The following is a 144,179-nucleotide window of genomic DNA, read 5'->3' as shown; positions in this document are numbered from 1 at the left end:
TTTGGACTGCGTGGGAGAGCCCTGAACGGATCTCACAAACGGAAAGCCAAAACGTGTGTGAAAGTAGCCTAACATTGTTTTCTGACATTAACATTGTTTTCATTAAAAAACGACTGATGTGTGAACATTCGCATTAAAATCGATGGGTACGTGTGCTGTCCACAGGAAATGCGAGCAGCAGATGTCTGTGAAAAACGGAAACGTGGACAAGGTCTTACTGACGCAGATTTCAGTTCTGGCGCATGGACCTGCCACAATTATTAGGTGTGTGTCTCTTAAAGGGGTTATGCTATGGTTGATGTAAAAAAAAAAATAATACTCCTGCACCTCACATGGGTCCAGAGATCTCCCCATTCATTGCTCCAGATGCTCTGTTAGATTATCTTCAGCCTGGCAGCTCAGAGGGCGTGTCCTTTCAGAACATATTGAAGATTTAAACTGAGCATGTTCGACCAGCTCAGTGAATCGGACAAAAAAAGGGGAAAAAAAAACAAACAGCAGGTGGCGCTATTCAGATACATTTTATTGAATAGCTCAGTGGCTATACTACATTTTTAATAACATGCAATCACAAAAGTATTCAGACCCAGGTGCTGGTTTGAAAAATGTAGAATATGTTTCTTGACACAGCCCTTTTAAAAAGGACCTGTTACCCCTCCTGACACGTCTGTTTTAGTAACGGCTTGCATCCCCCATGTAATAACAATTCTGCAGCATCTATTCTTATGACTGTGATGTGCTGTTCCTTTATAATTCCTGCTAGAAGTTATGAATTACTAGCAGTTTGCAGTGGTCTGGATGGGTGTTACCAGTTGGGGCTGTGTCCCTGCACAGTCTGACTATCCAATCAGTGCTGCCAGTGTGGGACTGCAACTGGTAACACCCATCTGGACCCTTTTTTTTTTTTTTTCTTTTTTTTTTGTGCAAACTTCTAGTAATTCATAACTTCTAGCAGGAATAATAAAGGAATGGCAAAACATAGTCATAAGAATAGATGCTCCAGAATGATTCCACAGAGGAAGCATATAGTTTACTCTCATAGATTGTAAGCTCTTGTGAGCAGGACCCTCACTCCCCGTGTTTCAATTGTATACTACCCGTGATGTCTATTATGATTTGTACATGTGCCCTCTGAGTTGTAGAGCGCTGCGGAATATGGCGGCGCTATATCAATAAGGGTCCGATCACACAACCGTATTTCTGGGTCTGCATCTGTGCCACAATTTTGGCATTTCTATCATAGGGCTGGCTGTATGCGCATGGCCGGTACCCGTGTTTTGTGGACCGCAAAACACTTCCGGCCGTGTGAATGGATCCTTAAGATCATTAGCAAAACAAATATGTCAGGAGAGGTGAGCGGTGCAGAGGTGGTCCGTGCGCCGTCCACATTTCTTTTTGCAGACCCATTGACCTAGGCCCCCTGCACACGTGTGCTTCCCGTTGCCGTATTGCCGCAATACACAGGTGCCATTCCGTGGGCATTCTACATCACGGATGCGGACTCATTCATTTGAATGGGTCCGCAAATCCGGAGATACGGAAGCACTACAGAGTGCTTCCGTGGGGTTTCGTCCCGTACTTCCGTTCCGCAAAAGGATAGAACATGTCCTATCTGTTTGCGGAAAGGCCAGATCGCGGACCCATTCAAGTGAATGGGTCAGCGATCCGCTGTGGCTGTCCCACGGACTGTGTTTGTGCATTGCAGGCCACAGCACGACCACGGGGCGCACACGTTCGTGTGCAGGGGGCCTTAGGCTACTTTCACACTAGCGGCAGGACGGATTCGACAGGCTGTTCACCCTGTCGGATCCGTCCTGCCGCTATTTCACCGTGCTGCTGGACCGCCGCTCCGTCCCCATTGACTATAATGGGGATGGGGGCGGAGCTCCGGCGCAGCACGGCAGTGCACGGTGAAAGGCCGCCGGACTAAAAGTACTGCATGTCCGACTTTTTAGTCCGGCGGCCTCTCACCGCGCACTGCTGTGCTGCACTGGAGCTCTGCCGCCATCCCCATTATAGTCAATGGGGACGGAGCGGCGGCACGGCGCAATAGCGGCAGGACGGATCCGACAGGGTGAACAGCCTGTCGGATCTGTCCTGACGCTTGTGTGAAAGTACCCTTAAATGGGTCTGTGGTCCTCACCTTGCAGACGTATTCTATCGTTTCACAGAACGGAAAGCACATGGATCATCCGTGCGCTTTCCGCATCCGTATGTCCATTCCACAAATTGATAGAACGTGTCCTACACCCGGATGCAAAATGTGGACCACGGACCCTTTGAAATCAATGGATCTGCAAAAAATGCGGATGCAACACTGGCGGCATTTGTGGACCGCGGAATATAAACTGTCGTGTCCATGAGACTTAAGGCTGGGGCGTCGTACAAGACTGAATTCAATGGTGTCGCTGAGCATCGCGACAACTGCACAAGTCGCACAAAACTGCGATTTACAGGCAAATTGCTGACAAGTGGTCCGGATGTTTGTCTCTTGCCTTTGCTGAGACTTGTGGCCGTGTGACACGTCACTATGAAGCACCGGCATTTAAAAGGGCCACGTAAGGAATTGGCGGTCTGACCACTTGGACCCTCACCCATCATCATGCCAGTTGGGGTCTACAATTTCCCTGTGAATGGAGCAGTGGTCACTGATAAATATTAATTGGGGTCATTTATCAAACTGGTGTAAAGTAGAACTAGCTTGGTTGCCCCTAGCAACCAATCAGATTCCTCCTTTCATTTTGGACAGCTCCTATGGCAAATGAAAGGAGGAATCTGATTGGTTGCTAGGGGCAACTAAGCCAGTTCTACTTTACACCAGTTTAATAGATGACCCCAATTGTTTTGGGACCAAACTCCTTTAGTTGGCACCAGCCCCAAGGCTTACTATGATCCTTCTAGTAAGTGAACCGCCTCTGCCACCACCAACATGGCCGCTAGAGGTCGATGTCCTTTCGACAAGCTTTATTGACACGAGCATGTCACTGAACTCGGGGAGGAGCTAGTAGGCTAATGGCGTCGCGAAGGCCTCAGTCCCCTATGCCGCGGTTTCCGCGGGGCCAGTCTGGATTAGGCCGCACTCCACTCGACCCCTGACCGGCTGCAGCTCTTCTCACCCCGCGGCCGCTTCTCTCCACCTCCCCCTCCGGTCTGACCGCCGCTGGAGTATTGGCGCCTCCGCCGCGCCAGGCCTGGGCCTCAGGTAAAACGCGCGGCCGAGCCCGTCACAGCACACAGCGGCCCGTCATGTGAGAGATGTATCAATACCCCCATCATCCTCATCATGTGCCCCAGCGGTCTGTACAACAGTGCCTCATAGCTGCCCACACAGTCACGGTGCCCATGTGAATGTATCTGATGCCAACCACTGGCCTGTCATAGTGATTGTCTGCCCACCATGGTACTCCTGGACTATAATGCCCACATAGAGCCTGCTGTATGTGATGCCAGCCAGTGCCTGTGATGCCAACCCTAGTGCCCCTGTAATAGTCGTCATATACTTGTCTTCCATAATATAATGCTGCCCATAGGGTGCCAGTGTAGCACATGTATGTTCCATAGTGCCCATATGATGCCAGGATGAAGCATATGAGCCATGATAATGCCAATCTTGGTGCCCTTTTCCTACAGTAGTGTCTGTATGGTGCCAGGGCAGTGCATATCTGATCCACAGTGCTCCCAAGCTTAGTGCCCTGTCCCTATAATAGTGCCCAGATGGTACAGGTGCATTTTATCACCCATAGTGCCTACTGTCTGTGATCACAACTGTATTTGGTGCCTGCATCATAAGTGACTTGGTCTCTGTGGTGCCAGTTCTGCTGTTATATGACCCATAGTGCCAGTGCTATTGCTCCTATAATAGTTTCTGCAGTTTTGCCTACCCTATGTGATGCCAGCCATAGTGCCCATATGGTGTCAGTCAGGGCAGTGCGTATATTATCCATAGTGCTCCCATAATAATGCCTACTATATAGGATGGCAATCTTAGTGCCCTGTCCCTATAATAGTGCCTAGATGGTGCCAGTGTATTTTATCATCCACTGTGCCTACTGTATATGATGCCAACTCTAATTGGTGCTTGCTTGATTCCCAATAAGTGACTATGCCTTGTGGTGCCTATAACATGACAGTGATATTGCTCTTAGAATATCTGTAATGATGCTTACTGTATGCCATGCCAACCATATGGTGCCAGGGCAGTCTATATAGGATCTACAGTTCTCCCATAATAATGCCGACTGTATCGGATGCCAGTCTTGGTGCCCTTTCCCAATAATGGTACCTAAATGGTGCCAGTGTATTTGATCATCCCCTGTGCCTACTGTCTATAATGCCAACTATTTTTGGTGCCTACATCATGCCAGCTTTGAATATTGATGACTGTCCTGTGGCACCAGTGCTGCTGTCATATGATCTGTAGTACCCAAAACATGCCAGTGATATTGCTGCTATTGTGGTGTCTGCAGTTGTGCCTACTGTACGCAGTGCCAGCCCTAGTGCCCCTATGTTAATGTCTATCATAGCGTCCTTATGATGCCTGTGCAGCCCTTCTACCAGTCACATCATCTCCATAGTAGATCTTGGCACAGTGGTTTGCTCTCCTGAGGTTTTGTCCTATGCCCCCTATGCGGGTACAGAGAGAAGCCCCCGGGGACCTCCAGGAGTGGCATCTGCTGCTACCATTGGAATTGCTTTTTTAAGCACAGGGAATTAAAGGGATTGTCTATCGTCAGCGACCACATTGTATGATTTATTGTGACTTTTCATTCAGAAGACTTAAAGGGGTATTCCCATCATAGACAATGGGGGGATATCGCTAGGATATGCCCCTATTGTCTGATAAGTGCAGATCTCACCTCTGGGACCCGCACCTACAAGGAGAACTGAGCGGGGAGAGCTGTGGTTGTGGATTTCCCGGGGTCCGTCCCCCACCAAGCACTGCTCCCATGCAAGTGAATAGGAGCGTACCGCGCATTCGCGGCCCCTGCTCCTATTCATTTCTATGCTTGGCTATTTTCGGCGGCCCCATAGAAATGAATGGAGGGCGGCTGCGCTTTGTTCTCGTTGTAGGTGCGGGTCCCAGAGGTGGGACTCGCACCTATCAGACAATGGGGGGCATATCCTAGCGATATGCCCCCATTGTCTGAGATGGCAAAACCCCTTTAAAGATAATTACAATGACCGCTCTCCATTGTCTCCTCTCTGCAGGGTTCTCCACAATCTTCGTTTCATGAGAACCATTGACTGGTAGCAGAGAATTTGCCCCGTTGCCCGGACTGTCGATGCGCCCTCCCCCCACCGAGTGGAGATAAAGAGGGCCCCCCTGCCACCCTCTGTGGTGACCAGCCAGCATGGCGTCTGTTCCAGTCTACTGCTTGTGCCGTCTGCCCTATGACGTTACCCGCTTTATGATCGAATGTGATGTCTGCCAAGACTGGTTCCACGGCAGGTGGGTTGGTTCTGTAGTGCTTTCTTAAAGGAATTGTCTGCTGTCGCCTGTTTCATGGCGGGTAAAGTATGACGCTGCTGGGTGAATGATTTGTACCACCTAGAGGTGAGAAAATCTGTCTGTACGAATTGAATTGGTTCATAAATCAGCCTGCTTGAGCAGGGAGGGGCTGGTCCTGCTGCTCAAGAGACTCCCCCTCCCCATGATTGACAGGGCCAGACATCTAACCTGGCCCTGTTGCTCTGAGTAGCGGCTCCAGCGCAGAGGCTCTGCTGCTGCCTGAACAGAGCATATGCCATTACTCTTCCTAGTGTATCCAGACTGAGCCGCGCATGCGCAGTCGGAATCTGCTTGCACTACAACTTGGAGCAACTGCACAGGTGGGATATCTGGGGGAGGTAGAGTCTCTTGAGCAGCGAGGCCAAGGCTGTCCCAAATTTGGCAAAGGCTCAAGCTCTTAGGCCTCTTTCACACGGGCGTTGTGTGTGAGGGTCGGACAAGGTGCGGGTGCATTGCGGGGAAATGCACGATTTTTCCACACGAGTGCAAAGCGTTTTAATGCGTTCTGCACGCGCGTGAGAAAAATCGGCATGTTTGGTACCCAGACCCGAACCTGGACTTCTTCACTGAAGTTCAGGATTCTGTAGATTTTATTATTTTCCCTTATAACATGGTTATAAGGGAAAATTATAGCATTCTTAATACAGAATGCATAGTAAAATGTCCATTGAGGGGTTAAAAATAATAAACAAATTTAACTCGCCCCATCCACTTGATCGCGTAGCGCAGGGATGGCCAACCGGTGGCTCTCCAGCTGTTGTAAAACTACAACTCCCACCATGCCCTTCTGTAGGCTGATAGCTGTAGGCAGTCTGGGCATGCTGGGAGTTGTAGTTTTGCAACAGCTGGAGAGCCTCAGGTTGGCCATCCCTGGCGTAGCGGGTCTCCCCTTCTTTCTACTGTCTTCAGGACCTGTCTTAAGGACCTGTGATGACATCACTGCTCTCATCACTGCTCTCATCACATGGTCCATCACCACGGTGATGGACCATGTGATGAGCTCAGTGATGTCACCACAGGTCCTTTTCATCAAAATAGAAAGAAGACGTGCCAGGCTGAGCATTCAAGTAGATAAAGGTGAGTTTATTAATAGTTTTTAATTTTTTTTAACCCCTCCATCACTATTTTACTAAGCATTCTGTATTAAGAATGCTATTATTTTCCCTTCTAACCATGTTATGAGGGAAAATAATAAAGATTGGGTCCCCATCCCGGTCGTCTCCCAGCAACCATGTGTGAAAATCGCACTTGCTTGCAATTTTTACACAGCCCCATTCACTTCTATGGGGCCTGCGTTGCGCGAAAAACGCAAAATATAGAGCTTGCTGTGATTTTCAAGCAATGCACAAGTGATGGGTGAAAATCACCGCTCATTAAGTGAATGGGTCCGGGTTCAGTGCGGGTGCAATGTGTTCACCCCACGCATTTCACCCGCACGGAATTCTTGCCCGTGTGAAAGGGGCCTTACTGGTAAATATCCTCCCCGGGGAATGTCTCCCCCTTGGTCTTGATCTTTGGCTGATATTTGCATCAAACACCCTGGAAACAACACATGCGCAAGGTTCCAGTTCAGCTGATGATGACGGCACCATCCATTAAGGCGAGGGAGCATTGCGCAGGGTTTACCAGTGAGACCCGGAGCCCTTGGGCTGCTCTCCGGGCACTGGCTATGTGATTTGCATGCAGAAAAATAAAAGGCGTGCACCCCTAAGTGCCCTGCCAAGCGCTCTAAACCCTAAAGATCACTCTACTTTATATTATGGAATCGCTAGTTGTGCAATTGCCTATGTCATTGTTGGAAGCCTTCGCTTAAGCAGTTAAGTCTTCCTAATGATAATTTGACATATTCCCCAGCCCTTTAAAAAGGAAGCATTCCAGGATTAGGTAATTGCTATTTATGCAGTTGCCTAATATTTCCTTTAAATGGTCAACCCCGCCGATCGTACGCAGGAAAGCTGTGCCTCACAATGTCGTCTTATGTTTTTTTAATGGCAGCTGTGTTGGTGTGGAGGAGGAAAACGCCTCAGAGATCGACCTGTATCATTGTCCGAACTGCCAGATCACTCACGGGCCGCCAGTCAGTAAGTACCCTATGGAATACAGGTAGTGGGCATGTGCCCTCGCCCGTTGGCATAGTGGCCGTCTGGGGCTCCCAGGCTAATTCTGTGATGTTCTATTCATTCAGTGAAGAAAAGACGAAATGCTAAGCCAGATCCTTCTGTGACCAAGGAGGTGGGGAAGCCGGTGCAGATCGGAAGCGCAGGCTTCATCAAGGAGCTTCGGAGCAGGAATTTTCCAAGGTAAAGCTGCTGTGCGCCGTCCCTTTAAGCACATTGCTATTGGCTCACGTCCTCCTAACTTTCCGAGCTGTTTTTGATACTTTTTGGTCCTCACAAGTCTCCTCTACATCCAGTGCAGAGGAGGTGATCCTGAAGCCGCAGGGAGCTCAGCTAACCGTGGAGTATTTGGAGGAGAACAGCTTCAGCGTCCCCATCCTGGTTCTGAAAAAAGATGGACTCGGCATGACCCTTCCCCCGCCCTCTTTCACAGTAAACGATGTTGAGTACTATGTGGGTAAGACAGTTGGCTTCTGCCACATTTTCTAAACTTGGGCCTCATACACACGACCGTATCCACTTTGTAGTCGGATCCTTGCCGTGTGCATGCTGCCATTATTATTATTTTTTTAGACCTGTAGAAATGTCCTATCCTTGTTAGGAAATTGGACAAGAATAGGACATGTTCTATCTTTTTTGAGGCGCCACGGAACAGACATACGGATGCGGACAGCACATGGGATGCTGTCTGCGTCTTTTGCGACCGCACTGAAATAAATGGTTCCACATCCAATCTGCAAAAAATGTGGATTAGATGCAGATGGAAATTACGGTTGCGTGCATGGGGCCTTAGCTTGTAAATTGTACTAGAGAGCAGGGGTCCCATGTATCTGCAAGAGCTGTGGGTCCGCTCGCTCAGCTGCTTCTGTCTCTCCCTACAGTAGCGAGTGCTGCTCTTGCACAGTAAACCCTTCAAGAGGTTGTCCGTCCGTGGTAACCTGCTCCGCAGCCGCCGTTCTCTGTCCATGGCCACAGAGGTTCAGCGAACGGCTGCTGCGGTGACCGTGGACCAGAAGGTGCGAGGATTAACCTATGGGGGTCCAAGTGCTGAGACCCACACTGATCCCTCAAACAGGGAGAAAGCAGCCCCCACACAAAGCACTGTGTCTCCTCCCTGCAGGAGACTGACTCACTTATTCACCACTGTATTGGAGTGGCGGTGAATCCTTGATTAAAAAAATTATTATTTTTTAAATCCTTTTAGACTGTCCTGGTTACGGTGGTCTGACACCTACTGCTTATCCTTTGGCTAATATATGTATGACTAGTCGGAATACCCCTTTAATGTCTGCTTTTCTGTGCTTTTAGGGGGAGAGAAGGAGATTGATGTCATTGACGTGACGAGGCAGGCCGACATGAAGATGAAGCTGAATGATTTTGTGAAATATTACAATGGCCCCAAAAGGGAGAAAGTGCTGAACGTCATCAGCTTGGAGTTCTCAGAGACGAGGTGAGTGACGTAGAGTAACGCAGAAGATTTCACGTCTGGACTCTGAATATGTCCTACACCGATATTAAAGGAACAATCCGGGCAAGACCTATGCACTTATACCTGACGACAGGGAGTCTCTCTGTGTCCTTTAACAAACTTTTCATATGTTATCCTGACACTTCAAAGGTTTTGATTGTGAGGGGGTCTCAGCATTCAGACCGCACCAATCGCTCACACAGTGCCGTGTCTCCTTGTTCTAGGAGACAGACCACGGATGGGCCCCCTAGCCTTTCTATTGAGCCCATTCTTCAGCACAGAGTAGAGACCGTGCTCCTCTGTGGGAACTCTTCTTTCTCCTCATTTTAGCAATCGGTTGGGTCTCTTGCATTCAAAACCCACCAATCAAAACCAAGGGGTTGGCCACTTTTCGAACATTTTTGTTTTTTCGATTGTTTAAAAGACCTTTTTCCTGGTGCCTGTTTTTCTCATTCTGTTGTGGTTGCGGCCCCCAGATGTAATAATTGTCTGTGCTGTTCGCGGCACCTTCAAGTGACGTCATGCAGCATATACCTTGCTTCAGCCACCCTTCCATTCCGCACTGTTTGCCCCCGTCCGTCATTTTACTGCGCAGACGCAAGAGGAAGCATCCTGCGCATGCCCATTCTACTTCTGCACCATTTCTTCATGTCTGACTGCGCAAACTCTCAATGAAGAGTTTGGCGCCTGCACTGTCTCAGCTCCATCCTGTGTTTAAGTACACTGGATGCAGGCGGGAGCTTAGACAGCGCATGCGCCAAACTCTTAATCAGAAGTATGTGCAGTCCAATGAAGCGGAGCAGGAGTAGACTGGGCACGTGTAGCAAGCTTCCTCCAGCGTCTGCGCAGTACAATGAACGACGGGAGCTACCAGTGCGGATTGGACAGGTGGATGAAGCAAAGCATCCAGTATATGACAGCATTTTAAGGTGCCACGAACAGCACAGACAATGATTACATCTGGGGACGTGACCACAAAAGAATGAAAGACGTCAGGAAAAAGGTCATTTAAACAATCTAACCATTAAATAACGTACAGTAAGGATGCATAAAAAATGGGGCCAACCCCTCTCAGGCCTGCATTAGGCATTACACACCGATGTTGGTTGTCTTAGTCATTCATAGTTCTTGATCTTGTCGCATCTTTTCAATAGGTTATCGAACCTTGTGGAAACTCCCAAAATTGTCCGCAAATTGTCCTGGGTTGAGAACTTGTGGCCGGAGCAGAGTGTATTTGAGAGACCGAATGTCCAGAAATACTGCCTGATGGGCGTCAAGGACAGTTACACAGATTTCCACATAGACTTTGGGGGCACCTCTGTCTGGTACCATGTGTTAAAGGTAGGCCTTTATGTGATGCACCCCATCTAATGCTGGCCATTAAAACGGTTCTGTCCAGGACTAAAGAAAGCCACACAGGACGTCGCTGACCTCTACCCCTGCTGTGCCAACAATGCCAGTGGTTATATTAGAATGATATAAATCATTACCTGATGCAGGGGGCGTGCCAGGTCCTTTACGACCTGGTCTACTGTGTACGCATTGGTGTATTATGCAGATGTACCATTGTGTCAGGGCAGCCATGTTTTATTACAGTCTCTTCCCTGCGCTGTGAGTGGTTGCAGTAATGAGATTTTTGTGTCTTTTGTTTCTACAGGGAGAAAAGATTTTCTACTTGATCCAGCCAACCAAGACTAACCTGGCCTTGTTTGAATGCTGGAGCAGCTCCTCTAACCAGAATGAAATGTTTTTTGGCGATCAGGTGGACAATTGTTACCGGTGTCCAGTTAAACAGGGGCAGACGCTCTTCATACCCACAGGTGACCACTTTATTATTGAGTTATTAAAGGGGTTACCCGACCATTTGTAACTAACGACCTATACACTGAATAACTCAACAGCATCTGATTGGTGGGGTCTGACACCCAGGACCCACACTGATCAGCTGGTTAAGAAGGCCCTTTGCTGTGGCCTACTCACTAGGCCAGTGATATCACAATCGTCAGCCACGTGGCCTGAGCGCAACTCGGCCCCATTCAAGAGAATGGGGCAGAGCTGCAACAAGGCCATGCGACCAATGGTCATGACATCAGTGGCCTAGAATAAGCAGTGAGAAAGCTGTGATGCTCATAGAAGTGCAGGGCCTTCTCAAAAAGCTGATCGACGGCGGTCCCGAGTGCCGGACCCCCACCAATCAGATGCTGATGACCTATCCAGAGGACAGGTCATCCGTTACAGATGGTTGGATAGCCCCTTTAAGTACCCATTCATAGATCATGTGTGAGGTTCACACACTTATGATTAAGCATATGTTCTTCACAGGGTGGATCCACGCTGTGCTCACTCCGGTGGACTGTGTAGCTTTTGGAGGAAACTTTCTGCACAGTCTAAACATTGCCATGCAGCTCAGGTAGGAGAACAGGAGGCCCTTGTACTCTGTACAGCACAAAATCCATGTGAGCCCGTCGCTGTAGGAGGCCACTCCTTTATTTAAACCACACTGTCCTGTAAGGGTACATGCAGATTTCAGCACATGTTCCACTCCAAAATCGACTTCGTATTGCTGCCAAGAGCATACGAGATTGTGTATTACGGGGATTAAAAACGGGGGTATGACCCTTTATGCTGCAGATTCTACTGCAACAGGAAACCACCCGCTGATTATTCCCATTGATTTGGACTAATCTGCATGCATACTTGCGGCAGGTTTCAGATGCAAAGCCTCTGCAGAAATCCGAGGGTGAGCCTTCCAATTTGTTACCTGACGGAAAAATATTTCTCTAATATTTCTGCCATCGTGCATTATCATTTTCAATAAAAGGTGATGGTGCGGACATGAGGTTCGTCATCTTCTGATGGTTCTTATTTTCATTTGATAGAGCATATGAAATCGAGAAGAGGTTGAGTACGGCCGATCTCTTTAAGTTTCCAAATTTTGAGTCTATTTGTTGGTACGTGGGGAAGCATTTACTGGATACATTTAGAGGTAAGTGACCCCCAGTAGGTCCTGGCAGCCTTTTTATGCTATGAGAGGTCTTGGGCTACTTTCACACTAGCGTTCGATCGGATCCGTTCTGAACGGATCCGCTCATATTAATGCAGACGGTGGCTCCGTTCAGAACGGATCCGTCTGAATTATATTGGCAAAAAATGGCTAAGTGTGAAATTAGCCTGAGCGGATCCGTCCAGACTTATACATTGAAAGTCAATGGGGGACGGATCCGTTTGAAGATTGAGCCATATTGTGGCATCTTCAAACGGATCTGTCCCCATTGACTTACATTGTAAGTCTGGACGGATCCGCACGCCTCCGCACGGCCAGGCGGACACCCGAACGCTGCAAGCAGCGTTCAGGTGTCCGCCTGCTGAGCGGAGCGGAGGCTGAACGCCGCCAGACTGATGCAGTCTGAGCGGATCTGCATCCATTCAGACTGCATCAGGGCTGGACAGAAGCGTTCGGGTCCGCTCATGAGCCCCTTCAAACGGAGCTCACGAGCGGACAGCCGAACGCTAGTGTGAAACTAGCCTTAGGTACAGATTTTATGAGGATTCCTATCTTAAGGACCTATTAGACTGCACGATTTTGGGCCAATTATCAGGGAAGTGAACATGCATTTCTGATTATTGGCCCGTGTAGTCGATCAGCCGAACACGCAAATGCCCGTTTATAGACTTATTGGCAGCACATCTTCCTGTGTAATTAGGGCTGTGCTGACGATCATGTATAGAAGAGAATGGCTGGTTTCACACGAGCGAGTTCAACACATTGAACTCCTAGCGTGTTTCTGCAGAAGCTCCCGTACTGACCTCCCTAGCACTGATAGGATCGTATAGCATTATCTTGATTTATGATCTTATGTAACCCGTAGGGTTCTGTAATTCATTATGTCTGTGTTGTACAATACATTCCAGAAGTCTAAGGGTTACGTAGCATAATCAATCCATATAATGCTATACGATGCTATCAGTACTACGGAGGTCAGTACGGGAGCTTCCGCAGACACAGGCTGAGAGTTCAATGCATTGAACTCGCCCGTGTGAAACCAGCCAAGTAGGGAGAAATGATGGCAGTAGCAGTCATTCCTCTCATTCAAAGCATCGGCCTGTGCAGACAAGGCGCTCCCACTGCCCGAAGATCGACGGTGCAATGCCGCCCTTAGTTATGGCCTTTCAATATGATATGCTGTCTTTTGGATCAGGGTGGGTCCAAACTCTGAGACCTCCCCCCAATGATCTTGAGAATAAAGGAGCCACAGCACTGATTCAGCACTAAAGCCCCCTCACCGTTTTTCCATTTAGATGAATGAGACCGGCTGCAGTTCCCTGCACAGCAAAGTGGTCAGGAGCACCACTGTGCAGAGGGGTCAATTGCTTTGGCGTCACCCAGATGATGATGATGCTGCTGCATGCTCTCATTTTACATTTTGACTTATGATCAGCATATCTTTGTGTATTCAGGTCTGAGAGAGAACAGAAGACACCCTGCGTCTTATTTACTGCATGGAGCCAAGGCCCTGAACACTGCGTTCAAAGTTTGGACCAAGAAGGAGGTGCTCTTTATTTAATATGATAAAGGGGTCATGCGAGGCTGTTTCTTCTGTGTTTTAGTACTGCAGTATTCAAGTGAGCGGCAATGAGCTGCACTTCCAGGCACAGCCTAATGAAGCGAGCAGCAGTGTTTCTGAGAAAATGCAAATCCTTTTTCCAATACCGAATAACTTCTTTAAATCGGATTGTCCCGCCATAACAACTTATCACCTCTTTACAGGATAAGGGAAAATTTCTGATTGGTCGGGGTCCAACCACTGGATCACCCACCTATTACAAAAAGGGGTCCTTTAAAGGGTTTATCCAGTGATGTGATAATGATGACCTATGCTAAGGATAGGTTATCATTAAACATCAACGGGGGTCCAATTCCCGGAACACCGCCGATCAGCTATTTACGGGAGCTGCCGCCCTTCCCGGAGCTCTCCTGTCAGCTTTCCAAGCACAGCGCCGTACGTAGTATAGTGGCCGGTTTTGCAGCTCAGCCCCATTCACTTCAATAGGTCCGAGCTGCAACTAGGCCATGTGACCAATGTACGGTGACATCATGTACCCTACGAAGAGGCGGCGGCACTCAATAAGTGTCCGGCCTCTTCTAAAAGCTGATCAGTGGGGGGTCCCGCCGATCTGATATTGATGACCTATCCTGAGGATAGGTCAATTTATATTACCAGATAACCCCTTTAAGTTCCCTAAGAGAACAGAGCAGAAGTTATGAATACATGCTGCCTCTGCATTCATCTTTATGGGATGCTGGAAATGGTCAAGCAGCTTCTCTTCAGTAATCCCATTGAGATGAATTGAGTGGCAGGTGATAAGTTATGATGGGATAGCCCATAGGATAACCCCTTTAAGTGTCAGCAAGATATAGGTGATAAGTTATGATGGGACCGGCCAATTAAATACAGATAGAAGCTTCCATCTGTCCTGGGGCTTCTGTTTCTATCTCATTTGGATGTGGTTTGATTTACAGGCAATTATGGATCATGAGGAAGAGATTCCAGAGACCATCATTACTGCACAGCTCATCAAGGACTTGGATCGCGAAGTCAAACTTATGGAGGTGAGGTTTTCTTCAGGTGGCATCTCCCCGAGCCTTACTTCATGCCATACACATGTCTCGTGAAACTCTACCCTCTCCCTTCAGGATATCGTCCATCAAAACATTGAGAAAACTGGGAATCTGTTGGGTATGACTCGAAGTCCCATCACTGGCACGTCCACTCCTGTCAGAAAGAAAATTTTCAAAACCAAGGAACTGTTAAAGAAAGGGGGAAGGATTCGTCTGGAGGATGACTTGAGCTCAGAGCTTTCTGACATGCAGGGGAACACCTTGATTCCCAAGGAAGAAATGGTAGGAAAAACGAAAAATGTCAGTTTCCTCTCATTTCTGTGTCGTGATAGAACGCGTCGTATGGTCATTACCTGCTTCACTGAAGGAATTAAGGGCTATGTCCATCTGTGTTTTGCAACCATGTGTTGTATTGTAATGCATGTTAAAAAAAACTTTGCACATAGTCTTAAAAACCTTGTTGTACACTACGAATCCTGCGGTCATACTTCCTTCCATCTCTCTCACTACCTAGTAGAATTCATTTGGTAGGTTGACAAATAGTAGAGGGGAAACAGAAGCGAGTACAGCTACCGGATCAGAGTGCACACAGGTTTGTAAAATATTTGTCTGCATAGGAGCTGTATACACAAAACGGACTTCGTTCTTCTATTTTGGAAGTATTGGAACAAAAAAAAAATGGTTGCAAAGTTAGACACATTCTTTGGGACACAATCTGTGGGGCCTGCTTTTGCTGCACATATCTCTGGATTGGTAGCAGTTAGAGATATGGGCTTTGATTGGAAAAAAAGACAAAGCAACATCACTCTGCACACACAAATAAAGTACAATAATGACCTAATTATAGAAAACATTCTGCTGCTAATGCTACGCTTATTTAGCAAATATTAGATTCTTGGCAAATGCATTTTGTACAAAATTATTTGGGCCCGTCTGCCAAACGTCAAGGCGATCTCTATAAGACAGGAACCTAACACTAGATACTACCTGTTATGTGCCATAATGGCCACCATAAAATTCAGGGAGTGCAGGTTCCACATGCATGCTGGGTCCACTCTGCTTTTTACCATTTTTGGTGCCATAACGGCCTCCATTAAATCCAGGGATGCAGGTACCAACATGCATGCTGAGCCCACTCGATACTTCTCCTGGCGCCAAATGGCTTCCAATACATGGAGAGCAGGCTACAGCTTTATACTTACTCTAATTAAAATCAGCCTATGGGACAGACAGGCTGTGATTGTCTTGTTTGAAAGCAGGCGTTTCAAACAATATCAGAATCGCAGCATTATCGTTGCTACATGGGAAGATATCCCTGTTAGAAATCGGGATGCAGTGAATGCAGCTGAAAGTGAAAGTAAATGTAGATTTTACCACATTTATTCCAGACTCGATTTCTAACTGTGATATCTCCTGCTGACGTTGTGCTAATGCTATGATTCTGGTCTTGTATGAAAGCTTGTCTGTAGCTTTTACCAATCCAGAGAGCAGCTTCTCCTTCTGCTCGAGCTTGGCTTGGGCAGAACTGTTAGATGGTTAAAGGGCGGATATCCAAGAAATAATAATGATTACCTATACTCACCCCCGCCGGGCAGCTCGCCAAGCACAGCAGTACATTGTATAGCAATACATTGGTATTGCAGCTCACCCCCATTCACGTCAGTGGGTCTGATATGCAACTAGGTCATGTGACCGATGTGCGGTGATGTCACATGACCTAGGAAGAGGCTACTGCCCCCATGGAAAACCCGGACTCTAACGGCTGATTGGTGTGGGTGTTAGACCCACACGAATCTGATATTGATGACCCATCCTCTGGATGTATATCACCTGATAACCCCTTTAAGGCGTGTGACTGACTTTGAAAATGCCCCAAATTATTAAATGATGTGCGCATTTTAATAAATTTGGCACAAATCACTTCACTGTGATGAATGCCAGTCTTAATAAATGTGCAGGTAGAAACAGTGAAGACTAAACGAGCACTGCCGCCCCCACTGATCATAAAGTGATGGCATGACCTAGCAACATACCATCCCTTTATAGGATGTGAATACCCCTTTCAATCTGTTTTACTTTTTAGACCGACGATGACTTCATGGATGATCTTGATGAAAAGCCCGATGGCTGCCTACTGGATTCAGACTTAACTGAGAGCAAACTGCGACTGGTCCTGGCGAACGGTGTAAATCTGAGGTTGGTGACTTATAACCTTAAAGGGGTTCTACAGTTTGTTTTAACTGACGATCTATCCTCTGGATAGATCATCAGCATCTGATCGGCGGGGGTCCGAGACCCTGGACCCCCGCCGATCAGCTGTTTGAGAAGGCAGTAGCACCGCGGCCTTCTCGCTGTTTACCGTTGGCCCAGTGACGTCACGACTAGTATCACTGGCCTGGGCGCGGCTAAGCTCTGTTCACTTGAATGGAGCTTAGCCGCGCACAGGCCTGTTAATACTAGTCGTGACGTCACTGGGCCAGCAATAAACAGTGAGAAGGCCGCGGCGCTGCTGCCTTCTCAAACAGCTGATCGATGGGGGTCCCAGGTGTCGGACCCCCGCCTATCAGTTAAAACAAACTATAGAACCCCTTTAATGTGAAGGACTGGAATACACATGGCAACTTCTTCTTTTCTGTCTGGACCAGGGATGCCCAACCTGCGGCCCTCCAGCGGTTGCAAAATTGCAACTCCCAGCATGACTAGACAGCCTACAGCTATTAGTGCAGGCTGGGAGTTGTAGTTTTGCAACAGCTGGAGGGCCCCAGGTTGAGCATCCCTGGTCTAGACCAATGGTCCCCAATCTGTGACTCAGCAGCTATTGCAAATCTAGTATGTATTGGTTGTAACGTTTACAGTAGCAGCAGAGGGGATGAGATTTTAAAAATCTGCATAACTTGACCTGTGGTGCGGATGTTAAATCCACAGCATGTCCTTTATGCTGCAGATATTACACCTTGCAATGAAGCCAAATCGACATCAGATTTCCCAGCAAGATGGACTCCATCTGGAAGTGATACTGGTTATAATGTCCTGGCTGTCATGACATGAGACCTGAATCTGATTGCTCATGCCCTCCACTAGGTATAACATATACATGTTTTGTTTTTTTTAGTGGCAAAAAGATTCGCGTAGGAGCAGGAAGTCGGCGTCAGGGATTAGTCCCAAAAACCCCTAAAAGTGAAACTATGGATCCAGAACTTTCTCCCAGTGACCCCTTCTTCATGGACTCTGAAGAAGACCTTCAAATTGATGAGAGCCCACGCAAAGAGAGAAGGCTGGCTCCTCCAAAAAGAAAGCTCCATAGTATGTACCCAGGAGATGCTTTGACCTGCTCAGTGTATTTGCTCTTCAGTTTACATAATAATGTTGGCATCAGTGAGTTTGCTTCTTTAAAGGGATTGTACAGAATTTGAAGAAAGGCGCTCCTGCTTTCACGCCAGAAACGACACCACTCTAGTCCGTGGGCAGTGTCTGGTATTGCAGCTCAGCCGCATTCAAGGGAATGGAACTGAATTTCAGTAACTGACCTTCTGCATGGACTAGAATGGAAGTCATTGAAACACCTTTCATCCAGTCCTGTACAAATCCTTTATTTTTATTGCAGAATTCCCACGGAAACTCCCAAGAGCGAAGCCGTGTTCAGACCCTAATCGGGTGAGGGAGCCTGGAGAGCTGGAGTTTGACGTGGAGGTAAGTAATCTACCAGTATGCATTGTATTAAAGTTGTTCATGAAGTTCTCAGTCTGAAAAATAAGTGTGTTCACATAATAGGAAGATTATACCACAGATGAGGAGATGGGAGAAGCCGATGAAGACGAACTTGGCGCAAGCAGCGGAGGAATATTAGACCTTCTAAAGGCTAGTCGACAGGTCGGAGGCCCGGACTATTCTGAGATTGAGTAAGGAGAAGAGGAAACCAATTGTACTTTGTCTTGTCATTCATTGAGACTGGTCATTAAAGGGGTTGGCTACTGTGTGTTACTAGCTGCACATGTGCTGGGAACAGCTTGTGCTTGCAGCTAGTAATAGACGTTATTAAATGATCTTGGAAGATGGTTTAATTTTACGTTTACTAGCAGGTCATCTTACCTGCTTGCTGGCCCTGTGGTCTCAAAATGGATGGCCACTGATGGAGGGTGGTGTAACCAGTCTACCAGCAGTAGCCTCCATTCACTTACATTGGGGACGGACTGCACATGAGGAGCTACTTCTGTCTTTTCCCAGCATCAGTGAATGGAGGCCACTGATGGATGGGACTTAAAAAATGACAAACAGAAGTGATGTGCGGAAGAAGACTGAACTTGGCAAATGCATGTTCTGGTTTATAATGATCTGGTTTCAATACAACACACATTTTGCTGTAAAGGGGTATTCCCATCTTTAAAACGGATGGCCTAGAACTGGGGTTTGCCTTTACGTTATAAGATAGGAATACCCCTTTAATAGAGAATCAGCACAACCCCATTTCTGAGTGCATATGTAATAGTGACCAGCTGTAATACATGGTCCTGTGGAGAGGGAGCTGCCTCTGTGCTTATACCGTCTACTCTGTATACTATAGGGGACGTTCCCATGTTCAGATAGCCCCTTTTAATTTCCACACACACAGTGCATATGAAAAGACGTTGTCCTTATTAAGACTGGCTGCTTTTATTTAGTTTTCTCCTCCGTCTCATTGGGGGACACAGGCCTTGACCATGGGTACAGCTGTTGCCGCTAGGAGGCGGACACTAAGCACACAAAGTGTGAGCTCCTCACCTTCAGCTATATCCTTCCTACAGGGACTAGGCTAAATCAGTTTGCAGGTCTGCTAGTTTAAAGGGAGTCTGTCAGCACAGCGCAGAGATTATGGGCAGGTGCTGAGAGCTGGCATCATTTGGGGGGGTGGGGCTTTTTTGCCTTGCCCCCAAGCCAACGACAGGGGAGAGTAGGCTCCGCCCACTTCCAGGATTTTAAGCACCTGGCGGGATGCTGATGGTGCTTGCTGCTTGGAGGGACACAGGCTGGGTGAGTGTTATTTGTCCCTTCTTACAAGGCCTAACCTTTCCCTTTTTCCTCATAGGGGTGTCATTATGGTCCAGAAGTAGGCGGTCCTTTCGGTGCGTTGTTTTGCCTGTGCGTCATCAGCGCAAATTTTTTTTCTGGCAATTTTGTGGTTCCCATAAAAGAGGGGACGGTCCGTCCTGTTCTGGACCTCAACCATTTCCTTTTGCATCCGCAGATTCGGGATAGAGTCACTGAGGTCGGTCATTGCGTCCATGGAACCGGGGTAGTACCTGTCCTCGATAGACATCAAGGACACTTATCTTCACATGCCCATATGCGTCGGTCATCAGAGGTTTCCCTGGTTCGCAGTGGGTCCATTTCACTACCAGTTTGTAGCCCTCCCGTTCCGCCTGGCCACAGCTCCCAGGGTCTTTACGAAGGTTCTGGCGGCAGTCATAGCCCTGCTGCATGCCAGGGGGATCGTGACGATCCCTTAGACGACATCCTGGTGAAGGGTCCGTCATTCCGGGTGACTGCGGACAGCTTGAACATTGTTCTAGACACCCTGGAGCGCTTCGGATGGATCCTGAACAGGCAGAAGTCTTGTCTTTATCCATCGCAGTGGTTGATTTCATCTAGGCATGGTACTGGACACTTGTCAGGCCAAGGTGTTCTTGCCTCCGGAAAATCTATATGCTCTGTCTTCAGATTCTTCCTTTGTTGCGGCCAGCTCCGGTTCCCATTCGTCGCTGCATGCGGGCTCTGGGGCACATGGTCTCTGCCTTCGAAGCAGTTCACTATGCTCAATTCCATACCAGAACGCTTCAGCGTGCCATACTGTCCAGCTGGGATTGCACCCGAATTTAGGGTCGCTACATTTAACGGCATGGCTGTTGAAGCCGCAGTACTGAAAGCTCGTGGGTTATCGGATGCGGTGGGCCAGACCATGATTCGGGCCAGAAAGTCGTCGTCTTCCAGAATCTACCACCGGACCTGGAAGTCCTACTTTAGTTGGTGCGAGCGGAGACAGCTGTCTCCCGTTCGCTTTTCGCGACTTTTGGCTTTCCTGCAATCGGGCATGGACTTGGGGCTGGCTCTCAGCTCTCTCAAAGGGCAAGTGTCGGCTCTCTCCATTCTTTTTCAGCGAAATTTAGCTTCGCTTTCGGCGGTTCTGACACTTCTGCCGGGGGTGGCGCATGCTGCGCCCCCTTTCCGTCCTCCATTGTATCCTTGGGATCCTAATCTAGTGCTCAACGCTCTCCAATCTTCTCTGTTTCAGCCTTTGCAGCAGGTGTCGCACGGCTTCCTGTCTTATAAGGTGGCTTTTTTAGTTGCAATTACTTCTATCCATAGAGTGTCGGAACTCGCGGCTCTGTCATGTCGGTCGCCCTTCCTGATTCTCCATCAGGATAAGGTTGTCCTTCGCCCTGTGCAGTCCTTCCTGCTGAAAGGTGGTGTCGACATTCCATCTAAATGAGGAGATTATTCTTTCTTAATTTTGTCCGGACCCGTCTCATCCTTGGTAGCAGTTGCGCCACACCCTGGATTTGGTACGAGCCGTGCGGGTTTATCTGTCTCAGAAAGACGGATTCCCTGTTCATGATTCCAAAGGGGCCGAGACGAGGGCTGGCAGCGTCAGACTCTCACTCCCCAATGGATTTGTTTGGCTATTGTGGAAGCGTACTGCGTTAAGGACCGGGTCCCACCCTTCCAGGTGACTGCTCATTCGGCTCGGGCAGTGGGGGCCTCTTGGGCGGTACATCACGGGGCTTCGGCCCTTCAGGTGTGCAAGGCGGCGACCTGGTCGTCTTTGCATACTTTTTCGACGTTTTACAGGGTGCACACCTTTTGCATCTTCTGACACTTCTTTGGGGTGTCGAGTTTTGCAGACTGCGGTTCTCCGATTGTCGGGAGGGTTGAAGTTAGGCCCACCCCCAGGGACTGCTCTGGAACGTCCCATTGTCAATGCTTGTGTCCCCCAATGAGACAGATGAGAAAAACTAGATTTTTGTACTTACCGTAAAATCTGTTTCTCTTCCGTTGATTGGGGGACACAGCTCCCACCCATTCTTTTGTTTATGGGCCTTTTCGGGCCTGTGTGGTTCTGGGTTTGTACATAATGTAATTTTCTTGTGTCTGGCTTCTCCTACTGCTTTCGCACTGAACTGATTTAGGAGCTTACACTTTGTGTGCTTAGTGTCGCCTCCTAGTGGCAACAGCTATACCCATGGTCAATGCCTGTGTCCCCCAATGAACGGAAGAGAAACAGATTTCACTAAGTACAAAAATCTAGTTTTTGATAACTGACCTACGTCTGATGGTGTGTACTGTTTTTCTAATGTACAGTGAAGCTCCTGCGTCTCCGAGCACCCAAGAAGCTATCCAGGGCATGCTCTGCATGGCAAATCTGCAAGCTGCCGCCTCCTCCTCTACGCCCTCTAATCTGCAAGCTTGGTGGGCAGCAGGTCAAGAGGGCGGGGCTTCAGGAAACCTACCACAAGGTGTAAAAGTTGCAGGGAGCAACAAGGTTGGCAGCAATGGTACCAGCGGAGGAACGGGAAACAGTAGAGTTATTCTGAGGCCAGGAAAGAGGCCGGTAAGACGACCAGCACATCGCAGCATGGACAGTGAGGATGACGACGACAGTGCAGATGAGCAGGAGACCCTGGGAGCATGCTTCAAAGACTCAGAGTACAGTAAGTGCAAATGTCTTAGGAAATACGTAGTCAATAATACCTGGCCTAAACGTGGCACCCCTAAAAACTGTCATTTCTAAAGTAGTATAATAGCAAGTACTGTACACCTACTGCACGTCTCTAATGACGTGGAAGGTTTGTCACATATGTAGTCCTGACTTTACACTTCTGTGGTTCCTATAGTTTACCCTTCTCTGGAGTCAGATGATGATGACCCAGCCCTGAGGTCACGTCCCAAGAGAAAGAAGCAGACCGACGACGCTCCATGGAACCCAAAAGGTAGGTGTTTGACAGATCTGATTGTGCTTGCATACATGCTGCTGATGTCTTCTGGTTGGGAGTAACATCTGATGTGTGTGTACCCCAAAAAGTGATGAACATCTACTGCAGGGGTCAGCAACTTCTTACATTTCATCTCAAACTACAACTTGCACACTTGCTCAGCTGTTTTCTCCCAGTGTCCATAGAAGTGCATACTAGGAGTTGTAGTTTCACAACAGCTGGAGTGCAGGAGGTTGCTGTCCTCTGATCTACTGTAGCTTCATGTAGGGCTGAATTCCAACTTTCTAGTGTTTCCACATGCAGCTGTAGAAACGGATCTTTAAAGGGGGTTGTCCAAGTGTTAAAAACTGGTGACATCCTCAGGATAGGTCATCAGTATCTGATCAATGGGGGTCCAATTTCCAGCATCCCCACCAATCAGCTATTTAAAGACGCCGCTGTGCTCTTAGGGCTGCGGCCTATCCCTAGACCAGTGACGTCTTGTTCATCATTTAGGTGGCCTAGTTGCAGCTCAGTCTCCTTCAAGTGAATGGGGCTGAGCTGCAATACCAAACTCAGATGCGCTGTCCTTGGTGAGCAACGAGGAGGCCGCGATGCCCAGGTCTAGGAAGATAGGTCATCAATATCAGAATCCCCCTAAATCAATATCAAGTTAGATGCATTAGATCTGTAACCATTCCAGTAGTTTGACATTTATGCCTCATTCACGCATCAGTGTTGGGTCATTGATTCTGAGCCAAACCAGGTGCGGCTCTAAACACAGAACAGGTGCAGATCTTTCCCTTATACCCCATGTCTGTGCAGCCTCCACTCCTGGTTTTGGCTCATAATCACTTATGTGAATAAAGCATTAAGGGGGTTCTCTGGCATGACACAAAAATTAGATAGTTGCCGATAAGCGTGTCCAAAGGGGGGAAAAAAAGATTATTCACAGTCCAGCAGCTCCAGTCCTGGCCATTTCAGGTTCCCACCAGACAGAAAATTCTCTTAATCACTGGCATCGGCTGCTGTGCCTGAAGGGAAGCTGAAAATTGAGGTGCACATGTGATGTACGAAAGTGACGACACTTCCTGTGCAATCCGCAGTCCATAATACGCAGCAGCACTGTGGAGAACGGGATTTTACAAAATCTCATTCCATCCGCTCCATCCTTTATACGCTATACAAGGTTTGCACCGTGCTTGGTAAGCTCACAGGAGCGCCGATGCCTTCTCAAACAGCTGATCGGTGGGGTTCCCGGGTATCTGACCCTCACCTATTCAGAGGATAGGCCATCAGAATCAAGATCTCTGAAAAGCCCTTTAACCGCTTTTTGTTTATTCTTTAGCTCGCGTCACTCCAACACTTCCTAAACAGGCTCGGCCGGTTCGTGAGGGGACACGTGTGGCCTCAGTGGAGACGGGGTTAGCGGTGGCTGCAGCAAGGCTCTCTCAGCAGGTAAAGTAGCAAATCACAAGTGCTGTAATCTGGTCAGCGTGGCTAGGTTCACATTTTCATACAGTAGACTGTTCCTCCAGAGGATCAGACTACCGGCATGCAGTAGTATTTATGCCATAAACCGGTACAGTGAATGGGGATCCGGTGGTGTTTGGTTATGCTGGATATGGTAATTCCAGTAGTCTGCTCCTCTGCTGGAACACACAATGGGAGATGTAAACCTAGCTGTTGGAGTCCATTACCTTATTGTCTTCCTTTCCTGTATTAGGAGCAACAGAAATCTCAGAAGAAAAAGGTCGTCACTAAGAAGAAGCCGCCAAGTGAACCTGAACCTCCAGCTGTCCCATCTGAACCAGAGCCGCCGCCTCCTCCACCAGAGCCACAGATTGAGGTCTTCTCTGGCAGTCTTGTGGATCACGAATACACAGCAGGACCCAATATATTTGGCATGGCTCAGGTTAACCGAGGCACTACCCCTATGGCACCAGGTGTCTTCCTATCCCACCGGCGGCTTTCTGCTACCTCTCCAACCAGTCAAGTAGTTCAGGGTAAGAAAGTTTGGTTTCCCTTATGTAAGAGCCCCAGTTACAGTGCCTTGCAAAAGTACTAACATGGATTGTTGGAGGATTTGCATCATTTAATTTACAGAACATACCCACAACTACTACTTATTTATATTTTTTTATTGAAGCAAACAACAAATGGGACAAAATAACAGAAAACATCAATGTGCAGAACTATTCACCCCCTAAAGTCAATACTCTGTAGAGCCCCTTTTGCAGCAATCACAGCTCCAAGTCACTTTGGATGAGTCTCTATGAGCAGTCGCCACATCTTACCACTGGGATTGTTGCCCATTCCTCCTTGCAGAACTGCTCCGGCTCCTTCAGGTTGGATGTTTGCGCTTGTGAACAGCGATCTTTAAGTCTGACCACAGATTTTCTATTGGATTGAGATCTGGGCTGTGACTCGGCCATTCCAACACATTTACATGTTTCCCCTAAACCAGTCAAGTGTTGCTTTAGCCGTGTGTTTGGGGTCATTGTCCTGCTGGAAGGTGAACCTCTGTCCCAGCCTCAGATCACACACAGAGTGGTGCAGGTTCTGCTCAAGAATATCCCCGTATTTAGCACCATCCATCTTTCCCTCATCTCTGACCAGTTTCCCAGTCCCATCCCCCCAGCATGATGCTGCCCCCACCATGTCTCACTGTGGGGATGGTGTTCTTTGGGGGATGTGATGTGTTGGATTTGCACCAGAGTTTTCTTTGATGGCCAAAAAGTTCAATTTTCGTCTCATCAGACCAGAGCACCTTCCTCCATACACTGCGAGAAGGCGTGTGGGAGACTCCCAACGTGCCTTATTGTTTTTAGCGGAAAGTAAGGGCTTTCTTCTGGCCACTCTGCCATAAAGCCCAACTCTATGGAGCGTACGGTCTCTGCAGCGCCTCCAGGGTTACCTTAGGTCTCTGTGCTTCCTCTCTGATTAATGCCCTCCTTGCCGATCCGTGAGTTTTGGTGGGCAGCCGTCTCTTGGCAGGTTTGCTGTTGTGCCATGTTCTTTCCATTTGGTTATGGTAGATTTGATGGTGCTCCTAGGGATCATCAAAGATTTGGATTTTTTTTTTATAACCTAACCCTGACTTGTACGTCTCCATAACATTGTCCCTTACTTGTTTGGAGAGTTCCTTGGTCTTCATGGCAGTGTTTGGTCAGTGATGCCGCTTCCTTAGGTGTTGCAGCCTCTGGGGCCTTTCAAAAAAAGGTGTGTATATGTAATGACAGATCATGGGACCCTTAGATTGCACACAGGTGACTTCTGAAGGTAATTGGTTGCACCAGAGCTTTTTATGGGCTTCCTAAGAAAGGGGGTGAATACATACGCACATGGCAATTTTCTGTTTTCCATTTCTAAACAATAGTTTTATTTCTATATTGTTCTCATTTCACTTAGACCATTGTGTTCTGATCCATCACATAAAATTCAGATTAACAAAACATTGAACTTGAGGCTGTAATGTACCAAAATACGAGAAAAAAAAGTCAAGGGGGGGGGGGGTGAATACATTTGCAAGGCATTGTACATATTCACCTTCCTATTTTTGCCTCTGGATGTTACATTTGTTTGTATTTTCAGGGAAGAGACCCAAGAAAGGCTTGGCCACTGCAAAACAGCGACTGGGCAAGATCTTGAAGATCCACAGGAATGGAAAGCTGCTTCTGCTGTGACCTCCTTCCCTCAACTCTTGGTTGTCCCTCCAGCTGAGTAGACTTTTCTAGGGCCATGGGACAAAACCCTCAGAAAGCAGAGCTGTCTTGCCCCCAAGCTGTGCTCAACACTTAAACTACATATAAACATTACATATTTTACAGAGAAACAAACCAAAATGGCAGGCTGGACCCAATGCTGTGGGCGTAGCAGCTAAACTTCATCGTCCGCCCTGCTGTGGGCTTTCTTCCATGATGGTCACTGGTTTCACATTAGAACATAGAGTGAGAATCACATGGAAGGTGCTGACACTTTTTAGCTTGCCACATGGCCTTCGGGATGAGCTTTAGGACGTGGAGAGGTTTTAAACAAGGGGCTAGTAGAACAAGAACAAAAATGTATATTTATCTCTACCGGCCCTCACCCAAACTGTGTGTCCTTCCTCTTGCTTCTCTCCTCACATCACTAAAAATCACGATTTTATGAAGGTTTTTTTTTTAAACAAAATACTGTACTCAGCACTTGGACTGGTCTGAAGATTGTAAAAGGCATCATGGTCGTGTGGTTTCTTATGGGAGGAGATGGGGCTAGACTTCTGGCCTCTCCCTGTCCAACCTGCCTTCCATAAACATATTTCCCCCCCATTTTTTAATGCAGATGGACTGTGTTGGGGTAAAAGGGAACTCTTACAGCAGCATCACAAGCACTCCTATGTCCCCTTCGTATTTCCTCTCCAGTAATGGGAGCAGAAGAACGAAACCTCTCCAGCTTACCATTTTTGGGAGACAGAATATGGACGGGACCCTGGATCACAGCCGCATCCCTGTAAAGATTTTTTTTTTTTTAAATCAATGTCATTTGTTTTCTCTGATATCCGTTTGCAGTGCGGTAATATGAAGAAGGATGGCTCGTGCAGCGGGGTCTAGATTTGTGCCACATTACAATGTCTGCAGGCAAACAGCATAGCCATTCTACAGCCCCCGTGGGATCATATTAATTAGAACCAAGTTGTGTTCATTGTTAATGGTCATGCAGTAACCTGCACTAGATAGTTCAGTTAAAGGGGGAGGGAAGTTGTCTAACTTTTTTTTTTATACTGATGAACCATCATCATATCAACAGGAATAGAAATCCAGTGTCGTAAAATCCAAAACATCGGGTGCACAAATCGCTTACGTGTTTTTCACGCGTGTGCTTGCTTATAGATCCATTGTCACAATAGGTCATCAGTATCTGAGGAGGCTGCAGTGCTCTGGAGCGTACTGCAGCCTCCTAACAGCTCACCAAGCACAGCGCCATACATTGTATAGTGGCAGTGCTTGGTATGACAGCTCAGCCCTATTCACTTGTATGGGAATAAGCTGCACCTAAGCTATGGGACCTGTGAACAGGATAGCACTGGCCTAGGGTAACCTGTGAGATGTCTGGAGCACCACAGCCTCCTTAAAGGGATTATCCAAGAGTATAAAAACCTTCCCCTTAGGCCCAGGTCCCTCACAGTGAATATATTTGCGCCACTTCTCCTGAGATGCTAGGGAGGCTCGTCTCTGTCCCCATCCACCCCTGACACCGGATGTTTTCATCTGCGGCACAGGGAGCGGGGTAAGTCTAGTCAGTGTGGGGGCCCGGGCACATGGGGAGAGTTTTACACTCTCAGATAACCACTTTAAACAGCGGGTGTTGTCCTGCTGCTTCAGTTATGCGTGGACACAGGAGGACCCCAGTTCACATGCTCAATGGGAGTCCTAGCCGTTGGGCTCCCACACATCAGATCCTTATCTCCTATCCCACAATACATGGGACAACCCCTTTAAGCCCTATGGATCCATACAGCACCTTCAGCACTCCAGTAGCAGAGTTATGGCGCCCCCTTGCTGTCCTCATTATGTCCGATGGCAGTGGTCACACACGCTCAGTCCTATCACCCGGCTCTTTCACATGGCTGTGGAATAAGAGTAGGCACATTAGTAGCAGCTTGCTCTGAACATATTAGGTGGTGGGAATCAAGAGAACATTAGGGGGCGCCATAACAAGCATGTGGCAGTAATATCTACACCTAGGAGCATTTTTTTTATTTTGTATTATTCAAATTGACAAATTATTTGCATGAAATTTATTTAAAGAAGGATTACAACAACGGGCTGTTTTTTTGTTGTCCAAAACCAGTGCCACCCTTGTAGAGATGGGCAGTGTCTGGTATTGCAGCTCATCCCCATTCAAGTCTATAGGGGCTAAGCGGCCATGCCATAGACAGACCGTCTGAGGACAAGAGCGGTGCTGGTCCTGGACAAAAAGCAGACCGTTTTTCTAACCCTGGATAACGCTGTCATGCGGACCACGTTGCTGTACTTTTCATATCTGCAAAATGGATTTTATACACAGCGTATTTAACCACATGAATGGCTCAGGAAGAATACACAATATCAGACTCACGAGACTTTACCAGTCAGGGGAATGAGGTTTTAGCAGTTTGTACAATTTATTTTTTATCTTTTAACAGGACATGAAAAAAAAAAAAAAATGAAAAAACTAAAAACAGCAGCACCTTTTCAGATGTGTGAATAAGTTTCTCACCGTGTTTGCGCATCGGCTTCATACTGTCAGGCAGCTGAGTGAGAAGCGTTTCTTATGTTCAGGTTTCAGTTTACTACTTGTAATTTATATATTTTTTTAGAATGTCTGGTTTCCCCTTTAAGTAGCTATAAATGAAAACAGCTGCCGGAGTATCCCGTCTCTTTACTTGTGTCTTGTCCATTTACTGGTCACATTATTACCTCCGTCTGAATCGCCAGTCTCTGTAAGAAAACGGACAACACCGGTGAATAGCCTGAAATAGTCGAGTGGTACTTATCCAGCAGTTCCAGCCGCGTTGGCCATATTTACCCGGCTTATGGGGTTGAGAATCTGTGACCACTGCAGCCAGTCACGGCCTCCTCAGTGTTTAGCTACAATGGTCTTGTGTTACTGACATGATATCCCTGATGAAGCCAGGAGAATAGGAGCGGCGACGCTGGATTCACTAGGGAAGCTCTGTTCTGTAGTCCAGGGTAATCATCGGCGTAGACAACCCCTTTAAAAGGGGAAATTCCTTTCTGAGACATTTATGGCATATCTTACAGATATGCCATAAATGCCCAATAGGTGCTGTCCCAGAGAGGAGACCCTCATCTATCTCAAGAACGGGGCCCCTTTCTCACAGCCACAACAACATGGCTGTCCATTCGCAGGTCTCTCTATCCACTTATACCGGCGTTCCAAAAATTGTCCGATTGCTGTTATTTTGTGTACACAGATCTGATGCAGACTTATGCGTCTCCATGGTTGCAAACACTGTGGGGTCCAATTCTGCGTTTTATCAGTTGTATTCTAGCAGGAGGCACAACCAGTTATCTTACTCCCGTGTGTCCTCTAACTACACAAGGCTTGTCTGTTGTCACGAATTCACACAGGTCTGCACAGCACCCACTACCTACATTACCGCTGCAGCCAGTCTGTATTCTCTGGTTTCATGCCACACATACAGGCATCACCACTGACACTGGCGATTGGCTGCAGTGGTAACATGGGTAGTTGGCATGTCACTGCTGGGTGGTAGACACCCGACAATTTGATATTGATGACCTAAGTCCCAGAAACCCCCCTTTCCTCATTGTCCTACAGTATTTCCCAGTATGTGCTGGCTACGGACCCGAGGAAAGCACAATTACAGGCAAGTATAAGTCTCTTTAGTATGCTGCCTGTAGCAGAGGGTGCAGGCCCCCTGAATGTTATCGTATCACAGCACATAGAGCTCCGTTTGCTCTAAAGAGATACCAGAAATTAAAGGGGTTGTCCGGGCCTTTACTATTGATGACCTATTGTTAGGATAGGTAATCAATATCATATCGGAAAATATAGCAGTGGTGAACAGGACGAGAGAAGGGAGACGGCATGTGTGCGTCTTCTTATATAGCTGATCGGCAGGGGTGCCGGGTGTTAACCCCTCCGATTTGATATTGTTGACCTATTCTGAGGATAGGTCATCAATAGTAAAAGCCCGGACAACCCCTTTAATTGTATAGGGGATGAACTAGAAAACCACGGTCAGATCAGTGGCACTGTACAGTCCTGAGCGGTAAATGATAGACTTTCCTTACCGATTGAGGCTTTGATTGCACAAGTAGCATCTTCAGGAACTGCATCACAATGTAGTATAGGCTGCAGGAAGATCAGCAGGACAGACTGGATCCAGACAGCTGTAATGTGGATCCACCATGACTGTAGGGAGAAACATAGCCAGTCAAACAGTACTGCATCAGTGAATGGCAGATGAGAGAATAGCGATCTATACATACAGGGTGTAGTCTGCCATGATGGGCACATGGTTCGGCAACCTCCAGCTGTTACGAAACTACAACTACCAGCATGCACATTTGCTCAGCAGAACTCCCTTTAAGTGAACGGAGCAAACTGGGAGTTGAGTTTGGCCCGAAGGTTTATGATCCCTGGCAAAATTGCTGTCCCCATGCTATGCAGCCCTATTCCTACGTCACTGGTCACCATACAGTGGTCATCACAGTAGTGACAGGCACAGATGCAAATTACACAGCGAAATCCGGTGACATCTCTAATGGTCACCATTCACTCACTAGGTATGAGGGGCGCAGCGGGAGCTGCGACCAGGTGTAGGTATGAGGGGAGCTGCGACCAGGTGTAGGTATGAGGGGAGCTGCGACCAGGTGTAGGTATGAGGGGAGCTGCGACCAGGTGTAGGTATGAGGGGAGCTGCGACCAGGTGTAGGTATGAGGGGCGCTGCGACCAGGTGTAGGTATGAGGGGCGCTGCGACCAGGTGTAGGTATGAGGGGCGCTGCGACCAGGTGTAGGTATGAGGGGCGCTGCGACCAGGTGTAGGTATGAGGGGCGCTGCGACCAGGTGTAGGTATGAGGGGCCCTGCGACCAGGTGTAGGTATGAGGGGCGCTGCGACCAGGTGTAGGTATGAGGGGCGCTGCGACCAGGTGTAGGTATGAGGGGCGCAGCAGTCAGGTGTAGGTATGAGGGGCGCAGCAGTCAGGTGTAGGTATGAGGGGCGCAGCAGTCAGGTGTAGGTATGAGGGGCGCAGCAGTCAGGTGTAGGTATGAGGGGCGCAGCAGTCAGGTGTAGGTATGAGGGGCGCAGCAGTCAGGTGTAGGTATGAGGGGCGCAGCAGTCAGGTGTAGGTATGAGGGGAGCAGCAGTCAGGTGTAGGTATGAGGGGAGCAGCAGTCAGGTGTAGGTATGAGGGGAGCAGCAGTCGGGTGTAGGTATAAGGGGAGCAGCAATCGGGTGTAGGTATAAGGGGAGCAGCAATCGGGTGTAGGTATAAGGGGAGCAGCAGTCGGGTGTAGGTATAAGGGGAGCAGCAGTCGGGTGTAGGTATAAGGGGAGCAGCAATCGGGTGTAGGTATAAGGGGAGCAGCAGTCGGGTGTAGGTATAAGGGGAGCAGCAGTCGGGTGTAGGTATAAGGGGAGCAGCAGTCGGGTGTAGGTATAAGGGGAGCAGCAGTCGGGTGTAGGTATAAGGGGAGCAGCAGTCGGGTGTAGGTATAAGGGGAGCAGCAATCGGGTGTAGGTATAAGGGGAGCAGCAATCGGGTGTAGGTATAAGGGGAGCAGCAATCGGGTGTAGGTATAAGGGGAGCAGCAATCGGGTGTAGGTATAAGGGGAGCAGCAATCGGGTGTAGGTATAAGGGGAGCAGCAATCGGGTGTAGGTATAAGGGGTGCAGCAATCGGGTGTAGGTATAAGGGGTGCAGTAATCGGGTGTAGGTATAAGGGGAGCAGTAATCGGGTGTAGGTATAAGGGGTGCAGTAATCAGGTGTAGGTATAAGGGGAGCAGTAATCAGGTGTAGGTATAAGGGGTGCAGAGGGAGCTGTCGTTACTGGATCCAGGAGGCCCAAAACCCTTTCTTACTCATAAGAAGACCTCAGTATTGGTAGGTGTGTGTGGGGGGGGGGGGGGGGGGGGGCTGTGTTACAGATTTTCCACTCCAACTTATACCTCTGGCCTTAAATGTTGTGTGAACAGAGCCTAAAGCTGCACGTAACTGGAGATCTCACAAATGGCACCAAGATAACATTTCTAACCTACTCCCATAATTTACCGCGTTTAATGTTTTAGGCCATGTTCACACATGACAGATTTGTTGAGAAAAATCCATAATAAATATCTACATGTAAATGGGGTTTACAAAACCTCACTCGTATGATGGAAAGTTTTTGTATGAATTTCAGAACATGCTGCCAATTTTCTAATCACTGACAAACCTATTACAGTTAGGATTTACTTGCTAGCGCCACCTTCTGGAAGTGGCTCCCTACAAGTCAAAATCCGACTTTTTAACAAGCCATGGAACATGACAATGGAAGATACCAGATATCCATCTGTAGACAGCTGTTTCGGGGTGCTTGCCCCTCATCAGAATGAAGTAGGATTCTGGCTGGCTGGGTGCGATGCCTGAGCTCTTCCACAAGGTGGCACTAGCGAGATGGTTCTCTTTATTTGGGAGAAATCCCTTTGCACATTTTGAAAAAAAGAAAAGAAAAATATCAGAAAGCTGTTATGTCATAAGTGCAGGAATCGTCGGCCGCCACCGGGGCCTTGGAGCTTTTATTTCGGTTTCTCTAAAGTAGAGAAACAGTACGAAGTTAGGGTGGGTTCACATCACGTTTTTTCCTATCTGTTTAACGTATATGTTAAATGGATGCCTCAGACTGATGCCATACAGTGGCATCCGTTCACCATAGAGTTCCATTGAAAAAAAAAAAAAAAAAAAACACTGGTATGTTTTTGTATTTTTCTTTATTTTTTTCACAGAGCCATAAAACGTGATGTTAACCCACCCTTATAATGTGATAATCTTGCACAGAATGAATTTACAATAGACCTGCGCGCACGTACTAATGGCGGACCACATCAGTGATGTCACTGTGCCGCCCCTCCTTTAATATTTGGCATCATGCATATAGAGCAGGCATCCTCAAACCGCGGCCCTCCAGCCGTTGTAAAACTACAACTCCCACAATGCTCTGCTGTAGGTTGATAACCTGTAGGCTGTTCGGGCATGCTGGGAGTTGTAGTTTTGCAACAGCTGGAGGGCCACAGTTTCAGGATGCCTGATATAGAGGTTCCAGCACTAACAATGGCAAGAAGACCCCTGACAATTTCACACAATTTCATAGACCACCCCTCTAAATCCACAGCCGTGGAAGAATGAGCAGCATAGGGACATCCTTCACCTGGGGGAAAAGAGCAGATTTACTCCAGAAAGGGCGGCAGAAGGACCCGGGGCCATTTTTATATAATCCATAGTTTTGGGAAAGAAAAGTAAAAGAACTGATATCAAAGGGTAACTACATCCTCCTACCTGATACATCATGGTATGACAAAGCTGCAACCATTATAATGAAAGGAGTAGGTCACATAACAGGGCGAGTACATCCAAATGGTAACCTGTGAGGTCATGTATGAATAGCACAGGTGGTTGTGAAGTGATGACATCATCACAACCACATGCTCAGAGATAAAAGCTTAGGCCAAGGCCTGCATTGGTGTGGGACAGTTTTTTTTCTTTCCACTTGGGGAGCATTCTATAGGGGCATTTTTATTATTGTGGCACAATAGGGAGTACTTTTAATATTGGGGCATTACAGGGGGGTCAACTCAATGTTGAAGGCACTATAAGGGGCCATTATTATTGTTAGCGGCAGTGAGTGTGGGTCCACTGTGCCTGTCAAGTGGTTTCATTTTGGGCTATTACTGAGGGCAGTCCCCTGGTATTCATCCTTTACCCCTATACAGGAATCTGGCCTTTACTGCAGAGGAGCCACCAGACTTGGAATAGCCCAGATATGGTTGGCTGCTGAGCCACTGAGGTCAGAGACACCAGTGAGGAGCACAGAGGGATCAGAGAATACACAGCCAGGAAACAGGCAGAGGTCATGACAGGCAGAGAACGTGCAAATCCGTCAAACAGTCCAGAGGTCAGGGAAGGCAGCTCGGGGTCAGTACAGTAACAGGCACAGGTCAGGTGGCAGAGAGTAGAGATGAGCGAATTTCAGATTTTGAAATTTGTTCACGCTTCGTTTGGCGGTAAAAGCAGAATTACGTAAAGGATTCTGTTACCACGGACCATAACGCAATTCTATGACTGAATACATGACGGAATGCCTTTATAGGCAGTTATTAATTCCGTCATAATAGAAGTCTATGGCCTGCATAACGGATCTGTCCCGTTTCCGTTATGCAGGGGAGTCCTCTCCTCCATAACAGAAACCGGACGGATCCGTTATGCAGGCCATAGACTTTATTATGACTGAATGAATAACGGAATGCCTCTAAGGCTGGGTTCACACCTGAGCGCTTTACAGCGCGTTCCTACGCGCTGTAAAACGCTCAACAAGGAGAAACCAATGATTCCCAATGGGAATGGTTCTCACCTGGGCGTTTTACAGCGCGTACGATTGCGCTGTAAAACGCCCTACGCTCAAAAAAGTACATGAGCTTCTTTGGGGCGTTTTGTCGCGCGTTCCCGTACATAGACATTCAGGAACGCGCGACAATGGGCGTTTGCTTGTCTCTGTATGCGCGATTGCAAACGCCCGTACAATCGCGCATACAGAGCGCTCCATCGTGAACGCTCAGGTGTGAACCCAGCGTTAAGCTGATAGACTTTACTGCAGTGATTGTAAAACGCCCTTCCACACGGTTCTGGCCAGCTGCATCTTAAAAGGAGTTGTCCGGGCTTTTTCATATTGATGACCTATCCTCAGGATAGGTCATCAATAACCAGATCGGCGGGGGTTAGACTCCCGGCAATCAACTGTTTGAGGAGATGGTGCATGCTGTGCCATAGACATACAGCATCGAGAGGGGAGACGGCACGTGCCGTTTCCTCATACAGCTGATCGGCGGGGATCCGACACCTGAGGATAGGTCAATGTGAAAAAGCCTGGACAACCTCTTTAAATACAGGTGAAACTCCAAAAATTCGAATATCGTGCAAAAGCCCATTTATTTCAGTAATGCAAATAAAAAGGAATTGCATTAATGCAGCTTAAAATTTGAATTTTGTGAAAAGGTTCAATATTTTAGGCTCAAAGTGTCACCTTCTAGTCAGCTAATTAATCCATACCCCCTGAGCAAAGGGGACCTGAGATTGTGACTTTGGGGTTTTATAAGCCATAATCATCCAAATTTTAACAAAGAAAGGCTTGAAATATCTCGCTTTGCCTGTAATGAGTCTCATATGTTAGTTTCGTCCTTTTAAGTTGCATTACTGAAATAAATTGACTTTGCACGATATTCAAATTTTTTGAGTTTCACCTGTGTGTACCCCACAGCTGGCAAATACAGACACGTATGCAAGAGCCTTACTGCCAGCCTTAGATTCTGCAGAGAGTTTGGAAAGATAAAGGGGTACTACAACCCCCATTCTTGCTTATATCCATACATTGCTATCTGGGAAGCTTTGCACTGTGAATTGTTTGGAACGGTGTTTTGATACCGTTGGATGTACTACAACTCCTATTCTACAGTTTAACAAGCAAAGACTTTTGTTCATTTTCTACATCTGGCCTGGTTACTGACTCCAGCACCATTCGCCGGCTACAATGTCTACATCTCCTGCCTTACACCCGCACAGCACTCAGGGGTTGCAAAGCCAACTGTGAGGAAGCGGCAACTGGTTTCCCAGTCATCACAGTATACAGCATCCCAGCAGGCCTCCAGGGCACATTTTTGCCTGGGTATCTGTACCAACTGGTCACAATTTTTACATTTTCTCTCCTGTGCCCGGCATGCCACAGGACGCAACTGAGTGTAAGCCCACAAGGGTAAATTTCTACCCAGGTGTGTCTTCACCATGGTGTTTTAAGGCTGCAGCTTCTATGTGTCAGTCACTACGGGCTAACCCGCACCCCCTCAGGGGCTGACCAGATCAGAAAAGTCTCCAAATAAAGTAGACATCGGGCAGGTCTGGATAAACGAAAGCTCGGAGGGACCGATCCACCCATTATGGCAAAGCGTGAAGTGCTACAGAAACCACAGGCTTACATGGCATGCTGGGACTTGTAGTTTTGCAACAGCTGGAGAGCCACAGGCTGTGGGTCATAGTAAAACTAGGCAGATGGCCCCGAGGATGAGCACAAGAACCATTGGGGTAGATTATACACAACATAGCTTTTTTTCTACTTACGCAATTTTTTCACAAAATTAGAAAGTGAAGAGAACTAGTAACACTAGCAGCACCTCCGCTGGTCCCTGTGGTGATATTGGCTCACAATCCTGCCCTCAGCTAGCATGCTAAGACCAAACATGCAAACAGCGCCACCCTTGTCCACAGGCTGTATATGGTATTGCAGCTCAGTCCCATTCGCTTCAATGGAGCCGAGCTGCAATACCAGGCACAACCCACGGACAGGTGTGCGGCTGTTCTTGGAATAAAGCAGCCATCTTTTACTAATCCTGGAGAGCCACTTGAAGCTGACGGCTATCTTTCTCGATCCTCCCATACACCTGCACGTGTTCTCAATTGGATTGCGGTTTTACAACTCAGCTCTATTCACTTGAATAGAGCTGCAATACTGGACACAACCCAGCGACCGGTGTGGCGCCATCTTTGGAAGTAAACATGAATGTTTAACTAATCCTGGACGACCCCTAAACCTCTCCTCATCCAGGGCCTTTCTGTAAAGCCCACCTATCCACTATTAACCCACAGCCTTCCAGAATGGCACCCTTGTCCGAGGGAGACAAGTTATTTACATAGGACCTCAAATATCAAAATGGCCACAGATGAAAAACTTTGTCTTTGTTGCCTGTAGCGACCAGAGTTCAGCACCAACCAAACTGGAAAATGATACCAGGGCTCTGGTTGCTATGGGCAACAAGGACACTACATGAGGCCTACTATGGCCTAAGCCAGTTTAGGCCACCATAATACAGCCACGACACCAGGGCCCCCATAGTCCCATTAAACAGAACTTGGGTCACAACACACTTAAAGCAACTTGTAAAACCGTATACGTTCCAATAGTCATTATGGATTCACAGCCTGATAGAACGTCAAAAAGAACAAAATAAAGGTATTTATTAAGAACCAGTGTATAAAAAGGCGGCCAGATATACCCCATTGAGTCAACAACAGGCACGCACAGAGGGACTTTTAGACATACGCCATTCACACATACGCCATTCACACATGGGTACCTGACTAATACACCTATAGTGTGCAGCCTTAGGCCTCGTGCACACGACCGTGCCGTTTTTTGAGGCCCGCAAACCGCGGATCCGCAAAAAAACGGAAGCCACCCGTGTGCCTTCCGCAATTTGTGGAACGGAACGGGCGGCCCGTTGTAGAAATGCCTATTCTTGCCCGCAAAACGGACAAGAATAGGCCACGGAACGGAGCAACGGATGCGGACAGCACACAGAGTGCTGTCCCCATCTTTTGCGGCCCCATTGAAGTGAATGGGTCCGCACCCGAGCCGCAAAAACTGCGGCTCGGATGCGGACCCGAACAACGGTCGTGTGCATGAGGCCTTAGAAACAAACTCACTATTGTTTAGGCCAGCGAGTCTATAGCACAAAGGTTTGCGACGGGTGCATGGTTACCTGTATGTCCGTTGTTGACTCAATAGGGTATATATGTCCGCCTTATTTTATACACTGGTTCTTAATAAATACTTTTATTATTTTTGTTCTTTTTAACGTTCTATCAGGCTGTGAATCCAGAACTTAGGTCACCACAGAAACCTCACAGTGAAGTACATATGGCAGCTGACAGGAACCGTTGCGGTTTACAACCTACCATAGAGGCTTAGGCTTTCAGATGTAGGCGTTTTAGCGGTTTTCTCCCGTCTAAAATAACGGATCACTAACTGAACTGACAAAAATGGTAGCAAATAATGGATCCTTTTAAAAAAAATATATATATATATTTATATTAATAATTCTGACGGATCAGAAGAATAGAAAACAAAACGATGATGTGAATGTGCTGCAAAAAAGTTGCATAGTAGACATAAAAAGTCTCAGCCATAAGCCAAAGTGACTTTTAATAAAATTGTCGTAAATGTGACTAAAAGTAAAAGACTGCCAAGAACACCAAAAAAAATTTGACAAAATAATAAGCGCAAACAATGATAAATGGCCCCCACTGACTGCCGGAGGATCACCCTGATTTAAAGGGCTTCTGTCACTCCACTAAACAAATTTTTTTTTTTGTCTCCTTAAAATCCTTATGCTGCGATTTCTCGATATATAGGGCTATTACTCCATTTGGTTCAGTAGTTATATAAAAAAAAACAAAAAAACTGACTTTTATAATATGCAAATTACCTCTCTAGCAGCCGCATCCTCCATTCATAATGACGCCCCCTCCTCATGTTGATTGACAGGGCCAGCAGACGCTCTCGTTCTCTGACTGGCCCCGTCTGCGTTTTAAATCTCGCGCCGGTCTTCAGTTGGCGCAGGCGCACTCAGTGGAGGACGCTCGCTCGGCCGCTCCATCCTCAGTGCGCCTGCGCCGATGACGTCACATGTACACCCGGCGCAGGCACACTGAGGAGTGCGCCTGCGCCAACTGAAGACCGGCGCGAGATTTTAAACGCAGACAGGGCCAGTCAGAGAACGAGGGCGTCCGCTGGCCCTGTCAATCAACATGAGGAGGGGGCGTCATTATACATGGAGTATGCGGCTGCTAGAGAGGTAATTTGCATAATATAAAAGTCAGTTTTTTTTATATAACTACTGAACCAAATGGAGTAATAGCCCTATATATTGAGAGAGATATTAGAGTAAGCACATGGCAGTTCAGGGGCTATCAATGTCTGGTATAAAACGCTGGTTTTTGATAAATGACCCCCATTATTTATATCATTATAAGTCAATGGAGGAGCAGCCAGTGCCACCATCCTTTCAAAATATCAAGGGCTATCGCCATGTCCTGGGAAACATGAGCGCGCACACACATAAGCTCACATACAAAGTCCATACAACCTGTCCTCTCCACGGCGGCCATTATCGGGAAGCCTCCACATGGTGACAGCCAATCGTACCTGCCAAACAACCCAAGGCCTGGAGTGTCCTAGCCCATGGTGCCCACACTGCATCCTTACGCTCCTCAGACAGCACAGTTTACATCAGAGGCCACAGCTGTAGTCATTAGTAAGGGAGCCGCCCTGATCACCTCTGCTAGGAACCTGTGGAAAGAACTAATAGGCAGATTTTTCAGAAGACACACTGAAAGTGAGGTATTCTTATCACAATATCGGGAAAACGCACTGGGGCACATTTAACAAACTCGCCTGTTTTTGGCCATAAAATTAGGTGTATTTCATTCGTTTTTTTCTTTTTATTAAAAGTCGTACAGTCGTTGATGAATTAGACTCTGCGTATTGTTATTCTGACCTCTGGTGGTTGTTTTTCAGTATGACAGGTTCACATTCACTTAGATTGGTCTAATTTATTTGCACATGAAAAAAGTCACATCTTTGCAGGAAAGTACGACTTTTAATAAAAAAAAAACCTTGCGCTTCACCACTGAACACAGACAAATAAAAGTACGCCAACCCTGGGGTGTAGTAGAAATTAGGCTACATTCACACGAATGTGGCGTTTTGCGGATCAACAAATTGCAGATCCGCAAAACACGGATACCGGCCCATGTGCGTTCTGCAATTTGTGGACCGCACATGCCGCGGCTGTCATAGAAAATGCCTATTCTTGTCCGCAATGGCGGACAAGAATTGGACATGTCCTATTTTTTTTGCGGGGCCGCGGCACGGATGCGGACTCATTCATACGGTTGAGTGAATGTAGCCTTAGGCCCCTTTCACACGAGCGAGTTCTCCACGCGGGTCCGTTGCGTGACGTGAACGCATAGCACCCTCAATGAATCCTGACCCATTAATTTCAATGAGTCTGTGTACATGAGCGTTGTTTTTCACGCATCAGTTCTGCGTTGCGTGATAAACGCAGCATTTCCCACATTCTGCGTTTTTTCACGCAGCCCTGGCCCCATAGAAGGATGAAAAACTCATTACATCCGGAAGCAAGTGCGGATGCAATGCGTTTTTCCCTGATGGTTGCTAAGAGATGTTGTTTGTAAACCTTCAGTTTTTTATCACGCGTGTGAAAAACGCATCAAAACGCATTGCACCCGCGCGGAAAAAACGGAACAACTTAACGCAATGGCAGACAAAACTGACTGAACTTGCTTGCAAAATGGCTTAGTCGTGCTTGTGTGAAAGAGGCCTTAGGCTAGGTCTACACGACGACATTTGTTGCGCGACAAAAAGTCGCACGACAAATAGGGCGCAACATTTTGTTGCACTAATGTCGCGCGACAATTTTTATAATGGCAGTCTATGGTGTGGCACTGCAACATGCAACATGCTGCGACTGCGACAGTCGCAGAAAAATCCATCTCGAATGGATTTTCTGCGACTGTCGCGTCGCAGTCGCAGCATGTCGCATGTTGCAGTGCGACATCATAGACTGCCATTATAAAAATTGTTGCGCGACATTAGTGCGACAAATGTCGTGTAAACCTAGCCTTAGGCCTCTTGCACATGAACGTTGTGTGCCCGTGGCCGTATTGCGGCCTGCATACGGCGGGTCTGCAATACTCGAGCACTCGCCCGTGTGCACTCCGCATCATGGATGTGGACCGATTCACTTGAATGGATCTGCAATCACGGAGATGTGGAACGGAAGCGCGGATCGGAACCCTATGGAAGCCCTATGGAGTGCTCCCGTGGTATTTCTGTCCGTGCCTCCACACCGCAAAAAAATGTAATTGTTCTATTTTTTTTTTTGCGGTGCGGATGAATCACAGACCTATTCAAGTTGAATGGGTCTCGATCCGTTCCGGCCGCCGCACGGATGTTGCCTGTGCATTGGTGAACACAAATTGCGGTCCCCAATGCACGGAACGGATGCACAACGTCTGTGTGCATAAGGGCTTAGACTGTTTTTGCAACAAATTCACGTGTAAAAAAAAGGTGCCCCTACATAAATAGATCGGAAAAAAGTAGCAAAAGTTAGGAAACTAAAAAAGTCTAAGGCCCCTTGCATACGAGCGTTGCGGATGGGTTCAGTGAAAACTGCACGATTTTGCAAAAAAAGCCATTCAATTTTGTTTGCGATCGCGTTCAGTTGTTATCACACGGGTGCAATGCGATTTACTGCGTTTTGCACGCGCGTGATAAAAAAACTGAATGTTTACAAGCAACATCTCTTAGCAACCATCTGTGATAGTCGCATTCGCACTTGCTTGCGGATGCGATGCGATGCGATTTTCACGCAGCCCCATTCACTTCCATGGGGCCAGCGTTGCGTGAAAATCTCAGAATATAGAACATGCTGCGATTTTCACGCAACGCAATAGTGATGCTTGAAAAACCACCGCTCATGTACACACATTTAAATGCAGTGGCGTAACTACCGGGGAAGCGACTGCTTCGGGGCCCGGCACCCGGCCCTGTCTATCCCTGCAGAGCTGACAGGCACACACACTCTGAGCTACGAGACCCTGGCGTATTTAAATCTCATTTGTCTTTCAGAAAAGTTTCTCCTGGGATGAAATTATAGATTCGCTACCGGCCCTGGATAGGTGTGTAGTGTGAATCCAGCACAGTAGTGTGTGTGGTGTATGTAGCAGAGCTGTATGCGACAGAGGAATGTATAATGTGCACAGTACAGCTGTGTATGTAAAATGTGCAACACAGTCATATATAATGTGCCACCCAGAGCTGTGTGTGTAGCAGAGCTGTGTATGTAAAATGTGCAACACAGTTATATACACTCACCTAAAGAATTATTAGGAACACCATACTAATACGGTGTTGGACCCCCTTTTGCCTTCAGAACTGCCTTAATTCTACGAGGCATTGATTCCACAAGGTGCAGATACCATTCTTTAGAAATGTTGGCCCATATTGATAGGATAGCATCTTGCAGTTGATGGAGATTTGAGGGATGCACATCCAGGGCACGAAGCTCCCGTTCCACCACATCCCAAAGATGCTCTATTGGGTTGAGATCTGGTGACTTGGGGGCCATTTTAGTCCAGTGAACTCATTATTGTCATGTTCAAGAAACCATTTTTCAGTCTTCAACAGTGCAATTTTGGTGAGCTCGTGCAAATTGTAGCCTCCTTTTCCTATTTGTAGTGGAGATGAGTGGTACCCGGTGGGGTCTTCTGATGTTGTAGCCCACCTTTCTTTCCCATTCTGACATTCAGTTTGGAGCTCAGAAGATTGTCTTGACCAGGACCACAACCCTACATGCATTGAAGCAACTGCCATGTGATTGGTTGACTAGATAATCGCATTAATGAGAAATAGAACAGGTGTTCCTAATAATTCTTTAGGTGAGTGTATAATGTGCACAGCACAGCTGTGTATGTAAAATGTGCAACACAGTCATATATAATGTGCCACTCAGAGCCGTGTGTGTGCGCATGTAGCAGAGTTGTGTATGTAAAATGTGCAAAAACCCTGATGCTCTCAAAAAGAGCAAGCAATATAAAACATTGTAGTTTGATACCTTTTACCCCTTAAAGACCGGGCCCATTTTCATTTTTACATTAGCCATAACCTTTTTATTTTCCATTAACATAGTCATATGAGGGCTTATTTTGTGTGGGAGAAGATGCATTTTTCAAATGTCGCCACTTAATTTACCATGTCTTGTATCAGAAAGCAGGAAAAAAATTCTTTGTGGGTTAAAATTTTTTTAATAAAAAGCACACACAATTCCGCCAAGGTTTTTGAGGTTTTGACATCATGGCGTTCACTAAAAATGACGTCTTTATTCTGCGGCTCAATACGATACAAAACTTGTATAGTTTTTATTTGGTTTAATTACTTAAAAAAATTACTTTTCTATATTTCGGTCCATGTGAGGGTTTGTTTTTGTGTAACGATCAGTAGTTTTCTTGGGGGGGAGGGGGCCCCATACAAAAATTTTCTGTGGGGCCCAGTCACTTCTAGTTACGCCCCTGTTTAAATGAATGGGTCCGGATTCCGCGCGGGCGCAATGCGTTCGCATCACACATTGCACCCGCGCGAAATTCTCGCTCGTGTGAAAGGGGCCTAAAAAAATTCTAAATAGTCGAACGAGGCCCAAAAGCCTCCAAAACAGTTGCAATTTCAGTAGTAAATACGACTAAAAAAATAAGAAAAAACAGCATTTTTTTAGACTAAAAACAAGTGCAAACTCTTTAGTCAATGTGCCCCAATATGGGTGCAGTGTGTGAACTCAGCCTTTGGGTATATTCACACCTGCAGGATTTGATCAGGATTATAAGGCTGGGAGAAAAAAATCTATTTTGGATTTCGCCACAAATTCCACTGCAGATCCGTATTTAAAGGGGCTGTCCAGAATCAAAAAGACACAGCTGCTTTCTTCTAAAAACAGTGCCACCCCTGTCCACAGGCTGAGTGTGGTATTGCAACTCCGTTGCATTGACTTAAAAGGAGCTGTAATACATTGACAGGTGTGGCGTTGTTTTAGGAGGAAAACAGACATGTTATACTAATCCTGGACAACCCCAATGCAGATTCACTGGAAAATGAAATTTGCTGTGAAAATCCACAGAAAGAATTTTGTTGCAAATTTCTTTTTTATTGAGTTTAGAAAAGGACATGGTACATGAGAAGAAAACAGCACATAGGACAAGGGTCCGCTGAAATTTTTTGCATACATAATACAGACAGAAACCTGTATTTAAAATAGCAGAAATGAAACATGCAAAGATAAAAGAAAGACAGGCGGCAGCGCCTCGGTGTGGGGTTTCCTTTAGGCGGCAGCGCCTCGGTGTGGGGTTTCCTTTAGGCGGCAGCGCCTCGGTGTGGGGTTTCCTTTAGGCGGCAGCGCCTCGGTGTGGGGTTTCCTTTAGGCGGCAGCGCCTCGGTGTGGGGTTTCCTTTAGGCGGCAGCGCCTCGGTGTGGGGTTTCCTTTAGGCGGCAGCGCCTCGGTGTGGGGTTTCCTTAAAATAATAAAATCAATAGTAAGTTGCTCTTACCAGAATATGTTGAGAAGTCACAACACACACAGCGCTGCCCATAATTATTCATACCCCTCGCAACCAGCAAGTAATTTTTTGACGGGAAACGACATCGGTATCTCCGAAAAGATAATAAGACGATGTACAAGAGACATTATTGTGGGAAAAAAACATTTCTCAGCTTTTATTTACATTTGAGCAAAAAATACAAGATGTTCCGCACTGTGGAAAGTCTCAGAGGACGTGGTCGGAAGCCAAAAGTGACCCCTGTGCTGCCAGGAGGTCAGTTAGAGAGGTGAAGAAGAATCCAAGGATCACCACCAAGGCCATCCTGGTGAATCTGGGCTCTGCTGGTGGCAATGTCTCAAGGCAGACAATCCAACGGACACTGCACACTGCAGACCAAGGAGGAGGCTACTTCTCCAGATAAGGCACACAAAAGCTCGCTTGGCCTTTGCAGAAGCTCATCTGGACAAAGAAGAAGACTTCTGCTCTTCTGTGTTATGGTCAGATGAAACAAAAATTGAATTGTTTGGTCACAATGATGTTTCCTTCATTTGGCGCAAAAAAGGAGAAGCCTTCAACCCAAAGACCACCATCCCCACTGTCAAACATGGTGGTGGGAACCTAATGCTTTGGGGGTGTTTTTCAACCAATGGACCAGGGAACCTAATCACAGTAAACGGCACCATGAAAAAAGAGCAATACATGAGGATACTCCACGACAACATCAGGCCGTCTGCAGAGAAACGTGGCCTTGGGCACCAGTGGACATTTCAGCATGACAATGACCCAAAACACACAGCAAAAGTGGTGAAGAAATGGTTAGCAGACAACAACATTAACGTTTTGGAGAGGCCCAGCCAGAGTCCAGACGAATCCAATTGAGAATCTGTGGAGGGAGCTAAAGATCAGGGTGATGGCAAGAAGACCCTCCAACCTGCAAGATTTGGAGCTCATTGCTAAAGATGAATGGGCAAAAATACCTGCGGAGACCTGCAAAAAGCTGGTCTGCAATTATAGGAAGGGTCTGATTGCTGTAATAGCCAATAAAGGCTTTTCTATTGATTATTGAGAAGGGTATGAATCATTTTGGACTGGACACTTTTTGCTCAAATGTAAATAAAAGCTGAGAAATGTTTCCCCCCCCCCCCCCCCCCACAATAATGCCTCTTGTACATCGTCTTATCTTCTTTTGGGAGACACCGATGTCATTTCCCATCCAAAAAATTACTTGCTGGTTGAATAAAAGTAACTTTAAGTCAAAATTTGCCAGGGGTATGAATAATTATGGGCAGCACTGTATATTCTAAAAAGAGCGATATACATAACAATGCATACTGCAGGCGGGAAAGGATCGTAGCCGGGTGATGGAAACAGTAATCTTATACAGATCCTGGGATTTACCGTAATATGTTGGGCTAACTTCCCAAAAATTACAGGGGGGTGTTTTTTTTTTTTTTTTTTTTTTCAAAGGAAATACAATTTATTACTTGTAGGAGTTTTTACTATTTGCAACTTAACATAAAATATCTTTGTTAATTTAATAAAGGATGTTATTTTTTAGGGGGCATTATATCAGGGAGTTTGAGTGGATGACGGGCAACGGTGGGAATGCCCTAAAAGATGGTCTCATTTATTTCATTTAGCCCTTGTGGCGCAGGGGTGTTTAATGGATACATCCAGTGGACTTCCCGTCTCTGGAGATTACTGAACCGATTGTGCGGGTTCTTTGGTTTATAATCGATTGGTGTCATCTGTAATCATCATAAATCGGATGTTTTTCTCTCTCTGGTGTGGAGGCACAGTGTCTAGAAAGTCTATGTTTTGGATAATGCTTTTGGATATTGTGTCTGTGCTGATTTAGCCTGCAGTGTAAAGCTTGAGTTGTGGGGTAGGTGTGTACCGCTTGAACTAGCTTTTTTGTGTTGTCTCGACTTACTCGGGGCGAGAAGGTTCCTAATAGTTGGGGCTCTCCTATAGATCATTCTAGGCTTGGATGGTAGGTATTTGGCTAGATCCGGATCCTGTAATAGGATGTGCCAGTGTTTGGAGAATATTGTGCGTATAGTATTATTGGACGTACTGAACTGCGTGACAAAGTTTAGGTTCATTTCTGTATGCACTTTTTTGTGTGGCCTGTAGACAGTTTTCTTGTGTGTCTATAGTTGTTCTGGTATAGGCGTTTTTTATGAGTTTCTTGGGATAGCCCTTATCAATAAATCTTTTTTGGAGAATTTTTGCTTGGTTTTTAAAGTCGCTATCATGGGTACAGTTTCGTCGAATATGTTTGTATTGGCTATATGGAATGTTTTACAACCATTTTTTATGGTGAAAACTAAAAAAATGGATGTAGCTGTTCGTATCAACAGATCTGAAATATGTTTTAGTGGACAGCTGGTTATTTCTAATGGAGATGATGATATCTAGAAACTCAATCTCACTTCTGTTATGGTTTGGGGTAAAGGCGATTCCCCAATCTGTATTACTTATGGCATTGCAGAATTCTAATGCCGTGTTTTTGTCGCCATCCCAGACAATGAAGATGTCGTTGATATATCTCTTATAGTAAATGAGTTGTTGTATAGGAGGTACAGTGTTTTGGATGTATAATCTTTCGAACTCCCCCATGAAAAGATTCGCAAAGGACGGCGCCACTTTCGTACCCATAGCGGTACTCCTGCATTGATGGTACGTTACGCTGTTATATATAAAAAAAACGCAGACTCTCTAGGAGGAAGAATACTTGGGGTGTTTTTAGATTGGGATCTCCCTCTAGGGTAGTTCTAACGCCCCGTATGCCCAAATCATGTTGGATGTTAGAATATAAGGCAGTAACGTCCATGGTGAATAATGCGTATAAGTCTTTCCAAGTAATATCTTTTAGTTCCCGGGTTAGCTGGCTGGAGTCGTGAAGATAACTGGGTAGTGAATGTACATACGGTTGCAGAAATAGATCCAGATAATGTGAAAGGTTGCTCGTTGCCCATTTCGTATTTGACATAATAGGTCTGCCGTTTTTTAGTTTTTTTGCGTATTTATGTATAACAATAGGAGGTGCGGGGGGCTCTGGGTAATACTTATTTTTTTCTTTTTTGTTTATATAGTTATTATCGTAAGCATCCTTTATCACTTTGGTGAGGTCTTTGTTTATACCAGGAAAAGGGTTTTCGGACACTTTTTCATAATAGACGGTAGCATTAAGGATGATCAGTGCTTCCCTCTCATAGTCTATATAGTCTTTGTCTATGATATTTTCATTAACACTCATTTTTTTTAGGACATTTTCTTTCCCAGTTTGCTAAGGTTTTCTTTTCTATTTGCCATAATTGGTACAGAAGTCATTGTTCTGATGTCAGAGGACACAATATCCAAAAAAGTAGGGATATGATGTCCCTGACTTTGGAGGGGGAAGTAACTGGACTTTGGTCTAACTTCTTGGTGTATAAATGTGGATAATGATCTGTTTTTAGTGGGGGTTTGATGTTTTCAACTTCAAAATGTCTTTAAATTGTCAGGTTTCGCTGCGTCTATCACCTAGCTACAATTCTCCCTGTTTTTTCGTTTAGGATATAAATTGCTATAATGATATATTTTTCCCCAAATATTGTGTTTGAAAACGACTGTAATTTCACGACATTGTATCTCTCCGCCCTTGTGTCCTGGGCAGGCCTGTCTAATGACTGGTTCCCAGGTCCCGCACACCACTATCGTGCTCATTGAGTACCTGCTCGGCACTTTTACCCCTTCAAATTGGAAATTGTTACATCTATGAAGTTGTATCTATGAGAATGATTGTAACAATTTGACAAGTAAGATAACTACATGATACACCCATCTGCGACACAAACTGGTTTCAATTATTAATTATTGATTCGTGTCAAAAATCACCCATAAAAACTCTCCCAATGACACTATATAAGCCCCCCCTCTGTGTGTTCCCGGCATGCCAGCGGTAATATTGTTATACTCTCAGGTACGGCACAGCATAATCACGTTTATCACTGGATCGCGATCATCTCGTCCTGCAGCATGTTCTGCCATCACAACTACAAAACCGCTTCTGTAGAGATCACTAGGTTAGACTATGAGGTCACCTCTCCTTGTGTTCCCGTTATGCCAGTTTAACACAGTAACGCCCACAGACCTGCCCCACTTCCTCCCCCAGCTCCACCTTCCCCGGGTCCCAGGCGCCAAAAATTTGGGCTTAAATAACCGCTACATGTGAATGTTGCTTTATGTTGTATATTGTCCTGATGAAGGGGGCCCTCCGCCCTTGAAACGCGTCGACTGTAAATAAATACGAAACTTACCTGCATCCAACTCCTGCTGACAGCGCCACCACGAAGGTTCCGTTTTTTCCTGTCTTCTTCTTCTGTGCGGAAATGAAACATAAGAACATAAGAACCGACGGCCGATACCGGCCAACAATAGACTTGTTCTATATCTTCTGGGTGAGAGGCCATATTGATTACCTAGTACATTCCGTATCTGTCCCTCCACAGAGTAGGAAGTAACAAGAGTAGAGCAATAACAGCAAAGAGGTCCAGGGGCCACCTTTAGCGTCTGCATCAGAGGGACGCATAACAGTGTTCCCCGAGGAGCCGGCCCATGCCGCAGACATCGCGAGCCACCTCCGACCTATATTTAAGAACATGACAGGTAATCGGAGGTTAGCGTGGACATGAAATCTCTCCATGTGTTCCAGAGTCTGTGAAACTTAGGGGGGTTGCGTATGGTTATGTCACAGAGCTCCTCCATATGGGAAATTTGAGCCACTTTATGAATCCACAGGGAAATCGAGGGGGCAGTGGTGTCCCTCCAGTGGAGGGGGATCTGCACTTTCGTGGCTACTACTAGTGTGGCCCAAAGCTGTGGTGGGAGCGCCGGAGGAAGGCCGAGAAAAATGATTCTCCTGCCCAGAGGTGGGGTCTCTGGGCTGACTTTAGCTATAAGCTCTCCGACTCTCTGCCAAAATGGTTTTATAAGAGCGCAGTCCCACCAAATGTGGACATAAGTGCCGGCGTGGGAAAGACAGCGCCAGCAGAGGTTGGGAAAGGAGGCATTAGGGTCCATTCACATGTCCGCAATTCTGTTCCGCATATTGGGGACCTATTCATTTCTATGGGGCTGCACGATGTGCTGCCCGGATCCGGAAATGCGGACACGCACTTCCGGGTCCACATTTCCGTTCCCGAAAAAATAGAACATGTCCTATTTTTGTCCGCAATTGCGCACAAGATTAGGCATTTTCTATTAAGTGCAGGCGATGTGTGGTTCGCAAAATGCAAAACGCACATTGCCGGTGTTAGTGTTTTGTGGATCCGCAAAACACACACGGATGTGTGAATGGACCCTAAATCTTATGTAGAACGACAGGAGTTTTATACCATCGGCATGTCAACTTATCGTTAATCTCCTGCAGTGTAAAGCATCTGGAGGGTGTTTATAGATTTGTGAGATTTCCTGTGGGGTGAGAGTCTGGCCTAATTCCTGTTCCCAACGGGGAATCTTGGGGAAGCATAATTCGTTCCCTGTACATCTTAGAAATAAGCTTGGGAATAGGGGAGCGTAGGGCAGATGGACGCTCTAGCCAAGTAGCATCTCGAGGCAGCGGGCCCAGTTTCAGGAATGTCCTGAAACCCAGGGCAATATGGTTGTAGGTTAATTGAGTCATAGAGATAGAGGGAAACTGATCGTGCAACGCCCGAAACTCCGGTAGAGTGCCATCAACTAGTATATCTCCAATTTTCTTTGCGTTTAAGCTCTTTTGTAGGGCACGGTAGATGTAAATGTAGAGGTATAGGGAGTGTTAAAGAATAACTGTCACATTTAGACCCTAATTTCCATTTTCATATATGTAGTTACTAATAGCAGGATATTCCAGAATCAGTTACTATCAGACTGACTTATTCCATATTTAATAAGATTCACCCCTTAGCAACCAGTCTGCATAAAACTGCAATCTCACTATTCAGTTAAGATGGCTGCCACTGCCCTCACCCTGAGGCTAATCCCGCCTGCCCTCACTAGCCAGTAACAATAGCCCCCCAAAAGTGTCAGTAACCAGAGCCCTCCCCCTAAAGGGTTAATCTCCCGCAGCACAAAGGGGTCCTCTTACCACATGTTGCTTTCATGTATACACTGAGCAGACGGCAGATCTCCCTTCCCTGCTCTGCGCTGCTCCAACTCTGCATTCTCCAGCTCTGCTGAGTGAGGGAGCGTCTGCCAAGCGCAGGGACAGGGAGAAGTGCACACAGCCCAGGCACTGTTATCAGCTGCTGGGGAGTACCTGGCTTTAGTCATTTACTTACAGTCCCTGGCTGTCAGTAATCTGACCCTGCACGCTGCTGCTTCTGCGTCCTCTGTCCTCCAACACATAGACGGACCCTGCATAGCAACCTGATTTTAAGCACAGGTAAAAGTAGGCAGTACAGGGAACAAAACTGTGGAATTAAGGGGTAATTGAATACACAGTGAAAAGTTGAAATAGGGCCACCAAGGAGATATTAATCACCATAATCCAATACTCCCAAAAAAAAACAAAAAAAAAAACTGTTATACTTTAAGGAGAGATATAAGGCTGTAGCTGCTACAGAGAGAGGAATCTTTACCGTCTTTTGGTAGAATTGTTATATGTGCTGCTAGGGTTTGTGCCGGGAAACCTATTGCTTCCGTTAGCGAGTTGAAGGTGTTCAGCATTTGGGGAACTAAGATCTCAGGGAAGGATTTGTAATATTGTATAGGGAGGCCATCAGGGCCTGGATGCTTGCCCTGGGGGGATGACGAAAGGGCCAATTTAAGTTCTTCTAGGGTGAATCGTTTATCTAGGTCGGAACATTGGGCATCGGTTAGCGAAGGGAGGGACAGTCGGTCCAGGAAGGTGGCTATGTCTAGCTTGCGCGGGGCCTTTATTCCTGGGGGTTTGTCTTCCCGTACATTGTATAGGGATGCGTAGAACCGTTGTGCGATACCCTGTGTATCCGTGACTGGGGAACCCGAATCAGAGACTATTTGCTTGATGTGTCGTTGTTCCATGTTGATAGACCCTATGCTGGGAGGACAACTATGCTTTTGCAGCCTTCAAGTTGAGAAGATGTTTTAACCGCTCCCCCAATTTGGTAAGATCAGTCAGGGTCGAAGAGGCAGGTCAATTTCCATGTGGATTTTATTTCTCTGCCTTATGTAATACTGAAATACTCTGTGGAGATTGTGGATGGAGCGTGTCCCGATGCCGCCCGCGCGTGTAGCGGTAGTGGCGGTGGACTGCATGGCATGATTCGCACGCAGCAGGTTTCGGCCGTGTGACTTTTACAGGAGGTGCAGAAATTTGCTGCAATTTACAGTACGCTGTATAGGGTATGGATAGGGTTTTCAACATCAGGGCCTGCTGCAAATACTCTGTGCTGCTGTGACCACTCACATAACTGTATTGGTCCCAGTTTGACAGTAAGAATCCTGCTGAATAGTGCGCTAGGGATGCGGATGTTGAAGAAGCAGTCCCAACCTTTTACATCAATACATTTATTTACAAATGAGCTGGAATCGATAGCGGATGGCTATGTACAATGAGACGAAGTGACAGCTCTGTACAGCGCAGGCGGTGAGCAGATATTTACAGACTGGGATTATATACATGGGAAATTCATCCAATTGACATTCATCCTTTATAAGTCCATATACAGTCTATAGGTGGGGGCCGCCTGCCCGCATGGGTCTCATCTCCGATCTCATATTTTTTGCCAAAAATGAGGAATCTTCACAGCTGGATCGGGACTACATTAAAATGACACCTATGTACAGATGTGCAAATGCTTTACCCACCCAAAATCAGAGCAACCGATCAGATTCTTCCTTTCATTATATATTTCACAAACGACTATGAAAGCCAGACCCTGATTGGCGAGAATGGCAGGCAGCCATTATAATGGTGGTTCATGCCACAAATCCTCCACCTTCCCCCTGCAACAGTGGCATGACCCTTGGTCGTGAACATGGGAAGCGCCTGCACAGGGGCCAATTTGAGTTACAGATCTATCTCTAGGTACACCCCAGATCTGCTCATGTCGCCAAGAGGTCTCATCACTCTCTTGCTGCTCATTTTACAAGAGAAGGTAACTTTGACCCTCCATCCCTCCCGTAGTTGTAAAAGTTGCAAGGTGGTGAGTAGGAGGAGCCTGGTAAAGCTCATCAAGACAAAGTTGCAGGAGGATCTGCCCAAAAGTTAGCAGGACACGCTCCCCGCCACCAGAGCAGCTATAAGACCTCCCTTTATGGTCCCCACCGCTTCTCCTTTTCCTTCTGGTTACATTTCAATGTGAGATTTTATTATAAAAATATACTGACGGCCTTGCGTGTGTCGTGTAGTACAGATATTATTAACCCCTTCTTTCCTACAGGCTGAAAATATAAAATTGTAGTCTCTGATGTATCGATGATCTTAATGGTCCACTTTATTGCAGTCATTGGGAAGGCGTGTTGAATCGTCTCCTATCCATGTGCTTAAATTTTAGGGTAGATTTCAGTTTAATGATTTTTGGATGACGTCATACAACCACTAGGTGGCGCTACAGTCCTCTCTCATAACCAGTCGCTGCACAGCATGGCGGCAGTTTTTTATTTGAGTGCATATCGTTTTTGGCTTTCTGTCTGCCTACAGACCTTGGCCTTGGCTGGCATGCCAGTTCCAACATGGTGGACGAGGGCTTCCCATATCAAAGCCACCCATGGTATCAGATTGGTCTTGTGTGAACTGAAAAGCACATACAATGCTGTTATCTTCCCTGGAATTATTTTAAACCGTTCCATGTTGCAAGTAACAGCATGCACTGTGGTGCGGATATATTGACACCCCTCCCCTCCCACAAGAAAAGTCATAAAAAGTGCTATATTTCCATCTCCGTAAGAAGTCTTTGATTCATTGCTTTGGACACTTTCCCCCCTGGGTTTTCCAGTCTAGATCACTGGGGTCTTTGTTATAATTCACTGAAGCGCACAGACGGTTCCAGTTTGTGCGAGAGAGCGGTGAGAACTTTGTCAAACTTGTCGTATCGCTCGGCTTGAGTTCCAGCCGCTCCCCGGCTGCCCCAAAGCATCCGCATTTGGAATTCAGTGCTGGAGACCTCCAAGAGATCGGGTCTGGGGTGGAAACCTGGGTATAAAGAAGAAACCTAATCAGACAAGCAATACTATCCATACAAAAAATGTAAAAGTAAGGCCTCCTGCACACACACGTTTTTTTCCCCCTGTTTCCGTTCTATTTTTTGTGGTCTTTTTTGTGGTCCGTATACGGAACTATTCATTTCAATGGATCCGCAAAAAAAAAACTGAAGGTACTCCGTATGCCTTCTGTTTCCATATTTCCGTTCAAACATAGAACATGTCCTATTATTGCCCACAAATCACGTTCCGTGGCTCCATTCAAGTCAATGGGTCCGCAAAAAAAAAAACAGAATGCATACGGAACACATCCGTAAGTCTTCTGTATCCGTTCCCTTTTTGCGGAACCATCTATTGAAAACTTTTTGCCCAGCCCAATTTTTTTATGTACTTACTGTTTAAACATTATTGTATGCTTCCGTTTCTGTTTGTGATCCGCAAAAAACGGATCACAAACGGAAACCAAACAGAAAAAACGGAACAGAAACAAAAAAAATTGAAAAACTGATCCGTTTAAAATGGACCTTAAAACCATACGATCGTGTGCAGGAGGCCTAAGGGTATGTTCCCACGGGGTGTCCATGCTAAGGATTTAGTTTAGCGGTATTCTGGGCAAAAAATCTGTAATGTATAACAATGGCGGAAAAGTGGATGAAATTTTACTAATTAGACACTGACCCGCGGTGTGGATTTTAAATAGGCAGCATTTCCATGCAGAAGGTAAACTCCTTGGCAAATCAGCAGCAAAATCTGCAAAAATCCACATGCGGATTTCGATGTAGATCTGCCAGAAATCTGCAGCAAAATCTGCACAAGTTACGCAGAAAATACCCTACAGAAAATCCCACCTGAGTGGGTGCGCCCTTAAAGGGGTTGTATCATCTCATAAATTGGGGGCCATATAGCTAGAATGGAGCCTGCAAAGTGGTGAGGGCAGCATTGGCGGCCATATTGGTTGTCACCCAGCTCTCTCAGAAACAGATATTACTAAGAAAAGACTGCAAAGTGCAGGGATGGCCAACCTGAGGCTCTCCAGCTGTTGCCGCAGGTTGGCCATGCCTGGCATAGTGCAACTTCAGACTTTAAAGGGGTCGTGTTATCTCATACATTGGGGGCATATCCTAGCAATGTTTGATAGGTGCAGGTCCCTCCTCTGGGACCCGCACCTATCTTTAGAACGGAGCTGTGCATACGCGGTCACCCTCCATTCATGTCAATGGGACTGCTGAAAATAGCCAGTGCCACGCATTGTGCCCAGCTATTTTCAAAAGTCTCATTGAAATAAATGGGAAGCCCATGCACAGCCACCCTCCATTCATTTCTATGGGACTGCTGAAGATAGCTGAGCGCGGGTTCAGCTATTTCCGTCAGCCCCTATAGAAGTGAATGCAGCGTTTTCTGCGCTTGCACGGTGCGCTTTCCATCCATCTTTAGTAGGACTTCCAAAAATAGCTGATATCGCTTGGCTATTTTCGGCAGTCCCATAGAAATGAATGGAGGGAGCCAGGGCATGCTGCGTGGTCCACTCTCCTTCACTTTGCAGGCTCTGTTCTAAAGATAGGTGTCGGTCTCAGAGGTGGGACCCGCACTTATCAGATATTGGGGGGCATATCCAAGCAATATGTCCTCAATGTATGAGATGACCCAACCCCTTTTAAGTCTCTTCTCTTTAGTCAAGTTGCACTATGCAGTCTTTTCTTAGTAATATCAGAGAAAGCTGGATGACAACCAATATGTCCACCACTGATAAATAGTCAGCAGTCCAGGAGTCGGGAGAGCTGAGTGAAGCCCCCTTAGGAGCTCTTAAAGTGGCCATATCTCTGAGATTAGAGCTCCACCTGACTATTAGGTTCCCACCTTGTAGCCTCATCTCGGCATTGGTGCGGTAGAGCCCCCCGTGATGTGCCACCATCCTGGCCGCTTCTAGATGAGACATGACCACTTCTACCCCATTGTCAATGCTGTCCCATGGCTCTCCACCGTCCAGCAGAGGGGAGTCTGTCTCCAGAAGGGTGATGAGAGGGATGATATGAGGGAATGTGGTGTTGCTCAGCGGGAGACTCTCTGTAGGGAGACAAGACAAAAAAAATCATATTGTATATTCATAGATAATGGCAGATAAGTAGAGATCAGTGTCTTTCAGGTTTCCAGTAGTATTAATTCGGTTTTCGAGGACTATCCTCAGGACAGGTCATCAATTTCTCTTTGGAGGGAGTCCCACTTCTGGCACCTCTGCCGCGGCACTCGGTGAGAGCGTCGACCTCTACTTACATCCATCAATGACATGGCCTAGGGGCAGCTCAGTCCTATTCAAGGGAATGTGACTGGGCTGCAATACCAAGCACAGCCACTATATGATGTACGGCGCTGTGCTTGTTATATTGTATTAAGGTCAGCCTCATCCAACAGCTGACGGGCGGGGGTGCCAGGTGTCTGTACCCCACCAATCAGATTTGGATGACTTATCCTGAGGACAGGTCACCCATATTGAATTCCCGGAAAACCCCTTTAATTATAATTCTCTTGAGGACAGGTCATCCATATTGAATTCCTGGAAAACTACTTTAATTATAATTACAATGTCCTTAGGGTCTGGAGTAAATATGCAAACTAATTGATAAGGGAGCTTTCCTAGTACCTAGAAACCTTTAACTGAGAAGCCAAGTTAAGTGATGATATTCCTTCCGATTCCACTAGGGGGAGCTCACTATCACTGGATAGTGTTCAGTCTGAGCTCCCCCTAGTGGTGGCTTCAGGCAGTCAGAATTGTATTGTGTAACTGCAGGGGATTGTACCTAGATTAGGTACAATTAAATTATAGGTTCTGTTTCCTGCCCTATACCGTACCCATCACCCCAGCCCACCAGGAATACAAGCTGTTAACCAGGGTTACCTTTGCCTTCATTCATACTTTTCAGGAACGGCTTCAGTTTCTTCTCATACAATATGGCTCCCTCTGTGTGTCTCTGTCTCAGGGCGATCCACGTCTGTTCTAGTCTTGAGATCTGGAAATGAGATGGAGGAACAGTCAGTCTTTGTGCGGAAGATTCATTCATCTTGCTGGGTTACAGCAGCATTTCCTCCAAGCCATTAATAAAAGCCAGCAGGGGGCTCATTGACCTAATTATGTATGACCCCCCCCCCCCCTCCCCCTGCGAGTTTACAAATGTGACATCACATGGGAACCACCACAACTATGTCACGTCTGAGGCACGTCCCTCAAACTGATATAACAGAAGTATAATCATCATTTTATCAGTTGTGGATGCTGCACTGGAATGGTAAGAAGAAAAAAAACATGGCTGCCTCCTTGGGCCAGGTGCTTAAAAACCATCTGTTCTCCTGACATGTCTGATTTGGTAACTACTTTCAACCCCCATGTATTGTCAGTTCTGGAGCATCTATTCCTATGACTCTATGTCGTGCCATTCCTTTATTATTCCTGCTAGAAGTTATGACTGAATTACAAGTCTGAAATGAAGGTCCAGGTGGGTGCCACCAGTTGGGGGGTGGGGCCTGCACACTATCCAGTCAGTAATGCAATAACATGCTGGTGCAACTGGTAACACCCATGTGGACCTTTATTAAAAACTGCTAGTAATAAATTCATAAAGTCTAGCAGGAATAGTAGAGGAATGACACATCACAGAGTAATTCGATGCTCAGAATGGTTATTACATGGGGAATGCAAGTAGTTCTTCGAAGTGTTTGCCAGCAAACACATGCGGGCTGCCATCTTTAGTAAGGTAGACTCACCCGTCCGGCGATGCACAGGTAAGCCCTTACCTGTGCCGGGAGCCGGTCTGAAATCAAATGCAGTCACCGGGAGCAGGCAGTTCCGAGAACAGCCCGATGAAGGACCCCGGCGGCAGTTCTCGGAACTGCCTGCACCCGGTGACTGAATTTGATTTCATACGGGCTCCCGGCACAGGTAACGGCTTACCTGTGCATCGCTGGACGGGTGAGTCTACCTTACTAAAGATGGCAGCCCGCATGTGTTCGCTGGCAAACACTGCAAACTGACCATCACTGGTGACAGGGGCTCATTAAGTAACTACCTCCATTCCCTCTGGAGCATGTTTCCTTACACATCTGTATTGTGTGGTTCCTCTGTTATTACTCCTGGAAATGTATGATATCACCATCCCCCTTGGGAATAGGCTGTAGTTTAGTGTAGGGTAGTATCAGAATGTGTAGTTAAATGCCCTATCAACAAGGGGAATGGGGCAGTTGTCAATTTATAATAACAGGTGAACGGCACAATGCAGAGGTCTAAAATATATCCTACAATATTCTACAAAATATTACGTGGAATACAAGAATGTACTTTAGAGGTGACCAGACCTTTCAATTATCTGTCGCCAAAAGGGATCTGACAGGGATCTATAGAGAAGGGGCTCATGCACACAGCCGTTGGTCGGCCGTTCCGTGCATTGGGGACCGCTGTTTGCCCTTTCAAGTCAATGGGTCCGCATCCGTGATGCAGGGTGCACACAGCCAGTGCTCGCATTTTGTGGACCCCCTGCAGGCAACGGCCGTCTGCATGAGCCCTCATAGTGACATGTCGGAAGTTTTCAACAGTGGGGGGCCTGAGTGCTGAGACCGCCGTGATCATTGAAATGAAGTGGCAGAAGAGCTTCGCGAGTGCTGCTGTGACTGGCTCTCCTCAGCGGCTCCTACACCTCTATAATCCCGACTTCAGCTGCCGAAGAGAGCCGATCCCACTTCATTTCAGCGATTGGTGGGGGGAAAACCTTGCGAGTGTCTGATGTACCTGTGTCAATTCCAGAGCGTTCATCACAGCCGCGAAGCTGTACAAGTTGCCCAGCGTGCCCTTCAGCTCGGCTGCCAGCTGAATGGTCTTGTGCAGTAACGCAGCCCTCTCCTCCGTACTTCCCGTGCAGCCCAAGATGTCGACAGCGATCATGATGGACATGGTGTGAAATCTGACAAAACAATAGTTAAAGGTCTTTATTAGCGATGTGTGCCTACAGGGCTGGCCGCCCACGAGACACTTGTCCATCTGACGGCCATTAACTCCCCGTACACATAATTACTCGGGGAGTAAGCGGCTGCCAGACACATCGGGCGGCGGCATATGTCCCCGAAAACAAAAGTATTAGCCAAGATGGAATCCAACAGCCGATCCTGATCTCCCCCAACATTAGAAGGTCGTTCAGCCCTTGCCGAGAATGGAGGCTTTGGCCAATAGACATCTATGGTGCGTGGCCACTTTAAATGGGCTATCCTAATGCCAAATATTTAGCTCCCCACAGGATAGGTGATAGATGTCTGATCAGTGGGGCTCTGACTGCTGGGACCCCCATTAATCATGAGAACAGGGGTCCCCTGTTGAGTGGTTAAGCATGCATATTGCCACCCCAAAATCTATAGGACTTCCGAAAATAGTCAAGTCCAGCGCCCTGCTATGTCCAGCAGTGTCATATACTTTGAATGGTGCACCCGTTCTCATGATCAGTGGGGTCCTAGCAGTTGCACCACCACCAATCAGGTACTATAAGTTGTCATTCTGGGGGCAACCCATTTTTAAGGGACCCTCATAGACCCACCTGCGTTCATGCTGTGCTTTAGGCCCAATGCACACGACTGTATCCGTTTTGCGGTCCGTGTTCCGCATTTTGCAGACATAGTCTATCTTTTGGAGAAAGGACATATGAATGCGGAAGGCACACGGATGATCTGTGTGCTTTCCATATCTGTATGTCCGTTCTGCCAAAAAAATAGAGCTTGTCCTATACTCACCCGCAAAATCCGGAGTACGGACCTATTGAAGTCCATGGGTCTTAAAAATGCGGATGCAACACGGACCGCATCCGTCTTTACGGACCACAAAACTGATACGGCCGTGTGTATGGGGCCTTAAAAAAAGTGGCTAAACGGAGTGGTGGTCATTTACTGAAACCATTATTTTTTGATGGTCTTTTTGGTACCTTTTACACCGGCCTTGCTGTCGGAAGATGCGCCTAATTCATGACGGGGCGCGCACCGAGTCATAAATTAGGAGCCTCTTTGGGAGTCTTTGCGCCTGCCGGAAAATCTAGGGGCTGGCGTAGGTTTTTGGCGTAACATTAGTAAATTTGTTCTATGGAGGAGAGGACTCTCTACTACAAGAAATATGTTATCTTTGCCAATCAGCGTGACGCTGCTGATCACATCACCGACACATGCCATTCATTATGTTCTCCACGCACCTTTCGAGAAGGTCAAGCCGCAGCTGGCGACCATGCGGCAGCGTCAGGAGCTCCATGCCTGAGCTGACTCCCATCATCCTCTGCGTCTCCTTGGTAACACCGAGTATCCTGGCAACCTGGAAACGACACAAAGATTGAGATTAATCTCTCTTAATTGCAAATAGATTGTCGCCTCATCTTGTGGGAAGGATTCCCGAAGGGGGTGGTAATAAACACGATAATGGCCATCATTTTACTTCAGTAGTGCCAGCGTTAATGAGACCTGGATGACATCATCATGACATCACTGCTGTAACTAAAAATAATCCTCATCGAAGTCAAACCTTAAACGTATTTCCCTACAGAGTGGTGTGCCTGGACTATGATTATAAGGCTACGACTTCAAATTACAAAAGAAATTTACCCTAATTTTTTAACCTTCGCCCCCTCCCTCAATTAAATAAATAAATCGGACTGATCTATTTTTCGAAAACCCTGCCCATTGTTCTTATTTAGAGGGACTGTCCATGTTGCCAATCCTTTTTTATTGGAAGGGTACCCGTGATGGTAAACTGATCACAGGGTGTCACTCTGTTGGGGCCCCACAGCGAACAGGACAGCTGTCACCTCTCCTGACACGTCTGTGACTACTTGCATCCGCCATGACTCTATGTTGTGCCATTCCTCTCTCATTCCTACTAGAAGTTTTTTGGAATAATTGCCAGCAGTCTGGAATGAAAGTCCAGCTGGGTGTTACCAGTTGGGGGTGTGACCCTGCACAGTCTGACACTATCCAATAAGTGCTTGTCGGTGTCAGACTGTGCAGGGATATGCCTCCAATTGGTAACGCCCAGGTGGATCATTATTGCATACTGTTGGTGGTTCATACATAAACCTCTAGTAGGAATAATAGAGGAATAGCACAACATAATTGTAAGAGTAGGTGGATTGTTATTACATGGAGAATGCAAATATAGTTGCTAAAACAGGAGGGGGTGACCTCTTTAAATATCCTGCGGCGCCACCACAGGTGAAATTAAGCATTACACAGTGCCCATTAAAACCAATAGGCTGGCTGTGCAATAGGCTGGCTGTCCCTTTAGAGAAGGCATGCCCAACCTGCGGCCCTCCAGCTGCAAAACTACAACTCCCAGAATGTCTGGATAGCCTACAGCTATTAGGGCTTGCTAGGAATTGTAGTTTTAAATCAGCTGGAGGGCCGCAGGTTGAGCATCCCTGCTTTAGAGGCTTTTTGCGGATTCTTTGATGAAATCCATGCTCCTTACCTCGCAGTCTGTTTTGGTGATATGCTGGGCAATGGTCTTTGCATCGACCTCCGAAAACAGCTCCTTGACCTTCTTCAGGATGCACATCTCCAGGGGCTTGTTGTCTGCGGGGATCAGCATGGACTTGAAGGCGGACGGGTTAAAAGAAGATTTGGCTTCTATACTTGGGGTAGTAAAAGAGAGCCTGTCCTTGTCAGTATCTTCCACCGCATGGTTGACGCCTGCCCTGACGCCTTCATCCACTTTTAATCTTTCCACGTAGCTCTTGGTCGGCAGAGGTTTGTTGTGGGTGTCATGTGTTGGGGAGGCTGGGCGTAGCTGGCAGTAATGTCCGTTATCGGGGTCACTGTAACTGTTTATAGAGGGCGAGGGAGAGATTTGTGTGTAGCCGTGACCGGGTGTGGAATGGGAGGTTTCGGCCATGTTTAATGTGGCCTTGTTATTTGCTGGATTAACGTAAGGTTCACTGGATCTTCTCGGCACCGGAGAACCGGGAGTCACCATTCCTGCTGGAGGTCCCTGCGGCTTCACCCTAACGACTGAACAAAGGCATATATGTTATGGTTGATATGGACGGACAGGAGGACAACGACCCTCACTATGGTTTTCACCTTTGTACCTACCTGTACCATAGGCCGGGGATCCGGGGGTCTCAGAAATGGGGGACATTGGGGCGTGTAGGTCTCGGATTTGGTCCACACTGACTGCACAGTTTCTGATGATATCTCTGTGATGTGGGGAGGAGGTGCTGGAAAGAGAAGATAACATTATATAGCATACGATCAGAAGCCAGTATGTCCTGCACCCTTGATGGACCATTATAAACGGTCAGAATGGTTGACTATTAGCTGACGTCTTTCAAACCTCATCCCCCATCTAAATTTTGTGCCCTACGTTCTCCTGGCTTGGAAGAACCTTGAAATCTTTGGCTACATCCATATACAGGGACTGGACATTCAAGATCTCAATGGTTATTAGACTATGACTATTCTTGGGAAACGTCCCTACCTGTTTGCGCATCCATTGCTCTTGGTGATCTTGTCGGCAGTGAGACCATCAGTCATGGTGATGCTTCTTCTCTTCATATGTCCCTTCTGTGGGCTTTGAGTACTTGGCCTTCCCGGTGACAGTCCATAGCTGGCTTCCAGGTATCGCAGTGGAAATGTCCGGTTGATAGGACAGAAGATGAGCGCGCCACTCTGATCTGAGACAGCTCTTCGGCTGCCGACATAAAAGCGCACCAGGGCTGGGATGTTGTCGAAGCTCTCCTGTTCGAAGAGATACTGGATACGGGTGTAGCTGTCACTGGTTTTCACCATCACCTTGTTGATCTTGAAATGAAGAGGCTCGTTCTTCCATCGACAAGTCAGCACATAGTCACCCAGGCTGGTCAACGAGTCCCTGATGAGAAAGTCTCCGTTTCTATGCACCAAGGTCTCCGACACCTGAGTTAATGGAAGGACAAGCCTAAGTTACTCCCTCAATCATCATGGCCTTTAGTAGGAGCAGTGATGAAAGAGGTTAAACCCCATATTACCTCTCGTGGTATGCGCCCGTGGTACCAGGCGTGGCTACGCAGGTCTGAGCTGTTAAGTTTTAGCTCCTCTTCTAGCTCCTTGTGCAGCTTCTCCGGTGGAGTATCCAAGATGTACTTCTCCTTGGAGAACTGTAGGAACATGAAGCACATTATTAAACTTGTACAACGTCATCAGTCACAAATGGGGCCTACAGCTTTTTAGAGGAGCGCCGTCTGTCATGTAGGAGAAGATCTAAACTATAGCCTCGCCTTCTGGATCAAACGCAGTGATTCTACTCTATAGACCGAGACTATATGAATACAACAGCCTCGCTATTAATAGGGACATGTGTGCCAGGACTAAAGTGGGCAGATGGAAAGCTGGCTTGTTCTTGGCACCGATCAACATGGTGGACTGTATTCACCATCTGATGAGGCATGAAAGGATGGACTGCTGGGCCAAAACCTGGAGGAATCTTGCGCAGTCCATATTGCACTAACATCTCTATTCTGCTATTGCCACATGCTACGTGTACAAACCACGTTCTACCAAGAGCAACCATTAATTTTAAAGGAGCTGAGCAGTAATACAAGACACAACCCATGATGAAGGGGTTATGGAAGAAAGCAGAAATGTTCTTTCTAATCCGGGCCAACCCCCTTTAACATTTTGGAGTCTGGGAAAGTTGGGTGGCCTAGCAAGATGTACAAGAGAGTGATATTCACTGTGGAAGCTGTATTGTCGGTTATCTTGGTTGATCCTGCTAGACGTTACGAAGGAATTACTAGCAGTTTGCAGTGAAGGTCCAGATGGGTGATACCAGTTGAGGGTGTGTCCCTGCACAATCAGTTCTGCCAGTGTCACAATCCCTACTGGTAACACCCATCTGGACCTTCATTGCAAACTGCTAGTAATTCCTTTATAACTTCTAGTAGGAATAATGAAGGAAGGGCACAACATAGAAACATAGAATGTGTCGTCAGATAAGAACCATTTAGCCCATCTAGTCTGCCCAACATAGTCATAAGACTAGATGCTCCACAATTGTTATTTCATGGGGGATGCAAGTAGTCAGGAGAGGTGAGAGGTCCTCTTTAAGTACCAGGGCCTAAGTGCAACTGCGCCTCATCATTTCATTATGATATACACAGCTTGGAGACTAGGGACTACGGCAGTGCGTTCTCTCCCTTCTGCACCACTTAGGTGACAAAGCCCAATGTGAAGCAGGAGGATTTCATCTTAAAGGAAATGTGTCATCAGCAAATTAGCTATTAGTTAAATTTGGTGATTTTTTAAGTTTTATTTTTCATGTTCCTACCTATATATTTTTTTCAAAGTCCTAAAATTCCTGAATTTTTTTTGCACCGTCAAGACTTTCTCTTGTTTCAAAGCATCCACATGGGCCACTGACATGACGGTCAGGAGGGGACCTCATTGACTTCTATCAGAGCGTTTTCTAGCCAGGCTCTGTGCAGAGGTCAGGAGGGAGTAGATAAGCTGTAATATTGTCAATAGTAAATCCTTTGTTATTTATACAGAGGTTATATATGTCATTCTGATGATAATGAGATGACTGCTAAAAAAGGTACCCGTACAGAACAAGAAGTCTTAACATAGTGGCCAGTGTGAGACATATCAAAAGCTTGATCGGTGGGGGTCTGAGCGCTGACGAACCCACTGATTGTTAGAACGAGGAGAGAGAAGCGCTCGCATATTGTGCTTCTACCCCCTCGTTCTAGCAATCTGTGGGGGTCTGAGCATTTAGACCTGCACCAATTAAAACTTTAGATATGTCTCTATGACATATCCAAAGTTTTACCCAAAAAATTCTGTAGTTTTCTCGGTGGCCACTAGGCCTAATAATAAAGACTTCCTGTTCTGTACAGGTAACTTTTTTTTAGCAGTCATCTCATTATCATCAGAATGAAAAGTTATCACCTATATATAGCCATTGCATGTGCTATGGGGCCCCACAGGTTGAAGGGGGCCCTATCAGGTGCAAGAGCATTGCTCTTTTTTTGTGAGGAATAACAATATGGCGGCTTTTTGCTATAAGGTGGGGTTTCTGATATATGGCGCTAATATATATACACACTTGTAATTATTGCTTTTCATTTCTTACATTACGTGGTGGGGTCCCATCTTATTTTGCTATGGCGTCCTATAAATTATAGTTACGCCCCTGTCTATGACATATCCAGTTTTATCAAATCTCAGTGACCCTTTAGAAATAGACAGGGATGTTGACATAAAAAAAAAAAAAAAAAATCTAAAAACAATGTGATTTAAATAACAGATCCCTTTAGGAACTAGTGACACTGCGTGATGACATCACTAATCTGGATTTCACCATAGCAAGCGATCTAGAGAAATGTCATTCATCGCCTTTGCTTATGGGGCCCCCGGTTTAAAAGGATCAAGGTAAACCACTTAATTCAGCCTGGTAATTCCCTTTCACACACGGGACGATGGCTCTGACGGTTCGTGTGTACGGCGGGGAATAGGTTTAAAGCGCTTATTCTTTATCAGTCCAGGTGGCAGCTCCTGCATTTCGCTGCCGTAGCCCACGCCAAGATAATCCCCCCTCCGCAGAAAATCGTATCAAAGCTGGTCTGACTCCTTGAATAATACAGACGGCATCGTCTGCATTGTAATGAGCTTTTGTGGCCACGGGGACACCTGAGCGCGCCGCCTCCCCCCCTCCCTCCCAGCACTGGAAGAGCAATGATGTAATGCTCTGAGTCAGCTGGAATCCCTAGCACTGCCTTGATGTGCTCGCCAGAGAATCAGATTGCAAGCTCCTTGGGGTCAATTTAACCTTTTTTATACCCTAATAGAGGTCGACCATGCGCTTTGCGCGCCGCATAACGCACAGATTACAACCATCCTTACAGCTCTCGCAAGTGCCGTCGCCCAACTTTCCTGGAGTCCGGAACGGCACACCGGTCTAGTTGTATACTCCCTGCCTCTCATGCCCCATACCTAGGCATGACCACGGCCATATTGGCAGGAATTACATACAAATGAATATTTCTGGTGTTTGCGGATATTTTAGCCGTGCGCGCGGCGGCGGCGGCATTTATCTGAATTTACAATCCTATTATCTGCAGTCTTGGGAGATTTGGATAAAATGTGGCTGTTTAATACAGACTGGAGATCGCTTAAATGGAACGTATTTGCAGCTAGCGAGCCCACTGGGAAATTACGGAAAACAGTAACAACTCTTTCCCACCCCATCGTCAGATTAATTAAAGTAAATCCGAGGGGTCTCTACCCAGCAGCTGCTCACGGCAAGTGATTTACGTCAGCATTTTCCCCCATATTAGTTGCGTTGCACATTTCCACCCTGACCTCTCTGGGCCCGAGGGCAGCTGCAAATACTATAGGCAACGCAAGAGGGGGGGACGGGGGGATATTAAAATTTATGATTTTCTCAGAAAATTAGGGACAGACCCTGAAAATTCAGGACTGTTGGCAAGTCTGTGATTTATGGCAGTGTTTTCTACAGACTATTAGGACCCAACCTTGTAAGAAGGCCCCCTCAGTGTACATGGGGGGCTACAAATACGATAGGCAATGCAAGGAATAAGGTAGTGGGGGTTGCTTGCATCAAAAGATTTATTCTACCCCCCCCCCCCCCCAATAATTGTGGCATTACGCATATTTTCAGCCTCCTTAAGACGAGCTGTCTCTTTCTCTCTCTCTATTAGACAACCTTTGCACACCGCAGCACAATTATCCCCGTGGTTCTGTCAACGCTGCGACTAAAGGGGCTACAGAGGAGGCCGCTCTAATTACTGGTGGGGACATTCAGCCTAAATATTCCCCGGAGAGGCCGAGGCTTAAGTAGATGCCGTTGCCATGACGACCCACTCCCCCGTCAAGGCTGCGGCTCTCCTCCGTGGTGCGGTCTGACAACTTCCTTCTGACTGGGTCTGTCTGCTGTCACAAACCCTCACCATCCATCCATTACTACATGGAGAGGGAGGGGGGTGGGGGTTCTGGGGCAGAAATGCTTCTAAGAAGGATGTCAGGCATGATATGGCTATATTACTATACAGCGTGGGATATGGCGGTTGTATATAGGGTGATGGTAATTGGCCCTACATGTAATCATAAGAAGGGGGGATATGCTTGGTGCCCTCTGGCCACCCGGCTTGTAAGCGCTCCATGTTTCTAGCTCATTTCATTTTGCACGTCTCACTGTGTCCCGAGGGGACGCGGTGACTGATCTCTCCCCCGAGGACGCCATCATCGACGCAGAAGAACACATGGCATCAGCCGTTTAACCCCATCCTGGATCCCTTCGTAACCCTAGGAGTCATTTAATTCTTTGCCGATAGAACAATGGCCCCCAATACACCTGTAGTGATTTTTTTTTTTTCATTTGGGGGGGACCTGAGCTCATCCCCCAATCTGTGGGGTACCGCATATGCTGTCTGGGCTGCCATTGGTTAGAAATGATGTCATGGCTCCGAGAAGCTGGTAATAAGCTATTGGCGGAGGTGCAGGGAGGCTGACGTCACCGGAGTAACACCCAGTCATTCATGGATTGCTCCATCAGTAACCCTCTCCATGCCAGAACGGCAGGAATCACTTCTGGGTTCATCCCCCCTGCTCATCCAGAACTTTCAACTGTCGGACGCGGCACCTTCTGCCGCAGGGTACTAGACTCTGCAATAACATCAGGTACCACGCATTTCAAGACATTACATCATGTAAGGCTTCTGGTCTAACGCGCCCAAGGGGCACCAATTGCAATGTGCTTTACGAACCCCCAATTCATGGACTTCAAACCTTAGAATTGATTTGGAAAATTGGTTCTTTGCCCACAATTTCCAAGACCCATGCCAAATGTTTCACCCTGTCCTGCCAACATACCATTGGTGACGATTGTTGTGCCAGGATCAATGGTTCTGCAACACTCGTGTACGATCACATATATCACACGTGTTTAACCCTGAGTATGTTCTCTGCACCTTGAATAAGCTCTGGTCTAGGCATCTACTGAAGACCCAAGAATCTTCCCTCCATTGGCAATCGGGTGATGTCCTCAAAGAACATAGAGAGTCATTTTCCACCCCATCTCTAGATGTGATTCGCAGCGTGTTCATCTCCACAGCAACTTATGGACCTCAGTCCGTCCAATAAGTATATCCTGCGCCTAGATTCAATTTTCAGTGGAGACGGGCAGGTGGACCCATGCAAGCTGGCGAGAAGACGTCATGCCCCTCCACCTGTGAACAGTTTTACCTGTGCCTCGCATCTAATGCAAGGATGGCTAGGTTGACGGAGGACGATGGAAAGAAGTCATAGAAGACCGATGCCTACAGATGAGATGTTTTTTTAGGCGTTGTAGGTTCTTACCTGTACCTGCATAAAAGACCCCCGGTAGAAGCAGCATGCCGCTGCTGACAGGGCGCTCCACAAGCTGCAGCGTTCGGTCATAGTGAGAGCAAATCCTCCATCCAAATTCGGAGAAAATAAGGAAAAAACCCAATAGGAGGTTGAGTGATAAATCCCCTTGTCGGCGTGCGCCGGCGGTGGAGCGTCTCGTACAACTGATGTTGGCTACTGGTGCTGATGCTGCTGTTGGATTGCAGGCTGATGCTTCAAGCATTACCTCATCCCTTGTCAAAAGAGCATCATGGGAGGAGACGGAGCGCTCGTAGAAATCCGGCTACGGCCACAGCCTCTCCTCCTCCTCCTCCTCCTCCCTCTCTGGCTCTTATCTCCCAATTCCCTTTTTCCGCCTCTCCAGGCTTACACCTCCCCCTTTCTAGGGATTTTAGGCTTGGAAGGAGGGTTACTAGGTGGATGAATGAATGAATGAAGTTCTCGGCTGGTGGGGGGCAGGGCAGGAATGTGAGGTTACTGGTAGCATCTCAGATTGCGGTCCAGGTCCCTTTAAGAAAATTGTCACTTAAAGGGCATTTTCATGGAGTATTATTTTTTCCTGACTTGTGATTATTGGTGCGTGTAAATGGACAAAATTATAATATATTAGGTGAGAAGTCTGTCCGGCTTATAATCTATCTCTCATGGACAGTGTTATCTCTGTATTGGGGGCGTGATCCTTTTATTCGCCTATGACCCGAAGGCTTTCTGAGGGGGTCCAGCAGGAGGACAGACAGCCGAGGGTCCCCGTGTAATGAGACTGTGTGGGTCCCTTCCTCTTCCAGTTTATCATACAGTATCCCTCTTACATGTCTCCCCAGAAACTGCGACCTATGAAATCTGCAACCTAAGGGCCCGTTCACACGACCGTGTGAAGCCCGTGCTGTGGACTGCAAATTGCGGTCCACAATGCACGGCCACCGACCGTGGCCCAGCCGCATGGGTCTGCGATCCCTCCGTTTCGCAAAAAGATAGAGCATGTGCTATCTTTTTGCGGTGCGGAGGCACGGAACGGAACCCCAGGAAGCACTCCGTAGTGCTTCCATTCCGCATCTCCTGATTTGCAGACCCATTGAAGTGAATAGGTCCACATCCGTGATGCGGAATGCACACGGAACGGGGCCCATGTATTGTGGATCCGCAAATGTGGTCCGCAATACGGCAACGGGCAGCACAAGGGCTCGTTCACACGAATGCATTTTGCGTTCCGTACACGGGCCATTTTCTGCGTTCCGCATACGGTCCGTTAACGGAACCAACTCTGTGTGCTGTCCGCATCCGTTGCTCCGTTCCGTGGCCCCGCAAAAAATATGAGTCCTGTCCTATTCTTGTCCATTTTGCAGACAAGAATAGGCATTTCTATAATAGGCCTCCTGTTCCGTTCCGCAAAATGTGGAAGGCACACGGGCGCCATCTGTGTTTTGCGGATCCACTATTTGCGGACTGCAAAAAACGGCACGGTCGTGTGAACGAGCCCTAAGGCCTCATGCACATGACCGTATGTATTTTGCTGTCCGCAAAAAGCGGATCCGAAAAAAATACGGATGACGTCCGTGTGCGTTCCGTATTCTGCGGAACGGAACAGTTGGCCCCTAATAGAACAGTCCTATCCTTGTCCGTAATACGGACAATAATGGGACATGTTCTATTTTTTTGCGGAACGGACATACAGAAATGGAATGCACACAGAGTAACTTCCGTCTTTTTTGCTGACCCATTGATTCCGCATACGGTCCGCAAAAAAAACCCGGAACAGACAGAGAAAGAAAATACTTAGTGTGCATGAGGCCTAAGGCTGTATTCAGACGCTGTGTGTTTTATCGACGCAGCGCGGCCAACCGATGACATGTTGGCAGCTCCGAGTCCTATGGGTGCTGTCCGGGGAAATCTCCGACTGCACCGCAGCATTGGGAAGACTTGGATCAGGTTACGACATGCTGTGCAGGCGCATAAAGCTGATGTGTGAATGACCCCCCTCGATTGCAATGCAGTCTGTGTGCCGTCCGCGTAGTCTGTGAAGACTCGAACAACATGGGAACATCGCCTGTCAGAGTCTGATAGTGAGAAGCTGCTCTTAAAGGGGTTGTCCACATTTTTCATACCAGAACCTGAATCTGAATAATTTTGTAATTGCATGTAATTAAAAATTTAGTATCTAAGTTATTCAATGAACGCTATCTGTACAGCGCCACCTGCTGTTTGTTCTTTTTCTAATTTCTCTGTCCTGCTCATCGAGATGGAAGCACGCGCTCAGTTCCAGCCTTCAATTGCCACTAGCTGCAGCAGAAAGGACATGTCCCCTGAGAAAGGACACAGCCCCTGAGCTGACAGTTTGAATAACTATAGCAGAGCAACTGGAGCAATGAATGGAGAGATCTCTAGATCAGTGTTAGGGAAAAGGGCTGGTTGTAAGTAAGTCCAAATTTTTTTTTACATTTTTCATAGGATAACCCTATAAGGCCCCATTCACACAGGGTTTTTTGCCAGCTGAAGCTGTGCTAAATCTGCCTCCCAGTGTGCGATGCACTACATGCAGCTGCGCTTTATAGCTGCGACCGCACCAAGAAGGAGTACGTCCTTTCTTGGCATGGTGTCCGGAGGGACGCAGCGGGTGTCAGCTGGCAGTTTAGCTCAATTCATTGGAGCTCCGCGGCATTCCCAGTGAAAACCCACAGCAGAAACAGATTTTTTCCTTTGCTAAATCTGCAGTGTGAACAGGGCCTTACCTGTTTTATGGCTGCACAGATTGCACACATGGTATGCCCGCCCCGGTGCCCAATGCCATGCACTCCAAGTGCAGATACTCAATAGTGAGATATTTTGGGGGTGTTTTAGTGCAGCCCTTCTATCTCTGTGCCAAGACCTGCGGCACTGCAGACCCTATATAGCCCCTGTAGTTTTCCGGGGAACCAGCCACGTAATCAATGGTAGGACCCGGGCTGGTCACCCAACACATTTTAAGATAATGCTGCCATATACAGTTGACTTTCTACCACCATATAGTACCCAAACAGTAGAGCAGTGATATCCCTCTATACATGTGCCCGCAGCTTGTAAGAGGCGGCATCTCTGCCTGTTGCCAAGTCTTGTAAATTCACAGGGCCGAGTACTTGGCAAGGTTAAGTCTACAGACAAGTGTCTGTCCTCATTGGCCCAGATACACTTGACAGATGCTCTATTCTGTGAGGCTGCGACAAATGCGAGCAGACATGTGGCGGCACAGAGCGAAGCTCTCATCTTCAGTGTCACCGAGGGGATGAGCGGAAGAGAGCTCTCAGGCTGCACGCTGCAGCGCTCTAACCTCTCAACCGGAGGATGGCCTATACCAGGGATGGCCAACCTGAGGCTCTCCAGCTGCTGCAAAACTACAACTCCCATCATGCCCGGACAGTCTACAGCTATCAGCCTACAGCAGGGCATGGTGGGAGTTGTAGTTTTACAACAGCTGGAGAGCCGCAGGTTGGCCATGCCTGACCTATACTCTTTTAGAAATGTGGTTCCCCAAGGGGTTGCCTGAGATTTTCATACTGACGGCCTATCCTCAGGACAGATCATCAATGTGAGATCGGTGTGGGTCCGACTCCCGCCAATCAGTTTTGAAGAGGCTGCGGCGCTCTGGTGAGCGTTCATCGGTCACATGGTGCGGCTCAGTCCCATTCAAATGAATGGGATTAATCTGCAATACCAAGAACTGCCACTATCCAGTGCCGCAGCCTCCTCAGGCAGCTGATCGACGAGGGTGCTGCTGGGTGCTGGACTCCCATCAATACGATACTGATAACCTATCCTGAGGATAGGTCATCAATATTAAAAACAATCCAGTTGGTCATTGACCAACATTTTTATGCTTATTTTTGGCGTAAAATTGTCGCACGGCCATTTAAAAAGTCAAAAAAACGACAATTTTACGCCAAGTGACAATTGGGGTTTTTACCCGCCTTTCGAGACAAAGGAGTGTGGAGGGAGTGGCGGGGGCGTGCCAGAGCCGTCATTCCTGCTATGGCAAAGTTACTAATGTTACGCCAGGAAAAAGACATAAAACCTACTACGGCATAGATTTTCCGGCAGGCGCAAAGACTACCAAAGATGCACCTAATTTATGACAAGACGCACACCACGTCATAAATTAGGCGCATCCTCCGGCAGCAAAGCTTGCGTAAAAAGGACTAAAAAGGCCATCCAAAAAATGACGGTCTTAGTAAATTACCCTCACTGTGTTATGTCTAGTGCAGGAGATGAAGAGGCGGAGCATGACACAGATTCAAAAACATCAAAGACGTACGCGTTGCTCCGCCCACTCAGACCCTGCGCTTAGCATTACACAATATAAACGCATCCCCGAGAGTTCCTTTAATATTTTATTTCGCACAGATGAATTCGCCTGGCGTATATTAGGGTGACAGCGGCTGACTCTCATGCACGCGGGGGTCTTCAGTCTCTCCCCCCAACAGACAGTTTTTTTTGTTTTCAGGAGAGCTCAGCCTCCAGCAGAAGCTTCTGGCAGCAGTTTACTCCCCTCTCTCCATTGACGAAACATGCATACTCAGCCAGAGTGAGCATGCATGTGCATGGGGGGGGGAGCTCAGGAAAAATAGCTATTAAACATGCATGGGTCCAACATTTCTTGAGCCTTGGCTTTTGACCATGACTTGCCCTCGCCTTGAACTCAAAGCTGTGACCGACCCCTCTGACCTGTCTGACAACATCTTTTCTCACCTCCATCGTGGTCATATCCTTGTTGGGGTTGCACATGACAATCTGATGGTCTCCTTCAGCCAGCTTTTTCCTCTAGACCCTAGTGCATGAGCATCCGACAACGCCTCTGCAACGCTCCCTCCCCACCATACCAGACTGGGGCATCTACACCATATGGAAGCACAATTTGGCGCTAGACCACCCGCATCCTGGCTTCATTGCAATGGGACTTGTTAGAAGGGGACAAGTGACAGGTATCTCACCCGACTCCCCCGTACACATACATGCTCGACTCGGCCATGCATGCATGTGTTTTCAATGGAGGGAGGGAAGTAAGCCTTTGTCAGACACCTTTGGCAATGGCTTATGCCCCTGGGGAACAATGGATCAGCCATGATAAGATTCATTGTACCCTGGCCTATCCTTCTGTCGGGGCAGAGCCCCATTAGATTCACCCACTTTGGTAGGTTTGGCCTTGACAGGAGATTTAGGCAAGGAAGCATCAAGTCCTCCTGGTCCGAATGGTTAGGGATATGATGCCACTAATCAGCACCATTGTAATCTTTGCTGTGGCACCCCCCATTTCAATGTACACCCCAAGCTTCAACAAATATAACGATATATAACATATATGTGAACCAACTTAAAGGGATTCTCCAGGATTGGTCAAACATGGCTTTCGTCCTAAAACAGCGCCACCCCTTGGGGTTGCATCTGGTATTGCAAACTGAAGCTCAATGGAAGAGAATGGGGCTAAGCTGCAATACCACAAACTACCTGCAGACAAAGGTGGCGCTTTTTATTTTTTGCAACATCCTGGACATCCCCTTTACAGTATAAGGCCTCATGCACGCGACCGTATTTTGGGTCTAATCAGAGATCACACAAGGACCCTTTCATTTCTACAGGGCCTCATCCGTGTGCTGTTTGCATCCATGCTCCCCGTTCCGCAAATTATAGAACATGTCCTATTCTTGCTCAATTAGGTAAATGCGGGAGGCTCACGGAAGGAATCCGTATTTTGAGGATTCACGGTTTGCGGACTGCAAAATACGTATGCCGTGTGCATGAGGCCGTACGCGCATAATGCTGTCTGCAGCATTGATATCATTTGACTGTATACTGGGAGCTGCTAATCCTCCGGGTGGCGGACACGGGATAAACATATGGTGATAAGAGACGGACCGATCCTTACCTTCACGTACTCACTTCCACCATCCAGACTATTACAAGTGCTGTAAGAGAGAGAAGAAACATTAGGAAAAATTATAGTGCATTTTTTTTTAAGAAACAGCGCCACTCTTGACCACAGGCCGTATCTGGTACTGCAGCTGGTTTATAATAAATAATACAGTATATAAAAAGTTTCATGATCACTTTCAACCCTATCATGAAATCCTTGGGCTGCACGTGAGATAATAACCAACGTGTGATTCCCCCGCAGGAAATCGGCCATTTTGCTTTTTTGTCGCTCTACGCGCTCTTCCATTTCTGGATCTCCCTGCGGACCCATTCGGCTAGGAGGGCAGAGGATGTTCTGTTCTCAGTCAGGTTTCCGGGCCGGGGTGAATCACTAAAGGGTCAAGAGGCAGGGTGTGACTCCTCCTGGATGGAGGCGATGGGCAGGAAACACCATGCTTCATCCATGAATGTGGACAATGGAAGGCTTCCTCCCTGATGTCCCTGCATCCTCTAATGTCAAGAGGGGGAAAATAATAACTTACACAGGCTTATTACCTGAGTCACGATGACGGCTGCGTGCACAGAGTATATATATATCCACATGTCGTACCTATGAACAAGCATCAAGCGGTATATGGGGGTTCAACGGGGGTCTTATAACATGCCGAGCCTAGGGGGGTCCTGGCAAATAGATATATGTCTATGGCCAAATTACATTTTTCACTACATAAAGAGGACAATTACCAGATTGCAAATCACCAAAAGAAAAAAAAAAAATGGCAAAAGATTTCTGCTCTGAAGCCAGCTGTACTGTGAATGCAGCTCTGGGCTAGGCTATTACTGGCTGTGACTAAACCAGTAATGGATTATACGTTATATCGTAGGTAAACCTGTATTTAAAGGAGAACCTGCACTAACAGCATACGCATTATGCACATAGGTTTTCCGTAGATCTTAAAGGGGGTGTCTGGTTTAGGAAAAAAAAAAAAAAAAAAAAACTTATAGGGAATTCTGGGTGCATAAAGGGGTACTCCGTTCATGCTCGGGAGGCCTCAGTACGTCCGTGTATTACACCAACAGCCCATCAATAAGAAATTTGTAATACATTATTTCCCCTGTAGGGGTGCTGCAAGGAGATTAAACACTTTCTTGCCCCCGGCCGCTCCCCCCCCCCCCTCAGGACACAGATGATCCCTGGGAGTCCCAGCAGCGGGACACCCAATGATCAGCTTACTTTGGGGGCGACCCCTTAGGCTGATGTCCATGGTCAGTTCACCAACAAGGGTGCATCGCAGTCTAATATTCTCTCTTTTTACGATAAAAGGGCGATGCAAAAATATATATATTTGTTTACATGTTGGAAAATATTCCTCCGCCAATATGGGTACAGCCTGATGTGTATGAGGGCTTGCCTATGGCAGACGTCAAGAGTGGGGCATATTGGATTTTACATGCCCGATCCTTTGTATTAACAGTGTCTGGCTTTGGCTGAGCATGCATGTTAAAGGGGAAGTCCGGGAACAAACCAAGGACAGTCCTCCTCTATGCATAACTTTTTTGGGTGGTCTTGTATTGGAGTCTATACAATTTCCTACTACAGACCACTAAAGGGAACCTGTCACCAGGCTCATGGACTATTATCTGCAGTAAAACATGGAGTCCAGATCGCTAGTTTTTATTTTACTACTGCCCCCGGCTGTCAGTTCCCAAAGCAATGCTTAGGCCTCATGCACACGGCCGTTGTTTTGGTCCGCATCCGAGCCGCCGTTTTAGCGGCTCGGATGCGGACCCATTCACTTCAATGGGGCCGCAAAAGATGCGGGTAGCACTCTGTGTGCTGTCCGCATCCGTTGCTCTGTTCCGTGGCCCCGCTAAAAAAATATAACCTGTCTTATTCTTGTCCGCGCTTTGCGGGCAGGAATAGGCATTTATATTGAAGACAAGTTGTGGAATGCGCGCGGACACCATCCATGTTTTGCGGATCTGCGATTTGTGGACCGCAAAACAAACCACGGTCGTGTGTATGAGGCCTTAAACGCATAGTCAGGACTCCTTTGCGTACACACAGGAGTCCTCTCCATTATGTCAGTACAGTTGTCCGGACATTTCAGAGCTGATGGCGGGGGGAAGAGGGGTCAAAAAAATTGAGATCGGGACTCCTTATCTGTAGTATTACTGCAGACAATAGTCCAATATCCCCTTTAAATTTGGACCTAGAGTGATCTACCTGGCAGGTAAGTTGTATCAGGGTACAGTAGTAGGTAATCAGATTACCGCCTCCAGGTTCTACCTACCGCACAAGTAGGACCAGGTCCATACGGTGGTATAAGGAGAACATGCAGCATTGCTTCCAGATAAGGATTGTGCCATATGGAGACACCATATAGCGGTATGCAGAGAGCCCCTTTAAACTCCCGGGTTCCCAAGTCTTCAGACTTGTATTGTCTGTACTGGGAACAGTACTCTGCTGACACAGTAAATCCCATTACACACAAAGCCCAGACAACACGGCCTGGGGGGGGGGGGGGGGGGGGCGGGGGGGCAGAATGAGATCACCGCTCTGTCAGGGGGTTTGCGACCTCCCTATAAATAACTAGAATTTTAATTGGAACCAGATGATCTGGGCGAGATAAGTATGTTCGTGGGAAAGAGGGAATCCCAGAGAACGGAGGTGCGAGCTGTGAGGGTAGCTATCGTAGGCATTGTGTCAATGACAAGGGGGTAGGTCCGCTATACCGTTTCTTTCTGGCAGGTGTGCAAAGCAATGCCCTGAATCCCTAAAAAATAGGATAAAGCCTGTCAACGATGGGAATCCAACTCCCAGCGGATACCTGGCCTTTGTACTTCGGTGGTTGTCCTTGGGCTGATGGACAATGAGACTGACACTACAGTATAAACTATATATGTGGAGCCATCAACCAACTTCAGTGACCAAAATCTGGTTGGGTGTGTTGGCCATTGACCATGAATGACCAGCTATCCATGGTCAGCGCAGGTCAACCAATCATGGCGATTTTTCACCCATGTCATCCGTATCTAAAGGATTGACACCTTGGTAGAAGAGAAGCATACAAATGACAAAATAATCCCATAAGATAACCTCACAAAGTCACTTTCCTGTATGAGATCAGTTCTCCGGTGAGATGTTCTTCACGCTACAGTAAAGATGTAGCAGAGCTGAGCTCGTTATATGGGACACAATCTACATCTGGAGGTCAGCTCTGCTACATCTCATGGTCCGTCTCGATCTCGTAGACGTATATCGGATCTATGGGAGTATACAACGTTCTCCTCACCATACCAGATTGCTTACCAGTAGCCCATGGGGTAACATCTTCTCCCCACTTCTGTCATGGCTCTGAAATCCAAATTCATCTCAGAGGGATGAGTTGTCAGCTCCTGAGCATCCAACGACTGTTTGCGAACTTGGGAAAGTGAGTTCTGGACCCCTCCAGCCTCCCTCCTCCTTGGCTCGTCCCTCCCTCCGCTGCCCTGTATGGAATGTACAGCTGAACAAGGGGGAAGGCTCCTCTACATTCTGGCAACTGAAGGAATTCCAGGTCATCAGCATGCTCAGGGCATCACCAGGGCCTCCTCCCCAAATGCACATAGACAGGAAAAAAACAGTCCCCAGAGGTGAGATTCAAATTTTGAAAGAAGATGATTCAGGTCGGAGATCAGGCGACGATAGACCCGGACAAACCTCACAGTTTTGGAAATAAACATCTCTAACTGCCTGGTGCGCAGCTCTGGAGGCGACTTAATGCAGAGTCACAAATCCTACGCTTCTGTCTATTGTAGTGTCGATGGAGGCATGGCAAGATGGATGAGGAAATGGGAAACTATGTGAAAGTCTGAGTGCCTTGGGTTTGGTGACTGTAGGAAATTGCACAAAGGACAATTCCCTAACATATAATATTACAGGGTTATCCTATTATAACCCTGGGTGGGAGCATTACACCCCGAATCCAGGCACCATGAACACCACTGTGAGCATTGCACTGACATAATATAGGTGTAATCGGTGTTCTGCTAGCATTCCTGGGAGTTTGAAATTCCCTATTTTTAAATTTTTTTATTTTATAGGAAAGTATTGGAAGCCGTGTGTACGGACAGCATGCGATGGCTCAATATGGCTAGATATCTCAATGACTGCTGAGACTCTGGGCTGTTTTTCAAGCAGCAGAATCAGGTTGTGGATCATGTTGTGTAGCAGACCTTGTACCAGGTGTGTACGACTGTATCAGGCTGTTTATGAATGTATCAGGCTGTGTATCAATGTATCAGGCTGTGTATCAATGTATCAGGCTGTGTATGACGGTGTATTGGGCTGTGTATCAATGTGTATCACTGTATATCTGGCTGTGTATGACGGTGTATTAGGCTGTGTATCTGGCTGTATATGAATGTATCAGGCTGTGTATGAATGTATCAGGCTGTGTATGAATATAACAGGCTGTGTGTGAATGTATCAGGCTGTGTATGAATATAACAGGCTGTGTATGAATGTATTGGGCTGTGTATGAATGTATCATGCTTTGTTTCAGGTTGTGCATGACTGTGTATCAGGCTGTGTATGACTGTATTAGGCTGTGCATGACTGTGTATCACTCTGTATCAAGCTGTGTATCATTGTATATCAGGCTGTGTATGACAGTGTATCACTGTGTATCAGGATGTGTATCAGACTGTGTATAAGGCTGTGTTACACTGTGTATCAGGCTGTGTATCACTGTGTATGACTGTTTCACTGTGTATCAGGCAGTGTATCGCTGTGTATGACTGTGAATCTGGCTGTGAATCAGTCTGTGTATGACTGTGAATCAGGCTATGTATGACTGTGTATCAGGTTGTGTATGACTGTAAATCAGGCTGTGTATGACTGTATCAGGATGTGTATGACTGTGTGTCAGGCTGTATATGACTGTGTGTCAGGCTGTGTATGACTGTGTGTCAGGCTGTGTATGACTGTGTGTCAGGCTGTGTATGACTGTGTGTCAGGCTGTGTATGACTGTGTATCTGGCTGTGTATCAGACTGTTTGACTGTGAATCAGGCTGTGTATGACTGTATCAGGTTGTATATCTGGCTGTAAATCAGTCTGTGTATCAGGCTGTGTATGACTGTGTATCACATGTATCAGACTGTTTGACTGTGTATCAGGCTTTGTATCACTGTGAATCAGGCTGTGTATGACTGTGTATCAGGTTGTATATCTGGCTGTAATCAGGCTGTTTATGACTGTGTATCACTATGTTAGAGCCTACAATAACCCAAAAACCGAACCTCACTCCCCAACCTACTAAAACCTACTACAACTTGTACAAAAAAAGAGCAAAGAACCTCCTGACGAAGCCTACGTGGCGAAACATGTGTCGAGGTTGAAGCAGTGGGGGAACCATTTTTCAGCAGCAACATGGGAAGGTAACATGGTATCTGGATTAGGGTGGGACTAGTGGCTTGCAGTTATTGTCATATGCCATCTTTATGAGTAGTATTGCACTGTCCTAGTATACCCTACAGCAGGGATGTCAAACTCGTGGCCCTCCAGCTGTTGCAAAACTACAACTCCCATCATGCCTGGGCATACTACAGCAGGGAATGATGGGAGTTGTCGTTTTGCAACATCTGGAGGGCCATGAGTTTGACATCCATGCCCTACAGCATCCATTGTTTGGACGCTGTGAATAAGAGTTAGGTAGTTGTTCAATACTAGGGAACAGCAATTGCACCCGCAACTACTCCAATATTCACAGCTTCTGTCAATTGTCTGTTACCTGCTGTATATGGTCACATTATCCCCCATTGTGATTCTCCACACTGTAGAGCCCTATTGTGGCCCAGTCTCCATGTTCTGTCCCTTTTGAGTCTCACCTGTAATGATCATGTGATTTATATTGAATAAAATGAGATTTTTTTACCTTGTTAAATCCTTGCTCTTTTTTTGTACAAGTTGTGTATCACTATGTATCAGATTGTGTATCACTTTGTATCAGGCTGTGTATCACTGTGAATCAGGCCGTGTATGACTGTGTATCAGGATGTGTATGACTGTGTATCAGGATGTGTATGACTGTGTATCAGGATGTGTATGACTGTGTATCAGGATGTGTATGACTGTGTGTCAGGCTGTGTACCTGGCTGTGTATCACATGTATCAGACTGTTTGACTGTGTATCACTGTGAATCAGGCTGTGTATGACTGTGTATCAGGTTGTATATCTGGCTGTGAATCAGGCTGTGTATGACTGTGTATCAGGCTGTGTATGACTATGTATCAGGCTGTGTATGACTATGTATCAGGCTGTGTATGACTGTGTATCACTATGTATCAGGCTGTGTATCACTGTGAATCAGGCTGTGTATGACTGTTTATCAGGTTGTATATCTGGCTGTGTATGACTGTAAATCAAGCAATGTATGACTGTGAATCAGGCTGTGTATGACTGTATCACTATGTATCAGGCTGTGTATGACTGTGAATCAGGCTGTGTATGACTGTGTATCAGGCTGTGTATGACTGTGTATCACTATGTATCAGGCTGTGTATGACTGTGAATCAGGCTGTGTATGACTGTATCAGGCTGTAAATGACTGTGTATCGGGTTGTGTATGACTGTGTATCAGGCTGTGTATGACTGTGTATCAGGCTGTGTATGACTGTGTATCAGGCTGTGTATCACTGGGAATCAGGCTGTGTATCACTGGGAATCAGGCTGTGTATCACTGGGAATCAGGCTGTGTATCAGGTTGTGTATCTGGCTTTGAATCAGGCTGTGTATGACTGTGTATCAGGCTGTGTAAGACTGTGAATTAGGCTGTGTATCACTGTGTATCAGGCTGTGTATGACTGTGAATCAGGCTGTGTATGACTGTGAATCAGGCTGTGTATGACTGTGTATCAGGCTGTGTATGACTGTGAATCAGGCTGTGTATGACTGTGTATCAGGTTGTGTATGACTGTGTAGCAGGCTGTGTATGACTGTGTATCACTATGTATCAGGATGTGTATGACTGTGAATCAGGCTGTGTATGACTGTATCAGGCTGTGAATGACTGTGTATCGGGTTGTGTATGACTGTGTATCAGGCTGTGTATGACTGTGTTAGGCTGTGTATCACTGTGTATCAGGATGTGTATCACTGTGAATCAGGATGTGTATGACTGTGTATCAGGCTGTGTATCACATGTATCAGACTGTTTGACTGTGCATCAGGCTATGTATCACTGTGAATCAGGCTGTGTATGACTGTGTATCAGGCTGTGTATGACTGTGAATTAGGCTGTGTATGACTGTGAATTAGGCTGTGTATGACTGTAAATTAGGCTGTGTATCACTGTGAATCAGGCTGTGTATGACTTTGAATTAGGCTGTGTATGACTGTGAATCAGGCTATGTATGGCTTTGTATCAGGTTGTGTATGACTGTGAATCAGGCTGTGTATGACTGTGTGTCAGGCTATGTATGACTGTGTGTCAGGCTGTGTATCGCGTGTATCAGGCTGTGTATGACTGTGTGTCAGGTTGTATATCTGGCTGTAAATTAGGCTGTGTATGACTGTGTATCAGGCTGTGTATCACTATGTATCAGGCTGTGTATGACTGTGTATCACTTTGTATCAGGCTGTGTATGACTGTGTATCACTTTGTATCAGGCTGTGTATCACTGTGAATCAGGCTGTGTATCAGGTTTTATATCTGGCTGTGAATTAGGCTGTGTATGTTTGTAAATCAAGCTGTGTATGACTGTGTATCAGGCTGTGTATGACTGTGTATCATTATGTATCAGGCTGTGTATGACTGTGTGTCAGGTTGTATATCTGGCTGTAAATTAGGCTGTGTATGACTGTGTATCAGGCTGTGTATCACTATGTATCAGGCTGTGTATGACTGTGTATCACTTTGTATCAGGCTGTGTATGACTGTGTATCACTTTGTATCAGGCTGTGTATCACTGTGAATCAGGCTGTGTATCAGGTTTTATATCTGGCTGTGAATTAGGCTGTGTATGATTGTAAATCAAGCTGTGTATGACTGTGTATCAGGCTGTGTATGACTGTGTATCATTATGTATCAGGCTGTGTATGACTGTGTATCGGGATCTGTATCACTGTGTATCAGGATGTGTATCTGGCTGTGAATCAGGCTGTGTATGACTGTGTATCAAGCTGTGTATCACTGTGAATCAGCCTGTGTATTGGGTTGTGTATGACTGTGTATTAGGCTGTGTATGACTGTGTATCAGGCTGTGTATGACTGTGAATCAGGCTGTATAGGACTTTATAAGGATGTGTATCACTGTGTATCAGGATGTGTATCACTATGAATCAGGCTGTGAATGACTGTGTATCAGGTTGTGTATCTGGCTGTGAATCAGGCTGTGTATGACTGTGTGTCAGGCTGTGTATGACTGTGTGTCAGGCTGTGTATGACTGTGTGTCAGGCTGTGTATGACTGTGTGTCAGGCTGTGTATGACTGTGTGTCAGGCTGTGTATGACTGTGTGTCAGGCTGTGTATGACTGTGTATCAGGCTGTGTATCGCGTGTACGAGGCTGTGTATGACTGTGTGTCAGGTTGTATATCTGGCTGTAAATCAGGCTGTGTATGACTGTGTATCAGGCTGTGTATGACTGTATCAGGCTGTGTATCAGGCTGTGAATGACTGTGTATCGGGTTGTGTATGACTGTGTATCAGGCTGTGTATGACTGTGTGTCAGGCTGTGTATCACTGTGTATCAGGATGTGTATCACTGTGAATCAGGCTGTGTATCAGGATGTGTATGACTGTGTATCAGGCTGTGTATCACATGTATCAGACTGTTTGACTGTGCATCAGGCTATGTATCACTGTGAATCAGGCTGTGTATGACTGTGTATGACTGTGAATTAGGCTGTGTATGACTGTGAATTAGGCTGTGTATGACTGTGAATTAGGCTGTGTATGACTGTAAATTAGGCTGTGTATCACTGTGTATGACTGTGAATCAGGCTGTGTATGACTGTGAATTAGGCTGTGTATGACTGTGAATCAGGCTATGTATGGCTTTGTATCAGGTTGTGTATGACTGTGAATCAGGCTGTGTATGACTGTGTGTCAGGCTATGTATGACTGTGTATCAGGCTGTGTATCGCGTGTATCAGGCTGTGTATGACTGTGTGTCAGGTTGTATATCTGGCTGTAAATTAGGCTGTGTATGACTGTGTATCAGGCTGTGTATCACTATGTATCAGGCTGTGTATGACTGTGTATCACTTTGTATCAGGCTGTGTATGACTGTGTGTCACTTTGTATCAGGCTGTGTATCACTGTGAATCAGGCTGTGTATCAGGTTTTATATCTGGCTGTGAATTAGGCTGTGTATGATTGTAAATCAAGCTGTGTATGACTGTGTATCAGGCTGTGTATGACTGTGTATCATTATGTATCAGGCTGTGTATGACTGTGTATCGGGATCTGTATCACTGTGTATCAGGATGTGTATCTGGCTGTGAATCAGGCTGTGTATGACTGTGTATCAAGCTGTGTATGACTGTGAATCAGCCTGTGTATTGGGTTGTGTATGACTGTGTATTAGGCTGTGTATCAGGCTGTGTATGACTGTGAATCAGGCTGTATAGGACTTTATAAGGATGTGTATCACTGTGTATCAGGATGTGTATCACTATGAATCAGGCTGTGAATGACTGTGTATCAGGTTGTGTATCTGGCTTTGTATCAGGTTGTGTATGACTGTGAATCAGGCTGTGTATGACTGTGTGTCAGGCTATGTATGACTGTGTATCAGGCTGTGTATCGCGTGTATCAGGCTGTGTATGACTGTGTGTCAGGTTGTATATCTGGCTGTAAATTAGGCTGTGTATGACTGTGTATCAGGCTGTGCATGACTGTGTATCACTATGTATCAGGCTGTGTATGACTGTGTATCACTTTGTATCAGGCTGTGTATGACTGTGTGTCACTTTGTATCAGGCTGTGTATCACTGTGAATCAGGCTGTGTATCAGGTTTTATATCTGGCTGTGAATTAGGCTGTGTATGATTGTAAATCAAGCTGTGTATGACTGTGTATCAGGCTGTGTATGACTGTGTATCATTATGTATCAGGCTGTGTATGACTGTGTATCGGGATCTGTATCACTGTGTATCAGGATGTGTATCTGGCTGTGAATCAGGCTGTGTATGACTGTGTATCAAGCTGTGTATGACTGTGAATCAGCCTGTGTATTGGGTTGTGTATGACTGTGTATTAGGCTGTGTATCAGGCTGTGTATGACTGTGAATCAGGCTGTATAGGACTTTATAAGGATGTGTATCACTGTGTATCAGGATGTGTATCACTATGAATCAGGCTGTGAATGACTGTGTATCAGGTTGTGTATCTGGCTGTGAATCAGGCTGTGTATGACTGTGTGTCAGGCTGTGTATGACTGTGTGTCAGGCTGTGTATGACTGTGTGTCAGGCTGTGTATGACTGTGTGTCAGGCTGTGTATGACTGTGTGTCAGGCTGTGTATGACTGTGTGTCAGGCTGTGTATGACTGTGTGTCAGGCTGTGTATGACTGTGTGTCAGGCTGTGTATGACTGTGTGTCAGGCTGTGTATGACTGTGTGTCAGGCTGTGTATGACTGTGTGTCAGGCTGTGTATGACTGTGTGTCAGGCTGTGTATGACTGTGTGTCAGGCTGTGTATGACTGTGTGTCAGGTTGTATATCTGGCTGTAAATTAGGCTGTGTATGACTGTGTATCAGGCTGTGCATGACTGTGTATCACTATGTATCAGGCTGTGTATGACTGTGTATCACTTTGTATCAGGCTGTGTATGACTGTGTGTCACTTTGTATCAGGCTGTGTATCACTGTGAATCAGGCTGTGTATCAGGTTTTATATCTGGCTGTGAATTAGGCTGTGTATGATTGTAAATCAAGCTGTGTATGACTGTGTATCAGGCTGTGTATGACTGTGTATCATTATGTATCAGGCTGTGTATGACTGTGTATCGGGATCTGTATCACTGTGTATCAGGATGTGTATCTGGCTGTGAATCAGGCTGTGTATGACTGTGTATCAAGCTGTGTATGACTGTGAATCAGCCTGTGTATTGGGTTGTGTATGACTGTGTATTAGGCTGTGTATCAGGCTGTGTATGACTGTGAATCAGGCTGTATAGGACTTTATAAGGATGTGTATCACTGTGTATCAGGATGTGTATCACTATGAATCAGGCTGTGAATGACTGTGTATCAGGTTGTGTATCTGGCTGTGAATCAGGCTGTGTATGACTGTGTGTCAGGCTGTGTATGACTGTGTGTCAGGCTGTGTATGACTGTGTGTCAGGCTGTGTATGACTGTGTGTCAGGCTGTGTATGACTGTGTGTCAGGCTGTGTATGACTGTGTGTCAGGCTGTGTATGACTGTGTGTCAGGCTGTGTATGACTGTGTGTCAGGCTGTGTATGACTGTGTGTCAGGCTGTGTATGACTGTGTGTCAGGCTGTGTATGACTGTGTGTCAGGCTGTGTATGACTGTGTGTCAGGCTGTGTATGACTGTGTGTCAGGCTGTGTATGACTGTGTGTCAGGTTGTATATCTGGCTGTAAATTAGGCTGTGTATGACTGTGTATCACTATGTATCAGGCTGTGTATGACTGTGTATCACTTTGTATCAGGCTGTGTATGACTGTGTATCACTTTGTATCAGGCTGTGTATCACTGTGAATCAGGTTTTATATCTGGCTGTGAATTAGGCTGTGTATGATTGTAAATCAAGCTGTGTATGACTGTGTATCAGGCTGTGTATGACTGTGTATCATTATGTATCAGGCTGTGTATCGGGATCTGTATCACTGTGTATCAGGATGTGTATCTGGCTGTGAATCAGGCTGTGTATGACTGTGTATCAAGCTGTGTATCACTGTGAATCAGCCTGTGTATTGGGTTGTGTATGACTGTGTATTAGGCTGTGTATGACTGTGTATCAGGCTGTGTATGACTGTGAATCAGGCTGTATAGGACTTTATAAGGATGTGTATCACTGTGTATCAGGATGTGTATCACTATGAATCAGGCTGTGAATGACTGTGTATCAGGTTGTGTATCTGGCTGTGAATCAGGCTGTGTATGACTGTGTGTCAGGCTGTGTATGACTGTGTGTCAGGCTGTGTATGACTGTGTGTCAGGCTGTGTATGACTGTGTGTCAGGCTGTGTATGACTGTGTGTCAGGCTGTGTATGACTGTGTATCGCGTGTACGAGGCTGTGTATGACTGTGTGTCAGGTTGTATATCTGGCTGTAAATCAGGCTGTGTATGACTGTGTATCAGGCTGTGTATGACTATCAGGCTGTGTATCAGGCTGTGAATGACTGTGTGTCAGGCTGTGTATGACTGTGTGTCAGGCTGTGTATCACTGTGTATCAGGATGTGTATCACTGTGAATCAGGCTGTGTATCAGGATGTGTATGACTGTGTATCAGGCTGTGTATCACATGTATCAGACTGTTTGACTGTGCATCAGGCTATGTATCACTGTGAATCAGGCTGTGTATGACTGTGTATCAGGCTGTGTATGACTGTGAATTAGGCTGTGTATGACTGTGAATTAGGGTGTGTATGACTGTGAATTAGGCTGTGTATGACTGTGAATTAGGCTGTGTATGACTGTAAATTAGGCTGTGTATCACTGTGTATGACTGTGAATCAGGCTGTGTATGACTGTGAATTAGGCTGTGTATGACTGTGAATCAGGCTATGTATGGCTTTGTATCAGGTTGTGTATGACTGTGAATCAGGCTGTGTATGACTGTGTGTCAGGCTGTGTATGACTGTGTGTCAGGCTATGTATGACTGTGTATCAGGCTGTGTATCGCGTGTATCAGGCTGTGTATGACTGTGTGTCAGGTTGTATATCTGGCTGTAAATTAGGCTGTGTATGACTGTGTATCAGGCTGTGTATCACTATGTATCAGGCTGTGTATGACTGTGTATCACTTTGTATCAGGCTGTGTATGACTGTGTGTCACTTTGTATCAGGCTGTGTATCACTGTGAATCAGGCTGTGTATCAGGTTTTATATCTGGCTGTGAATTAGGCTGTGTATGATTGTAAATCAAGCTGTGTATGACTGTGTATCAGGCTGTGTATGACTGTGTATCATTATGTATCAGGCTGTGTATGACTGTGTATCGGGATCTGTATCACTGTGTATCAGGATGTGTATCTGGCTGTGAATCAGGCTGTGTATGACTGTGTATCAAGCTGTGTATGACTGTGAATCAGCCTGTGTATTGGGTTGTGTATGACTGTGTATTAGGCTGTGTATCAGGCTGTGTATGACTGTGAATCAGGCTGTATAGGACTTTATAAGGATGTGTATCACTGTGTATCAGGATGTGTATCACTATGAATCAGGCTGTGAATGACTGTGTATCAGGTTGTGTATCTGGCTGTGAATCAGGCTGTGTATGACTGTGTGTCAGGCTGTGTATGACTGTGTGTCAGGCTGTGTATGACTGTGTGTCAGGCTGTGTATGACTGTGTGTCAGGCTGTGTATGACTGTGTGTCAGGCTGTGTATGACTGTGTATCAGGCTGTGTATCGTGTGTACGAGGCTGTGTATGACTGTGTGTCAGGTTGTATATCTGGCTGTAAATCAGGCTATGTATGACTGTGTACCACTATGTATCAGGCTGTGTATGACTGTGTATCACTTTGTATCAGGCTGCGTATGACTGTGTATAACTTTGTATCAGGCTGCGTATCACTGTGAATCAGGCTGTGTATCAGGTTTTATATCTGGCTGTGAATTAGGCTGTGTATGACTGTGTATCAGGCTGTGTATGACTGTGTATCATTATGTATCAGGCTGTGTATGACTGTGTATCAGGATGTGTATCACTGTGTATCAGGATGTGTATCACTGTGTATCAGGATGTGTATCACTGTGTACCAGGATGTGTATCTGGCTGTGAATCAGGCTGTGTATCAAGCTGTGTATGACTGTGAATTAGGCTGTGTATCACTGTGAATCAGCCTGTGTATTGGGTTGTGTATGACTGTGTATTAGGCTGTGTATGACTGTGTATCAGGCTGTGTATGACTGTGAATCAGGCTGTGTATGACTTTATAAGGATGTGTATCACTGTGTATCAGGATGTGCATCACTGTGAATCAGGCTGTGAATGACTGTGTATCAGGTTGTGTATCTGGCTGTGAATCAGGCTGTGTATGACTGTGTATCAGGATGTGTATGACTGTGAATCAGGCTGTGAATCACTGTGTATAACTGTGTATCAGGTTGTGTATGACTGTGTATTACTATGTATCAGGCTGTGTATGACTGTGAATCAGGCTGTGTACGACTGTGTATCAGGTTGTGTATCGCTGTGTATCTGACTGTGAATCAGGCTGTATATGAATGTGAATCAGGCTGTGTATGACTGTATCAGGCTGTTAATCAGGCTGTGTATTATGCTGTGTATGACTGTGAGTAAGGCTGTGTATGACTGTGAATCAGGCTGTATATCATTGTGTATGACTGTGTATTACTGTGTATCCTGCTGTGTATGACTGTGTATCAGGCTGTGTATCGCTGTGAATCAGGCTGTGTATGACTGTGTATCAGGCTGTGTATCGCTGTGAATCAGGCTGTGTATGACTGTGCATCAGGCTGTGAATCAGGCTGTGTATGACTGTGAATCAGGCTGTGTATGACTGTGAATTAGGCTGTGTATGACTGTGAATCAGGCTGTATATCATTGTGTATGACTGTGTATTACTGTGTATCCTGCTGTGTATGACTGTGTATCAGGCTGTGTATCGCTGTGCATCAGGCTGTGTATGACTGTGCATCAGGCTGTGTATCACTGTGAATCAGGCTGTGTATCACTGTGAATCAGGCTGTGTATCACTGTGAATCAGGCTGTGTATCACTGTGAATCAGGCTGTGTATCACTGTGTATCGCTGTGTATCAGGATGTGTATCAGGCTGTGTATCATGCACTATATTTGCAAATAGAATCTCTAGATACCTCCTTTAAAGGGATTGTCCAGGATTTGAACTTGCTTTTTTTCCTGAAACAGCTCCACTTTTGTGCACAGGTCCAGTCTGGTATTGCAGCCTTTAATAGAATGCTGCTGAGCTGCAGACACAGCCCACAAACAAGACAGGCAGTATTTCTGAAGAAGGACACACCCGTTATTCTAACCTGCAGTCTGGTTCTGAGCTCTGGGTTACACAGGACGCGTTTCCTTTGTGTCTGTCCACACTGCGCTATGGCATGTCCACCCTAGTGTAATCATAGCAGACGCCTGGGTCAATAATCCTGATCCGCCACGTGAGATGTGCGACTGACGGGATGGCAGTGGCATTAGGATAAACTACCACTGCACAAAAATACTGCCCCTTGTTGAATCATGTCATATCTAGTATTTCTTTATACAGAGGACGGGGTAGATCTTCATGCCACATTGTGTAGATGGCAAAGCGGATATGCCCCTGCTCCTGTGTTGGGGCCCAATCACTGTCAGCAGCAGCCAGCCGATAGCTATTCCCAACTCCCCCATACACATGAATGCCTGACACGGCCAAGCATGTGTTTTATAGGAAGGGGGATAAGCTGCTACCAGACTCCTTTGGCAGCAGCTTGTCTCCTAAAAGAAGGAAGGATTGGGCATGTTGAAATCCAACATGCCTGGTCTTTCTATCCCCCCCGGAAACTGACGTGGGGAGTCGGGGGACCACCATACACGCAAGATAATTGTTGGCTTCGCCACGTTTGCAAGACTTTTCTCTAACATATGTGGGCATATGTGAAATAAAAATTACAGTACTTACCCGTATATCGCCGCCGTGATTCTGCCGCATTTGCACAGTAAGTGATCTCCCTTCCATCCGTGGCATTTGGATGAACAGGCCAAAACCAAGATGGCGGATAAAAGGGTAGAAATTGTAAACCCCTGTTATAATGGTTTTGAATGTGAAGGTCTCACACCTACGGCTTGTGACTTTCCAGCCCACATTACTGAGATGCTGAGGCAGCAGGTTACTGTGTCACATCTCCCCTAATGTCATGGAGACCACTGTGCAATGTGTAGGTCAAGGCCACTTAGGCCCCTTTATAAAGCACTGGACATGAGAACCATATTACACCAGAATCCACAGGAGACAGTTCACACACCATAGAAACATGCAGGACGAGGAACATTCTTTGCATCCTGGAGCTCGTCCAGTGCCGACATGGAATTTCACGGATATTTAAAGAGGACCCGTCGCCTCTGCTAACATGTCTGTTTTAGTAACAGCTTGTACTCCGCATGAAATAACAATTCTGGAGCATCTATTTAGCCATTCCTCTATTATTCCTGCTAGAAATGAGTAATGAATTGCTAACAGTTTGCAGTGGAGGTCCAGATGGGTGTTACCAGTTGAGGGTGTGTCCCTGCACAGTGTGACACTATCCAATCAGTTCTACCAGTGTCAGACTCTGCAGGGCCATCCCACCCCCCTTCCCAACTGGTAACATCCATCTGGACAATCATTGTAAACTGCTGGCAATTCATTCATAGATTTCAGTAGGAATAATAGAGGAATGTCACAACACAAAGTCATAAGAATAGATGTTCCAGAATTGTTCTTACAGGGGGATGCAAGTAGTTACTAAAACAGACCTGTCAGGAGAGGTGAGAGGTCCTCTTTAAGATGAGACCCCTGTATATCAGCCTAAACTGCTGCAGAACTAAGTAGATTTGCTATACGGGAATTCGGGAATGTCGGGTGTTAACCCCTGTGAGAGGTATACTGGCCGCCACTCAGCTTTCCCAGAAGCAGATATAGTTAAAATGACCCCTCCCCTTGCATGTCCCTTACACAAGTGTTGATGAGGGGTGGTGCACACTTTTGCCTAGTTCTGGTTCCTGCGTGGCGTGCTCTCAGGATGTGGTAATATGGGGGGGGGGGGTGTAGAGGAGCAGATATTTCGGCTTTTATCACTGTGTCGTCAAAAACAACTGTCAGCTCTGTGGTTTTGTCTTCCTAGGGTGCACCCCACCCAGAACCCGGTGAGAGGCTGCTATAAATCATCCATCCAGTTTCAGCAGGACTGGCCAACTGTTTAATGTCTATGGGGGTCCTCCCAACTGTCTCCTGATGGTAGATTCGGCGGGAGATAAGGATCGGGCATGTTGGATTTCAACTGCCCAATCTTTTTGTTCTGAAGGACATAAGCCACTGCACGAGTAGTCTGGCATCAGCGTCATCCCCTCTCCATACTAAGAAGACATGCGTGCTCGGCCTAGTTGAGCACGCATGTGTACGGAGGAATCGGGAGAGATAGCTGTCAGTCATGTGTATGTCCAAGCAGACCAGGGGCCAGTTGTTGTGAAACTACAACTCCCAGCATGCTCCGTTCTCTTCTACAGGATTTCTGAGAACAGCTATATTATGTGTATGTCCAGTCTTAGATAATCTCAGTCTGCAGAGCAGGGGTCAGCAACCTTCGGCACTCTTCCTGTTGGGAAACTACTACTCCCAGCATGCTCCATTCTCTTCTACAAGATTTCTGAGAAGAGCTATTGTATGTCCAGGCTTAGATAACCCCTGCTAGATAAATTCTGCAAAGCAGGGGTCAGCAACCTTTGGCACCCCTCCTGTTAAGAAACTACAACTCCCAGCATGCTCCATTCTCTTCTATAGGATTTCTGAGAACAGTTGAGCAAGTGTGCACGCTGGGAGTTGTAGTTTCACAACAGCCGGAGTTCTGTAGATGAATGAAATGCCCCCAAAGGATTGAGTTTGTTGTCCTAGCCCTATATATACACCTCGCACCCAACAATGGGCACCTTTACATGGGTTAATGAAACACGAGTGTTTGAAAGTGTAATTGTCTGCACTCTCAACGCCCCCACGTGGTTGGGCCATTAAAGGGGCACTCCAGGAGTTTACTATTAATGGCCTATCCTGAGGACCGGTGGGGGTTCTGACACCCCGCTACATCCGCTGTACCTGAGTGGCTCCGGTAAAAAGAGGAAGAATTCCAGTGATCTTCTGGAACAGGAATGCTGAACCTGCGGCCCTCCTGCTGTTGCAAAACTACAACTCCCCCCAGGCCCTGCTGTAGGCTGCCCAAGCATGCTGGGAGTTGTAGTTTTGCAACAGTAGGTTGGGAATCCCTGTTCTAGAACAAATCTATCTTTATTAAAATATATAAAATCCAGTATATAAAACCTGAGGTACCGTACAGACGCGTTTCGGCCTGATTACCAATGCCACGACTGTGTAGTGGATGGAGCAGGTTACTGCAGGGCTGCTCTCATTCACTTCAATGGGAACAGCACTGCAGCAACCAGCAGATGGAGCTGTGGAGTTCCAGCACCAGAGCTGCTTGCAGATCAGCTGAGCGGCGGGGGCGCAGGGTGTCGGACCCCCACAGATCATACCCTGAGGATAGGCCATCAATAGTAATAGAATATAGGATACTATTCTACCATGGAGACCTCTGCTCTTACCTCTCGTCGCTGCTCTCTTTGCTCTGTACCACTTCATTCTCCACAGCTATATCTTGATGGAGGACATCTGGTGTCACCTCTAGGCTGTCAGGACCGGGGTCACTTGGACGTCCCGTGGAGTCAGCCTTTATGATATCTTCTTTCTGGTCTTCCACGCCATCCTGTAACGCAGTCTCCTCCGTCTTTCTTTGCGTCTTTAGGGAGGGAACCACTATCAGTTCATTGGTGCCTTCATCCATCAGGTCACTGGCGGAGTACGATGCCATGGTGGACGCTCGGCCCTTACTTTTCTCTTTTTTGGATTTTGAGAGTTTTTTGCTGATTCTAGGCATGGTCCCCATGTGGCTGTACATGTCACTGGACCTGGCGTAAGAAGGGCTCCTGGGTAAGGTGGTGAGGTCATCTTGCGTCTTCTCAAAGACGTGGTCCGAGCTGCCATTGTTGCTTGCCTCTGGATTTTGAGAATCTCTTTTGCGGAAAGCCCTGGGGAGGCTGCTCAGGCTACCGAACACATTGAATTTAAATAGTTCTGCAAGAAATGAGAAAAAAAATATCGGGATTATTGCAAACGTAATATAGAACGAAGTTCGGCGACGCAAGAGAACTGGGACAATAAAGGAGAAGTGTCACTTCCCTTTATGTGCGACCAGCCAAAATGTTTCTAAAAATATACAAAACTTTCTCAATCTTTATCTAGAAATAGATAATTTCAACAGTATCCAGCACGATGCAGCAGCACTCTACACACAATATATGAACTAATGCTATACTCACCAAAATCATTTGTGACCATCCACCACGGCAAGGTGACCTCTTTAGGACGGGAGCCTACTCTAAATGCTACCTCTTTTGGTGCCAATCGGCGCCCAATGAATTCAGGGAGGGCAGGCTCATTCATTTCTATAAGAAACTCGAGGGGTGGGGTATAAATTCCAAGCATGGGGGCACAACCTGCAGCCAGGGCACCACATGAAGTCTACACCACCATTCTGGTCAGAAATATGCTTGTCTATTATTCATGTGAGACTGGTACATGGCAGGTATGGGTAACTACTGATGCACTATGTGACCATCTCTGGCACTGCTATATCATAGCAGAATGGAGGAGTCTCCTGACCTGTGTGGCACTCCACAAAGGAGTAGATGAGGTGAAGAGGTGGCCGAGCATGCATGTGGCTATCTCCATTGTAGTTTTGTGGGAATGGTTAAACCCTTGGCCGTTTCAGCACCTCACATTGCACACAGCTTCTCCTACCTGAAAATGGAAATGGCACTTTTTGTTAAACCACAAGGATAGCCTTCTAAGTTTACTGTGGCCCTTGGTATCGGTTAATCTGACCATGCGGGTATTGGACCATGAAAGATTGTGGAGATCTTACAAAGAGGGTCTCTGGAGGACCCGTCCTGTCCTGCATTACACAGACAGCCCATTGATTTGAATGAGAACAGTGTAATGCCTCATTTCCCCTGCGGTGGCGCTGCAGGGAAACTGAACACTACATGCCAGGTTCAATCACAGATTACATCTGCTTGCTAGAGGTCTGATTAGGGGGACACTCTATGGTCTGCTTATGGTTAAGAACTCTTCTAACAAGTAGATACTGTCCAAAGGGGAGAACCCCTTTAACCGGCCTTACACATTAGAACTATATTGGTTGAACCTGCTGATTTTGGTAGGTTTACCCGACCATCTAATGTGTGTGGGGCCTCTTTTTTTTTTTTTTCTTGAGGAGTTGCCTGGCAGCAGCTTTCTCCCCATTCAGTACACATGCAAGCTCGGTCAATCCGAGCATGCATATACATAGGAGGATCGGGACAGACAGCCGTCATGTGCATGGGCAGCTTTAGACACATTCATGTCATAGAGATAGCATCACAACACATGCATGCTCGGTCGATCCGAGCATGCATATACATACATAGGAGGATCGGGACAGACAGCCGTCATGTGTATGGGCAGATTTAGACACATTTATGTCAGAGATAACATCACATAAATAGTACATTTGAACTATGGTCCTTATACGTCATGGCGTCCCTTAGGTCACATGACTATTTGCTGACCTCTCGGACAATCTGACCCATACAGAGACGTAACCTTGCTGCTTCGGTATACGGCTATCCTTATGATTGATTAGTGGGGGAATTGACTGATTGACTGATCGGTAGAGAGCGGTTTAAGAGCCACTTAGCTGAGACTGCTTCCTGTGCACTCAGTCCGGGGTCTGGAGCCTGTCGGCTCGCTCCATACATCCGGACGTAGCTGCGCTGTATAAAATTATAGGATTTTTATGAAAAGGCGAGCAATGCTGCTAACACTGAAACACTAAAAAAGAGGGATCATCTCCACACTACAGGCAGAGTCTATCAGTGGGGTACAGCAGGAAGATTTTGCATGTGTTCGTGGGCAGGACACGGAGAAGCCACGGCAGCAATCATAAGGCATAACGAGTAGGACAAACCATAGAAAGGGGCGTCTCTCTGCAATAAGAACCATTAGCAGCCGACTGGAAAGATAAGGAATATCACAGTCAAAGTGGAGGTGGACCCCCTAAGTGTTAGGTAGCACCTGTTATGTCCACGCTTGTCTTGTCATTTAGCAGGTGCAATTGCACTATTCGATGTGAGTCTCCTAGGCACTCTTTCGGGCCTATCCTCAGGATATGTAATCAATATCTGATGGTCAGTAATCCGAGTACTGGCATTTTTGCTGATGAGCTGTCTGAAGAGGTTGCAGCATCTCGGTGAGCACCGTCGCCTCTTCCCAGGCCAGTGCCGTCCGGTTACGTGGCCTATTTGTAGCTCAGTCCCATTGAAATGAATGGTGCAGAGTTGCAATACCAAGCACAGCCACTATACAGTGGACGGCGCTGTGCTTGGCATGCTGTGAGAAGGCCGTGCTGACCGCAGCATCGTTAAACAGCTGATCAGCGGGGGTGTCGGGAGTCGGACCCCCACCCATCAGAAAGTGATGACCTCTTCTGAGGAAAGGCCATGAATATTGAACTCCTAGAAAACCCCTTTAAAAGGGGCGTCTTGTGAGAGAGTCTCTTTAAAGGGAATGCCAACAGCATCAGGTGTAATAAACCAAGGGCACGAAATGAAACCATGCCTCCGCTGTGCCGACATGACACTCATAAAAAAATATGCAAATCAGTACTGCTGGGCACCGAGGACGTTCCTGCTACCATGGACAGGGCCAAGCATCTGATATACCATCTTGCCTATCCCTGTGTGATTACGCATCAGCGCAAGAACAGTAGAGCCCCGAGTCTCTGCCGGGACAAAAATCTACTGCACATGCGCTGATGTGTAATCGCATAACTATATGCTGTCCTCAAATGAGATAGATAGATATGAGATGGATAGATATGAGGGAGATAGATAGTTTATAGGGCTGGAAAAAAAGCCCTCCGTCCATCCAGTTCGGCCTGTTATCCTGCAAGTTGATAGAAGCCAATTTTACTCATTTTAGGGGGGAAACAATTTGGCAAATAATTGACATTTTTTGCTAATCACAATTTAGATTTTTTTTCTTTTGCAATGGCCCTCCGCCTGCTGTCCTCTGTGTATGACCACGGGTGAGTTAGGTGGACCTTGAGAAGGCTGAATTTATGGTGATGGGTCCAAGGAGCACAGAAACCTCCAAATCATCACATTACAGCCCGATTCTCTGCATATCTACAGTCACAGAGCGTGAAGCCAACTCAATACCACTGTAACCTGTACGACCTCCTCAACCTTAACGTGACCTTAGAAGGTCCCATTAAAATGTTGCTGCCTGGAGGTACTAAATGCAGGGTCTAGGTGGTGCAGATAGATGAGATATGGCCGTCCGGTGGTTGGCCTCTAGCTAAAGATTTTCTTATCAGTGTATAAATGCGCAGACTGATTGAGACCAGGGGCAAAGCTATAGGGGGGGGGTGGATGTAGCAGTCACCCAGCCCTGGTACCTAAAGGGGGCAAATGACCCCTCTACCCCATAAAGCTGGCCAGCTAAATTATGTTTGACCGACAGCTATGTGTCTCGACTCCCCCATAAACATACATGTTCAGTTTGGCCACATGTGGAGAGAGCTGTTGTCAGACACCTCCTCCGACGGCTTATCTCCTGGGAGAACAGGATGGGGCGTAAAAATGTATTTCTTCCCCAACATCGTCTGTCCTCCACCACTAGAGGGAGTACAATGCAAAGAGATTATTTCAGCTTCCAGTAAATGGTGACTGTATACATTCTCATGCACTGAGCTCCCCCTAGTGGTGGCTGCAGGCAGACAGCTTTGGTAATAGAAGGGAAACAGATTTATCAATGTAAATTTTTGTAAGTTTGGTGTCAGGATGAGCACCAAATTTATGAAGCATCTATTCCACTTTTTTCTGCATAGACGTCAGATATAGTGGGTGAGGGGGAGGGCGGCTTTTTTTATTACAATTTTTTTTATAAAAATTTCCTCTTACTTAAAAAAAATAACTTTGTCAGAAATCTGGAGCGTTGAATAGGAGTGCTTGTCACATGCGTACTAGAAAATTGAGTGGGGGCAAAAGGGGGTCATACTAAATTTTTCCCTAAATGGGGCCCTATGAGATCTGTGTACACCCCTTTGTACAGAATTACATTAAAGCCCAAAAGCTTTAATTTAGGGTCCATTCACACGTCCGCAACTGTTTTGCGGTCCGCAAATTGCGAACCTGCAAAACACGGACACCGGCCATGTGTGTTCTGCATTTTGTGGGCCACACATCGCCGGTACTATGATAGAAATGTATTTTCTTGTCCATGGCTGAGGACAAGAATAGGACATGTTCTATTTTTTTGCAGGACCGCGGAACGGTGTGCTGTCCGCATCTTTTGCGGCCACATTGAAAATTAATGGGTCCACACCCGTTCCGCAAAATTGAAGTGTGAATGGACCCTTGCGCCTCTGATGCAGACCCAAAAACAGTGAGCCCCTCCCGAACACTGAGACAACTCAACCAGTTAGAAGTGACAAAAGGCCTCATGTTTTCTTCTCGGGGTCATTGGTAGTGAAAGACAGTATACAACCATTGCAACCCCCTTTCATAAAGCAGGAGCTGATTGCTGGGGGCCTGGGGGGGGGGACTCCTAGTACAGGTATGTCAACATCTTCTTAGCAGTGACACCACAGGGGAAATGTGGAATTACAGCAGAAGCCAATGAAGTCAATTGGTGAACATGGTCGCAGTGAGTCCTCCAGAGTAGGAGATGCTCTTTGCTTGAACAGAAAACCCATGGAAAGGCCATTTCCTTCTAAAAAAAATAATAATCCCACCCATGATATACAGTAGGTCCCTATTGTATATTACAGGTGACATACTGGTTGACATACACACATGTCTAGCTCTTCAGTCATACACAGGGCTGGCATCAGCACCTGGCAATCTTGGGCAAGTGTCAAAGCCCAATCGGCTTTAAGGGGCTCATGCCCCATGCTTGTCCGGCTGAGAGTCAGGTAAACAGGGGGGCACTATGACTTTGTTGGCCAAGAAACAAATGGTTGCGCCATATCTGTCCATGGGTTGTGTCTGGTATTGTAGCTTTCAATAGAATGTGGCTAAGTTGCAATACCACACACAACCTTTGGACGGGTGTGGTGCTGTTTCTAGAGGAAACATAGACCTGGAGCCAGCCCTGTTGCTATAGGAGTGAGGGAGCTCTGTGAAAACTCTTATAGTAATCATTTTGATGGTCACGCAACTTTTCTAGGATCATATCCAACTAAGAAATGGCGCAAAATAATAAAAATTCCCATTTTTTTTACTTAGAGGGAAATGCTCTAGGAGTACTGATGACCTTTTTTCATTATTATCCCCTGGTATGTCTGCACTGAACCTAACTGCTGCACCCAACTTTTCCAGAGTCTGATATTGTCCACACCCCTCATCTTTCCTTCTCATCCCCTGGTATGTCTCTTTCTCTGCTGGATTTATTGAGTATTTGTTTACATTGACTATTTCACCCCTGTATCAGGTCCTCCCTTGATTAGGCCATATGTAGCCCTCTCCCCTCTTGGTCGCACCTGATTGAACACTGAGTGGGATAAATCTAAGTCCTTAGGTCTTTCAGACCTTGGTCTTTTCATGCAACATCTTTCAAGTGCAACTCTTTCAGTGGACATACTGAATTATACCAGATTTAAACCAGAAGAGGATTACATAAATAGTTAATGCAAACAATGTTTTAATCTTTCATCTTACTCTTCCCACTTTTCTCAAACCTCCTGAAATACCCCCACATCCATTCACCCAGCAAGGAACTATTCATCTCTCCCTCCATCTTACCTTCTCATCTGACCGCTTGCACAAACCTGTTTGGTAATGTAAAACACTTCCTTCCCAAACACACACAGATACATCCTGCCCTCTCTTATTCTCACCTATTATCATTTTCTCTGCTTCTCCTTACTGCTGGTGATATCTCTCCAAATCCAGGCCCCCCTCAGCAAATCTCCACTATCACCTCTACCTCCTACTACAAATCTCCTTCTATACATTTCTGAAACCCCTTAAACCTAATAACCATTCCTCTGACCCCTGCTCCTTTGGTTCCTCTTGCAGGAGCATTAGTGAATGCACGCTCTGTCTGTAACAAACTCTCCTACATTCATGACCTCTTCATCTCTCGAAAACTTTCCTTTCTAGGTCTCACAGAAACATGGCTGAAACCCTCTGACACCTCCTCCCCTGCTGCACTCTCTTATAGCAGATTTCATTTCACTCACACCCCCTGCCCCAGCAGCAAACATGGTGGAATAGTTGGCCTTCTCCTACAAGACATCTGCTCCTACAGCCCAACTCCACTGACACCATCCATTACACTCACTTCATTTGAAGTACACTCTGTTCGCATCTACTCTCCCTCCAACATTCAAGCAGCTGTCATTTACCACCCCCCAGGCCCAGTCACCATCTTTTTTGACCACTTTAACACCTGGCTCCTACACTTTCTTTCTGCCGACATCCCCACTATCATCATGGGTGACTTCAACATCCCTATTGACACTTGCCAATCAGCCGCCTCTAAACTCCTATCACTCTCTTCCTCCTTCGGCCTCTCGCAGTGGTCTTCAGCCAGAGATGGTCACACTCTGGATCTGATCTTCACCCGCCTCTGCTCCCTATCTAACCTTTCTAATTCGCCTCTCCCCCTATCCAACCACAACCTACTCACCTTCTCTTCACTGGTCTCTTCTGCTGCTCCCCCGGTCCACACACTAGCACAACCCCGCAGGAACTTTAAACATCTTGACTTTCGCTTGCTTTCTGACTCTCTTCTGCCGCTTTCTACCATTTGTTCCCTCCAAGACCCAGATACTGCCACCACCCTAAATAACACCACAATAAGTACAGCTCTGGACATTGTTGCCCCCCTCACACACAACAAAACCCGAAAAACAACAGACAACCCTGGCACACCAACCTGACCAAAAAACTCAGACAAGCTTTCAGGGCTGCTGAGCGGCGAGGGGAGAAATCCCATTCTAAGGATCACTTCACCACATACAAGCAATCCCTCCTCATATTCAAATCCTCACTCGCTGATGCAAAACAGGCGACTTCTCATCTCTTATATTTTCCCTGTCCCACAGCCCTAAACAACTTTTTAACACTTTTAACTCCCTTCTCTGTCCCCCAGCGCCCCCACCCTCTCCTCTCATCTCAGCTGAGGACTTGCCACATACTTCAAACAAAATATAGTCAACATCAGAGAAAGCTTCAGTGCACAGTCCCCACAGACCCTCTACACAACTGCTCAGTCCTCTTCTCCCAAAACCAGCTTCTCCACCATTACAGAAGAAAAACCCTCCACTCTACTCTCCAGATCACATCTCACCACCTGTGCACTTGACCCAATCCATCCACCTCATCCCTAACCTCACCACAGTGTTTATCCCAGCCCTAACTCATCTCTTCAACCTATCACTAACCTCTGGTGTCTTCCCCTCTGGTTTTAAACATGCTACCATTACACCCATCCTCAAAAAGCCTTCACTTGACCCATCTTCTTTGTCCAGTTATCGCCCCATATCACTTCTTCCATATGCCTCAAAGCTACTTGAGCAACATGTCCATTCTGAACTGTCCTCTCATCTCTCCTCCTGCTCCCTCTTTGACCGGCTACAATCTGGCTTCCGACCCCACCACTCAACTGAGACTGCCCTCACCAAAGTCACCAATGACCTACTAACAGCCAAAACCAAAAAACATTACTCTGTCCTCCTTCTCCTTGACCTGTCCTCTGCCTTTGACACTGTCGACCACTCCCTTCTGTTACAAACTCTCTCATCTCTTGGCATCACTGACCTGGCCCTCTCCTGGATCACATCATACCTCACAGACCGGACATTTAGCGTCTCCCACTCTCACACCACCTCCTCGTCTCATTCCCTCTCTGTTGGTGTCCCGCAAGGCTCTGTCCTAGGACCCCTGCTCTTCTCTATCTACACTTTCGGCCTGGGACAGCTCATAGAGTCCCATGGCTTTCAGTATCACTTTTATGCTGATGACACACAAATCTACCTCTCTGGTCCAGACATCACCACCTTACTATCCAGAATCCCACAATGCCTATCTTCCATATCCTCCTCTTCTCCTCTCGCTTTCTAAAACTTAACATGGATAAAACAGAATTCATCATCCTTCCAACATCTTGCTCAACCCCCCCAACAGACCTATCTATCACGATCAATAGCTGCACACTCTCCCCGGTCAACCAAGTCCGCTGCCTTGGAGTGACCTTGGATTCTGCCCTCTCCTTCCGATTGCACATCCAAGCCCTTTCCACCACCTGCCGCCTCCAACTGAAAAACATCTCCCGCATCCGCACTTTCCTAAACTTTGAGTCTGCGAAAATGCTTGCACATGCCCTCATCATCTCCCGCCTAGACTACTGCAACATTCTCCTCTGTGGCCTTCCATCTAGCACTCTCGCACCCCTCCAATCTATCCTCAACTCTGCTGCCCGACTAATCCACCTCTCACCCTATTACTCCTCTGCCTCTCCCCTCTGCCAATCCCTTCACTGGCTCTGCATTGCCCAGCGAATTCAGTTCTAAATACTAACAAATACATACAAGGCCGTCCACAACCTGTCCCCTCCATACATCTCTGAGCTACTTTCCCGATACATCCCCACACGCACTCTCCGATCCTCACAAGACCTCCTTCTCTCCTCTCCTCTTATTACCTCTTCCCACAATCGCCTCCAAGATTTCTCCCGTGCATCCCCCATACTCTGGAACTCGCTACCCCAACATATCAGACTCGCCTACAGTGGAATCTTTCAAAAGAAACCTGAAAACCCACCTCTTCAGACAAGCCTACAACCAGTGACCCTGCTGCCTCTATACCGCCATGACCAACTTCACCCGCACCTACTGTGTCCTTCTCCCATACCATGTAGATTGTAAGCCCTCAAGGGCAGGGCCCTCTCTCCTTCTGTACCAGTCTGTAACTCGTCTTGTTCATGCTCAGTGCAATTGTCTGTTTTATGTATGTATACCCCTTTCCATATGTACAGCGCTATGGAATGAATGGCGCTTTAATAATAAATAATAATAATAATAATATAGGTCATCAATATCTGATCTGTGGGGCACCCGCAAACTCAGCAGTGTGAAGAGGCCGTGGTGCTCCAGTAAGCGCTGCAGCCTCCTCACAACTCACCAAGCACAGCGCCGTACATTGTATAGTGGCCGTGCTTGGAACTGCAGCCCAGGCCCATTCACTTAAATGTGACATTACTGGCTTAGGAAGAGGCCGTGGCCTCTTCAAACAGCTGATTGGCAGAGGTACCAGGAGTCGAACCATCACTGATCAAATATTGATAACCTAGGCCATCAATATTAAACTCTGGAAAACCCCTTTAACCACTTACTGACCGGGCCATTTAGCCCCCTTCCTGACCAGTCGAATTTTCCATTCATTTTAAATACATGCATCTTTAAAAGCCATAACTTTTTCCATTTGGTTATGTACCGTTAAATAATTGTTGTGCCTTTTGCGTGATACATGGGGCTTTATTTTAGCCATTTTTATTTTAGTAATGTTTTTAATAAAAAGTTAAAATGTAAGAAAAAAAAAAAAGGGGAAAAAGTTGTCTGTTTTTTTATTAATATAATTAATAGCACAACATGCAACTAAAATATTTCCCCTTTCTATAATGGTCATTTTGATATACGGGATGCATGATTTAGGGTCGCCAGGGCTTCAGGTGGCGTTTTTTTAAATTATTTTTTATTTAGCCTCTTTTTTTTTTTTTTTTTTTTACACTTTGTGCCCCCCATAAGTCCATACAAGACCTTTGGGGGTCATTTAGCATTACATTTTCTCCAGTAACTGGGGCTGACATATTAGCACCAGTTACAGGGGTAATACAGCCCCCAGAGAGGATGCACATGCTTGAGGTGATCTGGGTCTGAGAGTTGACTCCGGGTTCCCAGTTGTCAGACAAACGAAAGGAGCACAAAGGTTGTCAGGAAATCCTGCCTTTAGGAAATATCCTAGGTACTTTTCTTTTACCGTGTAAGTTAATAAGTATTCCTAGTCGGTGAGGGGAAATATTTTGGAGTTATAATAAGGGCAGGATGCCAAGTCTAGTGAATACCCCGCATGAATGGATTCCGCGTGCGCGTTATCAGCGCATGGTAATAAGGGTTCGTCTACTTGCAGACACCCGGTAATTAGCATTTTTCATATCCTCAGGGATAAGGGTGTCGTGTCATTTACATATGTTTACAGTCAGTCAGAAGACAAATTGGTGCTCGGAATTTAGACGACACCCGCGCCCAAAACAAAAGGCCGCTCCGAGATAGAAGAGGACATTGATAGTCCATCAGCGCCATACAGAGGCGGCCAATCACAGACAATTAGGTGATTAACCCCCAATGAAGATAGCAGGCTCCACACCATGTACTCAAGACGGCGGCAGCTGAGCTACCAAAACAGTAATTACATTCACTTACAGCGCGCCAGAGGGTCGGCTCCGCTGGCGTGGCATAAAAAAACTAAAAAATAATTAAATACATATTTTTTTTTATAAAATAAAAATAAAAAACCTTGGGTTGTCAGCGTTTATTTAGCGGCTAGATGAGCTGATGCTTTACTAAGGTCCTATTAGGGACTGGGCGATTTTCGGGCCAATTATCGTGAATGAGCATCCATAGGAATATAATCGAGCCGTTCGTTTGCTGGCTGAAGGGCATCATGCATCAGGGTGAAATATGCCCAATTATCAGCAGCAAACCTCCCTGAATAATCAGGGACGTACTGCCAATAACCAATAAAACATATGGGAGGAACGACGGCGGTAGCAATTGTTCCTCCTACGTTCAGACTGTGAGATCAGGCCGAAGCAAACGAGCGCCGATGGAAGGATGATTTGGTGTGGAAACGCAGCGAAATCTGGCATAACTTACACTATGCTGTGCGCCTGTGCCCTTAGGCCCCTTTTTACCTCAGCGAATTTTCCACGAGGGTGCAATGCGTGACGTGAACGCATAGCACCCGCACTGAATCCTGACCCATTCAATTTAATGGGTCTGTGTACATGAACGTTTTATTTTTTTCACGCATCAATTCTGCGTTGCATGAAAAACGCAGCATGTTCTATATTCTGCGTTTTTCACGCAGCCCTGGCCCCATAGAAGTGAGTTGGGCTTCAGTGAAAAAAGCATTGCATCCGCAAGCAAGTGCGGATGCAATGCGTTTTTCACTGATGGTTGCTAGGAGATGTTGTTTGTAAACCTTCAGTTTTTTATCACGCGCGTGAAAAACGCATTAAAACGCATTGCACTTGCGCGAAAAAAAAACTGAACGCAACGCAATCGCAGACCAAACTGACTGAAATTGCGTGCGCACTCGCAAAATGGCACTGACCCCCAAAACACAAAAAAGAGAACCAAATTTAGCAAAACTGACTGAGTTGCCTATAGCAACCAATCGGATTGATCCTCTCATTTTCCAAAGGAGCTCTGAAAAATGAAAGGTGGAATCTGATTGGTTGCCAGGGGCAACTAAGACACTTTCCCCTTACACCAGTTCTGATCAATCTCCCCTTGTGAGTTTTCTCCGCAGCGTGTGGATGAGATTTCTAAAGTCTCATCCAGTTTGCTGGTGTGGTAAATGACGTGGATTTTACCTATGAAACTCCTTGCAGGGACACTCCCCTTTTTCTAGATCCCCAACCGTTTTTGTAACGCATTACGCCCCATCAGACCAGGTACGGGCGCACCAGCGGCGTCTAGTGATGCAGCATCCCGGCGCCACTACAGCTTGAGCTCATGAGGACTCCCCTTTTTTCTAAAATACAAAGCTATTCATTTGGGATGTCCGTCTGACTGGTGCCACCATTTTCGCATGTCTACGCAGCCTTACGGATGGATGAAAATTGACACCAATGTAAAGGGACTCAGGCTTCATACGTAAGGACTGGTTACTAGGCCTCAAATATCTAAGAGCCAACCTTGCGGCCCATAGCAACCAATTATAGCGTAGCTTTCACTTTCCATAGCTGACCGAAGTCATCTTATATTTTGTGGCAATTAAAGGGATTGTCTGGGATTTTGATATTGATGGCCTGTCCTCTGGATAGTTCATCAGTATCTAATCGTTGGGGGTCCGATTCCCAGCACCCCCCGCTGAACAGCAGTTTGAAGAGGCCGATGGGAACTCTGGTGAGCTCCGTGGCCTCTTCCTAGGACAATGACGTCACGTTCAGTGGTCACGTGGCCTAGGTGCAGTTCAGTACAATGGGGTGAGCTGCAGTACCAATCACAGCCACTATACAATGTACGGCGCTGTGCTTTGAGGAGGCCGCGGCTTCTTCAAATAACTGATGGGCGGGGGTGGCAGGAGTCGGACCCCCACCGATCAGATAATGATGACCTATCCTGAGGATAGGCTATCAATATCTGAGACAACCCCTTTAAAAGATATAATTAGCACAAATTAATTTTCTGACCTAGTTCCCGAAAGTGACAGAAATGGGGAAGCTGAGCGTTGTTCACTGGTCGGGTGTGGGAATGGAGAACTCGTGTGTGTTCTCACTCAAGACGAAGTGGGAACCCAGATCAACACCCAAAACCACACGTTTTTTAGATTTACAGTTCAAAGGGGCGATAGATGGTTTCCCTTTCCTACGAGCCGCATGCAGTACTAGTAAGATGTGTAGCTACAGGCTACTTTCACACTTGCGTTGTTATTTTCCGGTACTGAGATCCGATTTCAAAACCGTAATTAAACGGATCCGTTTTGATTTTGCACATCAGGATGCATCCGTTCCGTTAGGATGCGGTTGTGCGGAATCAAAACGGTAAAAAAAACGGTTCTGTCACTAAATATATTACGTTGTTTTTTCAGTGCCGGATACGTTTCCCCCCCCCCTCCCCCTTTTTATGGCCGGAAACAAAACCGCAGCTTGCAGCGGTTTTGTGTCCAGTCACAAAATGGAATGCTGCCAGGACGGAAGACATCGTGAACGGATCTCTTTCCATTCAGAATGCATGAGGACTAAACGGAAACGCTTAGGGACTCGCACCTATCTCTAAAATGGAGCCCGCAAAGAGAAGGCGACTGGAACGCCCTTCATTCAATCCTATAGGAACTTCTGAAAACAGACGAGCGCTGGTTCGGCTATTTCTGTCACCCCCATAGAAGTGAATAGAGCGGTGGCCGCGCTTGCGCAGTGTCCTTCCGATTAGTTTCTATGGGACTTCCGAAAATAGCCAAGCGTGCTGCTCGGCTATTTTCCCCACTCCCATAGAAATGAATGGAGAGCGGCTGCGCATGCGTGGTCCGCTCTCCTTCTCTTTGCAGTCTCCATTGTAGAGAGAGGAGCGAGTCCCAGAGTTTGGACCCGCACCTATCAGACATTGGGGGCATATCCTAGTGATATGCTCCCAATGTCTGAGATGAAACCACACGGGGCAGATTTGCTGCGTTTCAATCAGACTGACTGACCTTCATTTCTTAAAGTAATGATGGCCGCTCGTTTTTCTTTACTTAGCTGCTTTTTTCTTGCCATAATACAAATTCGAACAGTCTATTCAGTAGGACTATCAGCTGTGTATCCACCTGACTTCTCCACAACGCAACTGATGGTCCCAACCCCATTTATAAGGCAAGAAATCCCACTTATTAAACCTGACAGGGCACACCTGTGAAGTGAAACCCATTTCAGGTGACTACCTCTTGAAGCTCATCAAGAGAATGCCAAGAGTGTGCAAAGCAGTAATCAAAGCAAAAGGTGGCTACTTTGAAGAACCTAGAATATGACATATTTTCAGTTGTTTCACACTTTTTTGTTATGTATAGTACAGACCAAAAGTTTGGACACACCTTCTCATTCAAAGAGTTTTCTTTATTTTCATGAAGTGCTTATAAGTGATGTTAATGTGGACTGTCTTTTATGGCACTCTGTATGATCTCTGCATTCATGTTATTGTATATGTCTTTTATGTCATTTAATAAAAAACTATTTTAAAGGATATTATATAGTACCGATTTCTCTTTGGTTGATATATATTTAGGTGGTACATTCCTGTTGATAACAGGCTGTGTCGATCCAGTTGAACTATGAAAATTGTAGATTCACACTGAAGGCATCAAAACTATGAATTAACACATGTGGAATTATATACATAACAAAAAAGTGTGAAACAACTGAAAATATGTAATATTCTAGGTTCTTCAAAGTAGCCACCTTTTGCTTTGATTACTGCTTTGCACACTCTTGGCATTCTCTTGATGAACTTCAAGAGGTAGTCACCTGAAATGGTTTTCCCTTCACAGGTGTGCCCTGTCAGGTTTAATAAGTGGGATTTCTTGCCTTATAAATGGGGTTGGGACCATCAGTTGTGTTGTGGAGAAGTCAGGTGGATACACAGCTGATAGTCCTACTGAATAGACTGCTAGAATTTGTGTTATGGCAAGAAAAAAGCAGCTAAGTAAAGAAAAACGAGTGGCCATCATTACTTTAAGAAATGAAGGTCAGTCAGTCCGAAAAATTGGGAAAACTTTGAAAGTGTCCCCAAGTGCAGTCACAAAACCATCAAGCGCTACAAAGAAACTGGCTCACATGCGGACCGCCCCAGGAAAGGAAGACCAAGAGTCCCCTCTGCTGCGGAGGATAAGTTCATCCGAGTCACCAGCCTCAGAAATCGCAGGTCAACAGCAGCTCAGATTAGAAACCAGGTCAATGCCACACAGAGTTCTAGCAGCAGAAACATCTCTAGAACAACTGTTAAGAGGAGACTGTGTGAATCAGGCCTTCATAGTAGAATATCTGCTAGGAAACCACTGCTAAGGACAGGCAACAAGCAGAAGAGACTTGTTTGGGCTAAAGAACACAAGGAATGGACATTAGACCAGTGGAAATCTGTGCTTTGGTCTGATGAGTCCAAATTTGAGATCTTTGGTTCCAACCACCGTGTCTTTGTGCGACGCAGAAAAGGTGAACGGATGGACTCTACATGCCTGGTTCCCACCGTGAAGCATGGAGGAGGAGGTGTGATGGTGTGGGGGTGCTTTGCTGGTGACACTGTTGGGGATTTATTCAAAATTGAAGGCATACTGAACCAGCATGGCTACCACAGCATCTTGCAGCGGCATGCTATTCCATCCGGTTTGCGTTTAGTTGGACCATCATTTATTTTTCAACAGGACAATGACCCCAAACACACCTCCAGGCTGTATAAGGGCTATTTGACCATGAAGGAGAGTGATGGGGTGCTGCTGCGCCAGATGACCTGGCCTCCACAGTCACCGGATCTGAACCCAATCGAGATGGTTCTGGGTGAGCTGGACCGCAGAGTGAAGGCAAAAGGGCCAACAAGTGCTAAGCATCTCTGGGAACTCCTTCAAGACTGTTGGAAGACCATTTCAGGTGACTACCTCTTGAAGCTCATCAAGAGAATGCCAAGAGTGTGCAAAGCAGTAATCAAAGCAAAAGGTGGCTACTTTGAAGAACCAAGAATATGACATATTTTCAGTTGTTTCACACTTTTTTGTTATGTATATAATTCCACGTGTTAATTCATAGTTTTGATGCCTTCAGTGTGAATCTACAATTTTCATAGTCATGAAAATAAAGAAAACTCTTTGAATGAGAAGGTGTGTCCAAACTTTTGGTCTGTACTGTATGCAATTATAGCCTATGGTCGATGGGTGCCTATAGGCATCCATTTAATGCGTCTGGCACCCATAGATTAGAAGTTATTGAAAAGGCTCCGATATCTCAAGCCTAGTAAAAAATCTGGCTTACTTTGGGCACCATGCACATGGATACATCATGGAGACCCCCTAGAGAGCTCCGTATTTCCACAATAAGTGCGGCAGATAACATTACAGACGTAACCACAGGGGCCTCGTGGTCACGAGGGTTTCGCTGATGGTTTTACACAGGAATTGATTAGACGGACTCTGACATCCTGCCCCTTTATATTGCTTAGATTTCACAAACACTTTGCCCAGCGCTGCAGAAAATACCCGTCTAGATATTTCTCCGTAGAAGGAAATCAATGCACTTAGCGCTCCGTAAGGATGGGGGATACGGGGGCTGCCTTCTATCAAAGCAATTTATTGTATTTCTTGAAAATTTTATAAAATAACTATTTCCTGGTACCGATCAGCAGGTAAAATATTAGCGTTTTTTTCAGGTTTGTGAATCTGGCTAGTATTGTACTTGTTGAAAAGAATAAACTCTATCCCATAATTCTGGGGCGACACGGTGGCATGTGGGATGCAGCGGGGGCACAACGTGCACACCTAGCCACTGGGCCCCTGGTTGTATCGCCTAGCTTTGGATGCAAAGCAGGTTCTGCTCTGGTACCAGGGGTGCACCTAGCCTTTCTGCTGCCTGAGGCGAAAACTGAAACTGCGCCAACCCCCCAATGCCAATTTCTTAACCTAACCCCTTTGCCACAATGAAAGCGCTCATTGCCTATGGCCCTTCTGCTGCCTTCCTCTTGACCTCACCTGGTGCTGCCTGAGGCAATTGCCTCACCTGGCCTCATTAGTGGTGCGCCCCTGCCTGGTATCAGAGTTTGCAGGAGGTCTGGAGAGCATCTGCTGCGATCATGCATAGTGCAGAGACACACAGCACCAACACCAGGTGTCATGGTGTGGGGCACCATTAGCTACCATGGTCGTTCGCATCTGGAATTTGTGAAGGGAACACTGACCAGCCTTCAGTATATCCAGGACATCATAGAACAGGTCCAACGTCCAACAAGATAACGCCCCAGCTAAACAACGTGCTCTTCAGGGTCTCCAGCAGCTCCCCTGGCCGGCTCCATCACCAGAGAATATCTGGGACTGGATGGGGTGACGGATCTCCCAGGCACAGCGGCCAACAACCACCTTGCCTGACCTACGGGCTGAAAGAGTTTAGAATGACCACAGGAGGACATCCAGCATCTGTATGTCTGGTACCATGCCAGCAGAGCAATAGGAGATGCCACCCGGTATTAATGCGACCCTGCCTCATCATATACCCTGCTGCAGAACCCAAATAAAGGGGGCACCACTTTGGTAGTGTGATCATTGACTGTCAGTCTGGCAGCAGCTTCTTTCTCTCTCCACGTGCACTCTCAGCTGAACCAAGCATGCAAGTGTAAGGGGGAATGAGCTACTGAATGTGCGTGGGCTCATACAAAGGCGTACGGAACGTGTGGCATGTTCTATTGGATAACATATACTGGAGGATAAGAACATAGAATACCCTTGTCCTTAGGCCTCATGCACACGACCGTATCCGTTTTGCGAAATATGGATGCGGTCCGTGTGCGAGCAGCATTCTTTTGTGGACTGACTTCAATGGGTCTGCATTTTGCAGATCAGGATGGGGACACGCTCTATCTTTTGCAGCACGGAGATGCGGATGCAAAAACATCTCCGCAGCCACAAAATACCCTGGTCCGCAAAATGCAGACCAATTGAAGTCAATGGGTCCACAAAATAATTAAGATTGCACACAGACCGCATCCGTAGTTTGCAGATCCGGGAGTTGCGGACAGCAAAACGGATACAATCGTGTGCCTGCGGCCTTTCCCTGATGATCTCACTTCACTCATGATGAAGATGGAAATTCTACACAGTGATTTTTTTCTCTAGTGTTCCCGGCAGAATGGTCACACAATGATAGTCTTGATTTTACTCAGGGGTCACGATACGTGACGATGCATAGTCAGAACGACACTAGCAGAAGTCCAGGGGAAGACCCCCAGTAAACCAGTGTGATAATCAGCTACCAGAGAGCTCTGGTGACGCTTATCGCAAGAGATCAAAAGTGTTGAACAAGACTATCAATGGATCTGATTGGATGTGGCAGAAATCTATTTAAAGGGACGACCCCAACTGGACAGCCCATGTCCGCATGTCCTACAGAGGGCATATCTACAAAGAAAGGTTCCCTTGCATGGGACTACCATGCACATGGCCATATTTTTTGTCTGCATCAGATCCGCATTTTTTGCGGTCAGATGTGGACCCATTTATTTCTATGGGGCCGCAAAAGATGCAGACAGCACACCGTGCTATAAAAAGATAAAAAAAATATTGTTTAAAACAAGTTTTTTATGTAAACATATTTTTAAAGAATTTTGGGCGATTTTATTTTTAAATATCCATCCTGCAGCTTTTCGCACTGGCCACTAAGCCTAATAATAGGAGCCATTTCCTGGTCCGTACAGATCCCTTTTCAGCAGTCATCTCTTTATCATTACAGGCAAGATTACAATGACAGAAATCACCTCAGCATAAATAACACAGGATCCATCATTCACAATAGGTGATATCGCAGCTTATCTACTCCCCCTCCCTGCACGGGTCACAAAGCATGCCTAGAAAACTCTCCCGCAGAAGTCAAAGAGTCCCCTCCGGACCACCTTGTCTATGGCCCATGACGTCTGCTGTAAAGCACATCTCTAAATGCTGTTAATCAGAAAATAAAAACAAATTAGAAAAAAAGGATATGTGTCACAATCTGGCAGAATAAATTATAGGCGACGTGTTCACTTTAACAAGCCTCTGCAGCTGATTGGTGGGGTGCCTTGCTTTAGGCCAGATGGACCACCACATAAGGGATTATCCATGTGTCTATGAATTACAGGTGTGTCCCTACCTGTGTTCTCCACGGACAGCACGGGTGTCTATTGAGTTAAAGGGGTATTCCCATCTCAGAAATAGCCAAGCCTTGGTTCGGCTATTTCCGTCGGGCCCATAGAAGTGAATGGGAGCGGCGGCCGGTCGTGCGCGGCGCGCTCCCATTCACTTCTATGGGGAGAGCACTTGGCGGTGGCCAGACCGGAGTCCTCCAGCCACCACTTTGCGGGGCTCCGTTCCCGATATAGGTGTGGGTCCAAGCGGTGGGACCCGCACCTATAAGACAATGGGGGCATACAGTATCCTAGCAATATGCCCCCATTGTCTGAGATGAGACAACCCCTTTAAGTGCGTTAATTGACACATCCTTGTTTGTCCACTGACCATAAGCAACATAAGCATGCACTACTGTGGTCCATGTTGTGGACCCACACCCGTTTTGGCCTATGGGTCAGAGAAAACCACAGACGGAACATGGGTGGCATCGGTGCTCTGTCAGTAGTTTTCAAAGACGATCGGTAGGAGATGCTACGGAAATCCCCTTTAAAGCCTAGAAGTGCATGTGGGACACGGACAAAATACAGAGGACAAAAACAGAAACACAGACGAAATGCAGACATTGTCACTGACGTGTGAACGTTAATCATTTTGGGATTACCTCTTCCATAAATCCTCGATTGCTGGTGGCACATTTCCCTGTGTAAGCATGGTTCTGCTGCTGACAATTTGCAAACTGAATGAGGGAAGAACGATCATAATAACGATCATTCATCCTCCAGTCACTTTGCATTGAGCTGTGCAGAAATCCTCTGAAACGACTGACCCATGTAAGAGAACCCTTACAAACAGCAAACCTATGTACGGCATGGCTGTAGACGTTCCTACGGGTGAAGATACTTACCCCAATTCTTACCCCACTGCAGGCTTTGTTGGTAACCGTTCAGGAGGCTTAGTGTCACCTCCCATAGGAGACATGTCCTGTTGTCAAGTGACAATAGAGATGCCTATAAATAATGAAGTATCGTGTACTTACTGAATTTTTTGGAGTTCGGCTTCTTTGCAGCGTCGCCCATTTCATCCACTTTTGCAAAGTCAAAGATGCTGGCTGTCTCACATCCGTTCCACTAGTTGCACGCGGCTGTCACCATGCAGCACCCCATCTGGCTCTTCTACAGCACCATGCCTCTTTCCACTACTATCAGGCCTGCTGCTCTGCGGTTTGGTGAAGAGCTCTTTAACCACATGATGGGTTGTGATGGAGGGAGGAGGACAATTCTGAGAAAGATGTTTATCTGGAAGGTGTTAAGGTTCCTTTGATGGCGTGAAGTACCTCCTCCGCCTCCTGGGTGGTGATCTTGTAGATAATCTCAGTAGATCAGTGATGCTACACTACATACCTGTATTGGGTGCACAGGGCTCACTTAAAGTCATCTGTAGAACCTAACGCAAGGCTTGGTGTAGATCTTCACTTCCGCTTTTCGTCGGTTTCCTGTAAGATCTTAAACATAAGAAAACTAAGTTGAGAGGCTGACCAAAGGCTTACACAGATGACGGATAGCAATAGAGGCTTCTGAGCAAACCCTGTATTACAAGGCAGAATGAGGTCAGCACCACCACGCAACCAAGTCATTATGAAGTCAATATACAGGAACACCCACAATCCTTAAAATACAACCAGGTCAAGAGGACAGTGAGGTTGTCCAGGCAACGGCTGTTGTGTGGTCCTACACCCTTCCTTGTGGCCCTGAATGCAGGTGATCTGCATGCTGTATACTAGAACTCCTATCTATGTCATGACACCAAATATTTGCAATTAAAGACTGGCCTAGGAGCAATGACCCCAGGAAGACTGGCTTAGTAGCAGTGGCTCCAGGAAGACTGGCCTAGGAGCAGCAGCGGCCCCAGGAAGAGTAGCCTGTGGGCAGCGGCGACAGGAAGACTGGCCCAGGAGCAGTGGCCCCAGGAAGACTGGACCAGGAGCAGCAACCCCAGGAAGACTGGCTTAGCAGCAGTGGATCCAGGAAGGCTGGCCCAAGAGCAGCAGCCCAAGGAAGACTGGCCCAGGAGCAGTGGCCCCAGGAAAACTGGCCCAGAAGCAGTGGCCCTAGGAAGACTGGACCAGGAGCAGCAACCCCAGGAAGACTAGCTTAGCAGAAGTGGCTCCAAAAAGTCTGGCCTAGGAGCAGCAGCCCCAGGAAAACTGGCCCAGGAGAAGTGGCTCCGGGAAGACTGGCTTAGCAGCAGTGGTTCCAGGAAGGCTGGCCCAAGAGCAGCGGCCCCAGGAAGACCGGACCAGGAGCAGCAGCCCCAGGAAGACTGGACCAGGAGCAGCAGCCCCAGGAAGACTGGACCAGGAGCAGCAGCCCCAGGAAGACTGGCCCATCTCATATCCACCAAGGGAACCAATCGGCGCTTGCTTTCACAAGAGAGCATCACGTGTCGTTCTCTGTAAATAATGGGAACAGAACAGCCCTCTTTGTTTCAGGCAGAGATTTATTCACACGTGCTCTTAGGGGCCCCTTGCTGTAGTATATTCATGCATTTATAGCATATTATTAGATGGTATTAAATTTGCAAATTAATAATTTAAAGTTGAAACTTGATTCTAGTTTAAGGTGTTGTCCGGCCTAACAGTGACATGCCATTCTAGCACATCACCCATGGGGCCAACAATTGGCTGCAGCAGTCACAGGACCAAGCAACTTCCCGTCTGGCGGGAAACTACAGGCGCTGGGAATAAGGCAGTGGTGCGGGAATGGCAAGAATTTTTTATTTTTTTTTGGGCCCAGGTTACCATCATCGGGGCCTTTGCATGTCTGTCTTCTTTCATGACTCATGCACACAAATGTATTTTCTTTCCGCTTCCGTTCCGGGGTTTTTTGTGGACCGTACGCGGAACCATTCACTTCAATGGGTCCGCAAAAACAACGGAAGGTACTCCGTGTGCATTCCGTTTCGGTATTTCCCTTCTGCTAATAAGTAGCGCATGTCCTATTATTGTCCACAAATCACGGTCCGAGGCCTCATTCAAGTCAATGGGAACGCAAAAAATACGGAACGCACACGGAACACATCCGTATATCATCCGTATTTTGCGAATTCATACTGTAGAAATGCTATGACCAGCCCATATTGCTCATCTGTTTGGTGATTAATAAATTACGGATATGTTTTGTGGAATAACGGAACGGAAGAGGACTTAAATCAGAGAAAAAAAAATCAGACACGGAACAACGGATCCGTGAAAAACAGACTGCAAAAAAACAATGGTCGTGTGCATGAGCCCTTAGTGAGTATAATCCAACTATAATGAAATAGAAGAAGTTCTCCCAGCGTCCTTGGGTGCTGCTGCTGTGGCTCCTACTGGGATTATTCTGCATCTTCATGTCATTTGTCAGTAGTATTACTGGTCATGCTGGACACAGCACCCTCTAGTGGATACAAATGCAGCAGCACCTTTTTTTTTTGCTTAAACCTTCCTTTCTGTAATTTTTAGTCACCTGTGTGAGGGGCACAGCAGGAGGCATTATATTGTGTATAGGGCACATCAAGAGGCATTATACTGTATGTGGGGCACAAGGGGCATTATACTGTGTGAGGGGCACAGCAGGGGGCATTATACTGTGTGTGGGGCACAGCAGGAGACGTTATACTGTGTGTGGGGCACAAGGGGCCTTATACTGTGTGAGGGGCACAGCAGCAGGCTTTATACTGTATGAGGGGCACAGCAGGGGGCATTATAATGTGTGTGGGGCGTAACAGGGGGGCATTACACTGTGTGGGGCACAGCAGGGGGCATTATACTGTGTGTGGGGCACAGCAGGGGGCAGTATACTGTATGTGGGGCACAGCTGGCAGCATTATACTGTGTGTGGGGCACAGCAGGGGGCATTATACTGTGTGTGGGGCACAGCAGGGGGCATTATACTGTATGAGGGGCACAACTGGCAGCATTATACTGTGTGTGGGGCACAGCAGGGGGCATTATACTGTGTGTGGGGCACAGCAGGGGGCATTATACTGTATGAGGGGCACAGCATACCCACACCCACATAGCAGACCTCCACACCAGACATGGTGACGTCACACCTCCCAGGAGCCCCTACACTCTAGCCCGCACCATCACACGAAGCGCCCCGCCCCTCCCCTAATATGTGTATTCTGTTACGTGACGTCCCTACGCTTCAGGCCATCCTCTTCCGGTGACGCTTCCGCCCTACCTATTTGCCCGACTTCCGCTCGCCTCTGTTCCATACGTTCTAGATATTTCTCTATCCAGGATACATTCCATAATCCCAGGGGTCTCACACGGAGCTCGGTGTCCCCGGCAGACGGCTCCAGCGCCTTCATTTCTATCTGTCTGAGAAGCTTACACAGGCCTCAGCCTGAACTCCTCCGCTCAGCACCGGGAGAGGCCGGGGGTCGGCGGCCTGTGCCCGGAAACGGATTCTCGCGGTCCGTCCGGATCTGAGCCCCCACCCTCGTCCTCCTCAACCCCGGCCATGGCGAAGAACTACGACTCGCTGGAGTTTCCGTTCTGCGATGAGGTCTCCAAGTACGAGCGGCTGGCCAAGATCGGTCAGGGGACGTTCGGGTAAGAAACCGGGGTCGGGTCTATAGATTATCGGTGCAGACTGTGCTCCTGTGGTGAGAATGCCAAGATCCGTGCTGGGTCTGTATCAGCCAATCGGCGCCGAGCTCTCATTTGCAGAGGGTATGAAATCAGTTGTAAGCAGGGCTGTGATTGGCTGCCATGGGTGACCACTCTGCTCTATCCCTGTGTGTGTCTCTGGCTGGGAATGTCAGTGAATAATACAAAAAGGTCTTGGCAGCATGTCCACCTGCGATAATAAGGACAGATATCTTAAAGGGGCTTTCCAGAGATATATATATATATATCTATCTCTATCTCTCTATCTATCTATATCTATCTATATATATCTATCTCTCTATCTATATATATCTATCTATATCTATATCTATCTATATATATATATATCTCTCTATCTATATATATATATATATATATATATATATATATATATATATCTCTATCTCTCTATCTATATATATCTCTATCTCTCTATCTATATATATCTCTATCTCTCTATCTATATATATCTCTATCTATCTATATATATCTCTATCTCTCTATCTATATATCTCTATCTCTCTATCTATATATATCTCTATCTCTCTATCTATATATATCTCTATCTCTCTATCTATATATATCTCTATCTCTCTATCTATATATATCTCTATCTCTCTATCTATATATATCTCTATCTCTATCTATCTATATATATCTCTATCTCTATCTATCTATATATATCTCTATCTCTATCTATCTATATATATCTCTATCTCTATCTATCTATATATATCTCTATCTCTATCTCTCTATCTATATATATCTCTATCTCTATCTCTCTATATATATATATATATCTATCTCTCTATCTATATATATATCTCTATATCTCTCTATCTATATATATATCTCTATATATCTATCTCTCTATCTATATATATATCTCTATCTCTCTATCTATATATATATCTCTATCTCTCTATCTATATATATATATCTATCTCTCTATCTATATATATATCTCTATCTCTCTATCTATATATATCTCTCTATCTATAGTCTTAACATCAGGATCGGTTGCGCAATATGATGTACAGTGATGTCATAATGCCTGAGGTGTATCGTACAGAAAGTGGCGAACGCGCTGCCCCCTTCCTTTAACCCCTCAGGTGCCACAATTAACAATCCACTTTTATATATAAACAATAAATACCAATAACCCCCCCCCCCCCAAAAAAATTCAATAGTGATCAATAAGTCAGATCAATAAAAAAAATACAGTTCACCACTCAAAAAACAAGTCCTCATACGGCTCTGTAGACTGAAATATTAAAGGGGTTTTGCCATCTCAGACAATGGGGGCATATCGCCCCGCTGGGACCTACACCGAGAACAGAGGGCGCACTGCGCCTGTTCAGCCGCCCTCCATTCATTTCTATGGGGCTGCCGAGTGCTGGCTCGGCTATTTCCCTCTGCCCCATAGAAATGAATAGGAGCAGGGGCCACACATTTGCGGTGCGCTCCCATTTACTTCTGTGGGAGCCGTGCTTGGTGGTGGACGGACCCCGGGAAATACTGGGTCCTCCAGTCACAGCTCTCCCTGCTCTGTTCTCATTGTAGGTGCAGGTCCCACCTCTGGGACCTATCAGTCAATGGGGGCATATCCTAGTGATATGCCCCTACTGTGTGTGATGGGAATACCCCTTTAAAAAAATTATGTTTGTCAGAATATAGCGAAGCAAAGAAATATATATTTTTTTTTCAATGGTCTTTATTTTTTTTTAAAGTAGTAAAAACAGAAAATACCTATACAAGTTTGGTATTGAGCCACAGAATAAGGACGTCACGTCATTTTTAGCGCACAGTGAACACTGTGATATCAAAACCCCCAATAACCTTGGCGGAATTCCTTTTTTTTTTTTTTTTTCTTATAAATAAACGAAAAAATAGTAAAGTTATGGCTATTGGAACGTGGGGAGGAAAAATCCAAACTTGAACAATGAAAATGGGCCTTGACGCCAAAGGGTTAAAGAGATTGTCCAGATGCCCGTTTGAAAGATCAGGTCACCTGACAGACAGCTGGTCGCCCCCATGTTTACACGGGCCACCGATGGGGAACCAACCTTCTGTGTAAAAGTCATCAGAATAGTGTACACCGGCGTAATCCATCCTGCAGGGCTACAACTTCCGGTCTCTGGCTGTCGGGGCATGCTAGGAGTTGTAGTTGTGCTCCTATTCTGTAACTTCTGCCCCCTCGGTGGGGCTTACTGTCTAAGTGTCTGGTAAGTGCCGGAGCTCGCTAACCCGCTGTTTCTTCTGGTGTCTTTTTTAGTGAAGTCTTCAAGGCCAAACATCGACAGACGGGGAAGAAGGTGGCGCTGAAGAAAGTTCTGATGGAAAATGAGAAGGAAGGGGTAAGTGGAGGGTAACAGTATGGGATCCCCATTGACCTATGTCTATGGTCGGCCGCCTGCAGCTTACTCTTCACTGACTGTGAGGATGGCGGCCAGGGTTGGGAGCTGCACTTATAGGACATTTAAAGGGGTTGTCCAGGCTTTTGTTTTTAAATCCGACCCCCAGACAGAGTGACCTGCTCCCTACAACACTGAACTTCAGGTCCCCCTCTCAATGTCAGCATGGACAGGGTCACGTGCGCTGCAACCAGTGACTGGCCTCAGCAGTGACACGTCCTTGCTTAGGCCAGCGTGGCGTATGTGACCCTGTACATGCGGATGTCAGACAGGCCTTTAAAAGCAGTGCAAAGAAGCCGGGAGTCAGAACCAAGTGAAGGGAAGCAGGTAAGTATGTGTCTCTACACAGGCCCTTCTGTTAGGGGTGGGACTTAAAGTGAAATCCCGGACAAACCCTTTAAACGTCCGATAGGTGTGGGTCCCACCTTTTGAGACCTGCTCCTATCTCAGGAATAGAGCACCCTGCGTCCACGTCCATCGCTATGGGGCTTCGGAAAATGGCCGATACTGTAATCGACTACTTTCAGCAGTGATTGCAGAAAGCTGCACATTCAGGGCTTGCTCTGCAGCGCGGCCCTGCTCTTCAGATAGGAGCACCCGTCGGACATTTATGGTCTAATATCTAGATGGGAATACCCCTTTAATAGTTTCCATCCTCCTTTTCTCTGCAGTTCCCGATCACCGCACTCCGTGAAATTAAAATTCTTCAGCTCCTGAAACATGAAAACGTCGTGAACCTCATAGAGATCTGCAGGACAAAAGGTACAGAGTATTCTGCGCATGTGAACGTGCGGTGCTCGGGATCTGTGCATGCTTTAAGTGCTTGGCAGCAGGGGGACGCCGGCGAGCGCGGTCCCTGGCTGGATGCTATAGACCCTGTTCAGTGCCAGCAGTTAAAGGGGTTTTTCTTATATTTTTATTTCTAGAAAATATCTTAAAAAGAAATTCTGGGTGACTAGTCATAGTCTGCAAAACTGCCCCTTTAAGTATTTATGGGGTTCTGTACATGACCCTTTGCACTGCCGCATGATATGCCTAAGTTACGTAGAGGCACCGCCCTCTACATAACTTTGGCGCATCCACCGCCGGCCTAAATCTACACAGTCTCCTTTGCTGGCTTAGAATTAGTTCATTTTCTATGCGTAAAACAGGCATAGAAAATTTATAAATGAGATGGGCCAGCCAGCCTGCCCTCACTCACGCCATGCCCCCTCTTTTAGACCTGAAGTAAGCGGGGGGGAAAAGTTGCAGATTCAGCCGCAAATCCACTTTGCAACAGATAGATATGCGCCAAAAATTGATGTACATTTAATAGTAAATTTACAGGCCTAAAGGGAACCTGGCACAAAGCCGCCTCCAGTACCTACCAATTCTGCCTGTCTCGTCCTCAGCAATGTCCATTTATTAAATTTTTTTGCCCAAAGAGGTGCATCCGCATAATTAAAATCACTTCGATGCCTCTGGGTATTTTGCTAATTAGGACCCTGTAGCCAAGGAGCTGGAAACGTAGCCGAAAGAAGTCTAGGTCTTCAGGTCCAAACCCCTCGACAAGTTGAGACCTGAGATTGCATCCCTTCTTTTTGACCGTTTCCACCTCCTTGACGTCAGGGACCTACTTTGCACATGGCCGCGTGATATTCTAATTTTTCGAGTTTCACCTGTATAATGTGATGGAAAAATGAATCCAGCCAGCAAAGGAGGCAATATGCACAATCACAATACATTAGTAAGTGCCTTGTATTCACTTTCTCTACATGATAAATGCCATTTGCAGAAGTGAGAAAAAGCCCTTTAACTGCTCCCCCAGCACCCTGACCTGGATTTGGCAGATGTATTGATCAGCGGGAGGGGGGGTCCAGATGTTGGGAGTTCCCCACCAATAGTTAGAGCATGGGGGCAGAAGTTGAGCGCTGTGTGCCGCTTTGCCTTTGGTCTCATGGGAGAGTGATATGAGTGGTGGACAGATTCATAAAATATCTTTGGACTTTCTATGAATCCGTATGCCGGGGCACAGCCATCGTCTTCTGCCTCCCCTAATCGATGGAGGGGGGGCTCAGGATCTAGACACTGTGCTATGAAGAAGAGTGGGTAACTGGAGCAGTCCTGGAAAATCCTTTTAAAGGGGTTCTGCAGTTTGTTTTAACTGATGATCTATCCTCTGGATAGATCATTAGCATCTGACCGGCGGGGGTCCGTCACCCGGGACCCCCGCCGATTAGCTGTTTGAGAAGGCAGTTGCGCCGCGGCTTTCTCGCTATTTACCGCCGGCCCAGTGATGTCACGACTAGTATCAACTGGCCTGGGCGGGGCTAAGCTCTGTTCACTTGAATGGAGCTTAGCCCCACCCAGGCCAGTGATGCTGGTCGTGGCGTCACTGGGCCTGCGGTAAATAGCGAGAAGGCCGCGGCGCAACTGCCTTCTTTAACAGCTAATCGGCAGGGGTCCCGGGTGACGGACCCCCGCCGGTCAGATGCTGATGATCTATCCAGAGGATAGATCATCAGTTAAAACAAACTGCAGAACCCCTTTTAATTGTATTTTTGCTACGTTCATTCTCCTAAAATGCCACTTCAAGGTGGGTGCAAATTAAAGGGGTTCTCCAGGATTAGGAAAAGATGGCCTCTTTATTCCAGAAACAGCCCCATACCTGTCTATGGGTTGTGTCCGGTATTGCAGTTCAGCTACATTGAAGTGAATGGGGCTGAGCTGTAATACCGCACACAGCCTGTGGACAAGTGTGGCGCTGTTCTTGGAACAGAGTAGCCAGTCCCGGAGAACCCCTTTTAACTCTTGTCATCAGAATCGCTCACATGTAGAAGATTTGTTGCAGATTTTTGGTGCCTATTCCGCACTGAATATCCCTAAGGCTACTTTCACACTAGCGTTCGATCGGATCAGTCTGCATTATATTTGCAAAAAAAAGCTAAGTGTGAAATTGGCCTGAGCGGAACCGTGCAGACTTTTACATTGAAAGTCAATGGGGGACGGATCCGCTTGAAGATTGAGCCATATTGTGGCATCTTCAAACGGATCCGTCCCCATTGACTTGCATTGTAAGTCTGGACGGATCCGCACGGCCAGGCGGACACCCGAACGCTGCAGGCAGCGTTCAGGTGTCCGCCTGCTGAGCGGAGCGGAGGCTGAACGCCGCCAGACTGATGCAGTCTGAGCGGATCCGCATCCATTCAGACTGCATCAGGGCTGGACGGAAGCATTCGGGTCCGCTCGTGAGCCCCTTCAAACGGGGCTCACAAGCGGACACCCGAACGCTAGTGTGAAACTAGCCTAACAAGTTTAATACCAGGCGTGTGTAGATGAGGATTTAGATTTCAGGACTGTGGATGCTGGGAAACGTTGGGGTAGGTTCACACTGAATTTTTGGGGCAGATTTTCCTACAGGTTTTTCAGCCACAGCTAGAAGCAGGTCCAGCGGGGAGGAGAAGTAAAAGTCCTCTTTTTTTTTTTTATATCCACTTCTGGCTTCAGCTGAAAAGCTCCTCCAAAAACCTCAATGTGAACCTGCCCTAAAGACGCTGAATGCTTTCTGTGTCTTGTGGATTTAACCTTTTGTATTGTCCTGTTAAATCTGCATGTTTACACCGACTGACCTCTTTTGTCTAAGGCCCCTTTCACACGAGCGAGTTTTCCACGCGGGTGCAATGCGTGAGGTGAACGCATAGCACCCGCACTGAATCCGGACCCATTCATTTCAATGGGGCTGTGCACATGAGCGTGTTTTTTATTTTTTATTTTTTTTCTCTTCCCACGCATCAGTTCTGCGTTGCATAAAAATCGCAGCATGTTCTATATTCAGCGTTTTTCACGCAGCCCTGGCTCCATAGAAGTGAATGGGGCTTCAGTGAAAAACGCATCGCATCCGCAAGAAAGTGCGGGTGCGATGCATTTTTCACTGGTTGCTAGGAGATGTAGTTTGTAAACCTTCAGTTTTTTTTTTAATCACGTGAGTGAAAAACGTATCAAAACGCATTGCACCCGCGCGGAAAAAAACTGAACACAATCGCAGACAAAACTGACTGAACTTGCTTGCAAAATGGTGCGAGTTTCACGGAACGCCCCCGGAGCCGATCCGTCACGCTCGTGTGAAAGAGGCCTTATACCGATGCTCGCCTTTCTCTTTTTGGGTAGTTGTATTTTAATGGGTTGCGGGTGTCTGTGCCTTCTGTGTTCCTCTGCGTCCTGGCACTGAGAGGGTTAACATCAGTAACCAACCTAATCAAGACCAAGATGTAGAGCTGTACAGAGCCCCCCCGGCCCCTCACATATCGCCTGTGATGGCGGTATGCTGTCACTTCATTGAAGGAACGTGTTTAGGCCTCATGCACACAACTGTATATATGGTCCGCGTTTTTGGCGGGTCGCAAGCGGAACCATTCATTGGGGACATCGCATTTAGTTCTGTCCGCGGCCCCGCGAAAAAGATAGAACATCTCCCTGTTCTTGTCCGTTTTGCGGACAAGAACAGGACATTTCTACTGGAATTTGGTGGCATGCTCACGGCCAGGACCCACGTTTTGCACATCTGCGGTTTGCGGACCGCGCAATAGATAAGATGGTGTGCATGAGGCCTAAACTGCACAACAAAACGACTTGATGCATAGTAACCTCCCCCACCCCGTAAGAAGAACATGTTGGTCTTGGTTAGTTGTTCTACAGTTTAATAAAGTGCATCTGTCACCTCCCAGTACGGTAAAGGGCGCCGCCCATCACTGACTGGCGTGACCTCTCTGCCGCGTGTAGAGGCGACAGGTCCACTTTAAGTAATGCTCTGTGTTTATGCTTCTGCTGTGAGTGCCAGAACCTTTCCGAGACTCTCTTGCCCACCTAGTTTCTCCCACAGCGAACCAGTATAATAGATACAAAGGAAGCATCTTCTTGGTGTTTGATTTCTGTGAGCACGACCTAGCGGGACTGCTGAGCAACACGCACGTCAAGTTCACCCTGTCCGAGATCAAGAAAGTCATGCAGATGCTTCTCAACGGCCTCTACTACATCCACAGGAACAAGGTGAGCCCATGTCTACACCGTCTGCGCGGGGGCGGTATAAGATGGGAGCCGTCAATGCGTGCAAATGCAGCTCTCGCCGCCTCTGACGAGCAGGCCTTTATCAGAAAGACGCCCCTTCCCGATAATTGCCTGCTCAGTCTGAGTGTATATGCAACTTAAAGGGATTCTGTCACCAGACTTAACCCTATTAATCTAGCTGACATAAGCGATGTGCTAATATCAGCTAAACCTAACTCGCCTAATCCATACTTTTATCTATGCCCCCGTTACGCCAGAAATCTAACTTTTATAATATGGTAATTACCCTCTAGGGGGAGGGGAGAGGGGGGGCCGCGTTCCTGCTCCTAGAAGCTCCGTTTTTCTACCAAGTCCTGATTGACAGGGCCAGGCAGCGCTCGCATCCGTCTGCCAGCCCTGTGCTCTGGTAAAATCTCGCGCCGTTCAGCATTCTGCGCAGGCGCGGTGAGGGAAAGACGCTCGCAGGCTGCCAGCTTCCTCACCGCGCCTGCGCCGAAAACTGAACGGCGTGAGATTTCACCAGAGCACAGGGCTGGCAGACGGATGCGAGCGCTGCCTGGCCCTGTCAATCAGGACTTGGAGGGAGGCGACAAAGGTGGGAGAACAGAGCCTCTAGGGGCAGGAACAGCCCCCCCCCCGCCCGCTCCTAGAGGCTAATTTGCATATTATAAAAGTTAGATTTCTGGCGTAACGGGGGCATAGATAAAAGTAGGAATAGGCTAGTTAAAAAAAAAAAAGTAAGGAAGAGGGCGGCTTGTCCCTCCCCGAACCCATGGTCCTACTTTATAGCTGAACAACTACAACATGTTAGAGGGTGGTTTAAAACAACTGACTTGGACCCTTCAGCCGATATTGTTGCTTACATTATGAAACAAAGAGCGCCTATTGCCTCGGTGGAAGTAAGTAGGCAACAGCCTCTTGGTAGGAAACTTCCCACAATCTCCCTTTTAACCAAGGTTTGGTCAAAATTCAAGGATTTGGCAGGTTTCAGTGACATTACGCCATTATGGCAAAACCCCCAATTACCAGAAATATTAAGACTAGAAAACTTTTCTCCATGGGAGGGCATACTCTTTCTGGGCCAAATTCAATCACATGGAGTGTTTAAATCTTTTACCCAGCTTCAGGAAGAGTTTGGCATACCCAAAACGGCGTTCTTCCAATTTCTTTAATTAAGACATGCATATCAAACGCAATTTTCAAAGGACATAGTAATTGCCGCCTCTCCTCCTGTGATGAAACTGGAGGCTAGGTCCGCCAAGGGCCTGATATCCTGACTATATAAATATATACTTGACGCCAATGCCACCTCAAGCCCCTTGGTGGTAAAGGGAAAATGGGAAGAGGGCGTTGGGACAATATCTCAAGACCAATGGACTGACATTCTGGCTTTAACTCCTAGTCTTACACTGAACGAATCTCAGAGACTCTCACCTTTACCTGCTACACAGAGTGTATAGAACCCCCAAACTCCTATTTAAAATAGGTGTGCGACCGGATTCGCTGTGGAGCAACAGAAGCAACACTGCTGCCGAGAATTGGGAAAATATTGGGAAGAGATACGAGAAATCATAGCTGTAACGATTCCGATAAGATTACCCAATGACCCCAGAGTCTGTGTTGGGTATCGAATGGACGATAAAACATCTTTATGTATTCACAGAATGTTGTTCCAGGCGAGGGTTTTTTTAATTACTAGGTGTTGGATACGGGGTAAGCCTCCCAACAAACAGGAATATAGAAATAGGTTGAATACAATTTTACGCCTCGAAAGAGGGACATATATATTAAGAGAAAATGTCCAAACAAATTCCTGTCGATATGGCAGGGCTGGCTGGAAACCGGGAACCTGGCGTCATTAGCACTGACGAGGGACTGCCTGAGAGGACAACTGTCCTTAATGGGACGTTTACCTTCGCTCAAGCCATGTACTAGTGAGGATCGGGTGCTCAATTTACTATTAGTTTACATCGACATTACCTTTTTGAGGTATGATTAATAAATAAAAAATTGCGTAATTATCTCTGCAGGGCAACGCAAGGGAGGGGGGTTGGTAAGATGTTAAGTAGTTATTTAACAGTATTTTTGTATTGTCCTGTATCATCATAACATCAAGTTTCTGTCTATGTAACTTATATTACGCTGATTTAAGGTTACCATAGTGATGGATTCAGTATGGTGTGGTCAATTTGATGGATGGACTGACGGGATCTTGGTCATTGTATACAAATTTGTATTTTATTAAGTTTTATTAATAACCAATAAAATTTATTCTGATAAAAAAAAAAATAGGCTAGTTAGGTTTAGCTGATATTAGCACGTCCTATTGACTTCTGTTGGATTTGACTATGCACTATCGGGGGGAGGGAATGGGGTTAAAGGGTGCAGTTTTTTGGGGGGGGAATTTTGTTTACTAGTAAGTGCTCTATACATTGATGATTGCCTTTTAATAAGGTTATTTCTTTGCTTTTTATTTCCCTCCCTTTCCCAAAAAAAGATCCTTCACAGAGATATGAAAGCTGCCAATGTGCTTATCACCAGAGACGGGGTCCTGAAACTTGCTGACTTTGGATTAGCGAGGGCATTCAGTCTTGCCAAAAACAGCCAGCCCAACAGATACACCAACCGCGTGGTGACGCTTTGGTACCGACCCCCTGAGCTGCTTCTCGGTAAGTTGTCTGTCCATTAACCCGACCGGTTTTAAAGATTGGTTTCCCACAATACAAACCTATCCACAAGATGGGGGCTAGGTATCTGATCAGCGTCCAACCGCTGTGACACCTTCTAGTCGCATGAACTGACGTCCCAAATATTTGGGTATAGCTATGGGATCTGTACTGCTACAATAGCGGATTCTGCACCTCTTCCTATCTCGGTGGTCCGCTCAGTGCCAGTGCTCAAGCTTTGATGTACCATTTTTTTTGTTCCTTTTTCTATATCATTGAAAAAAATCTGTACTTTTTATGTACAAATAAAAATCTACAGTTAAAAAAAAAAAAAAAAAAAAAAAAAAGATCCCTTTGCCCAAATTGAATGGATCGGCAGGTCAAGCATGAGCGCTGCTGCTCCAGTCACACTCTATGAGGCTGCCAGAGATGGTTGAGTATAGATAATGGTGATTGGTGCTCGGCCATCCTGGGGTCCCAGCAGTCGGAGCGTTGGCTGCTAGTAAACGTTCCTATTTTTCTCCCTAGGTGAACGGATTTATGGACCACCCATTGATTTGTGGGGCGGTGGGTGCATCATGGCAGAAATGTGGACCAGGAGCCCTATCATGCAGGGAAATACAGAGCAGCATCAGCTGACCCTCATCAGCCAGTTGTGCGGCTCCATTACACCCGAGGTCAGTACTGTCTGCTGTAGGAGGAGGTTTAATGTTACAGGAAACCCAGGGCTGATCGTGGACTGTCCCTCGTAGAATTGCAGAAATGTTGCACTGAGGGGTGTTTCATACATTGGTGTATAGCTTTAGTACATACGCCGCTTAAAGGGATTTTCTGAGATTTTTATACTGATTACCTATCCTCCTGGATAGGTAATCAGTATTTGATCGGTGGGGATCAGACACCCGGGAGCCCTGCCAATCAACTGTTTGAGAAGGCAGTGGCGCTTCTGTGGGCGCCGCAACCTTCTCTTTGCTTTTCCTAAGCAGAGTGACATCACGGTCATGTGTCACACAGCTCAGCCCCATTTAAGTGAAAGGGGCTAAGCTGCGATACCAAGCATGGCAACTTACCGTGTATGGCACTGTGCTTGGTGAGCTGCGAGAAGGCAGGGGCGCTCATTGGAGCAGCGCTGCCTTCTCAAAACAGCTGATCGGCAGGGGTCGCTGGTGTCGGACCCCCACCGATCATGTATTGATGTCCTAGCCAAAGGATAGGTCATCAGTACAAAAATGCTGGAAACACCTTTTTAATGGTCTATCTACAGGATTGGTCATCAATATCTGAATGGCGAGGGTCGGACGCCCTACACCTCGGAAGATCAGCCTGAACTATACAGCTCTGCAATGTGTAGTGGATAGAGCTGGCAACATAGAGCTGCAGTTACCAGATTTGTCCACTACGCAGTGGATGGAGCTGTGCAATTACGGGTTGGCGTGGTGGTGTCTTGCAGATAGGCCATCAATAGTAAAATCCTGAACAACCCCTTTAAAATGTAACATCTCTATTGGATGTACAGGTCAATGTAATCTGTTATCAGCCATTTTAGACGTGGGCTACTCTAACTGGCAGCACCTTTTAAGAAAACCTTTGTCTTAGGCCTCTTTCACACGGGCGTCAGTTTTTTTTGCCCGGATAAGAGCCAGGTGCGTTGCGGGAAAATGCCTGATTTTTCCGCGCGAGTGCAAAACATTGTCATGCGTTGCACTCGCGTGAGAAAAATCGCGCATGTTTGGTACCCAAACCCGAACTTCTTCACAGAAGTTCGGGCTTGGGATTGATGTTCTGAAGATTGTATTATTTTTCCCTTATAACATGGTTATAAGGGAAAATAATAGCATTCTGAATACAGAATACATAGTAAAACAGCGCTAGAGGGGTTAAAAAAAAAAATAAATTTTTTTTTTATCTCACCTTAGTCCACTTGATCGCGAAGCCGGCATCTCCTTGTGTCTCCTCTGCGCTGAACAGGACCTGGGGTGAGCTGCTGCTTTAAATACCGTTTAAGGACCTTTGATGACGTCACTCCGGTCATCACATGGTCTTTTACCATGGTAAAAGATCATGTGATGACCGGAGTGACGTCATCGCAGGTCCTTAACCGGTATTTAAAGCAGCAGCTCACCCCAGGTCCTGTTCAGCGCAGAGGAGACACAAGGAGATGCCGGCTTCGCGATCAAGTGGACTAAGGTGAGTTAAAAAATGGTTTTTTTTTTTAACCCTTCTAGCGCTGTTTTACTATGCAGTCTGTATTCAGAATGCTATTATTTTCCCTTATAGCCATGTTATAAGGGAAAATAATAATGATCGGGTCTCCATCCCGATCGTCTCCTAGCAACCGTGCGTGAAAATCGCACCGCATCCGTACTTGCTTGCGGATGCTATGCGATTTTCACGCTTCCCATTCACTTCTATGGGGCCTGCGTCGCGTGAAAATCGGACAATATAGAGCATGCTGCGATTTTCAGCGTGAAAATCACCGCTCATGTGCACAGCCCCATAGAAATGAATGGGTCGGGATTCAGTGCGGGTGCAATACGTTCACCGCACGCATCGCACCCGCACGGAAAACTCGCCCGTGTGAAAGGGGCCTAATACTTCTGGATTTAGGGGTGTGGGGGAAGAGTATGGCATTACTTTCTGAAACCCCCAGTAACATCCACTCTGATATTTACAGGTATGGCCAAACGTGGACAAGTATGAACTCTACCAAAAGCTGGAACTGCCAAAAGGTCAGAAGAGGAAAGTAAAGGAAAGGTTAAAGGCGTATGTGAAGGACGCGTACGCTCTAGACCTCATAGACAAGTTGCTCGTCTTGGACCCGGCCCAGAGAATCGACAGTGACGACGCGCTCAACCATGACTTCTTCTGGTCCGACCCCATGCCTTCTGACCTGAAAAACATGCTTTCCACTCACAACCAGTCCATGTTTGAATATTTGGCCCCTCCGAGGAGAAGAGGCGGTCACATGCCCCAGCAACCAGCCAATCAGGGAAGGAACCCTGCCACAAACCAATCAGAATTTGAACGGGTGTTCTGAAGCCGCCATTTTTGGTAGGTGGCCACTTCAGAGATGGGAATGATCTGTGCCGTAAAGCGTCGGCGGCCTGTAGAAAGGAGTCGCCCATCGAAAGCGTCTTAAGTTATCCATGTAGCTCATTTCTAGGACTGATCCGCCACCCGGATTCATGCAGAGTAAACCGTGCCCCGCAGCCGGTAAGGACTCTTTCCTGTATCATGGAAGTCTATCTTAAGGATTAGCACCTTGGCACTGTGTGCCACCCTGAGCTGATCTGCACAGTGTGAATGGACGAGTCTTCCTCTTACCTATTCATGTTCCATATACTCTTTGTAGTGGATGAGATCTTCTCCATTAAGGGTACTGCAAGTAAAGCCTATTATGTCATACGCATGAGAAGAAATTGTTTTTTGCCTTGATAAGTGTTTTTGATCTTTTATTACCTTATCATTTTTTTATAGGTATGACTTGTGTGTATGTAGGAAGAGTACTATTAAACGGTCTCCTCTTACTACTCCTGTCGTTGTACATCATTGTCCTTCACCTTAAATCAGTCTGAGATCCCGGGGGGATTCCAGACCTGCTCATGCGCCATAACCCTATGGGTCTGCTAGTTGGAAGATTACATACAACCCTTTAATTGGATTCTAATTTGGATCTCCGTAGAACCTTTTGGTAATAGGTTTAGGTGAATAGAACCACGGGGGGGGTCCAAGCGTTACCTTTGTCCTACAGACAATAAAATGCAACCATATTATAGTCGTCTCAGACCAGTAGTGTGGTGGTCAATAGGTAAAACCAGGAGTCAGCAACCTCCAGCACTTCAGCTGGGGGGAAACTGCAATTCCCCCAGCATGCTCCATTCACTTCTATGGGAGTTCTGAGAACAGCCGAGTAAACGTGCATGCTGGGAGTTGTAGTTCCATCACAGCTGGAGAGCCAAAAGCTGCTGATCTCTCAAGTTAAACACATGCAGAAGAATAATGGCTATGGAAATCTGTACCATTTTATTACTGGGGTGGTAGAGGAGGAACTTGCAGCATCATAAATCACTATATAATGCTGTCAGTTTGGATTAGCGGAATCGCAGCCAGTCCAGGAAATGTCGAAACCGGCCTTAAACTCTTAGGGCTCTTTTTCACACGGGCAAGTTTTTCTGCACAGGTGCAATGTGTGAGGTGAACGCAATGCACCTGCACTGAATCCGGACCCATTCATTTCTATGGGGCTGTGCACATGAGCGGTGATTTTCACGCATCACTTGTGCGTTGTGTGAAAATCGCAGCAAGCTCTATATTCTGCGTTTTTCACGCAAGGCAGGCCCCACAGAAGTTAATGGGGCTGTGTGAAAATTGCATGTATCCGCAAGCAAGTGCGGAGCGGTGCGATTTTTCACGCACGGTTGCTAGGAGATGATCGGGATGGAGACCCGATCATTATTTTCCCTTATAACATGGTTCTAAGGGAAAATAATAGCATTCTTAATACAGAATGCTATGTAAATGAGGGATGGAGGGGTTAAAAAATTAAACTCGCCTCAGCCACTTGTTCCCGCTGCCCGACTTCTCTTCTTTCTTCTTCTTTGACCTGGGAGGAAAAGGACCTGTGGTGACGTCTCTGCACTCATCACATGGTCCATCACAAAATATGCAAAACGAAAAAGAAATATTAAATCAAAAGAAAGGCTGTGTAAACTCAGCAGTCATTCGTATTCCACAATACGGGATAGGGCACATTTCTAGGCAGGAGGGTGATGGTCTGATGGTGATGGTCACCTTTCCCTGATTCTCACCCTATGCTATCGATCCCTGCCTATAGAACGGAATGGCCACCCCGATGGGGGCGATCCTGTATTCAGGAACCTCCTACAAGCCCTCGGATGGCCCTGAAGACAGATATGCAAGGCACCTAAATAAGGTGGCCTAAGTACATCAAAATAGATAGTCGGGTCCATAAATATTGGGACCTCAACACAATTCTAACATTTTTGGCTCTATACACCACCACAATGGATTTGAAATGAACAAGATGTGCTTTAGCTGCAGACTGTCAGCTTTAATTTGAGGTATTTACATCGAAATCAGGTGAACGGTGCAGGAATTACAACAGTTTGCATATGTGCCTCCCACTTGTTAAGGGACCAAAAGTAATGGGACAATTGGCTTCTCAGCTGTTCCATGGCCGGTGTGTTATTCCCTCATTATCCCAATTACAATGAGCAGATAAAGGGTCCAGAGTTCATTACAAGTCTGCTATTTGCATTTGGAATCTGCTGCTGTCAACTCACAAGATGAGATTGTACCAGAGTGATGGGAAGAGAAGAGTATGGAGAAGGAAAGGAGCTGCTCATGGTCCTAAGCATACCACCTCATCAGTGAAGCATGGTGGAGGTAGTGTCATGGCGTGGGCATGTATGGCTGCCAATGGAACTGCTTCTCTTGTATTTATTGATGATGTGACTGCTGACAAAAGCAGCAGAATGAATTCTGAAGTGTTTCGGGCAATATTATCTGCTCATATTCAGCCAAATGCTTCAGAACTCACTGGACGGCGCTTCACAGTGCAGATGGACAATGACCCAAAGCATACTGCAAAAGCAACCAAAGCGTTTAAGGGAAAGAAGTGGAATGTTCTGCAATGGACAAGTCAATCCCCTGACCTGAATCCGATTGAGCTGCATTTCACTTGCTGAAGGGAAAATGCCCCAAGAACAAGCAGGAACTGAAGCCAGTTGCAGTAGAGGCCTGGCAGAGCATCACCAGGGATGAAACCCAGCGTCTGGTGATGTCTATGCGTTCCAGACTTCAGGCTGTAATTGACTGCAAAGGATTTGCAACCAAGTATTAAAAAGTGAAAGTTTGATTTATGATTATTATTGTCCCATTACTTTTGGTCCCTTAACAAGTGGGAGGCACATCTTGTTTGTTTCAAATCCATTGTGGTGGTGTATAGAGCCAAAAATGTTAGAATTGTGTCAGTGTCCCAATATTTATGGACCTCACTGTAGATGCTGAGTACATCAGATTAAAAAAGTGCTGAATACATTAAGTTGAGTCAATACAGAACGATGAATAGATGCTCAGTGCAATTTCCGCAATATCAAATTGTATCCTGATTAAACACAAAAAAACTTCAGTTTTCAAAGGTCATCGCAATTAATTTATAGGTCCCTTTAATCCCAACGCGTTTCCCCCAGTGTGTAAAGTGGGCTCATCAGGGGACATGGATGCAGTATTTAGATGTAGCATCAGATGTATTTCTGTAAAGAATAAATCAAGGCAACTGGACGTACTGTAGATTTCTTGAAAACGTTTCACTCGTTCTTCCAACGAGCTTTCTCATTTCTGAGTGACTGTACAAGAATTCACGTAACTGAATCAACATCTGGTAATTATACCCAGCATGGGGTCAGAGGTCATTATACCCAGCATGGGGTCAGAGGTGTTGATTCCATTATCCTAATTGGAGTTGGAAGAACGAGTGAAACGTTTTCAAGAAATCTACAGTACGTCCAGTTGCTTTGATTTATTCTTTACAGATATACCATGACCTGGATACATGAGAACCTTCACAGACATCAGAGGTATTATTTCACAAATGACCCAACCTGGTGTCCAACACCAGTTGATCATAGGTAAAAGATAGATGTTGATATTCATTCAGCAAAGGCAATAGTGAGAAGGTAGGGAAACTTTTTCTACTTGCGCAGGGCTAATGTTTCTATTGTGCAAACCTGTAAGGCTGCCACGTGGTCTTCTCCTTCTACCTTACCGTCCCTATTGGCTCCAGCTAAATTCTGCTTCTGTCGGTAAGAAGTTCTGCACGTGGTGCCCCCCCCCATAAGGAAGGGGTATTCTTCTCTGTAATTCCTCTCTTGAAAGTCAATGGAGGACAGATCCGTTTTCTAGAGTGCCAGATTGTGTCCGTGACGGATTCGTTTGGCTCAGTTTCATCAGGCGGACACCAAAACGCAGCAAGCAAAGCGAAATGGAGACTGAACTGATGCATTCGGAGCGGATCCTTTTCCTTTCAGTATGCATTAGAATGCAAACTGATCCGTTTTGGACCGCTTGTGAGAGCTCTGAACGGATCTCACAAACGGAAAGCCAAAATGCCAGTGTGAAAGTAGCCTTACACGGGTTGTTTGTGCTCTGGCATACTGGCTGATGGTTGCCAGGGGCAACATCCTGTACTGCAGCCTGTGTGTTTTGTGGTTCTGCACTCCTGTTCCGATGGGGTTAACGTCCCCTGATCTGTGCCTGGGTGCGGCTTATCAGGTGCCCTCATTATGCAGCTATTTCTACCTGTGAGCTGTGGGGCTTGTGGTCAGTCTAACGTCTGTCCAGTGCCTTACTGGGTGCAGCCCCTTGCTGCTGACCCAGAGAGGGTTTTCCTATCTGCCCTTGTTTGTGGTGTCAACTGGTAATGCTTTGTTGTTGGTACCTGTTCTGTGATGGTGTTTGGTATTATGTCCTTGTCTGATCTGTACCTGTCCTGTATGATGTTTATGTTATCCTTGTCTGTTTCTTGTTTAGCCTGGCAGTGCTCTGCTGCGTCTGATAGCCCGGCAGTGCTCTGCTGCGTCTGATAGCCCGGCAGTGCTCTGCTGCGTCTGATAGCCCGGCAGTGCTCTGCTGCGTCTGATAGCCCGGCAGTGCTCTGCTGCGTCTGATAGCCCGGCAGTGCTCTGCTGCGTCTGATAGCCCGGCAGTGCTCTGCTGCGTCTGATAGCCCGGCAGTGCTTCCCAGATGAACGAACCAGCGTCTCCCTGAGGCCTAGTAAACAACTAGCAAATGGGAACAACCAAATACAAAGGGAAGTACACTTATCTTCAATAGAAAATGGATGAGCAGAAACACAGGTGAGGAACTCACACCAACTCTTCCAACACCAGGCAGATAATATCAACCGCATGGTATGAAGTGTGAGTCCAGACTAAATAGAGGAGCAGTGATGACCACAAGCTACACCTGAGACAAGAGGTGTGGTCATTACCAACAACACTGCAACAAGTGAAAATAGGCTGTCAGATGACCTAACATGCAGCCAGTCTTTCAGATCTTCAATTCCCTGTCACTGGAGGGACCGTGACACTGCCTGGCAGTGCCTACTGCTTCTGATCCTTGTCTGTCCTGCAGTGCTTCTCCTTATCTTCCTGTGTTTTGTCCTGCCTTCGTGAGAGGGTCCCTGGCTTCCCCAGAGGGGGAAACTCTAGTCTGTGCAGTATCTCTAGTCTGTGTGCAGCTCTGCCTGAGACCGCCATGCTTCCATCCGCTTTGGGGTCCAGGCATCTGCTTATGTGCTGGTTCCCGTTCATCTTGTTGTCTGTTTCATGTCCTGTGTTTGCTTGGGTTCCAGTTCTGTCTGTTCCGCTGGTGCTTGCACTAGCGTGGTTCCTTGCAGGTAGGGGCACGAAGTGTACCGGGACCTTCCTAGAGGTGCAACCAGTGAGCCCTCTACCCAGTTCATCCCCACCACCAAGGGGCTCTGTGAAGAACGGGGCTCACTGGCTCTGCACTCTGTGGGTTTTGCCTCTGGTCTTCCAGTTCACGTGGTTCTGTGGCAGTGCTACCACTATTGCCTAACCTGCTTACTGTCATGTGCTTTTATTACAGTATACTTGTAATAAAGTTCTCTGTGGGTCCTTGGTCTGTTTTGCCTGTGTCCTGTTTGCTTGACGTCTCGGAGGTCTGCCTTGGGCCACCGGCACATGACACATACGTCGCATAATTGTAGGCTATACACTTCTCCACATGATACATGTAGATTTTGATGCAGATTAGGAGTCCAGTAAAGACAGCTTGGGAGATATGGAGCAGCGTGGAGACGGTGGGTGGTGGAAAAAAATAAATAAATCCTGGACAACCCCTTTAAGGTGGCACTGGTCTTCCTATAATATAGCCCTACAGCAATTCCAGGCTTGTTGTATACAGTCATCTTCTAGCTTTAGATGCATGTTGGTGGGTCTGGCCAACAATCTCATATGTATGGGTTTCTCCAGACTCCCCTAACAGCAGATGTCAGAGGAGATAAGGATTGGGCAAGTTGGATTGCAGCTGCCTGATCATTATGTTCTCTAGCAGCGGCTTCCTACCCTCTTACTTCTGAGCCTGCTTTGGCCAAGCATGCATGTGCATGAGAGGATCAGGAGTGTAAGGCCGGCCTTATTGGTACAGAATGAGACTTATGGCCATTGTATGCAAAACTTCCACAAATACAAAGGACGTGCAGATAGCAGATTATATCTACATAGGAGACTTATAAACACATACTGTGCATTGTAAAGGCTGGGTGTGTGATGTGCCCGAGGTGCTCACTGAATCCTGACCAGCCAGTCTGTACTTTTACTTTCTCAAATATCCTCTGGAAATATTACAATTGAGAGTGTTTTATTGGCTTAAAGGTTCGTGTCATAGACCTTTGCCTCAGTCTACACACTGGGACTGTCATCCAAGTGACAATATACTGCGAAGGATTGCTGTTTGTTGTCACACTGTGTCCTCTTGAATAATGGAGTCTGGCTTTGAGGTATGACCTGCGAGTTAATGGCATAATTTCCTAAGATATTGTTATTACTATAGCATTTGCTGCTTTACATATTAGTCTCCTGTAAAGAGCAGCCTGTATTCTGCTGACAGACTGGCTGGATTTATAGGTGGTGCCCTCTTTATTTTGGGTTTTGCGGCAGGGTCATAATATTGGGTGGCATCTCCCCTTGCTGCGATGCAGGAAGCCAGTCATACAGATGCTCTTTCATCTTGGACTTGTAGTTCAGCCAAGGTGGTTGTCCTCTGCTGTGCCTGGAAGATCAGTCACCCTATCCAGTCTCAGATATTCTAGATGGAGAAGAGATCTGGTGATGGAGCTGCTGGAGACCCTGAAGAGCACATTGTGTAGTGTGGGCAGTTTGTGGACGCGTGTTATCCTGTTGGAAGTAGGACTGATTCCATGGTGTTCTGGAGAGACCAAATCATGGCCAGTGTTCCTTCCATGATTATCAGATGAGAACGACCATGGTAGCTAATGGTGCCCCCCATCATGACTCCTGATGTTGATCCTGTGTGTGTCCACGCTAAGAATGATGGTAGTACGACTTGTTCCTTGATGTCCTGGACATACCGAAGGCTGGTCAATGTTCCCTCCACAATACCAGTTGGGAACGACCATGATAGCTGATGGCTCCCCACACCATGACTCCGGATGTTGATCCAGTGTGTGTCCACACTAAGAATGATGGTAGTAGGACTGGTTCCTTGATGTCCTGGACAAACCAAAGGCTGGTCAATTTTCCCTCCACAATACCAGTTGGAAACGGCCATGGTAGCTGACTGCTCCAACACAATGACACCTGATGTGTGTCTCTGCACTATGCATGATGGCAATAGGATCGGTTCTATGATGTCCTGGACATACCAAAGGCTGGTCAATGTTCCCTCTATGAATACCAGATGGGAACGGCCATAGAAGCTAATGACTCCCCACACCATGACACCTGGTGCTGGACCTGCAAACTCTGATACGGCCATCATTAGTACTAGGGCAGAACCAGCTTTCATCACTAAGACTATTGTTTGCTATTCATGCCTCCAATGGGTTTTCTTGCGCCACCAGTTTAGGCGTTCTTGCCGGTGATGAGAGGTCAATGGCAAACCAGCTAGTGGAGTGCATGAATGCAGTCCTGCTTCAACTAGATGGTTTATTATGGTTCGGTCCAAATAGTGATTATATATCGCTTTATGGACTTGTAATGTTTTACATTTAGGCCCCTTTCACACGAACGATACGGATTGGGTCCGGATGCGTTCAGGGTGTGTTCAGGAAAACTCGCACCATTTCACAAGCAATTTCAGTCAGTTTTGTCTGCGATTGCGTTCAGTGGTTCAGTTTTTTTCCGTGAGTGCAATGCGTTTTGATGCGTTTTTCACACGCGTGATAAAAAACTGAATGTTTACAAACAACATCTCTTAGCAACCATCAGTGAAAAAGTTGCTTGCGGATGCGATGCATTTTTTACTGAAGCCCCCATTCACTTCTATGGGGCCAGCGTTGCGTGAAAAACGCAGAATATAGAACATGCTGCGATTTTCACGCAACGCACAAGTGATGCGTGAAAAACAACACTCATGTGCACAGACCCATGGAAATGAATGGGTCCGGATTCAGTGCAGGCGCAATGCATTCGCATCACCCATGGCACCTGCACGGGAAACTCGCTCGGGTGAAAGGGGCCTTATGGTTTTCCCTGTGTTTGTGGTGAGAGGAGGGAGTGTTTTAGCCCTTTTTATATATACTTCTCCCTTGAAATCTTGCAGTCAGGTGACAGCCCATGTACATCCCGCAGTAATGAGCAGCGTGCTGGTAATGATCAGGAATCATGCTTTTCCTGGGAGAACCCTGGATCCTGCAGTGAGCGCTCCTCCTCTGTTTGTATACACACCTCCCAAAAATATTGCCGGGGATTGGATGAGGATCTGTTTTATTGTCAACTCCTCAATGCCGCTCTGACGTGCTGCCAGCCATATAACCTTTGGCCCATCATAAGCACAAGTGACATGTTCACATCAGCGTCCCGTGTGGAGCAGCTCACAATGATCAAGTGTCGGCACCAGGTAAAGAAACTAATGGCTCTTGGGACTACATTCCTTACATGATCCTTGTGGTGGTGCGTGGTGGGGGTACTGTTTTATGCTCTAATACTGTATATTGTAAAGGGCATAACACTTAAAGGGGTTATCCCAAAATTAAAGAAGTTGTCCGGGCATTTAATATTGATGGTCAACAATATCAGATCGGCAGGGGTCTGACACCCGGACTGAGGAGACGGCGCGCACGTGCCATCTCCCTTCTCTCCACTATATGTCTATGGGACAGCAGCAGCGGGCAGGAAGAGAGAAGGGAGATGGCACCTCGGCTGCCGTCTCCTCATACAGCTGATCGGCGGGGGTGCCGGGTGTTGGACCCCCGCTGATCTGATATTGATGACCTATCCTGAGGATAGGTGATCAATAGAAAAAGCATGGACAACCCCTTTAATGTAAAAACTGAAAATCCGACATCATATAGTACAAGACTGTCTCTTTCCAACAAACTTAGAACCAGCCCCGGACCTCGCATGGATCCAGAGATCTCCCCACTCATTGCTTCAAGCTTGCATCTCGGGGGGCATGCCCTTTCTCAGGGGTGTGTCCTTTCTACTGCAGCTTGGTGGGCGCTATACAGATAGATTTCAGTGAATAACTCAGTGGGCGAAACAAATATTTTAATTACAATTATTTATTCAATTAATTATTTGCAATTACAAAAATATTCAGATCCAGGTGCCGCTTTAAAAATGTTGAATTTTTTTTTGTGGGCCGATTATCGGGTACGAACGCTTATTCCAGATAAATATCCAGTCTGAAGGTACCGCAGATAACCCAATGAATGAGCAAAGCGCTCGTTCATCAGGTGAAGTGATCTTTCATGCGGACACCTCAGTCATCGTTTCAGGGCAGCAGGTCATGATGTGTGAACAGTGATCTGCTGCCAAGACCTGTATGGGGGACGAGCGAGAGCAGTAGCCATGACTTGTCCCCATACCGTGGAGATGACCGCATGCATGCGGAGCTTCACCTCCACTGATGAGCAGGCTATTGCCAGGAAGGAACGCTTCCTTCTCGACAATTGTGTGCTCGGTCGCTGCGTGTAAATGCTGCATTAGGATCAGCGCACACTGCGTCACACCCCTACGTTTAGCCTATACGTCAGTAAAAGCTCCCAATGTATATGGTAAATGTATCCCTAGGGCTCCATTCACACAATGGAAGCCAAAAGAGTGTCCTTCGTGTCAGTATACATTATCATGCAGGCTATGCTTTCTTATAGAGGGTCACCGCAAAAAACACACACCATGCGGTATACTTTTATTTTTTTATTTTTTTTATACTGGGATCCTATGGGTGATGTATATCTAGCAATGCAGTAGTATATGTCAGGAGCATTAACCTCCAGAGCAAGACTGGGGCGCTGTGTGCACAAAGTCTAACTCTGACAAAAGTGAATGTTGCTGAGTTGTAGTAGTGGTTGACCATCTGTCAGCAGGTTTGTACCTATGACATTGACTGACCTGTTACATGTGCGCTTGGCAGCTGAAGACATCTGTGTTGGTCCTATGTTCATATGTGTCCTCATTGCTGAGAAAAGTGATGTTTTAATATATGCAAATGAGCCTCTAGGAGCAACGGGGGCGTTACCGTTACACCTAGAGGTTCTGCTCTCTCTGCAACTGCTGCCCCCTCTCCACTTCGGTTGACAGGGCCAGGCAGTGTAAGGGCTCATTCACACGACCGTAGGCCCTCTGTGTCCGTATTGCGGTCCGCGATATACGGGCCCCGGCCATGTGAATCCCGTATCATGGATTATGGATTACCATTAACTTGAATGGGTCCACAATCCACAAGATAAGTCGCGGTGCAGAGCGGCGGCACGGATCGGAAGCACTTTCGTGGGTCTTTTAGTCAGTGCCTCTGCACCGCAAAAGATAGGACATGTTCCTATCTTTTGCCATATATTCCGGATGGCAGACCCATTCAAGTCAATGGGTCTGCGCTGCAATACGGGATTCACACGGCCAGTGCCCATGCATTGCTGAGAGCAATTTGTGGTCCGCAGCGCATGCAGGGATGGCTTACGTTTATATGATTGGACCCTAAATGAGAACATGCCTACTTGGCCCTGCCAATCAAAGTGCAGAGGGTGCGGCAGTTGCAGAGAGCAGAGCCTCTGGGTGTAATGGCAACGCCCCCGTTGCTCCTAGAGGCTCATTTGCATATATTAAAACATCCTTTTTCTCAGCAATCCGGGCACATATGAACATGGGACCAACACAGACGCTTTCAGCTGCCAAGTGCACATGTAACAGGTCAGCCAGTTTCATAGGTACAAAACTGCTGACAGATGCCCTTTAAAGGGGTCCACTGGTTTACAGATATTGATGACCTATATCAGAATGGCTGGGGTCCGACTCCTGAAACCCCCTCTGATCAGCTGCTTCAGGCAGCTGCCTGCGGCAGAAACTATACAGCATATGGTGCTGGAGGCAGACAGCGCCATACACTCTGTAGTGGCTGTGTTGGGGTACTGCAGCTCAAATCCCATTCAAGTGAGGGGGAGCTGAACCGCAGTACACCAGTGCTGGAAACTACGCAATGTATGGAGCTGTCTGCCTCCAGCTCCATACACAGTAAAGTTTCTAGTACCAGTGGCTGCCAGAAACAGCTGATCGGAGGGGGTTGTCGGGTGTCAGACCCCCCCCCCCCCCCCCCCCCCGCCAATCTTATATTGATGACCTATCCTAAGGGTAAGCCATAGCATTCTTCAAGCTGCATTCAAATGAATGGGACAGTCGCAGACAATTCTGCTACAAATCTGCCACATGTGAATTCACCCTAAGAACATAAGGTCTGATGTACACAGTCATATTAAAAGGGTTGTCCAGATTGGTTTCCTTTTTTAAATTTCTACCCAAACCTCTAGTACCTGTGGCAAAATCCATACCCACCTGCTTCCCACCGCGCCCAAGCTTACGTCCAAATGGACGGGGTCGTATGCGGCACTGCAGAGAATTATTGGCCTCAGCGGCGACATGTCCTGAAGCAGAACCCCACTGCTGGGGCACGAGCCGCTTAGGGCCAGCCATTGGCTGCAGCTGCACATGTGACTCCGTCAGTGGGACAGGAAGATTGCAGTAGAGAGCCAGGGAGCCAGAATGACCCCCACTCCATTCAAATGGGGAAAAACAGGGTCCCGATCCTCTTGGTCGTTGCGGGGGCCACATTGCTCAAACCTTCACCCCTGATCTGACACTTATCCTCTATCCTGTGGGTAGGGGGCGAGTGTCTATAAGGGAACAACCCCTTTAAGGAGTGTCAATGGGTCTAATATTGCAGATGCTTAGAGGTCCTGTGACACCCAGTCTACCATCCCTCCTTACCCTGGAGTAACGCAGAGGTACCAACTCCCTAAAAGTATGTATAAAATGTGAACAAAAAGTTCTAACACGTTCTCTGTCTTCTTATGACTGCACTTGTAGCTTGTACTTGCCATAGGCACAATGGGGATCATTTACTATCAGAAATACACCTATATTAGGCGTATTTCTGGTGCAAATTGCAAAGGTTATTTGCGCCGCAATCTGTGACTTTTCCCCGCTCACGCCAGGTCTAAAAAAGTGGACGTGGCGTGGGCAGGGAAGGGCCCGTCTCATTCATCATTTTCTACACCTGTTTTAGGCGTAAAATCTGGTCTAAATTTAAGCTAGCAAGGAAGCTATGTTACATTGACACCGGCAGTGGATATGCCGAAGTTATGTAGACCGTCTTCTGAAACGCCTTAATAAATGCCCCCGATGACTCCAAAGAACTGTCCACCTCAGTGGGCAAACACACATGTACACATAATAATAATAATAAAAATGTATTTATATAGCGCCACCATATTCCGCAGCGCTTTACAAATTCATAGGGTTCATGTACGAAACAAAAGTAACTGGCTAATATGCAACTGAAACACTAGGAGTCGGGGCCCTGCTCGCAAGAGCTTACAATCTATGAGGAATCGGGGGTGACACATAAGGTAGTTGATTGTGATAAGTAGGATTTGAGCCATTTTTGAACTGACAGGAGCGGTGCCGGCCGATCTGGTTTGGGACTATTAGAGGATCGAGTTCAGGCCAGAGGAGTTAGTGGGGGAGAGGTTTAGTCGGAGAATAGTCAGTTTAGAAAGCTTGATAAGCCTGCCTGAAAAGATGTGTTTTTAAGGCACGTTTGAAGGTGGAGAAGTTGTGGATTGACCTAGTATTCGGGGGCAGAGTATTCCAGAGAGTAGATGCAGCTCGAGAAAAGTCTTGAAGACGGGAGTGAGAGGTACGAATTATGGAGGTTATTATACACATGGATGAGGATAATGATTTGGAGATGCACAATGTTGCCCTGTCAGATCTAAACGTGGGCAGATCACGGGCAGGAAGAGTTGTCTTGGGGACACATGAGGAGAGCAGCTGCAGTATTCGAGCCGGATAACACGTATGCTTTTAATTAAAACGTATATAATTTGTCTAGAAGGGCTTTTATGTATCATAGAGCAATTGTACCAAAATCTCAGGTCTACCATAGAATATATCGACCATTCATTGAGTACTCCTGAGACTCATTCTAATGGTTGGTTGGGGTCCCAGCGGTCCATTCTTTATCCTGTGGATAGGTGTTGGTACAAACCCTTTAAGTATCTCTAAGTCACTCTGAATCATCAAGGATCGGGTCTTTGATGCTATCAAAGTTAATGACCCGAGTCTTCTCTACAGAGTCAACCCTTTAACTTTAAAGATGGCTTCACCTGAGTCCAGTCTGTAGCTGTAGGTATCGGGCCCAACTAATGTAAACTCTGTGATGTGTGTGCCATTTGGCACCTTGCTGGTGAGTTCACCCAAGTGATTCCCTAAAGGTGGGTTCCACTCCCCATCTTTGCTTACAAAAATGACAGAGTCGGCATCATAATAGAGACATCTCTCCTGTAGTCTGTCCAGAAGCCTATACCTTTGTAGCCTGGCATGAGCCATGGTAAAACTGGCTATAACGACGTTTGCGTTCTTGCTGGCCATGTGGTGGCCCTTGGTGAATCTCCAATTGACGGCTGCGGTTTCATCATCTATGAAATTTAGGACGGAGACGTCATAGGACGGTTGGAAAACATATCGAAAAAGCTCATCAGGGTCAGTCACAATGCTAGTTTGTGGTAGATTAGACCTTTGACCAAATTTGCCCCATAAGGAGTTTATGAACAGGTCAGATAGGTTCCTCTTAGCCATATCAGCCATAATACAGTCAGCCCGTAACTGTATACCTTCTTTCTCAAGGAAGGCGTCAATGTATTGCTTCTTCTTGTCATCATCTGTGCACCAACTGGGGTAACCCAAAGCCTCTTGGTGATCTCTACGGTGTAAGTTAATGTAGGGTGCAAAAAGTTCATCGGTGGTATTAGGGAAATTCCAAATCTCGTAGATATGTCCTATCCTATAACCTTTCTCCACAGCCATCTGTAGCTCTATGGTGCACCATGTACCTGTTAGAGAGCGTTCCTCATCACTGTGGGTACATGGCTGCCTCTGAAGGTTCACGGCACATGTGTAACATAGCGTGTATAACACTTTTTCATAAATTTTCATGGGTAGAACTGGAAAAAACAAACCTCTCTGTGGATAGACCTTAACTTTAGCTATGCCAAAGTACTGGCTGATAGGACCAAATTTTTCTAAAATGATCTCCGGGTGGCCCACAGGGTATCTCTTGGTCTTGCTGACAAATGGGTAAAGACCTGTATACTGGTAGTGATGTATAGTCTCTCCCGGACCTGCCTTGCGATACAGCGTAATAGTCTCAGTTATTCCTCCATACAGGGCATCCCGGGCCTGTAGTGATGTTGGCGCCTTCTTTTTGTGAAGGAAATCTTGAAGGTCTCCATCTTTCTCAAGAATTTTATTCCATTCATGTTCCCATATTGCTCGAACTGTGAATCCACAGCGTAGTAGGTATTGTTTTTTGGTCAAGAAGTTCTGATACGTCTGACAGTAGTGAGATTTTAGGACATCCTTGCCGTCGTTATTTTTGCAGAAACACCAGAAAAATTCAAAGGCTACATCCTGGCCATTAATGTGAGCATACCCATCCAACGAGTATTTTCCCACACGCTTTTCACCGCCATTTAAAGCGTGCTGTATGGTGATGTTCTCCGTATGGGCGGTATACATCAGCCACTGAATGGACGGTGTTGAGGCTCGTTTTTGGGTCTTGTGGTAATTATCACTCGGTAAAATGGCAATGGTGTCTTTGGGAAGGAAGTTGAATCTGTACATGGCCATGCAGACAGCGGGACAGGAAATCAGCTGAAAGGGGTCAACACACTCAAGTGTGCCAAAATATTTCTTTCTTAGTTTACAGTATTTTTCTACTTGTT

General features: G+C 46.7%; 3 protein-coding genes across 6 annotated transcripts; 2 read left to right on the top strand and 1 right to left on the bottom strand.

The window, feature by feature from the left end:
- The first annotated feature begins 2,992 nt into the window (after positions 1–2,992).
- On the top strand, positions 2,993–29,047 carry LOC122946085 (histone lysine demethylase PHF8-like). The gene is made up of 22 exons (XM_044305417.1): positions 2,993–3,202; positions 5,209–5,449; positions 7,505–7,590; positions 7,695–7,809; positions 7,923–8,083; positions 8,935–9,076; positions 10,249–10,435; positions 10,752–10,914; positions 11,417–11,504; positions 11,974–12,080; positions 13,553–13,644; positions 14,616–14,705; positions 14,790–14,996; positions 16,798–16,910; positions 17,827–18,017; positions 18,319–18,404; positions 18,486–18,613; positions 22,047–22,396; positions 22,580–22,675; positions 24,006–24,115; positions 24,384–24,663; positions 26,252–29,047. The coding sequence occupies exons 2-22, from the start codon at positions 5,352–5,354 to the stop codon at positions 26,341–26,343; spliced, it is 2,982 nt and encodes a 993-aa protein (XP_044161352.1). The 5' UTR covers positions 2,993–3,202; positions 5,209–5,351; the 3' UTR covers positions 26,344–29,047.
- Positions 29,048–51,871: 22,824 nt separating this feature from the next.
- Positions 51,872–112,826, bottom strand: LOC122946609 (SH2 domain-containing protein 3C-like). Of its 3 annotated transcripts, XM_044306346.1 has the most exons (12): positions 112,434–112,826; positions 92,282–92,810; positions 73,798–73,837; positions 62,531–62,659; positions 62,002–62,438; positions 61,617–61,741; positions 60,994–61,532; positions 59,729–59,844; positions 58,291–58,462; positions 56,410–56,521; positions 55,374–55,580; positions 51,872–53,508 (listed from the first exon to the last, which is right to left on the bottom strand). In XM_044306346.1, exons 1-12 carry the CDS (start codon positions 112,471–112,473, stop codon positions 53,333–53,335), a joined length of 2,622 nt encoding a protein of 873 aa, XP_044162281.1. In that variant the 5' UTR covers positions 112,474–112,826; the 3' UTR covers positions 51,872–53,332. The 3 variants fall into 3 exon arrangements, with proteins under 3 accessions (XP_044162281.1, XP_044162282.1, XP_044162283.1); XM_044306347.1 differs by lacking the exons at positions 92,282–92,810; positions 112,434–112,826 and adding an exon at positions 77,098–77,214; XM_044306348.1 differs by lacking the exons at positions 73,798–73,837; positions 92,282–92,810; positions 112,434–112,826 and adding an exon at positions 67,878–68,201.
- A 2,770-nt stretch (positions 112,827–115,596) lies between these two features.
- LOC122919401 (cyclin-dependent kinase 9) lies at positions 115,597–129,683 on the top strand. Of its 2 annotated transcripts, none has more exons than XM_044268407.1 (7): positions 115,597–115,994; positions 118,327–118,408; positions 119,137–119,227; positions 123,324–123,490; positions 126,006–126,177; positions 126,703–126,851; positions 128,849–129,683. In XM_044268407.1, exons 1-7 carry the CDS (start codon positions 115,903–115,905, stop codon positions 129,209–129,211), a joined length of 1,116 nt encoding a protein of 371 aa, XP_044124342.1. In that variant the 5' UTR covers positions 115,597–115,902; the 3' UTR covers positions 129,212–129,683. The 2 variants fall into 2 exon arrangements, with proteins under 2 accessions (XP_044124342.1, XP_044124340.1); XM_044268405.1 differs by having other exon boundaries at positions 123,312–123,490; positions 128,849–129,682.
- The last annotated feature ends 14,496 nt before the right edge of the window (positions 129,684–144,179 follow it).

Source organism: Bufo gargarizans, chromosome 9 (assembly GCF_014858855.1).
Source record: "Bufo gargarizans isolate SCDJY-AF-19 chromosome 9, ASM1485885v1, whole genome shotgun sequence".
NCBI lineage: Eukaryota > Metazoa > Chordata > Amphibia > Anura > Bufonidae > Bufo > Bufo gargarizans.
This window is presented reverse-complemented; position numbering and strand designations above follow the sequence as displayed.

Coding starts and splice junctions, on each gene's coding strand:
- LOC122946085 (XM_044305417.1), top strand. CDS start 5,352: ATGGCGTCTGTTCCAGTCTACTGCTTGTGCCGTCTGCCCTATGACGTT. Junction 13,645..14,615: donor AAGTTTGGACCAAGAAGGAG/GTGCTCTTTATT, acceptor TTTGATTTACAG/GCAATTATGGATCATGAGGA. Junction 22,397..22,579: donor CTTCAAAGACTCAGAGTACA/GTAAGTGCAAAT, acceptor TGGTTCCTATAG/TTTACCCTTCTCTGGAGTCA.
- LOC122946609 (XM_044306346.1), bottom strand. CDS start 112,473: ATGGGCGACGCTGCAAAGAAGCCGAACTCCAAAAAATTCA. Junction 92,811..112,433: donor GCCGAACTCCAAAAAATTCA/GTAAGTACACGA, acceptor CATTTCTTGCAG/AACTATTTAAATTCAATGTG. Junction 58,463..59,728: donor CGGCTTGACCTTCTCGAAAG/GTGCGTGGAGAA, acceptor TTGTTTTGTCAG/ATTTCACACCATGTCCATCA.
- LOC122919401 (XM_044268405.1), top strand. CDS start 115,903: ATGGCGAAGAACTACGACTCGCTGGAGTTTCCGTTCTGCGATGAGGTC. Junction 123,491..126,005: donor ACTACATCCACAGGAACAAG/GTGAGCCCATGT, acceptor TCCCAAAAAAAG/ATCCTTCACAGAGATATGAA. Junction 126,178..126,702: donor ACCCCCTGAGCTGCTTCTCG/GTAAGTTGTCTG, acceptor TTTTCTCCCTAG/GTGAACGGATTTATGGACCA.